The 144,179-nt window shown below is 38.8% G+C and overlaps 2 protein-coding genes across 2 annotated transcripts; both read left to right on the top strand.

The window, feature by feature from the left end:
- The first annotated feature begins 3,831 nt into the window (after positions 1-3,831).
- RIOK2 (RIO kinase 2) lies at positions 3,832-26,177 on the top strand. Its single transcript, XM_037801411.1, has 10 exons — positions 3,832-3,897; positions 7,655-7,793; positions 8,572-8,688; positions 10,770-10,945; positions 14,525-14,613; positions 17,198-17,389; positions 19,564-19,656; positions 20,476-20,997; positions 22,543-22,639; positions 25,885-26,177. The coding sequence occupies exons 1-10, from the start codon at positions 3,832-3,834 to the stop codon at positions 26,047-26,049; spliced, it is 1,656 nt and encodes a 551-aa protein (XP_037657339.1). The 3' UTR covers positions 26,050-26,177.
- Positions 26,178-36,889: 10,712 nt separating this feature from the next.
- On the top strand, positions 36,890-100,423 carry LIX1 (limb and CNS expressed 1). Its single transcript, XM_037801674.1, has 6 exons — positions 36,890-37,208; positions 54,033-54,193; positions 87,064-87,204; positions 89,364-89,459; positions 97,850-97,927; positions 99,706-100,423. Exons 1-6 carry the CDS (start codon positions 37,127-37,129, stop codon positions 99,991-99,993), a joined length of 846 nt encoding a protein of 281 aa, XP_037657602.1. The 5' UTR covers positions 36,890-37,126; the 3' UTR covers positions 99,994-100,423.
- The last annotated feature ends 43,756 nt before the right edge of the window (positions 100,424-144,179 follow it).

Raw genomic sequence — 144,179 nt, 5'->3', positions numbered from 1 at the left:
CCACTGCCCATGTATATTCTGATTTTGAGTTATTTCTTTTCTACACAAAGTGGATGACCAGGTATACCTCCCAAAGCTTTGCCCATTGGGAAGCTATTACCTCACCACTTCTCTTTCAAGACCACCAAAGTAGCACTGTAGTACAACCATCCCCCATTTATGGCTTGTAGACCGAACTCACCTATCCATGAATCAAATGTAGGCTTTCTTCCTCATTCACCAATTGATCATAGGGTGTCATCACATGGAAGTAAGAACTCAGGGAGAGGCACTTGGGCAACAGTGGTGTATGACATGAGAGTCTAGGCTACCTGTTAATGCAGCTTACATGTGTCCTCTGATCCTGCTTGTGCTCAGTCATGAATGTACCAGTTTTGCCTTATAGTGGATTGGTGATGGGCCGGCCCACCCGTTACAATGTGGTCGACCTGACAGAAACCAGTTTGTGAAGGGCAACTGTAGCCACACTGTCACTTGGTGCCACAATGTCAGGCATTCCATCTCTCCCAGGACCCTGAAACAAGCCAGGATCTGTTTTACAAAAGGTATACGATTCTTTGCCACATATTCTGCCATGCTCCAGAACCCTACAGGTCTGCATTGTGAATCTCTCATTGGAACGTGCCATAAATTCCACACAGCCATATGTTTCACATTGTGTCTTTTTTTGCCACTGATACCTCTAATACACAAATATATGGCATTACAGCACTAAAGTCAATCACAGTTTTTCTCAGTTTTAGGTAGTATATCTTAAGCATAAATATATAATTTTTTCCTTGACTTCAAACTTTTTATTTCAATTTCCTTGTTCAAAGTTTTCCATAATTAACCCCTCCGGGAAGTTAAAAAGCAGCCAATATCATTAAATAAAAGTGGTACAGAGCATTAGTAGAAACACAGCTTACTTCCCTTTGGGATTTTAGTAGATTGAATGATGCCCCCCCCCCACAAAAAAAAGATATCCATACCTTAACTACTGAAACCTGTGAACGGTACAGTATATGATCAAAAAAGGGACTTTGCAGATGCGATAAAATTAAGTATCTTGAGATGGGAAGATTATCCTGTATCATCTGGATAATACAATAAATCCAACCACGTAAGTACTTATAAGAGACATACTGAGGGATATGTGACACACACTGAGAAAAGGAGAAGGCAATGTGACCACAAAAGCAGAGACTAGAATGATACAATCACAAGCCAAGGAATGCCAGTAGCCACCAGAGCTGGAAGAGGCAAGGAATGGATTCTCCCTTATAGCCTCAAGAGGGAGTACATTCCTACTGACACCTTGATTTTAGCCCAGTCTAAAAATTATTTCAGACTTCTGGCCCCTAGAACTGTGAATAAACAAATTTCTGTTGTTTTAAGCCCCCATTTGGTGGTAATTAGTTACAGCAGACATAGAAAACCAATGCCGAGATAATAAAGAAAAGTTTCACAGCATACATAGCATGTGAAGAATGGTAGAGAAGATTTACATATTTAGTAACTGAAAAGAAGAAAGAATAGAAAGGGAGGGGAAGGTAAGCATTACTAGTAAAGGGAAAAAACAACAAAACAAGAAATTAAGGGAGTTGTACAAGTAAAAAACAATATAGTTCAATTAGGCAAGAGTATAAGATACTTGAAGGTAAGTAATGACACTGATTGTTGAAGGCCTTGAATACCAGCCTAAATTTGAACTTTAGTCTATAGATAGTCAAGATCCTCTGCAATCTGTGAAGACAGGTTATGTGTGTATGTGTGCGGGTGTGGGTGTGGGTGTGTGTGTCGTATGGGAGTGAGATGGGAGTGGAGGTCTGGAAGGAGGAAATAAAGACATGATAAACCCTGCGTATACCTCTATCACACTATACCCTTTTTATTCATCTCCTTACCCCACAAGGCTTAAGGATAAGCCTTAAGTTTCCTGCGGACCTAGCAAAATGTCTGGCATATACGTTTGATAAATGGTGAATAAATGAATGAGGAACACTGTACATTTTTTTTGTTTAAACCATTAGTGAGTATGGTATGATAGAGCATAATAGAAACCCAAACAGCACTTGAATCACTTACTTTTACTCTTCAAGGGTCTGATTATTAAGACGACTTAGGGCTCAATGTGAGTAACCGCAGGGCATACTCCAGAACCAGAAGAACAATTCTAGCCGAATACAATCTATTAGTAGTCGCTGTTTGGAGCAGCGTTGAGAAGGAATACAAGGTTTGTGCATAACAGATTATCAATGTCTGCTAAAGTGTCAGATTGGGAGTAGAGACTAGATGCATTTGCTACCCCATTCTTGTTCTATAAATTAGTTGTTCAGTTTCTTCAAAAACTTTACATTTTCATGTCTTCTTAATGTTAAATACAGAAAGAAAAATTCCATTTAAACGGAGGTTTCCATTCGTCGGGTACGATTTATCAAAGATTTACAACACTGGAGTAAAAAGAAGCCAAAAGTTGGAGTGTACAAGGGATAGAGGCTTTTTGTCTATTCCATTCTATAATTTCGGAGCCCTAGCTATTCTGGCTGGATAGTCTGCTGCCTGCCTCCAAAATCCAGCATGTTTTACGAGAGGTCCAGCTCTGGGTTAAAACTGAACAACAAACCCAATATGGACCTTAGGGAGGAGCAAAATCAACACATCGGTCAGTGGAACATCAGGAAAAAAAAAAAAAAATGGAACTCTGTCAGTACCAAATTCAAAGCTTACACGCTAAGTGTTGAAACTGGACCCAAAGGGAGGCTAAACATCAGTCGGGAACGAGGTCCAGGCTGAAACGGACCGCAATCATCAGTGACAATGCGTAGCATCTACACTTAACGTGAGGAATGTACCAAAACATTTGCGTTTAGGGGTTTAAAATATAGCTCACGAGGGAAGATATAAAAACAAACATTACCATATAAATTTGCTGTTGTTAGTTGCTATCCTTGTTGCTGTTGTCGCTTTAAGAAAGGCACGGTAGAGGACGCATCCTCTCTCTGGGTACGAGTTTTTTACAGTCGCGCTCCGATTACCATCTTTTGTTGGCATGGGGAGGAGCTGCAGAGCCAGCGTGGGTAACGCTCCTAATGCGCTTAATTCGCTCTTGCCACCTGGAAGTCCTACCCTCAGTTCTATCTCCGAAACATCAAAATGCCCAAGTTCTCTGGAAATAACTCACGAACTAACCCGCCCTCGACACATCACTCTAAACCACACCCCCAACAAGCGCAGGCGCACTCCAGAGCCTCGCGAGCCAAGCGAAGTTCAAGTACTGAGCAGGCGCAAAGGGGTTCTCGTCACCCACGCCTTGCTGAGCAGGCGCAATCATGAGTAGAGGGACAGCTTCGGTAACTGCTGTCATCTTTACCTTTAGCAGCCTTAATTGTCCCGAACCTCTCTAGGGTTATTTTTTTCCCTCTCTTGTTAAAAGTCAGTTTGCCTAAAGTAGGAGTTACTGTTTGGGGATAAGATGGTTCTCCCGTTAAGTTACAAGTCGGCTAAGGCAGGACGCTTTTTTTAGTCAGTCAGTCCTGACAGATATGTAAAATAAAATGGCACATTGCAGAGGACATTTAGTCCTCCAACTAAGTCAAATGACAAAAATCACTTAACTAAAAAGTTCCTTTGTTCCATATTATATGCTTCAAAAGACACAAATAGTTTTCTTTTCCTACTCAAATGAGATGGCACGGCTGTTAATTAACAAGGACGTGTATGAAGACACGGCGCATGCGCCAGCCATCCGGCAGCTATAGCCACGTGAGACGCTAGTGTACTGGCTTCCTTTGCGCGCTTCGGCTCCTGTGGAAGACTTTTCTGGTCTTGTCCTTGCCGCTTTGGGCTGTCATGGGGAAGGTGAATGTGGCCAAGTTGCGTTACCTGAGCCGGGATGACTTCAGAGTCCTGACAGGGGTAAGATGTCTGCCGTTCACTCTCTCCCTTGTCCCTTCCCATGGTGCGTCCTCTTCCTGGTCTTTGAAGTTTGCGGTTGCTGAGAGGGCGAGCTCTGGGCCCTGGAACGCGGCGGAGACTGGGAATGGGAAAAAGACGCAAGTGTCAAAGAGTTTTACAAAGCCCGGAAAGTCGCGCTTGTTTGTTAACTTACCTTCCCTCAAAAAGCAAAAACCTCCTCTTCTAAACATTTTCTTTCTACTTCTCTTCTCGCTGTCAGTGTCGTTTCACTTTGGCCTGAGGAGGTCACTAACCCTGGGTTTCCGACCAGATAAGGAGGGCTTGAGACGCCTCCTGAGGAGACTTGGTAGGGATAGCATCATAGATTCAGTCATACAGCATTTTTTCTGGTTCATTCAGCCTACACATATTTGTTGGATTTTTAGTAGCAATTTTAGGGGATTCAACGGAAACAAAACAGGATGGGAGGGAAACAGATCATAATCAAGTAAATTAATAAATAAATAAGCAGAATAATGCCAGCTAATAAGGACTGTGATATCAACAGGATAACAGAATAGTAAGTATGTGCATCTGTGTGGGGGATGCCACCTTTAGATTGGATAGTGAAGGAAGGCTGCTTGAGTGCAAGAATTTTGTGTTTACTGTTGTAACCAATGTGTTCGAGGTCTTTAAAAAACAGAAAGTGCCTGACATTTGATAGGTATTCAGGACATATTTGCTAAATAAAAGAATGAATAGTGCATGATAGGAGCTGAGTAACAAGAAGGAGCCATCCCAGTGAAGTCCTTTGGAAGAGTTTTGGAAGCAGAGGAAACAGCAGCAGTAAGTGCAAAGGCACTGAGGCAGGAAGAATTAGGAAATGTTTGAAGAATGAAAAGGACAGTGTGACTGGAGCAGAGTGAGCAAAAGGCTGAATGGTGGGAGATGTCACTGGGAGAGGTGAGAGCCAGGCCTTGGAAAGGATTTTGGAATGTATTCTAAGTGTGGAAAAAGCCACTAAATAGTTATAAATAAGGGAGTGACAGAAATCTCAAAGATTTTTGGCACAGAGCTCAACACATAGACCTAGGCATTTGCAGAATAAAGCAGTAAATTTATTTAGGAGCCATTTGTTGAAGCTTATCTTTTGGAAGGAATAAGCCCTATGAAAAGGAAAACTTTATAATTATATAGTGGGAGTTATGTGATACGAGTCACAGTGATTCTTTTTGTTTAAGGCTTCGTGTTTTGATTTTAAAATTAATCAAAAAGGCAGAACTTAAGGATATATAATTATAGTATCAAAGGCGAGCTCAGAATGTAGTTTGGGAGATACTTTTCTTTCTCCTCCTAGATAGTTTATTTCTACTGGAGTTTCTCTAAATATTTACTGTCCTCTGACGGGTGCCTTCCGTTTCTACTTACTCAGCACATTCATTCTTAATTCCTCTGTCAGAAATTGGGGAATCAAAAGAGTATTGGAGGGTGGAGAAGAACAGGGCATGGAAGATGAGTTAAGTTTTAAAAGTGTGAGGTTTTGGTGGGACATCAAGATGATACCAATTTTTTCTTCCAAAATTTTAGCTCTGCAGTATTTTAAGTTCTTTTTGAAACTCACAAAGGAATGACCTATTGGTTAGATATAACATCCCAATCTCAGTTGACCAATTTTACCAGCATGGGTATCAGTGGCCACCTTTCCCTGACCTTTTCTTTCCTTGACTTCTCTGGATTCTTCTATATTAATAATCATTCTTTGACTGGCTGTCCTACCTTTCAATGTGAATTTCCATCAAAATTCTGTCCCCCAACCCTCTTTTTTCCCCATTATCTGTTGCTTGGTGATTGCATCCACTTCATTGTCTCTCACCTCTAGCAAATAATTGATGATTTTTCCCTCTAATTATGACTTTATTCCTGAGTATAGATCTGTTTTTCCAATTTTCCTATAATATATTCATTCAGAAGACCTTTCAATACCTCAGATTCAAAACAACTTCTTCACTTCCAACTTTGACTCTTCATTCCCTTTGCCCCTCCCATCCTACCTCCTAAAACTGTTTAATTTCTTCCCTCCATTACCACTACCACTTGCCCTGTTCTGGCTTCTGTTTCTTCTGGCCTAAGCTGTTGCCTTAGTTCTCCAAAACATCACCTCCAGTTTTTGCCTTCTCTAAATCACTTGGCATATTCCTCTAAATTAATGCCCTTAAAACAACTCTGTTTATATATCTCCGTTGCCCAAACATCTTCAAAAGTTTTCTCCTTTCTTCAGTATAAAATCTAAACTCTTTCATCTTCCATATGGTTCCAGTTTGCTAAAGCTGCCATTATGCTATAAAATACCAGAAATGGATTGGCTTTTATAAAGGGGATTTATTAGGTTACAAATTTACAGTTCTAAGGCCATGAAAGTGTCCAAACTAAGGCATCAACAAGAGGATACCTTCACTGTAGAACAGCCCACTGGAACACCTCTGTCATATGGGAAGACAAGTGGCTGGCGTCTGCCAGTCCTTTGCTCTTGGTTATGTTTCAAAATGGCTTTCTCCAAAATGTCTCTGGGCTTCTGTCTCTCTTAGCTTCTCTCAACTCTCTGCTTGATTCTTCTGGGGCATTTCTCTCTAAAAATCTGGGAGCTTAGCTTCTCCAAATGTCTTTCTATCTGCATCTTCAAGCGTCTGGGTCTATATTTGCTCTTTAACTTCTCTCCAAAATGTCTCTCTCAGCTTCTCTGCATCAATGCTTGTTCTTCTAGGGCATTTTGTTTTCTCTGCTCTCTGTGTGAGCTCTCTTTAAAGGACTCCAGCAATCCAATCAAGACTCACCAGGAATGGGCAGGGTCAGACCTCCATGGAAACTATCCAGTCAAAAGGCCCCACCCACAGTTGGGTGGGTCAGTCCTCCATGGAAACTTTCAATCAAAAGGTTCTACCCTAATCAAAAGACTAACAAGTCTGTCCCACAAGATTTCACCAAAGAACAAACATGGCCCTTGTGGGGGGCACAACACATTCAGACCAGCACACATACCTTCATAAAAAGTATTTTCCAACCTCCTCTTGATGATCTCTACATACTATCCAATCTGAACTACGACTGTTCTAGCTGTTGCCTGTGCTGTGTACTTTCTTGTGTATGTGCAGTGTTCAAATCTATTTTGTCTTTCCCTGATATTCCCTTGCCTACTTTCTCTAAATGTCCACATCACTCAAAGTCAGTCTCAAGTGCTGCTGATTCCTTGAAATTGATCCCTTAGCTAGATGTATTCCTGTTCTTCCCTGAACTACCTCCTTTTTAGCACTTATTTCTTCTTACCTTCTAATAGAATTAGTTGTAGACATTTTATTTCTACAATTAGATAAATTCTCTGAGGTAGAGTATTTATATATTTTTTTTCTGCAGTGTTTACATACTGTATTTTCTCATTAAATACCTGCTTAATATGTGAAACATCTGTAATTTTTAAAGATCTAAAATTTTTAAATTTTTAGGTATCAAAAAGTATTTTAGTGTTTACTACATGCCGGTAACTATGTTAAGCACTCACAATTGCTGTCCTTAAAGTGTATATACTTTAGTAGGGACACAGTATGAACTTAGTGATTATATATTAAATTGTTATTAAAAGTTTGTCCAGAGGAGACAATAATTATGTCTCAGAATTATTTGGGGACATGCATGCATAGTCAGGAAAGTTAAGAAGCTAACTTAAACGGCTTTAGACAAGAGCTCTGTGTTGATTATGATTATATAATGATTCCTTTAACTGCAGGTTGAAATGGGCATGAAGAACCATGAAATTGTTCCCTGCAGTTTGATTGCTTCCATAGCCAGCCTTAAACATGGTGGCTGTAATAAAGTTTTAAGAGAATTAGCGAAACATAAACTCATAGCTTGGGAGCGTACCAAAAGTAAGTATTTTGAGGCACCATTTGTGATTTTCCTGTGACTGACTTCGTCCAGATCAGGTGTTCTAAAAGGCAGGAAGTAGAGGTTACCAGACCAGGTAGGCCTTAGTCCTAAACCTAACACAGCATGCTTCTGCCCTGTTCTATTTGTCCAAGCAATCACAGGGCCCACTCACATAAAAGTGGGTGGAAAATAGACCACCTCCAGCAAGGGAATAGCAAGTTCTCATTGCATAAGAGCAAGTAGGCTGGAGATATTGTTGGTGCCATCTTTGGAAAATGTAATCTGCACAGGAACTGCAGATCTGTGCCTAATTTCCTTTGCAAGGGACTCCAACCATATTGGATTAGGGCCCAGAGCAATACTTCTCAAACCATCTGTGGTGAAGGACAAGTTTCCTTTTTCAACCTATCACAGATCCATCTTCTATAAAATGGCAATAAAAAAAGAAAATGAAACAAAAAACATATACAAAATACAAACACAACTTCATTTTTATCAGAGTTGAAGATATGAAATAATTTGGTCAAGTCGATTGTAAAAATCTCTGAATTTAAAACACTTTGTTTCAGTTTCTGAACTTATCTTGTCACAGACCAGTAACAACATTTACAGCTAGCATCAGTCATACTCTGAGTAGCACTACTAAATTATAGGAAGAAATGAGAAACTTGTATGACTGTATACTTTTCCAAGACTTTCCATGTATCTTTTTCTTGAACTGATGTGACTTGGTACATTGTAACTTAAATATGGTCTTTCTCATTTGATTTTGTTTAGCTGTCCAGGGCTATCGGTTGACAAATGCCGGATATGATTACCTAGCTTTGAAAACACTTTCTTCTAGACAGGTAGTTGAGTCTGTGGGAAACCAGATGGGTGTTGGCAAAGAATCAGGTAAGTGCTAAAAATACAATTAAAAGCATTTTCCTTGCTTTATTTTATATTTTCCCTTGAAAAAAATTCATCCTGTATTTTTTCTGTTTTTCCCAACCAAACAGTAAATTGAAAAGTTGGTTGGAAGCAGTGCAGATTATGAAAGTACTCTTAGTCTAATAGGTTATTGGTTTATTTTTTTCATGAGCCCATCACTGAAAATTCAGTTATAACAAAAATTAATTTTTCTCTAATAACTGAAATCTTTGGCAAGTAATTTATTTGCTCTTGTTTTATATATGATGAATTGTGCATTTGTAAGTTAAAAATATGTAACACAAGAAAGTACTAGAAGGCAAGTGCATATCTGAAACCACACTCACATTTTTCCGTTACAGCAATTTGATCAACAAGGCAAAGATAGATATGTGAAGAACACAGAAAAAAAGCATTCTAGAATAGCACTGAACAAATACTTGTATTATTTGTTTATTCTCTATGTGGAAGACAGGAAAGACTAAAGAACAGGAAATGATTTTCTTTATGCTATGCCCTCTTATACGTAATTTTTTATCCTACATGTTTGGTTACATTATTTAATCAGAGGAAGCAAAATTAAAATTGGAAGTGAAAGTATTGTTAGTAAGACTACTACTCCAAAGGAGGTTGCTGTGCTGTTTCTTCATACGGTTTATATATTTTCTGTATTTATATCCAGATTGTGATGTATATTTAAGATATAAGAGTACTAAATACAGCATAACCTGAGAGAGAGTGAGAGTGTATGTGTGTGTGTGTTAATTGTAAACTACCCCTTTGGGGTAAGCATTCTGTTAATTTTTATGTCCAGTGTAAAATTATGCATTGACTATTACGGATACTCCAATAGTATGCAGTATGAGAGCCAAGTTATCATTAAATAAAAGTTTATTTTAAAATATAATGTTTTTTTAAAAGAAATAATTGCAAGGCAAAACAACAAATGCTACAAAAGAGAGTACGATAGAAGTCAATCTTACTCCTAACCCCAATCCCAGTCTCCTGTTATTACTTCCCATTGCTCTCACTGCTTATCAGTTTCTTACATACCTTCTAGAAAATAATCTTTGTAAATACAAGGGTACTGAGTGTGTGTGTATGTATACACATATGTATATTTGTGTATATGCATTCACATATCTTTAATCAAAGGTGGAAGCAAATAGTATGTACCGTTCTGCATGTTGATTTTATTTTCATGTCATGCATCTCTGATATTTCTTATTAGCAGATATGTTTTTCTCATGGTTGCAGAATATTGTATGGATGTTCCATAATTTATTTTACCAGTCTAGTTGTTGGTGGGCATTTAAGTTATTTCCAGTCTTTTTTGTAAGTAGTGATGCTGTGAACATCTTTGTTCAGAAGGTGTTCTGAATTATTGGGGCAAAAGTTATGGACATTTAAAATTTTTACATAAATTGCCAAATTTCCCTCCAAAAAGTTCCCACCAACAGTGTGAGAGACTGTTTCTCAGTAGAAACATGATAGTTAAAATTCCTCATGAACAATTAGAACACATCCTAAGTGTCAGTATTACAGATAGCAATTTACTTTGATAGTTGGAGGGCTTTTTGGAAGGTCTGTTCCATTCTGTTTATTATAAGATTATATTCTAACAACTGAGTATTATTCACTGAAGTAGTTGAAGAATTGAACAAAAATTTCATATTTGTTGATTAGGAAAATATTAAATCATTTCTCTCATAGAACATAAGGAGTAATTAGATGTTTTCCAACTAAAGTGAATGATTGGTGATTGACACAACAGGATTGCGCACCTTTGGAAGCAGTGATTTTGACACATTGCATCCTTGCTTTCTTTTTTAATTGATAATACTACATACCAGCTAATCATTTTGGATTTTAAATAAAGTAAAAATAATGAATATATGAGATACAAAGTTTTGCTGAATCTTAAGTATTGTTAGTTATATTGGGAAAGATAAAATATTTGACACAAATAAAATCCAGACAAAGGAAGTTAGAATTGTTTCAACTTATTGGAATAAAAATATAATAATGATCAATCGTATTCCTTACTTTGAAAATTTTGTCTCCAGATATTTACATTGTTGCAACTGAAGAGGGAAAGCAATATGCATTAAAGCTTCACAGACTAGGAAGAACCTCCTTTCGAAATCTGAAAAACAAACGTGATTACCATAAACACAGACATAAGATGTCTTGGCTTTATTTATCTCGACTCTCTGCCATGAAGGAATTCGCCTATATGAAGGTATTTTTTAAATCATTTTACATTTTTTAATCAAATAATATAGCATCAGTCTATTATCCTACCTACCCCCAGTACCAATCCATGGAGACAGTCATTTTTAACTTTGTCATTTATTTCTATTATTTGTTTTTCTGTTGATTTCCTTCTGTGTGAAGTTAGTTGTTTTAATTTCCCAGCTGCCTAAAGAATAAGAATTTATTTGCTCATGGTTTTGAGGCCAGGAGAAGTCCAAAATCCAGGCATCAGTACGACCACACTTTCTCCCTAAATGACTATGGCTTTTTGGGGCTGTCGGCAATCCTTGAGTTCCTTGGCTTTTCCAGTACGTGGCAATGTTCCCCCTTTCTCTTTTGGGTTCCATTGACTTCTGTCTTCTCTCCATAGCTTCTGTTTCTGTGCCCAATTTCCTTTGCTTATAGAGACTCTAACCTTATTGGATGAAGGCCTGCCCTCATTAAGTTTGGGCACACTTTAATAACATTTTCAAAGGTCTTATTTACAAATGGGTTCACACCACGGGACCAGGGGTTAGGAGCCGAACATGCTTTTTGTGGGGGACATGATTCAAGTCCCAACAGTAGCTTTAATTATTATAAATGCATAAAGGCAAATGTAATCTGCAATATTAACAAGTTAGAGTAGCCCAAAATAAGTAATAACTTAGGTACCTCACAATTGTGTATGTGTATCATAGTCATTGTTATTCAGTGTAATTGAAAACACCAGATGATGGCCATCCATGGAAACATTAACATCTCAGATAAGTTGAGTAATATGTTTCTGTCACATAATGCAATAAATGTCAATTTGAATATTTGCGTGTATATTAAAAATGGTAAAAAATCTTTAGTTTTTAAACTTTCACCTTCAAAATTAAGTTCAGCATAGATTTATTAAATATTGTTAATAATAACAAAATTAAACATTTTCAATAATAGCCAAATTAAACTGAAAAAAAAAAAACATTGTGTTTTTATTATTCTGTCCAACGGGATTTGTTTATCTTTTTTATTGAATTATTGAAAATCGCTCCAGTATATGAACAGGTGTTTCTTGGGAGTTTCAGTTTGGTGTTCCTTGAGTAGATTATTTAATTCATGTGGTTAAAGTTTTTAATAATTATTAGTGGGTGTGGAGTGTGGATTCTCAAGCAGTATAAATACGTGATACCTTTACCATACATATTACGTACTTCTTATTATCTTTTAATAATAATTTGTATCCTATGATATTCAATCAGTCAAGTAGGCAGCTTGGTAGGGATCATAAAACATTTTACTAAAACTCAATTAGGTGTTTTCTCAGGGTATTTTTATGAAGGTACAGGAATAGAACCTGGTCATGTATAAATATGTTCCTTAAATCCATTGATATTTTCCAAAGAGAGAAGGAATAAGATAAAATTAAGCTATAGTTTGAGATTTAGCTATAGCATGAGAGCTAGATAAATATTACTAATCATTAATATTGTATGCTGTCGGGCTGCCAAGGCATGTTCAAGACTGTCTGCATTGAAAAGAAAGATCTTTCTGAAAACAAAGAAAATACAAATCTTCAGGGAGTGAGAAGTAGTAGTTCAATTTCTGTCCAAAGCAGAGGTAAAATAGACAACTTTTTTAAACTAACCCTGTTAATCATCAAGTATGCATTGAACATCAGCTGTGTGCCTACCACTGTATTAAATACTGAGGTGGTGTTTTTGTGAGAAGGCAAATACTAAAGGAATAACCAATACAGTCTATTTTGAGAAACATCGGTGGGGGAAATCATTGACAAAAGAAGTTCCATGAAGTAGGTAGGAACTGAATGGAGTCATGAAGACTGGATATGATTTGACTATAAGGAGAATACGGTGCACTTTGCAAGGGAGCACATGGGAGTGAAGAGATGAATGTGGATGAGAACCCCATGTACGGGTGACCCTGAAGTGACTATCCTGACCACACTCCAGGGTGCTTATCGGAGAGAATATTAGGAGAAACAGGACTGCTTAAGTGTATTAAAGAGAATTTTCATAAAGTTGTTGAGACTGAAATCAGTCAATATTTATAGAGCCATTGTAGTTTGTTGTTGTTAACAGAGTGTCAACATAAGCATCTTAGTCTAATATTGGTATACAGGGTTAAGTATGGTGGCAAGTGCTAACACACCATTAATAAGGCATAAATTGCAAGGTTCTACTTAGAGTTCGTAGTATTCCACAAGGCAGAAGGCACAAATGTAAGATCTTTTAAAAGAAGAAATAACTGCACTTTTTGAACAATGAGAAGAAATTGAGCAGAGGGAAAAGATTGATGTATGAATGATCTGAAACATTTGACTTAGTACAGTGTATATGTTTGTCATGTAATAGATTAATATTATACATTGTGGTCTGGAGAAAAAGTTCAATGCTCTATAAACTAAAATGTCTAATGTGTTGGAATACCTCATTTTCTAATATGTCAGAAGACAGAATGTTTCCTAAATCATAATTGATTTCAGTTTGAAATTTTTGAGCATACTTTAACAAATGGCAGAAACTTACAAAATAGGAGAGGCAGTGTGCCGGTTTGAATGTATTATGTCCCCCAGAAAAAGCCATATTCTTTGATGCAATCTTGTGGGGCAGACAAATTAGTGGAGATTAAGTTGGAACTTTTGGATTAGGTTGTTTGCATGGAAATGCCTCCCACCCAACTGTAGGTGATAACTGATGAGATATTTCCAAGGAGGCATGGCCCCACCCATTCAGGGTGGGCCTAGATCAGTGAAGCCATATAAATGGGCTGACAAACAGAAGGAACTTGGTGCAGCTGTGAGTGACATTTTGAAGAGGAGGTACAGCCAAGAGGGGCACTTTGAAGAAGGCACAGAAAGTTAAGAGAGGAACTGCAGTTTACGGAGACATTTTGAAGATGGCCGTTGAAGGCAGACTCTTGCTCTGGAGAAGCTAAGAGAGGACAAACACCCCAAGAGCAACTAAGAGTGACATTTTTTGAGGAACTGCAGCCTAGAGAGGAACATCCTGGGAGAAAGCCATTTTGAAACCAGAACTTTGGAGCAGACGCCAGCCACATGCCTTCCCAGCTAACAGAGGTTTTCCGGACTCCACTGGCCATCTTCCAGTGAAGGTACTTGATTGCTGGTGTGTTGCCTTGGACACTTTATGGCCTTAAGACTATAACTGTGTAACCAAATAAAACCCCTTTTATAAAAGCCAGTCCATCTCTGGTGTTTTGCATTCTGGCAGCATTAGCAAACTAGAACAGGCAGTATCCTAAGAGATTGTAAGCAACTTGAGAAAGAGAGTTTGTTACACTCATTTTTGTAACACTAGCTTAGTAAATAATATACAGTAAATGTTTGATGAATGAATGTTTTCTGCGAAAATGAATTAATGCAAACCGGTTTAAAATTTATTTATATATATAGCTTATTCTGTGCAGTGAATAAACCATACGTATGTAACAATGTGTTAATCAGTAATTCCATAAAAAGTGATATGTAATTTTCTTCTGGTTGTGAGCAGGTATATTTATTTTTATTCTCTGAAAAATGACTTCTTAATTAACTTACAGCTGTTTTGCTGTGTTTTAGGCACTGTATGAGAGGAAATTTCCAGTTCCAAAGCCAATTGATTACAATCGCCATGCAGTGGTCATGGAACTCATAAATGGCTATCCTCTGTAAGTATTTGTTATTCTTAAAATCATGGATCCCAACAAATAAATGTTCAGTTTGTAAAAGTTAAAATTTTAAAATTCAGTGGAATAGTACTCCTGGGAGGTTAGAAATTGATTTAAAGGAATAGGCTAAAAGCAAATAGAAAATTCAGTTTCATTCTGACAGTTTTGATTTTATAATCTCTGTGATTCATTCATTCATTTATTCAACAGATACTTATTAAGAGTCTTAGATGCAAAGCCCTGTTTTAGATTTGGCAATGAAGAAGAAGGAGTCCCTGCCCTCATGGAGCTTAGATTCTGATGAAAGGAAATATGCAATAAATAACTAAACAAGGAAATACTTGATATGTCAGATGACAGTAAGTGCTATGGATAAAAATAAAGCAGGGGAAGGAAGTATTGAAGAGGAGGCTGCTAATTCACGTAGAGTGGCGGGGAAATTCTCACTGATGAGGTAATTTTTGAGCAGAGCCCTGAAATAAATGAGGAAGGAAATGATGCAGATATCTGAAAGAACATTCCAGGAGGAGGGAATGGCAAGTACATAAGCCCTGAAGTAGAAGCAAGCCAGTGTGGCTGGAGCTAAATGAGTAAGATGGGGAGTTTTAAGTGGTAAGATTGGAGAGGCAACTGGTGACCAGATCATTTAGGATTTGTAGCCCATTGTGGGGGCTTTTCGGTTTTGATTGAGAAGGGAGGCCATTGGAGGATTTTGAGGAGAGGGGAGTTATGATCTGAATAACATTTTAACAGAATCACTCTGGCTGCTGTTTTGAGAACAGACTAAAGGGAGACTAGCACAGCATTAGGAAAACAAGTTAGGACATTATTGTAATAGTCAGGCAACAGATAATGGTGGCTCATGTAGAGTGATAGCCATGAAAGTAATGAAAAATGGTCCAGTTCTGGATATATTTTACAGGTCAAGCCAAAATTATTTTGGGGGATTGGATATAGATATGAGGGTAGGGGTGAGTCAAGGATGATACCAATGTTTTTGGCCTGAATAATTAATTAGAGTGATAAAGTAATCATTTACAAAAATGGGAAAGACTACAGGAGGAGCAGTTTGGAGTTGGAGAGTGGGGCAGAATTAAAGGTTTCATTTTGGACTTGTTAAGTTTGAGATGCCTCAGTTTGGGAGAGATTGAATTCAATGTATGTGTGGTATGGTATTTAAAGCCATGAGCGTGGATGAGGTCAACAAGAGTGACTTTCAACAAGAGAAGATAAAGGCCCTAGGATTGATCTTTGAGGAACTACAAAATTTAGAAATCAAGAAGATGAAGAACTGCAAAAAAGACTAAAATGAATGATAAGTAAGGAAGGATGAAAACCAGAGGGGTATGGTCCCAGGAATCAAGTGAAGAAAGTGTTTCAAGGAGGGAGAAGAGGTCAAACTCACAGATCAAATATGATGAAGACCTAGAATTGACCATTGGATTTAGCAACATGGAAGTCTTTGGTTAGCCTTGATAAGAGGTGTTTCATTGGAGTGAAATGGATGAAAGTCTATTTGAAATGGGTTCATTAGAAAAAGATTGGCCAAAGCATATGTACAGGAGTTTTGCTGTGCAGAAGATCAAAAAAAGGAGATATATCACATCTGTATGCTGATAGGAATGAAGAGAAAACTGCTGGGAAGAGAGGGAATGAAAATGGTTGCTGGAGCAATGTTCTTGGATGGGTAAGAGGAGATGGTAGGTGGTGCCCCAGTGAAGGATTTGACTAAAGGATCACAAATGGTTTATTGCATATATGATCATATAAGTTTGTATTGGAGACTCAAAGCAGATGTTCTTTATTTTGGTAACTCTTTTTAGGAAATTTAAAACTTCTTTGACCTAAATAATACACACTTCATTTTCTATAGCTTATTGTTTTATTTTTGAGTGAATTACAAGCAAGGAAATTCATGTAGATGAACTCAAGTATTTACATAATAAGTTTCATATAGTATCTGATGCATTATCCTATAGTGGAATTTCAGTATGTGAATTGTTGATAACGATGGTGGGAGGGTGGGCAGGACATTGGTTCCAGGTATGTATTTATATATGCTGTGTTTCCTTCCAAAAAGTTTTTGAGACAGCTGTGTTGATGATCCCAGTCTTTGCTGCTTTTTTTTTCTCCCCACAATTTTATTGAGATATAGTCTCACATACCATACAGTCATCCAAAGTGTATAGTCATTTGTTCACAGTATCATCATATAATTGTGCATTCATCACCACAATCAATTTTTGAACATTTTCATTACTCCAAAAAAAGTATTAAAAATAAAAATAATCTTTTTAATGCAATTTTATTCAGATATGTTTCCATACCATATAGCCCATCCAAAGTCTACAGTCAGTTTTGCCTCATTTTTAAACAATCATAATATTTTTTTCTCTTGCTATATTTTTAAGCATCATTTTTGGACTTTTCCTCTCTGGATGCTAGAATAACTGGAACTTTTTGTTTTCTTTATACTTTTCTGCAATTTTTTGTATTATGTTATGCACACACACATACATACATGTTTGCTTTCTTTAAAATCATAGATTCAAATAACCTATTTTCATATTTAAAATACTTTTAGATGTCAAATACACCATGTTGAAGATCCTGCATTAGTTTATGATGAAGCTATGGAATTAATTGTCAAACTTGCAAATCATGGGTTAATTCATGGAGATTTCAATGAATTCAATCTCATTTTGGATAAAGATGACCACATCACCATGATTGATTTTCCACAGATGGTTTCAACCTCTCATCCCAATGCTGAATGGTATGTGCTGAAATTATTTAATTCTGGATATGAGTGTGTTTATGTGTGTAAGAATCATTTTCTAATTATTCATAGATTTCCAGTTTTGTAATATTATGGGTCTAATAGCTTTTTTGAAGAGGCTAATGTTAATGGTATATAAAAATTTGGTTTTTAATTGAAGGATATCCAACTAGAATTTTCCCCTTAAACAAATCATTCTTATTCCTCAGTATTTTAAATGGAAATAAATGGACTTTTTAAAACCTATATAATAAGCTTATGCTGTGTATTAGAAATCTGAAGAAATTGCCTACTTTATAAACCACATTGAAGATTGGCATCAAAAAGAATTTTAATTACTCTGTTATAATTCAACAGACTTTGAAAAGTCAGACTTTCTTAGCCATGGAACCCTTTGTTCAAACAAACTTCTAGATAGAAGTCAATTTGTAAAACAGATGAAAATCTGCTTGGAAAAAGTAGGGGCACAGGAGAGGAAGCTTGGAACTCCATTCTCTCTGCCTTTCCCCTTTCCTCTGTGTCCCATGGTTGCCTCCAGAAGCACTTCAACAAGCTGTATTTGATAATCTTGATGACCTTAATGAAAGTCAAGGTTTGGATGGACTTAGTTGCCAGACCAGTGATGTTATCTCTCATGCCAGTTTTGGCTTTCATTTTTATTATTAGAAAATGATTCACATAAAATCTTATCCTTGAAACAGGGCAAAATCATATTCTTTACGTTACTTAACCACTTAAACTAGCCAAGTTGTGAAATATGACCTTTTCCTTTATTTGCTTGTATTCCATAATGTGATTTTGTGTAATCGAATTAAGGGTAAATGTCTTTTCTTCTCCAATTCCAAGTTATAATATGGGAAAGTTCTCTTTTTTCTTGAAGTGAGAATTGATATCACTTACATAGTAAAGTATATCCATTCTTCAGAGTTTGTGCTTAAATCAGTTTAAGTGAATCTTGACTTCTTACTGGTTTCCATTGGAAAATATCTATACTTATGCTAGAGAAAGAAATGTCACTTAAAAATAATTTTAAAAACAATTTCCAACAAAACAGTGCTAATAAGTTAATGTCTGGCACTTGAGTGATCAGTATATCTTTGGATGCTGACTAATCAGCATTTTTATTAATCTGGAGTAACATAGTAACACAATAAAGGAATATATGGGAACCACCAGAGTTAAAAAAACGGAATAGTAATATATTATGACATTGCAAGTTTAGGCTACATTGTTCTGTGCAGTACATTGTGATTCCATTTTAAATTTTATTGACAAGTATTGGGGCAAAGGAGTTGTATTAAGTACTAGAGATTCAGATACAAATAAGACCTATCTATGCCTTTGAAGAAGTTATTGTCTAGTAGGGGAAACATGACTATATATAAAAAGACAATATATTAAGAGATTTTTCCCAGGGTGCCCTGACAGCAAAGACTAAAATAATAATTTAGTTAAAACTCAAAGAGATAGTCAATTCCATGTCACCCTGTCCTAAATTCTCCTTATCCAGGAATCTTTCAGAGAATTGAATCCGTTCTTCCCACTTCATGGTGACCTAAAAAGCAACCTGATTTTCATAGATCCGTCTACTCTTAGTCAGGATTAACATTTGGATCATTATTTATAAGCTTCATCATTATTTATCACTATGGATGTCATTGCATAACTAACAGACAATAGAAATACATAAACATAAGTCAGTAGTCCCCAAACTTTTCCTAGCCACTAATCTATTTCCTTAGTCATTAATCTATTATATTTTCAGCTTTCCCAGTTGGCTAGGAGTACTAGCGGTATTACAGATGGAAAGAATAGCCAGGTAGGTGGGGGATAAAGAGGATACATGGAAACCTGCCCCAAAACTGCAAGCCCACAGTCTTCTTTCCTAGAATTCACATTCACCTCATCTTCCCTTAGTACATCTGTTCATGGGAAACCCGGAACCTTAGCTGCTGTATGACTTTTGCAGCCTGTGTTCCTTGTGATTTCCTCTGATTTTAGTTTTTCAAACACACTGGCATAGGATATTTTTTTTGTTTTCCTTGATAGCTTTTTTTCTCTTCATGTAAGGAGTAATAGCATCAAAACAAATAGTAAAGGTATTGTCTTTCACCAGTGTGGGAAAAGATGAGCAACAGAAACTGTATCAAAAATGATTCTTGCTTTTGCAGGTATTTTGACAGAGATGTTAAATGCATTAGAGATTTCTTCATGAAACGTTTCAGCTATGAAAGTGAACTTTATCCAACGTTTAGTGATATCAGGTTTGTACTCTGCATTGCTTATTGCTTAAAACTGATAGGACTCTTTAAATATCTGATTTATTTAGTTGTAAAAGTTAACATTTTCAACTATAAGAAATTCCAAATAATGACCTTTGATGCATTTTAATCATTGTTGAGTATCATTGCTGTCTAGTACATAAATGAAACTTAAACTAGGAAATACCTGCATTTGGTCCATTAAGGCACTGTTCTTGAATTTTGAAAAGGTGGATATCTAGTTTCTTATAATTTTGAGAACTTTTATTCAATTTTTATTCAATTTTGGGTGTTTGATCAACTTGTAAGGAATCAAACCAAATGTTTATTATATAATAATTTGTCTTTTTCCTTTATTCAGAACTGGAGCTAACATTAATTGATTGGTGGAATATAGTCATCTATATTCTCAAAGTCTAGTTTTCTTAATTATACACAATTAACATACTGTTTTCTGATTTGGGATAATTTACATAAGTTAAAGGAATAAAAACTTTAGCTCCCTCCCTTTGAAAGTTGAATTAATTTATTAAGTCAATAAATGTCAACTGAAGTTTCTATAACCTTTCTTATTGATATCTGTTGCTTTTCACAGACTTATTTATTATTATTATTATATAATGACAGCCAACATATATCCTTACATTTGTATACTTAAGTAATTTATATATTTTAGGCAAAGAAAAATCTTTAAATTATATAAACTATTAAGCTCTTTAGAATCATAGTTTATCAGAGTAATAGTTAAAATATTTATCCATGAATTTTTTCAGTCTTTCAATGCTTGATTTTTTTTTCTTTTTTTTTTTTTTTTCCAACTAGGAGGACAAATTCTCTTGATGTAGAGGTCTCAGCCAGTGGTTACACAAAGGAAATGCAGGCAGATGATGAACTGCTTCATCCAGTAGGTCCAGATGATAAAAATGTTGAAACTGAAGAAGGATCTGAATTCTCATTTTCTGATGAAGAAATGTCAGGAAAAGCAAAGGTTTGTAGGTCAGAAACTGAAAGTGAACAAAGCTCTCTAGGTGAATCAGATGGCTGCTGCTACAGGTCATCTGGAGACCTTGAACAAATAAAGGAAGACGATCTATCAGAGAATGCTGATAGACACAATTTTGAAATGACCGAATTCAATCAACCTTTAGAAGAAATAAAAGGGCACGTTGTTGAAAACAGTTCTGAAACTGAATTTTCTGAGGAGCAAAACAGAACTGAAAGTGTCACTAAGGAAGATGGTCAGACAGATCAAGGAAGAATCTACACTGGCTCTGAGGAGTATGAAGATGAATGCCCTCATCTGATTGCCTTGTCATCATTAAACAAAGAATTCAGGCCTTTCAGGTATAGATTTCCACTGACTGATTTTTACTTTAATCTTGAGACCAATACTGTCCTTGGTTCTGATAAATGAGTATTTCTCCAAATGCTGTGACAGTGTTGTATTCTGCCACCATTGTATTAAATTAAAGCAAAATAACGTTTTTTGTTTTAAAACTCAAATTCTCCTCCTGTACAATTGTACTGATTCTTGGCAACCTGTTGATTAAATTTTAAGCAGTTCTGCCTCAAAATATAAATGGATGACTTTCAAAGAATTAATATAGCTCTCTTGATAAATTGACAAGGTTTTAGATGGATGATTTGTTCATCTGTTTTTGTAATTACACATCTAATGTATATTTGATTTATATATATTGGCCAATAAACGTGTAGTAAATATGTTGTACGTATAGCTACTTAATACGAATTTTCTCTTCTGCTTCAAACCTTCTTTCCATATCTGTTCATGTATAGTTAAAATTATATAATGGCACTATGTTGTTTTCTTTTAAGAATTGTGTTTTTCTTGCAAATATTAATGAATTTGGCTCAACTTTGATTAGCAAAAAATCTAAAATTTAATTTTTAGATTTGAGATAGCTTATCCAGAACCAAACAACTATGGTTTAATGAAATATGGTTTAATTTACTTCAAAATAGAAACACAACATTTTAAATTAGAGCAGCAATATATTTATTAGACATTTCCCAATATATATTTGCTTTACTTGCTTATATCCTAGGGTTGCCTTTATGTTTATACTTTTGTTATGAAGAGAAACAGGAGAATTGTCTCCCCTTTTCATATAGCTCTGTATTTTTGAGTTGCAGAGCAACTACCATTTGAATAATAAACATGTAAAATTAAAGCTGAAGCTTAAGAGGAAAAATTCAGGGGTGGTAGTTGTCCAGTTAAATAGTCTTCTAAGCACAGGATGGAAATAGTAATTTTTTCTCACTCTGAACACAGGCTGGGCAAAATTTTTATTATTCAAAGTAGACATAAAATAGAAGATGCTGCTGAAAAATCTGACTTAAGAATTAATATTGTCTGAGTTTCTTATACATTGTATATGTTAAAACTTTGGGCAATTTGAAAAACCAAGTTAGACAGTTTCCATGGTTGCAGTTTTTCTGTCTTAGCTGGGCAGACTGTAGAGTCCTATCTCTGTTCTTGTTGCACCCTGCTCTTGTTTGGGAAGGTGGGAAGAAAATGTCTCAAAGATTTAGATTATGAGAGGAAGATTTGTGTAGTTCAGTGAAAGCAGAGGAGAGGATAAGTGGAAAACACACACATGAATTATGGGAAGTGATAAATTTTGAGAGCTGAAACATTCTATTTTTAAATTTTGATAGTTTTCAGAATACTGAAAAATGAAAATTATTAATATATTGGTCTGAATTGTGGGAGATTTTACTTTTAACTTCACAGAAATTTTTAAATATAATGATCTTTCTGAGGTATTTTGTCTTTTAAGTTTTACTGTCATTGAAGATAATATAATTTAATCAAGCACAATTAACATTTTAAAAACATTAATTAGATCATTTTTTTTTTAATTTTAGAGATGAAGAAAATTTGAGAGATATTATTCAGTATAGAACAAGAACTCTGAGTGTTACTTCTGCAGGCAGTGCTGTAAGCTGTTCAACAATTCCTCCGGTAACTTCATTCAGTATTTTGAATATTATTGTTTGAGCGTTCTAAAAAATTATTTTCTGTCCAACATTTAAAAGGTAACACAACTGGCTTATCAATTTTTTTCAAAAATTAAAATATAATTGGTGTATTAAATGTTTTCCTTCTGCTTAAGATATTGGGTATACTACTAAAGCCAGTTTTTAATGATAAAAATATTACCTAAAATAGGAAAAGAAGAAAATCAGTTTAGAAGTTAAAAGAAGGAAATAATAAAACAATTAGATGGAAAGCGCATTCAAAAGAAAAGAAAATAACCTTTTTTTCCTGAACTTCTCATTCCCAAATTCACAAATATTGTCAATAAATTAAAATATATTTCCTGTGATGGGATGGATAATAAGGGATATATACAAAATTAAATTAGAGCTATCAAAAGCAGAAGCAAAAAAATCTATGAAACATCCATTAAGTAGTACATAACAATTATATTAAAAAATAAAATCTCCTTTTGTGTATTTTACCTGCCTATTATGAGTTTCTCACCCTTGAAGATTACCTGCCCAACTCTGGCTTTGATAATTTATATACTTACTGGGATTTATATACCCTCCTTTCTCATACTCAAAACAAGTCCTTTTATATCTAATTTTAGTAATATACAATTGGTAATTGCATATAAAGAAAAATTAGATTATCAATTCATGTTACTTCCCTAAATTCTAAGTTATGCTCTCTTCTCTATATAAAGGTACAGCACTGACATTTTCAAAAGGCCAGATTGAAGCTCCATTGCATTGTTTTAACCATTATGCATTTTTACTGCTCTGATCTTACTCTTACACATCTCCCTTATAGCCAGTGGCATGAACTGAAAGTTTAGAGCAGGGTCAAGCCTTTAACTTTTACGACTCAAATTATAAAATACAAATTTACCTTCTAAGGAAGAAAAAATGATCTCTTGAGCCTAGCATGATGAATAAAGTTTTTTTTTTTAATGATATGAAACAAATTGATCATCTTAAGTCTGTTTTCTTTTTGTCACATTATTTTTCTTGAGTTCACGTTTCATTTTGTTAAAAGATCAGGAGAAAGCAAGCTTTATTTTGTTAACTCCATTAATTTGATCCTTATGGTTTTGCTATCTATACAAAGGCAAAAGAGTTTCTCTATGTTCTTTGGAATTATAATTGTAAGATCTGTTTTCCTCCTTAAAATGCTTTTATTGTTCCCTATTTTTTGACAAAGTTGCCATTTGTGTATCCTGTTCTTGCTAATATGCAATAGGATTAAATTATAACTGAACGGTAAGGTATAGTGCTGTGTAATAAATATGCAGCCACCACCTAGTCAAAGCACTTTTTGCTTCAATAAAAATTGAGTATTTCCAAAATACTCTCTAAAATAACACACAAGTAGTTTATTGCCTATTTCCCCATTTTAAAAAAATAGATGCTAAGTGGCATTTCTGTCCCATTTTTTTAAACATAAAGAAAAGTAACCTTGTAGGATTTGTAAATTTTTCTAGATCTGGGGTGAGATGCATGTATGTTAGTCCATTATCTCCTTATTTTCTTCAACTGCTGGATATGATTATAGTCTCGGTGAAGAACTAAGGGAAAATTCAAGCAGAATATTTAGAAAAGATACTGATTTTTTTCTTGGAAACATTCTGGAGTTTTCTGTCTGTACTCCTCCAGTTTAAACCTGGTACACACTCTGCTGTTGTCTTCCTGGGACTTTCCATCTCCTGTGTTTGGGATTCTCCTTTCCTAGTTCCATCTCATTGTCCTAGCTAGTTTATTTATTTGTTTCATGGCACAGATCCCAGTAGTTTTCTGAGAGAATTTTGAGGGGGTCCTTTGTTACTAAAAATGACGTTATTCTAGTCTCACACTTGATTGGGAATTTTTTAAGTATGAGAGTTGTGGTTTGGAAATAATTTCCTGCAGAATTCTGAAGACATTGCTCTATTGTCTTCTACCAGTGTTGTATTTAGAAAGATACTGTTTTGATTCTTGATTCTGGTCTGCTGGGGTGGGGAGGCAGTGATAATAGTTGCCCACCTTCCTGGAGTAGGGAATGGGTCCCATTTTTAAACTTTCATCCAATCCTGCTGTTTGCAGCCCTGAAATTTCTGGGATACCAGGTCCTTCTAAGTCTTGGGCCTTCCTGGGTGTTTTATCAGGCTCTGGGAACTTGTTCTGATTCTTCTGCTCTGTTTCCCTCTTTTCTCATACCCCTCCCCCCATTGAGAATCATTAGACTAAAACAGAGGGATAATTTGTTAAGCCTGTTAACTGAATACAGTCTAACATTAAGTATAAAATAATCCAAAGTCTGCATTTAACATATCTTATCCACAGCTTTACATTAGGCATATACAACCCAAGAAACAGCACAGTAGGCAAACTGGTTCTTCTAGCCCCTTTTCATCTCTCAAATCTATTATTCTTTAATCTTTTAACTTGGAAGATTTATAGTAAATACTTCTTCATGTCCAGCATGTGGTAGGGAATATTAAGATCATTGCTTCTGCCCTTGGAGTGTTTATCTTCTCTTTTAGGAGATAACTTGGATGATGTAAAGTTATACAATTAAATAACAGGCTGTACTGCTGCAGAGAAAGAAAATGTTATTGTGAACTCAGTATTCAAATTTCTTTTTCATCTTTTAAGTCACATGACATGCACAGCCTGTGTCTTGACTAATAAGTAATTTGAATTTATAATTATTCACTGAGGGAAAGCATTTTATATCTTCCAAAAATTATATGAAGACTATTCTATGGGTAACTGCTATCATCAGTCATTTCCACACCTGAAGTTTTGAGAGTATTCTTGTATATATTTTAACCAATAGTGATTGCTTTCAAAAATAATTTCACACTACAAAACCATGCCAATTTTAACCAGAAAGCCGAGGAACAAGCAATTTTCATCTAATTATTTTTTTCAAGTTTTCATAATGGACACTAGGTGGCACTGTGATGATTTTTTTTTTTTTTTTAAATATGTCTATACACTACTGCTTACTATATAGTCCATTTCTATTAGGAATTTAGTTCCTCCTACTTTATAAAAATTAGTTTGGAGTTTATTTTCTTGCTGGTTCATAAAGTACTCCCAGGATTTGGAATTTTTTAAATTCATGCTCTATACATACAAAATTTGAAAGATATTAGCAATGTAAATCTTCATTTTACTGAATATCTGCTCCTTATCAAAGTGATCTGTTATCAGTGATACTAATTTAAGACATTTTTCCAGGAACTGGTGAAACAGAAGGTGAAACGTCAGTTGACAAAACAGCAAAAGGCAGCTGTCAGACGTCGATTGCAGAAAGGAGAAGCAAATATATTTACCAAACAACGGAGGGAGAACATGCAAAATATTAAATCAAGCTTGGAAGCAGCTAGCTTTTGGGGAGACTAATATATTTAAGATCTTAGATATAATATATTTGAAAAAACTTACTATGATCCCTTTTTTATGCCACCTTTAATCTTTTTTGGACTAAGGTGGGTGTATAAGTAGATAAATAAATTCTCTTTCATCTATAATTTTGACTCATTCAGTGCGTGTCTTCCAAAGAATAATTATGGTAATTCTGCAAAAGCAATCCATTTTTTCAGATTAATTTGAATAATTTTGATAAACCGGTTTAAATCATTTTTCAAAATAATTTTTATTATATTGGAGATATTGGGGTATTTATCACTATTTTTGTTTTGTTTTGTTTTTTTGTATCTAATAAAAACAGATTGCCTGGTTTTCCACTTCCTATTGGAAACAACCATAGGAAAGTAATTTATATCTCTCTTTCTCTGCCTTGGTTTTCTCACTGTTAAAATTGGATACAAGCATACCTCACTTTATTGCACTTTGCAGATACTGCGTTTTTTACAAATTGAAGGTTTGTAGCAACCCTGCATTGAGCAAGTCTATCAGCACCATTTTTCCAACAGCCTTTGTTGCTTCATGTCTCTGTGACATTTTAGAATATATACATTGGATTTGTTTAGACGTAATGCTACTGTACACTTACTAGACTACAGTATAGTGTAAACATATATGGACTAAGAAACCAAAAAAATTGTATGACTCACTTTACTGCAATATTTGCTTTATTGTGATGGTCTGGAACCAAACCCACAATATCTTTGACGTATGCTTGTATATAACTACTTTGTAGGGTTGTTTTGAGAATTAAATGAGACAATGCAGGTAAAACAGAACAATGCCTTGCACAGTGTAAGTATTCAATAAAATGTAGCTATTAACATGTTTATCTTTCTGAAATTTTGCTGACAACTTGGTTGCATTTTATTTAACCACTAGAAGAATTCACTGCCCCCTTTTTTTTTTTTTTTTAAGTCTGTAGTAGTAAAGATGAGCCAGCAATACATGATATTCTGCCACTTACATTGGTAATGTGGGCCTGGGAACAGAAATTGAAGATAGTCCCACCACGATTTTTACAGTTGCCAGATTTTGTGCAAACTTTTGAACAGAAATAGAAGAAGTAGGGGCATGGGGAGGGTGATATCCTTTCTCATATTCTTAGTTCAGTGGGTCCAGAACATGTTCTCATTTCAACATTAACAAATACCTGCTGGGTTCAGGAAAGAGAGAAAATATGTAAGACATGGTCCCTCCCTCTATGACTTCATAATCCAATGAGAAATGTACATGGGTGTTTAAGTACTTGCACCTGCCAATGTCTCTTTGGCCTCATCACCCATTAGGCCAAAAAAGGGCAATAACCTGCAGCAAAAAAATGGCCACTAGATGGCAGTGTCACCTCACAGTCACTAGAGGCTGTCCTGACATTACCTGTACCTATGATTATGATCTGTATTAAACTTATACCAATATTGGAAGTGTTTACATAGCCCTGCTTTGAATTTTAGATATGTCTTTAAATTCAGGTATTCATGTTTTATAATCTCTGTACTTTGAAGCATTTTTATAACAAAATAACATTGAAAACAATAGAACCATAGAACGTTTATTTTGCAATACATTTTCTTACATTCAGAGTGTTGAAAGCAAATTGGGAATGAAGCTAGTATGACTTCATCCTACTCGGTTTTTATTCAGTTGACTTTCTGAGTACCCAATACCTAAAAAGCTCATTTGAGAAACTTAGAAACATGGTTCTTGCCTTAAAATTTTATGTGGGTGACAGGAAAAGTAATTCAAATGCATGTACCTAAACATTATTCAAATCATAGAAATGGGGACCTAACCTCATTTGGGCAAAGGTTAATGCTAGGTACTGAAGATTTAATAAATTATCTTGTAAGGAGTTTAATTTTTCTAGGGTGTGGTTTTGGTAGTTTGGAAACTAGGATTCAATCACAACATTATTTTTAAAAGATTTTTTTGGCTCTATAGCTATCAGGAAATTATCATGCAAGCTGTAACTCACAAATATGAAAATATCCTAATATTGTGAATAATTAGCACCCCCCCAAAAAAAATCTGTTTACTAATGTAAACCTGTTTCTTGTGATTGTTAACAAGACAGACTTTGCTGAGTCTGAAAGAACTAAATTTAAACCATGGATCTATCACTTCCCAAACCTCAGCCATGTCCTATGGCCTCTCTAACCTCTCCTTTTACTTTATTTTTTTTTTGTTTTTGTTTTTGTTTTCATTGTTTTATCTAACCTCACTTTTCTGATTTGTAAAATGAGGATGTTCAATAGTAGTCTCGGGGGTTTCTGAATATTTAATAAAATAGCACCTGTAAAAAGCTTAGCATGGTGCCTGGTACATACCATATAATTCAGGAAATGTGGCTAAAATAACTTAGGTTACCAAAAGGAAGGTTCCAGAGGCTAACCATCTTTCCTGTTTTCAAAGCCAGTGATATGTCAACTGTGGTCCTTTGATCTTTTGCTTTTATTAAGACTCACAGATGACTTCTTGGATAGTCTATTTGCTGTTCCTATTAAATAAGCTTTTCCTACAAGATATGCTATTTGTATTTTGCTGACCTGTGGTAGAGGTAGACTTTAGTCTGTCCTTTGGCACAGCTGGCTGTCTTTGAGCTTTCTCCAGAACCATAAAGATGTTTAAAGAGTACTAACTGGCAGTTAGTGCAACTCGAGATAATTACTCTTTTTGCCAAGCACTTAGTAATTTTCTGACAAAATGCCTAGCTGCCTAATTAAAGAACTCTGCCTGATGCTGCTTTCCGGGTACATCAGCCACTTCCAAAGGATGGAGGGGTTGAGTTTCTTCTGTTCTCAGGGAGTCTTAACCCATAATATGAATAAATTAAAATATATTATTTAGGACATTTATCACAATCTTACATGCTTACTTTTTTTATAAATGAAAAAATAACTTCCTAAAATAAGTGAATCAAAAAAAACCTGTATACTATAACCTATCTGTTGGCCTAGATTAGGAATAAATACATATGTGTTTTCCAAGTGTTTGGTGTTATGTAAAGTGGTAGCAGGAGAGGGAGTACACAGATTTTTAAGATGAGATTTTTGCTGGCTGAAAGCCAATGCTGTATTTGGAGAGAAGAATAAATATAGCAACTATGTAACAATATAAAATGGATTCTGAGTAAGATCCTGGTACCACTGATTAGTGCTGAGGAAATTCCAGTGATAGTTGAGAGTGAGAGGCCGAAGTGATTAGGTGAGATGTTTTAGGGGCAGGGGGATTTGGTTAAAAAGGTAGATGAAAAAAAAGAGCTTCCAAAGGGGAAATAATGCAAAAAAGTCGGAAGAAAGAAAGAAATGTAGTGTGTTTGCTATGTTTTAGTTGGGAAAAGGGTATTGGTAAGGAAAAGAGCAAATTAAAGATGATTTTGACATTTTTTAAAAAGTTCCACTTGATGGAATATTAAAAAGCAACTGTAGGTTTTGAGGAGTGCACTGATTTGATTTTAAAAATGGGGACAGGAACTGAGGGAAATTTGTCTGTGTTAAACAATGGATAAAAATCCAGAAGTAGCCTAAGCATTAAGATTGATTTGGAATAGAATCCTATTATTGTACTATACTAGAGTTATAGGTATTTTTTAGAGATCCTCTGTTACCGTGCTTTTATTTTAGAGATGAGAAGACATGTTGAGATGTAAAAGTACTTGCCCAAAGTCACATGGTGAATATGGTTGGGAGGGAGTAAGAGGAAACAAAACAAAAGATAAAATAGAAATTGAGAGGCAAAGGTGGGACTGATGGGTACGGAAAAGATGAATGGTAGTGAAACCAGCAGACTCAAAAGGTTTAGAGTTTGTATTCAGTCCAGGAATGTCTTTTACAAGGTCACTAAGGTCTATGAACTTTGACTTGTCTTACCAGTGCTGTGGAAGTGGGAGGGGAGACAGTCCTCATGAGTAGGAGTCGAGTCCTGTCTGGGGCATGTCCTCCTCCCTTTATAGAAAACAAAGCTTTTTTTCATAGTAAGCCTTTTCATCTTTTTGTCACATGCCCAATAAACCCCATCTTAATAGACAGGAGCCCCCAGTGGAAAATTCTTGGTTTTTCATGGTGTATTGGCAGGGGGTGTGCAGTCCTAGGGGAATATTCTTTATCCTTGATCTCAAGGCTACTGAGGTAGCCTGAAAGGATCAGAAGAATATATTATCCTCTAACTTGGTCTTTCTCCAGTTTTCAATTTATGGAAAAAGAGGCCCCCTTTCTATGCAGTTTCCTATTCTTTCTTCTTTAAACAAATTTTGGAAAGAAATAATGTTTCTTCTGTGTCAGCAAATGCATGCTAAGTGCAACGCTCTGTTAACATCTGCATAGGAAGTGAAGTGGAAATCATAGTTTACAGTGTAAAATGGATGGGCACTAGGCTTTTACCTTAATGTAAGCATGTCCTTAAGTGTAGCCTGAATTGAATTAACAATATACTGATGATGCAGTCCTTACAGGAAGCTTCATCAAAAACTCTATGGAGGCATGAAATTACTGGCTTTCTTGTTGCAAAGATTTGAACATCCTGTAGCACTTGCACCTCAGAAACTTGACTTTATCTAAAGAAAAAACAGCTCCAATTAGCCCATCTAAGTTGGGTATGTCCCATATCCCTGCATGGCCCTGATAGAACACCTCATCTCTTTTCATTTGGGGGTGGGAGGTGGCCTCAAAGTCTCAGCTGGAGTTCAGATACCTATTTTAGTATCTATCTGACCACTTTATAGCCACATCATGTTCTTCCTGAACATCCAACAAAATAAATTCCTGTCCTGGAGCAGGGAATGTTAGTATACACACACTCATCTGTGAGAAAGGTGGGAAAGGAACCAATAATTAGATTAAACTTTTATGAAAGAAATATGCTGTTGTAGATGCCACTGGCAAAATCCATCCCCCAAACAAACCAAAATTTTTAAAAACTATTCCTTTCAAAATATATATTATGCTGAAAATCAGCCAGCCACAGTTAAGTTAATCAGTTCAGTTTTCACAGAACACATACATAATGACCCAAAGGCTTGGAGTTTCTATTATTGTTATCACCAGTCTTGTTTGAACATCCAAATTATTCCACCTTTAAATAAGTGAGTTTATCCTAAAAGTGTTAACTCACTGACAAGCAAAGCTTGTTCATTGATATCATTGATCAACAAAGTATTTCCTGAAAAATCAGTTTTACTTCTCTTGGAGACTGTTCCAGTTTGCTAAAGCTGCCATTATGCAAAATACCAGAAATTGATTGGCTTTTAGAAAGGGAATTTATTAGGTTACAAATTTACAGTTCTAAGGCCATAAAAGTATCCATACTAAGACATCAACAAGAGGATACCTTCACTGAAGAAAGGTTGATGGCATCCAGAACACTTCTGTCAGCTGGGAATGCAAGTGGCTGGCATCTGCTGGTCCTTTGCTCCCAGGTTGTATTTCAAAATAGCTTTCTCCAAAATGTCTCTGGGCTTCTGTCTTTGTCTTCTCTTTCAGCTCCTGTGCAGCCTTGCTTCTTTCTCCCAGGGCATTTCACGCTAAGCATCTAGGGGCCCTCTCTTAGCTTCTCCAGGGCAAACTCGGGGCTTCAGCTCTTAGCTTAGCATCTCCAAATGCCTTTCTGTCTGTATCTCCAAGCGTCTCCAAGCGTCAGCGCCTGTGTCAGCCCCTGAGCTCCCCTATGTACTCCAGTGAATTAATCAAGATCCACTCTGAATGGGTGGCGTCCACACCTCCGTGGAGATAACCCAATCAGAGGTCTCATCCACAGTTGGGTGAGCCACATCTCCATGGTAACACTCAATCAAAATTTTCCACCCTAATCAAAAGACTAATAAGTTTGCCCCCACAAGATTGCATTAAAGAACATGGCTTTTCTGGGGGCTGTAATATTCAGAGACCAAATAGCAAGACAGGGCTGCATAATTGGTTACAGAAGACCATTGACATAACATAGACACATTCAGAATCCTCAAATATATAGATATGCTAACCAGAAAGTTCAGGTAATTTAGGGGTTCACTTTCATTGAACTTTCTGGGTAAGAGGGTTGACTGCCACAACAAGGGTGTTGGACAATTCATTAGAGGTTTAACCTACTGGAGAGGGGATATATTTCAGGAAAGCATTTTTCATAATTTTCTATAAAAATGGGGAAGTATTCTTTTTTAGATGGGATATTAATCAATTTTCTAATTATTTTTCATATTGTTCCACACATCAGTTCTTATTGGTAATTTCCTAACTACAGTGAAATATTGATGAACATATTCTGGGATAAAATTCTTCTATGTTACCTGTGTTTTTAAACTTACTTTGTCTATAAATCATCTGAAGTTGCCTTTTCAATTGACTCTATTATAAGTCACTTGATTATAAACCTCATTGGTCATTTCCAGTTAAGAGTAAACAAATTAACACTAAACAGCCACCCATTCTTTTTACTTGTTCCTTCCCAGTTGAGAGTAAACACAGTTGATGCTAACCAGCCATTCACTCCTCCTGGTATCTTCCTACTTGAGGCTAAACAAAGCTGACATTAGTCATTAGTCATTACCTCTGCAAAGCCAGCTTCTTTCTGGCTTTTTTTCACCCTCCCACTCACCTCCAGAGGCACACAGTTCTGGCCCTTTTACCAGTTCTCACTTAGGCCCTTCTGGTGCTCTTCCCCCACCCATTCCCACCCCCAGTGGAATCTGGAAAGAGCTGTTGTCAGTTGTTTCCAGCTGTTTTTGTAAACTGTTAGCACTCTATAATAATGAATTTAACTGCACAGCTCCATTTCTCTTTTGCATTTTAACAATTTTATCTTCAGTTGTAAATTTTTAAGAGTCAAGGCATTAGTGAGTGCAGAAATTATTTCAGGGAAGAGAATCTTCTTAAATCTGAGTCCTCTCCCTCCCGCGGGCACCCGATTCCCTAGTGATAAGTTCCTAGTAAATTGGCCCAGGCTCAGCGACTGCAGGCCTGTTCTTTGGAGTCTGCATGTCTTGCATTGAAATCTTATGGAACCTCAAGTCCAGCTCGACTCCCCAAATTCACTTTCCCGCTTTGCCTACCCTGGCCTCTAACCCCAGACCACAGCACATAGGAGCATGGGGGGTTGGGGGTGTGCGGAATGATGGCGGTTCCTTCTGTTTTAACTAAAGATGAGTCTTTGATACATACATTGTGTTTTCTAACATTCTGGATATTATTTTAATTGGGGGCCCCTACCTTTTCATCATGTTTATAACTGTAGTGAGTTATAGTTAATAACAAAATTGTTACTGTAATAGCAGGAAATAAATTCTCTCTTCCTTACTAGCAAAATTATTATTTTCATTGACTTATTTCATTGACTTATTTTCATTTCATTGCACATGAAATGTTGCAGAACACCCCACCCTGTATTTCTTGTCCTCTCAAAGAGCTCTGTATTCCCTCGGAGCTTGGTTGGTGTGGCTGGTGTACTGAGCCTTCCCCTTTTACCACTGGGTAGTAAAAGGATTCAGTTACTGAATAGGCCACTTTTTATACTTCTGAATAGTACTCTGAACAGGATTTGTAAAAGCATAGTTTTGGTTTTCTACCCTTGTTTCAATACTGAACACATACAGAAGGTTAGGTTTAACGTGAAATCTAACGTGAACTTTAGAATTTGTGCTAAAATAGACACACTGCACAGGAGTTTCTTAGATTCTTCCGTCTCCATCAGGGGCTTTCTACATCAAAGAGAGAGAATGGTGAGAAACCACATAGTTGTTTTTCTAGACTTACAACAGCACTTTGAGGTGAGAAGTCTTTATCAGCGAATGAAGAAGAATATAATAAGTTTTACCCTTGGGAAGACGGTTGCTGCAAAGGAGAGGCTAGGCCTCCCTATGGTTGTGCCTAAGAGCCTCCTCCCGAATGCCTCTTTGTTGCTCAGATGTGGCCCTGTCTCTCTAGCTAAGCCAACTTGAAAGGTGAAATCACTGCCCTCCCCACTACGTGGGATCAGACACCCAGGGGAGTGAATCTCCCTGGCAACGTGGAATATGACTCCCGGGGAGGAATGTAGACCTGGCATCATGGGATGGAGAACATCTTCTTGACCAAAAAGGGGATGTAAATGGAAATGAAGTAAACTTCAGTGGCAGAGAGATTCCAAAAGAAGCTGAGTGGTCACTCTGGTGGGCACTCTTACGCACACTTTAGACAACCCTTTTTAGGTTCCAAAGAATTGGGGTAGCTGGTGGTGGATACCTGAAACTATCAAACTACAACCCAGAACCCATGAATCTCGAAGACAGTTGTATAAAAATGTAGCTTATGAGGGGTGACAATGGGATTGGGAAAGCCATAAGGACCACACTCCACTTTGTCTAGTTTATGGATGGATGAGTAGAAAAATAGGGGAAGGAAACAAACAGACAAAGGTACCCAGTGTTCTTTTTTACTTCAATTGTTCTTTTTCACTCTAATTATTATTCTTGTTATTTTTGTGTGTGTGCTAATGAAGGTGTCAGGGATTGATTTAGGTGATGAATGTACAACTATGTAATGGTACTGTAAACAATCGAAAGTACGATTTGTTTTGTATGACTGCGTGGTATGTGAATATATCTCAATAAAATGAAGATTTAAAAAAAAAAAAAAAAGAAGAATATATAAGAAAGATTTCAGAAAACTGCCACCGGAAGTTTGGGCTTAATAGGAGAGAAGAAACTATACCGACCAACTAGAACTTTAATACACCTCTCTTGGAATTCCTTTTTTTCATTTCTTAAAATATAAGTCATTAGAGGTCACAATATTTATACAAACTTGTCTTTGCAAAGCTGTTTTGGGGTTCTCTGTGCAGGTGCTCATAGTTGGCCTTCTTTCGAAAAAACTTGTGGAGGTTAAAAATTAGTTTTCTTAACGAAATTTTATTTTTTATTGTAATTAGTATTAGCAATAAGCATCTTTGAATTCATCATATTGATTTGTGTCTCTCATATTGGTGAATGGATAGGAGTTTGGCTGTAGGAATAAAAGTGATTTGTTTGAAGACCAGTTCAGCTTTTAGGAACTATATATATATATATGAATTTCCAGAAGGCTGGAAACTCTGATACTACTGTATCCATTTTGTAATGTAGACCTAGTATTATAGATGTTAGAACTGAAAGAGAACATCCATTTCAACCCCTTAATTTTATAGATAAGAATCCTGGGTCCAGAGAAGATGAATGACTTCCTCAAGGTTAAACAGATAATAAAACTCAAATCATAGGTCTTACCGATCCCAAACTCAGTATTCCTCCCACCATACTACACAACTGACATATTTTTAAGTACCACTGGAAATAAATGTATAGCCATAGAAATGTCTGTTTATTGATTGAATTCCAAGCATTAATCATTTCCAGTTTTTCTCTATTTTTATATTACCAGCCTCACTCCTTTGATACTATTTCTCCTGATTCTCTAATGTGAACCTTAAATATCTTGGTTTCCAATTCAATATCACACTGAAAGTACTTGCATTCATTTATACCTAGTGTTTAATCAATGTGCAATAATTTCGTGTCCACAAACTATTCTAGGATCTGTTTTAAATTATAACCCCTTGGATGGCAAGGACATTGACTATTTCCTATCAAGTGTGGCTTCTAAAACTATAAAGGGCACATTGGGACCCTAAATGAATTTGTCTTAACATGAAGTGCTACTTTTTTAGAGTTCTCTTACATAAAAATATCTTTGCACTATGGGGCAGCCCCATGTATGTGTTCTTTGCAGCATCTGCTCCCTGGAGTTATCTGCTAAGTGATAGTCACTGTAATAGGGATTATGATTACAGCTCCATTCCTTCTGTTTCCTTTTGTTAAGCCCACCCTTCTACCAGACAGCTGAAGAAGCTGACTGTATGGGAGACAATTTTATTTTTATATAGTGTTTAAAGGACTGTTTTCAGTTAATTATAAAATACAGCATAATTATGGAATATAGAGTCTAAAAATTGGAAGAAACATTGGAAAGCAATCTTTTCTACCTATCTTGGATAAATAGTTTAAATAAGAGTAAAGAACTCAACAACCCTTCAAAAATTAACATAGGTTACAACCATTAAAATCAGTTCATTTATACCTCGTATAAATTCTTATTACTGCAATGGAATCCTGTGATTTATTATTGTCTTCTATGGAAAGATTATTTTAAAAAACAAATTGTCATGGGTGGTACAGAACATAGGTAGAAAAAGAATCTCTGTTTTCATAGAATCTTTTAACAACTACCTATGTTCTTTAGAAAACATATTTTTGCTTCTCTTATTCTGAATATTTTAATAGAATGAATTTTCATCTTAAAATGAAAGGAAAGGAATGACGTCAGAATTAATTAAAGTCAACCTTGAGAGTGACTTGCCTTGAAGGGGTAATAGGGAAACAAATGTTCCCAGGCAAGCTGTAAGATAGTCCACCGGGTTTTACTTGAGTATTCGTCAGAAGTAACTGTAATTTGGGTGTGTGTGTGGCGTGGGTTGGGGGATGAGGGTCAGGGGATGACTTAGCTTCCAGAAGAGACGTCCCTGAATTCAAATAAAAAGCATTATCTAGTGCCTGGCTATATCCAGGATCTTTGCAGCATTCTTTCACCAAAGGAAAATTTGGATAATACTGATTCTGAGTTCCTTGAGAAATAGCCTTCTTGACCCCATACTACTGGGGGCAGAACAGTGAAGATGGAGGGTCTAAAGAAATACCCAAGTCAGAAAGCTGCACACCATTCAGGCAAAATCTGGTTGGAGAGGAAAGCTGTTCCCATGATTAGCTAGCTTCCCAAACTAGCCAGTAGGTGGGTGTGTTTAACAGAAGGAAGAAATGGGAGCCCGCCTGTCAGCCAGCCTTTATAGCTAATTAGCTCAGTGTACAACAAAGATAAGTGAGCCTGGGAGGAGGGCCCCCCGAGGGGGTCTTTAGATTCTGGGAAACTTCTGATTGGCAGATGTTAAAAGGAATTCTTTGGTAATCCAGTGCATCAATGAGCTGCACAAATTCAGTTCAGGGCTGCAAGAATTCAGGCATGAGGACACTCTGCAGCAGGCTTGCAGAGACAGATCCGAGATGGACAGAACCTTGGAATCCCTGAAACACATCATTGCCCAAGTGTTGCCTCACAGAGACCCGGCTCTGGTCTTCAAAGACTGTAAGTACTGAAGGGGAAAAGTTTTTTGACTTTTTAGGAAATAGTCCTAATATCCAGTCACATCCTGTTTAAGTACGATTTCTCTAAAATCTCTGTAGTTGTGTGCTGTGCTCTAAGTGAAATTTAACTTGTTCCTGATTTCAGTCCGAATAGTGATTTCAACTCACCTACGGGCATTAGTCATTGTGTTATTTTGTCAGTGATATTTCTTGCTGACCGTTTGGAAGTCTCTCATTCTGAAAGCTAAGACTCATCTAAGACTTAATGAACTTTTCAGATGCTTTTTAAATAAGGCAAAGCTGATTGGTATTGTGATCAAAACTAAATATTACTTGATAATAAATCAAATGATAATAAAATATGTCTACATTTGTTAACCTGTTTCAGCCTCCACAAAGTATATGCCACATCAAGTACTGTGGTTGTCTGAAAATTTTTGTTGCAAACAAAACATTAAAAATAAATAACTGCTGAGCTCTTAAATTTTTATAACAAATTATAACACTTGAGTTAAAAGGCCAATAAAAGGAGAAGCTTTCCCATCTCTGCAACACCTCCTCACCCCTGCCCAAATCCACATGGCCATGGCAAAGTTACTTCAAAATCTTTTCTTTCTAATGATTATGAAAAATAATTCAATCAAGCTTTCCAATTCTAGCAATGCTATTAAACCATTTGTCATATAACTTCGTTTCTGGAACCAATTTGATTTCCTGCTGCTGCAGAACAGACTATCTTCGCATTGTATCTTATCTACAGTGGGTTTCATGTTACAAAGGGCTTCTGAAATAGAACTTTCTATTGAACTGCCCAAAAGGTAAAATGCATATGGAGGTTTTTTTATTTCAATAGGTTACAGCTATCCTCTTTGTGAATATAGTTATGCAAATTTTTGTCTCCATCAAAACATCAGCGGTTTGAATTTTTGCTTTCTGATTGCTGAATAATGTTACTTTCCAGATGTCCTTTTAGTTTATATTTCTCATATGTGTGATGAAGAAAGAGAAATGTTAGACCATTTCATTCTATAAATTAAATTGTAACCAATCTACCCTCTAAGGCATAAAATGAAAGCCTTTTCTTTTTATTTTTTCTCTCTCTCTTTTAATATTGTCTTCCAGCATTTGTCAATAGCTATGTTGGAACTAATAAAAATTACTCCCTCCCCCAGTCTAGCCTGGAGTCTATTCAGGTTTGGCATGTTTCTTTAAGTGAAGAGGGAAGAAAGAATTCTCTATCTCTCTCTCTCTCTCTCTCTCTCTATCTCTCTCTCTCTCTCTCTCTCTCTCTCTCTACAATAGCACTGAATTTACTGGTGAAGTATAAAAGGACTCTTGGGCTTCCCCAAGCTTTGGATCAATTGTATAGGACCAGAAGTCCTAGGCTGAGGGTTTTGGATAGAGAAGACAGAAAAAGAAATAGAGGGGACATTCTACTGTGAATTTGAGAAATTTAAATCTGAAACTGCAGCCCACTTTTTAATCTGAACTAAATTCCAACAGTTGTTTACAGTTTTAAAAAGAGAATATAATAGAAAGACTGTTAAAATAAAACATACCTTAATTTCTATATCCAGAATTTTGCAGGAACTCGTTTGTATGGAAAATCAAAATATATTTCATTTATTAACGTAGAATATAAATTTGATCAGACAACCTTGCCTGCTTACCCTACAATATTAAGCTTAACCTACCACTCTGCAGTCACTTGCAGGACTTAGTAGATATGGATATTAGAATGCTGATGCTTTTCCTTCTAGCTTTGTTTAATCCAAAAAATGACTAAATGAAAGAAGCCAAATGGCAAATTTCTGTTCCCGGAGTTTTCACAGTGTTGGAAAGATCCAACCATCCATCCTCCTGGAATACGGGGGTCAGGTCTTACTTACTTTCTGGGGTGGACATCAAAAGTATGTCTGGGGGCCTCAACATGCTTTGGCAACCACTGGTGCACATGCCAGAGTGTGGCATGTGGGTCCCTTTTCTCTGGAACACCCATGAGTTGCTGCCAGCACACACCTGGTGGCAGCCTATAAAAAGCTGCCACTAGCCTGGAATAGCAGGTTCCAGGGCCCCCTGCTCAGCAACTGGTCATCCCTGGCTCCTCCCCACCTCCAGTCCACTCTTGTCCTGCCAGAAGGCAAGGGCTGAGCACTTGAGCACATCCCTGCCAATTCCTTCAGAAAAACTGCGACCTTGCTTTCCCAAAAGGTGGAAAGCCAATCCAAGAATTTTTAAACCCCAGTACAAAGGAGAAAAGTTTAAAAACTGCTTTTAGATGTTTTCTATATTACTCTTCTATAAATGTAAGGGAGGTCTTAGTGTTTTTCTCTTTACTATATGGACACACATAATTCAGAGAGTGTAAAGGATCATTTGACTAATTTGTTGCCCTCAGTTAGCTTTTTTTCCCCCCCGCAGTTAGCTTTTAATTTGTTTAAAAACAAGCAATAGTAAACTGACTTTTCTTTTCAAGTGGGTCAGGAAAAGCACCCAGAGCATTTTTTGATCTGAGAGTGATACACATGGGAATAGTTACATTCACTTCAGGAAATAAAATTCGAATGTATTTCTCAGCCAAGGAGGCCCTCCAAACGGTATTTTGCAATGCATTCAATCTGTCATTCATTTTAGACAAGGTGTTCATCTGGCAATAGTTGTGATTTTTTTTTTTTATTTTCTCTTCTGGAAGGAAATGAATTCCATAACATGGTTTCCACCCCACCCCCTTTTCCCTATTTCACGTTTCAAATTAGAAATAATAGAAGTTTTAAATAAGGTGGACTTTCCATTTAAAGTTTGCTCATCTAAGCTGACACTTAGCTGTTCTCTACTCCATAGATGTCTCATCACTGCAGCCATCAGAGGAACAAGTAGCCCTTGCAGGGAAATGTGGCATCTCTCATGTTGCCCTCCATTCCTGGCTTTGTATAATCTCCAATTTCTTTTAAACTCATAACCAAAGATGGGCTTCCCTAAAAATAGCCTGTCAGTTCTTTTGAGAGAATGTCTGTAAGCATTCTATTTATTTGCCACTGTTTGACAGTTCCTCATCTGCTTTCTCAAAAGAAATCACCACATGATTTCAAGATGGCTGTACTCTGAGATCCTAATCTGAGTTTTAACTTCTCAAATTACAAGAACATAATATACTTGTCTGCCATCTTTGTGCTCTTCCTTCATTCTACAGGACCACTTGGATGTCAAGTCCTCATAATGTGTTAGGCACTATGTTTGGAACATTTATTCTTCACAGCAAGCCAGTAATGTGGGTACTATTGTTATTTATAGGCAAGGGAACTGAGGCTCATGGAGGTTAAAGTGACTTGCCCAAGGTCACACAGCTAGTAAGTGGTAGAGCCAGGATTTAAGTTCTGTCTTCTAGTTCCTCACCTTTAGCCACTACAGGACATTGCCTCTCAGAAGTTCTACATTAACATGCCATTAGTGCTGTAATAATGGTATCTGTTGGGAAAACAGAGAAGGGAGAGAAATTTGCCCTTCTAGTGGTGTGGACGGAGTGCATTAAATAGTGACATCTGAAGAGGGCATAAAGGGTGATTAGAAGTGTGGCAGGAGTGTGGAGACGGACAGGGAATTTTTGAGGAGAGTGAATAGATAGATAGCATGTCCAAAGACAAATTGGACCATACAAGAATGATTACTTAGGGAAGGCAGAGTCAAGGCTGAGGAGGCAGGCTGGGGCCAGATCAGGAAGAGTCACGCTGAAGTGCAGGCTGCAGGGAGCCATTGGAGTTAACGGTGATCCTAGATTAGTTCTTCAAGTTTATGGCCTCATGTTGCATTGGGGAAAAGTTTATATGGACCTCTGTTGGAGGTACACTTCCTGATATGTAAGTCAAGTAGAATTGCAGCTTTTTCTCAGCAAGAATCCATTTGCCAAATGAGGGAAAAGCAAGATTTGTGAGTGTCAAACAATCCTATAGGGAGAAACCACTTTCAATGACCAAAGGCCAAAATCAAAGCAAATTTTCTTAAACAGATTGTTATAAAATTACTTTAATTGCCAGTGTAGCCCTGAGAATGAGCTGGTATCTAGCATTAACTTGCAAAGTGACATGTTAGATTTCACTAATATTTTATCCCAAATTTTACAATGAAAAAATAAGATGTAACCTTTACTAAACATTGCCCAATTGGATGAAAATATCTCACACATTTGAGGTATATTAAATCTTTCACTTGGGGCAACATTTTTCTGCATGAAAGGTTTTATTTATGTCAATCAGATAGGTGAATACCTCAAAGAAAAAAGGTGCATTTTTACCCTCTGAAAAAATTGAACCAGACTGTAGAGCTATGAAAAACATCTTAGTAGTCATGAATCTCGTTGCATGCAATGTGAGAAAGCAAAAATCCTTGACTCATTCCATGCTTTTTAGTGTATTGAAATTTATAAATTTCATGATACATTTGTAGTTTTTTTTATTTCACAGAAAGGAACGGAGTAGGAGGTAAGGGATGAAGGTACTTGGGCAGAAAAATCCCTACACATGCTGCACTGCATACCACCACATGAAGTGTGCCTGAAGGAATATGGTTAACAAAACCCTCTACTATTCACTAGCTCATTTAAAAATAACAGTTGCATCTTAATTACAATAATTTGAACTCTGATAATTTTAACATCTAAACTGTGTAGTACTCTACTGAAGCTTATTCAAATGCTAATTTACTTTATTTATTACAGGATATAATGACTTTTATTTGAATTTTTGCTAAGAGAGCAATGCAGATTTTAGTTTAGCTGTCACTGAAGTTTGAGCTCTCTTTTTCACTCCCTCTCTCTTCCCAGCAAATACACATTTGCAGTTTAAACACTAAACATCTCAACTCCAGAAGACAATTTTTCAAAACGGAAAAAAATAGGTGACTTCTTGATCTCTTAAATGACCATATCTGCCCTAATACATTTAGACAATTTTTCAAAACGGAAAAAAATAGGTGACTTTTTGATCTCTTAAATGACCATATCTGCCCTAATACATTTATTTCTTATAGATAAATAAAATGTAATAAATCAAAATAAAATATGATAGATATCCATCCTGTGGTAAAATCTAGTATTTATCATGGTCTGCTGTCTCATCTCACCATGGGTTTTGTTGGGTTTTTTTTTTAACAGTTAAGATTTGTTAGCTTGAACTCAATTTTAACAACTTCTGAAACTTGTGTGTTAAGTTACAGCCCATAATAGGATACAGCTGCCTAAGGGTGAGTTTCTAAGATACGATTTTTCTGTTTAAATGATATGGTTTTACTGATTATGTGCTACAGATTGATTTAAGAAATGTAAGACAACTTGAGAAGCCTTTCATAAAAGAATCTTCTTTATTTAATACATTTCATATTGAAGTTTTAACCCCACAGCCTCTTATTCCTCCATGTTCAAATGCCCATATAAGTTTAGTCTGTCGAGGTGGTTAAAACAATCCTATTTAAAAAGAAAAAAAGGAATCCTATTGAAAGTTTAATATTGACAAAATAGACAATTATTACACCCCCTGTAGTTCTCTGTATTCTCTCTGGTGTCCATGGAATGTCATTTGAATTGTGGTTTTGCTTCCTTTTGTTTTGTTTTGTTTTCTGCTGGGATGATGATTAGTTGATCCCTATTTCAAACTCATCCCGTCAGGCAGCTGTGGGAATCAGTCATTTAGTGACACACACCCTGCTCCAACTTCCTCCCCGTCCCCAACCCCCAAGACCCCCCGCCTTTGGCACTTAATGGTCTCTTCTATTTAGTTTACATTTCTCTCCTGTGGCTCTTCACTCTGCACTGGCTTCACTGGTGTGTTCTTTGTTCACACCTAAGTTGTAAGTCCCAGGAGGGCAGAGCTACTCCTTGCACTTCTTTCTAACATCTAAGGTGCCTCCCACAGGCCAGGCCCCCAACAGGTGCACAACAGGCATTTTTCGATTGCTGATTCCGTTGCTCTTCTCCTTCGCAAAAAGGAAAAAAAAAATTTTCACATTGTCAGTTGCTGTCCTTTAGGATGAAATAAGCTGTGCATGGACCACTCTGAGCCATCATCCCCTGACACCTTAACCACAGGCTAACTACATGCAGGGTTAGTTGACAGCCAGATGAGACAGTGGGGAGAATGGAGGAAGACGGGGCTCCAAGGGTAAGCATAGCCACCCCAGGCAGCTTCCCAGGGCACCACTTAGGATTGGCCTTGGCAGAGCAGCTCAGAACCATGCCAGCCACCACATCAGCACAGCAGCTTAGAAGGCCGGCCCTTATATTCATCTTCAGCCTCTACCCTCAGTTGTGGATTACCAAAGGGCATGCACCTTGCTCTTTAGTGCCAAACTCTGTCTGAGCCTTTTATATAGGCCCTGGTTAGCTAGCTGTGGCAAGGTCGTGAAAAACTTTCTTAGGATGGCTATTCCTAGGGAAGGTACGTTATAACCCTAAAGCCACATCTGCACAGATTGACATTTTAACTAAACAGAACTAGTCAGCAAAGCAACCAGTGTGGCTGATTCTTGATTGGTTTTCCAAAATCAGTGGTCCAGCGAAGTCTCTTAAATGCAGGGTAATGTCAGTGCCAGGGGGAACATGGTAACAATATATACTTATATAGACTTTAACCTTGTTGGTTATATAGGTTGTGTCAGATTTTTATTTCATGCAGCTTTTGTGACTGAATGGTATCATCTGACCCATGATGCACTTATAAGCCCCACATGTGAGCTTTGGCATGCTCCTGTTGCCGCTGTTTAATTCTGGAATACTTAATGACTTTTCATTTTAATTTGTCTCTGTGTGTCCCTCTTTCTCCTTCGTATTCTCTCCCCTCTCCCCCTTAAAAAAATTACCCATGCTTCCAAAGATACAGAAAATAAGTATTATTTAAATTTCCCCTCAAATGATTCACAATTCAACAATTTTAAATTCTACAAGTGAAAATTAAACCAAAAAATACGTAACTTTTTTGCATACTGTGGAGGTTCTTCTGAGAGGTTAACTTTGCACAACAACTCTCGGGATCACAATTCCCTGAGGAAAGTCTTCCCGGTGGGGGTTGGGGGTGAAAGAAGAAAAGAAAAAGCAAGCAAAAGAATGAACACAAGTCAGCTAGGTGCTGACTCAGAAGCATTACTAAAGGGGAAAGTTCCTCTGCTGGGAACAAAGCAAGACTCCAAGCTGTCTCAATCCTGCTGCGTGGCTGTGTCTACTTTTGAAAGAGTATCTACACAAAAGGAAAAGGGGCCTGAGTCCTTCAGGGTGTACCCTACACACAAGCTGTGTCTGCAAAATTCCACGAGTCTGGTCAAAACTTGGCAAAACCAGGGGAAGTTCATAAACAGCCAGACAACAGGCTCTGTTGTGCCCCCAGTTCCTCCAAGCCCAGCACAAGACCCAAAGGCACCCATTTTTCACAAGTGTTGAATCAGCATCACCTCTAGAGCTGGCCCGTTAAATTATTTGCAGGTCCTTTCCCTGTTGTTCCTCAGCAAAACTCGGAAATTACATGAGTAGGAACAAGTTGTACATGATTGAATTGCTAGAATAGAAAATGCAAATTAAATTCATTTTAAAATATCACCTGCTAAGGCTAATTTAATAAAGGTTATAGTAAAATATTACATAATATAAATCCATCTGTTCAGAGGCAGGAATCAATTTGGGAATATATTAATCATCTTGAAAGCCTCTTAATAATTTATCCTTAAGTGGTAACCTTTCAAATTTGTCTTTAATTGTTTGGGCAAGGAGATTTTTACCCAACTAGAATTTTTCCTTATGTAAGGCATAAAGAAACTGGTTGGCTTTTTTCTGGTAGATTTATAATGGACTTTTAAGATCCATTTTTGTGGGAAAATAACTGTCTTCTAAGCACAGCTTCGGTAGTTGAACTGAGCAATTAATTCTATTGTTTCTACTTTCCTGAAGCTTAAGCAGTCACTAAACATTAATTTGAAACAAAAATTAATTCCTGTCTCTCTAGCTTTAATTTTTGCTAAGGGCAGTTCTCTTGCCTTCAGTATCCCTTAGAAAGTGAAAGATTGGGGCAAAAAATTAAAAACATGTTTCCAAATTTTTGAGATGTCACATTCCATCCACTTATTTTCTGTCCATTCTGGAGCTTTGACATTACCACTGGATGATATCAAAAGAACTCTCTCTTTTTTACCTCTGAAGTCTTCATATATTTTGGAAATAAATTAAATAGCACAATGTGCTCAATTAGAGAATTTTCAGACTTGCAGGCTATTTTTAAAATGTTTAATGATATGGTTTCCAACCCAGGAACAGTTAGTTTCAAAGATGTGATACACAGACATATAATCATGCCTTTTGCTTTCTTCCTTCACCTCTAACCACAGATAACATTTAACACTGTAGTGCTTGCTATGTGTGAAGCCCTATTCTGAGTATTTTCATTTTAAGCCTTCTAACAACCCTAAGATATGGGTACTGCATTTTACAGATGAGGAAACTGAGGCATAGAGAAGAGTTGTGTCTTGCAGCTGATGAATGGTAGAGACAAAATTCAAATGCTCCAAGAGTCCATGCTTTTAATCACTAAGTAAACTACCTGCCTGTTGTTAAAAGATGGAGGAATGGGATGCATTAAGCAATGTATCATATAGGAACTAGCACTCACATTTGAGAATTCTTTTATAACATACTCTGTAATCCATGGGACTTTTAAATTCTCTGCATCTCAAACTTTCCATATGAAAACAGAGATCATGTGTCCCTTTTGGCATCTCCATAATGTCCAATATGATGTGCAAATGAAAATGGGATAATATATATTCATAACAAGTCTGAATTCATAACAAGTCTGAATTTTTATTGACATCTTTCTCTGAAGAGGCTTCAGGCTACTTCCAAGCTGCAGAAGGAGCAATCTCTTGCTTGCCTCCGCTACTACCCACTTCCACTCCTGGGTTTTCTGCCCAGGCTTCTCATAGCAATACACGCTGCCCTGGCCACACCCAAATGCACATCAGCAACCACACATTCTCTCCAAGGGACTGAGCTCAGCCTTCCTGTGGCTCCACATCTTTATGGATGGAGCCACCATAGACAGCATGGCTCCTTGGGCAAGGGCAGGGGACAAGGACCTCTGGCCTCGTGGCTTTCTCTCCCACTAGGGTAAAGCTGGAGCACCAGGAAGAGGAGGTTCATTTCTACTTACTAAGAGAAGCCAAGCTCCCTTACCCTGTCTCTCATCAAATCACATACCCTTCCAAATAGCACCCTTTCCTGTCACTCCCTTATACAGTGAATGTTTCCGTCATAATGTTTCTCTTACTCTTTTTGTCAAATGCCAGCTCCCTCCTTTGTGAACACAATTTCTCTCCCTTCCCCCACCCCCATCTACACCTCATTCCTTTGCGGTTGCTCAGCTTAAACCCTCCTCCTATGCAAATTTTCTTCTACCTTTTCAGCCCACACCTAGCCCACATCCTCATTTCCTCTTGCATTTATTTAACAATTGCTTCAAATTTTTAATCTTTACTATTGCTTTCAAATCATCTCTTTCCTACAATTTATCACACAATATTTTATTCCCTAATTATTAATACTATTATTTTTCCATATAAATCTCTGTGGGCAGAGACCTGTCTTGAACTTCTCTATTACTCTATACTGCCATTGTCAAGATTGACATATACTACTCCAGTGCCACATTCCTGGTTAAGATTATAGTGTTCTTTTCCACTGATTTCCACTCTTTTCTCAAATCCTTTCAAGAGAGCCTCAGGCAGTCAACATAAATTGATTAGAGTTGGCACTCCAACGCAAACTTCCCATCCATGTTCAGGGTTTTCTCAAGTCCTGGTTATTGTGAAAGTAAAACCAAGAGACGGAGTGGCCAGCAGTCACATTGTCTACTCTGACCAGGTTTCATCTTTCTGTACCCACTCTACCCCCTCTAGCTGGGGTGTGGCCACCACCACCACACCTGTGCTGTGTGATCACAAGTGTGGTTCATATGCGAAACCTCCTATCCAGAAGAAAGTGCTGACCCCTCCATGAATTGTATTCCCTTCACTTAACTTCCACATTTTCATTCAGTTGCACTCACACTGTTTAGATTGCATAGTTTTCTTAGATTCCAAATAAATTCAACAACTGCTTCTAGGGGAATAACCCCTGCTGGACACCAAGGAGAGAAAAATTAACCAGAGTCTCTCCCCTCTAGAATCTCACAGCCTAATGGAGAGGGAAGACACACCAAGGCAACAAGGTTAAATAACAGAAAAACATACTCTATAAGATGAGTTGTTACTGTAAGTTATTTCATTCCTCTGGCCAGAAGGAAGTCCAGCCAAGGCTGACTTGATAAATTTAGCCAGGAGTAGCACATCGATTTTGTTAGCATGGCTTACAGAAGATTAAGTGCTAAGACATGGGGCCACTAATGGAACAAGAGCTCAGTAAAAGAGATGCATGTGTACTGGAACAAGTGAGTAAGACATGATGGAGGAGGTGACATCTCCTCTGAAGTATGGGAATAAATTGGATGGCTGGAAGGGAGGGGAGGGGCAGAAAGAACATTCAAAATAGGAGAGAGAACTTGAACAAAAGCACAGATGAGAAATAAGCACCATGTGTTCAGGGACAAGTTATAAAGACTGTCCTGGCTGAAGCAAATTGAGGATTTCTGCTGGTGAGTGTCAGAAGGTGAGATAACCAAGGTGTTCCACATTTTTTGATGTCTTCATGTGTCAACTGCCTTATGTGAAAGCCTCAGTGCTGAACGTTTAATCCAAAAGGAAGTTTGAGAAAGGGGGAGATGAAAACCTTGTTTATGAGAGATTTGCTTGCCACTCTGAACACTTGGTCATGTTCAAATTCCAAAATAGAGTGAAGAAGAAAGCAGCCACAATTATGTCTATAAACTCATACAAATTGCCTTGTTGATACACGAACTATTCAAAACTGCTAAAGTGGTCTATTATTTGCATCTGAGGAAGCAATTTGTGGCAGTGGAATGGATTAAGAAGTTTGATCTGCAAAGTCAATTCAGAGTTAAGTTGCTTTCTTTACTCTCAGATGATATAAGCAGATTGAAGTCACAAAATGGAACTAGATTTCATGGTACTGTTCCTAGGATCCCCATAACAATTCTTCTTTTACTCCCTCCCACACTGGTAATAATTTTACCAGTTAAACCTCAGCTACCATGACAAAGGCAAGGCCCAAAGATGACCTAAGAATGTCAAACCCTGGACCAGAAGGGCTGCTCAGCTCCACTTGTCCTGACTCCAGTCAGCCAAATTGTTTCCCATCTGCTGTTCCTGGGTCTTTAGCTAAGGATTTGCTACAACCCTCACAACTCAGAGTCTCTCTAGATGATCGACTTATCTTGTCCGGGGTATGGATGAAGCTTTTTTCTTTTAGTGTACACTGAGACAGCGTAGATGCTTTTCAAAAGGAACTTTACTGAGAAACTTGGGGAAAATAATGCATAACCAAAAATGATGTGTTCCAGATTATGAAGTGGCTGAAATGCAGGGCACAGCCAGGCAAGCAGACCTGACCTGAGCTTTTCCTCGCACCCCTCTGCCTCTGAACCCCACTCCAAGCCCCTCGCCGGTTTTTTGTAATTTCCTCTTGTGGTCCCTCCTTGGGCATCTCTCCAGAACCCCTCCCCAGGCACACAATCCACGGGTATGGACACAATTGCTATAAACTAGAGCAAAGTTTGGCAGTGAAGACGGATCATCAGGAGGCCTGTTTACATGAACACAAGCTCATTCACTACAAGTTCAGTTCCAACCTTGAAACATGTCATATCACTTGCATGAAAAAATACAAATACTGACCTTTACTTGACTTGACTTTATCAAGAACAAGTGTAAGAAGAAAACGGTTCACAGGAAAGGGTGGGTGAAGTGATTCCTGCGGAAGGCCTCCTATGCCTCCCCTATGAACAGCGTCACAAATGGAGCACATCTTCTGAAACTTTGATGACATGCCAAATATTCATTTATTTGCTCCTACTGTGTTCCTGTAATGGAGGGCAAGACAGTTTAATTCTTCCTCCAAAAGCTTCAGCCTCCAGTAGAGATAGACAGGTGATTTCTGTTCCATCGTATTAGAGGTGTCTTGGGATGAGTGAAGAGCAGAGACTTTAGACTCAGATAAAACAAGGTTAAAAATTTCAGGTCCACAATTTAATAGTTGTGAGATTGCAATGTAAGTCTCTTTTTATTTCTCTTCTATAAAATGTGGACAATGATATTGATTTCATAAGGGGTGTTGTAAGGATTAAATGAGAAAACGCATAGGGCCCGGAATATAATTGGTATGTGATAAGGAACCTACAGCAGGGTTTCTCAAACCTTAGTTTGCATCAAATTGCCTAAGAATGTTACTAAAGGGCAGATTCTTGTTCATTAGGCCTACAGTGGAGCCCGAGATCCCTGTATTTCTAACGAGCTCCCAGGTGATATCCATCGTTCCTAAGTGACACCACACTTTAAGTAGTGAAGGCTTAGAGATTATTTTATTTTGTTTTTGTCTTTGTGTTTGAGGAGCTGATGCATGAGGTGAATCCAGAAAAATAGGTGCCACCCAAGAAGACAGTAGATGGTGGAAAGAAGGGTATTTTAGGAGGAGGAATGGAAGTACAAGGCTTGCCATGTACACAAGAGACATGTAGGTTTGAGAGGCCTGAAGGGTGGACTTGGGGAGAGAAATCTGGAATGAGAGAGAGTGGAAGGATCATAGGATCTTCTGTGGCTTGCCAAGGAGTTATTAATCCCACAGGCAATGAGGGATCTACAGAAGGATTTTAAGCAGGTGTGAGTAATTTAATCAACTATGAGATTCAGAAAGATTACCCTGGAAACGGTTGGAGAATGGGTTGGTCAGGAGGGGCATTTTTATCAGGAGGGTATTGTGCTCTACTGGGTGAAACACAATGAGTATGAACGAGTACAGTAATGGCAGTGTGGACTGAGAGGAAGTGATCGCTGGGAGACATCAAGGACATGGAGTTGATAAAACTGAGGCATTTATTAGATGAGAAAACAGGAAATTAAGTTTAAGCTTATGGCAAGGTTCCTGACTTAGATGACTGAGTCCATGGTAACATCGCTTGCTAAGTGATTCATGAGGAAGAGAAGGCTTTATGGAAAAGAAAATGAGTTGAGATAGGAAATATGTTGACTTTGTGCAAGACCCAAATGGAAATATCTGTTAACAAAGTTAGAGTTACATATCCAGAGTTCAGGAGAGCAGTTTGGGAGCTGTGGGTGTATATTATTGTAGGTGGAGTCACAGAGACATGTTCTCTCATTCATAGAGAGTAGTAAAGAGAGAAGCTAAAGAAGACAAGGACAAGGATTCTCATGTAAACTAACATAAGGGGTGAGCAGAGGGAGAGAAATCCCCAAAAGAGACTGAGGAGCAATGATTAGAGAGATGGAAACAGAATCAGGAAGAAATACTGTCCTAAAAGCCCAGGGAGATAAGAGTTTCTTGAAGAAATTGATTAGCTGTGTCAAATGCAGCTAAGAGGTCAAATAAATAAGGACTGAAAATTAGGAGTTGGTGATATTTGCCAGAGTTGTCTCAGTGGAATAATGTAGAGGGGAGCCCGATTGTGGTTGGGTGAAGAATGAATGAAAGATAAGGAAGCAGAGACAGTCAATGTATTCTTTCCACAAGCTTGGCTATAGTGGGAACATTTTAATAATTGGTATCCAGAAATAGTCCCAAGGTTGAGTTTTTCATTTGATTCCTTTCTTCTTTCCTTCCTGCCTTCCTTCATTGTCTTGAGCATGCATATAGCTGCTGGGAAGGAGTAAGTAAAGAGGAAACATTTGAAAAGAGGACATCAAAGGAAAGACTAATAGAATTATGCCCAGGAGAAGCAGCACAAATTCATTTGAGACTGGAGGAAATAAAAAGGAGCTAGTCCCTAGATGTAGGGATGGGTATCACACACTTGGTAGCGTAAATTTATTCTGTAACACAGAAGGCAGGATCATCTGCTGAGAACCAAAAGTGTCACTGCAGTTGGAAACTAAACTGTATAGTGAGGTCCCTTCTCAAACTTGGGGTTTTTCTTCAGCAGTACTTGACCCTCTGCTCACATTTTCTTTGAAATTGTCCATAAGCCTTGTTGATTCAAGGAAATAAAGGAGCATGTATTTTATAAATAAAGCATCCTCTGATAAACCAATCTTTGGAATTCCAAACAAGGCAAGCTGGCCTTCTTCCTTCTGCACTCTATTTATCTAGTTTTCCAGTCGACAAGAGGAGATAGAGATAGAAAGATGGATTATGTGTGTGCGTGTACGTATGTTGCACTTTGTAGGGATAATGACATACAAAAGACCACCACAGAAATCTTCTAAGGTTGCAAATGAAAAATCTGAAAGCTACTGTTTTTATTCATACAGAAATATTATTTAGTACATACCTTTGAACCCTTCAATCCAAATAGCTTTCATGTGCCAAAATTCTGATGTTCATTCTCCCTAGATAGTCATGAATCTCCATCTTTCTACTCCATTTCTTAGCTTTCATCATTTGACAGTGAACAAACTTAAAATTGGAGACTAATGGCCCTCCAGTTGACCACTGGCTTTGGTTCCAGGCTTCAATCTTCAGGACACCTCTGCTGAATTCTGGAGGTCAACTCCAAGTAGAAACACAACTGGCCAGCTCGTAAATCCTTGTTTTCTTGGGAGTGAGAGGGAGGTGAGGGTAGAGGGCAAAAATACAGCTTAGAAAATAAAAGTTCTAATTCTATTTTGAGTTACATCAACCAGTATAAAACATTATTTCAAATATTTTTGAATGAATGAAAAAACCTAATAACCAATTCTACACTTGACCATGTCAACATGTATTTCATTGGCTAATTCAATTATCCCCTCTGATAGTCAGAAATTTTCACAGTTTCTTTCCCAAAACACTTATATACCAAACACTGCAGTTTTTGAACATGCACAGGCCATCAGTTCCTTAGGAGTCTTGAGAATTTGCCTCAACTACTCTCTGTGAATTTGATCCGTGACTTGGAGGTGAGGTCCAGGAGCCAGGTGCTCCAGTAAACAGCTTAAAAGTTTGCAATGTTTTTTGCCTCTAAATGAAAACACTGGCACTCCTGACTCTCTGAAAAATAACAAAGCCCAGCATTTTGAAGCAGATCCAGGAATGTGTTCAGGAGAATGACAAAGGGCACAGATACCATGTTACGTAAAGAATGCTTGAAGAAACAAAGCCTGTTTAATCTATAACTTGGGGGAACATAACAGTTGTCTGTATCAGTATACTTTCATATGCAAGAGAGAGACCCCAGTTCCAAATGGCTTAGGGAAAGAGCAGATGTGTTAGTTCTAGAAAACTCAAAAGGCCGATCAAGGATCCTGGATTTGGGCACAGCTGGAACTAGGGGCTCAGAATGTGTCATCAGAACTGATTTTTTCTATCTCTTTCTCTTTGCTTTGTCTTTCTCTGTGTTGGCTTTCTTCTCAGCCAGGATTCTCCATGACAGGGGCAGTGCCTCACTTAACTCCTATCCCCCTAGCGATCCTAGTGAAAAAACGGAACCTCATCTTCCAACATTTCCAACAAAAGTCCTGGACTCACTGGCTCTAAATGGCTTAGCTTTGATTAAATCCTACCCACCCCACCCTCACCTCCCCACACAACCCCCAGAGATTTCACGGTTGAAGGAAAGGTGGCTTTTCAAGGAAAAACTTCGTGCTATTCCCACAAGAGAGAGCAATTGCCAGGCAGGCAAAATCAAAAGATATCATACACCACCTTCAACTATGTGTTGGGATCTCATGTGGGTAAGGGGGTAAACTTCTATGAGGCTCCAGAGATGAGAATTAGATCCCCTGCCTGACCCTTACAGGAAAGCAGATTTCAGCTCAGTCCCAAGAACGTCTTCAAGTTAGAACCATCAGCAGGTGAAACGGGCTGCCCTAAGACGTGCCAAGGACCAGGTCCATCCACGTGTTCAGGCACAGGCCGGAGGGGCAGCCCCCAGCAGGGCTGTGCCAAGAATTCCTGCATTAGGGCAGAGCTTTGCCTGCATGACCCATAAGTTCTCTTCTGACTCCACAATTCTATTATCCTTGTTAATTGCCACAATTCAATTTGCAGTACAGGATAAACAAACTAACCTAATTTGATCTGGAACTCCTGCAGGCTATCACAGGTCATATAATCTAAAACATATGGCTACGGCCATTACCATGTTTTCTAAAGTCATCTAACAGACCTTGTCTTTAACAAGGTTTCCATGTTATTCATTTTGCTCATGCCTTTTTCTAGCCTCCTGCTTATTCCACAGTCACCTCTCATTCTTTAGATTGGGGTAGGGAGAGCATGATATACTTTTCTTCTTTCTTCCTTTCTCCTCTTAAATCTTTTAATAAGTGAGTCCCAATTAAAATTACATTGCTTACATCTTTATCTCCCAATTTGGCTTTTACTTCACAGGTTTAAGAGTCTCTGAGAAATGGGAGAAGGGCCATGGAAAACCACAGTTCTGGAAAAATGTATTAAGGCAAATTTTCAAAGAAGGAATAATGAGTTAAAATTTTGATATTAAAATTAATTTATATAAATTTTCATAATTTGTTATGTAATGTTACAATCAGTGTAGCAAAACCTCTTAAGTCTTATTCATGAAAAAATATACCCAGTGGAGTTAGAATATTGCAAGGTTCTTTGAAAGCACTCCCGCCATACTCTGCTCTGCTTAAACTGGAACCAACATGTTTCTGAATCAAGTCAGCAAATAAAATTTTGCTTTTGTCTGGGTATGTCTACTCTTAATAACTGATAATGTTTCTTCTTTTTCAGTGACTGTGGTGTCAATGTTACAGGAATTTTGGGAAAGCAAGCAGCAGAGGGCTGTGTTCCCAAGTGAAGGTGTGGTGGTCTATGAGTCATTGCCGTCTCCTGGACCCCCCTTTGTGAGTTACGTGACCCTCCCAGGGGGAAGCTGTTTTGGCAACTTTCAGGTAAGAAGCAAACATTAATTTGTCAGTGAAAGTTAATCAGGTTCAAGTAGAGTAAACCTTTTTATAAACTGCAAACATTATGTTTTTTGGTTATAGTGTTAAAAGTTGTGCCATATTCCATTACATATACTGGAAAAATCTGTCAGATGTTCCAATTTCTTTTAAATGGAAACATTTTATTTTAGGATACTCCCTGATATGTCTTTAAGGAAAACAAATTTTATAGCACACCATTTTATTTGCCATATAGCTGCTGCTCCTTCTCTCAAAATATATTGTAATAAAAACTTAAAGAATGAGGGAATTGTGAAAAACCCCGAGCATCAGGGCAAACCTCGTCGTCTTGGTTTGCCAGCATTGCTGTAACAAAGCACCACATTCTCGTTGGCTTAGACAGCAGCCATTAGTGTCTCACATTCTGGCGGATAGAAGTCTGAAATCAAGGTGTTGGCAGGGCCGTGCTTTCTCTTAAAGGGAAGAGTCTGTTCCATGCCTCTCTCCTGGCTTCTAAGGGTAGATGGTTATCTATGGTGTCCTTTGTCTTGTGGCAGCATAGCTCAGTCTCTGCTTCCATCACATGGTCATCTCTCTGTTACTGTGTCCAAATTTTGTCTGCTTATATAGACACCCATTATACTGGATTAAGAGTCCTCATTGGATATATTGGATTAAGACCTCATCTTATTTGTTTTGTATGACTGCAGGGCATGTGAATATATCTCAATAAAATGAATTAAAAAAAAAAAAAGTTGGACAGCACTGCACTTTCCTATTTTGTCTTCGTTTTCTTCTTAATTTTCTAAAAAATAGAAAAAAAACTTTTATGATTCCAAAAGATATAAACATGCATTATAGAAAGTTAGAAAATACAAACAAGCAAAAAAGAAAAAAGTCACCATATTCTGACCACCTGAGATGACTTATGTTAATGCCTTAAAATATGTCTTGTTCTGTAAAATGGGGTTAATAACATCTTCCTTGCATGGTGTTTGGGCAAATTTAATAATTAAATAAGTGATGTAAAGAAAATACTTAGCATCACATTTAGGTACATAGAAGATACTTAATAAACATCAGTTCTCTTTGCTGTATGAAATTCTCCCAGTTATTTTTCTATTCACATATCTGTGCTTTTTTTAAAAAATCCAAATGAGATCCTACTGTATATGCTATTTTGTCACTTGCCTTTTCCAGTGAATGACTTCTACTTTTCTATGTCAATAAACACTTTTCTTTAATAAAAAAAAAAAAAAAAAAAAAAAAAGAAGACCTCATCTTAACTAACTTTTTCAAAGATCCTATTTACAAATAAATTCGCATATACAAGACTAGGGATGAGGAGTTTTTGAGGGGACACAATTCATCCCTAACACCCTGATACTCATACTTAAAGTCTACTTTCATGAAGTTTGCAATCAAATACTAATCAATCTATTACACACCCAGAGCATGAGCCAATACAAAGTGTTGAGAATCACAGGGTTGGGTTCAGGCACCTGTGCTATGCCCAAGTTCTACCTCTGACTGTATACCCTTGGGAAACTTATTTAGCTTCTAGATTTCTTCAACTTTGAAATGGGAAATTATACCCACAGGGCTGTTTGGGGGTTATAGTTATAAAGTACATACATGCAATGTGTTTTTAGTATCATATCTGGTGCAGAGTAGGTATTCCAAGTATTGTTTTCATAATTATTATAAAGACTCTTCCAGTTGGTTAAATTTTTGTTATGCTTATATATGTGATGGGGGTAAATGACAATATATTTCTAATTAAACACCTACTCACACAAAAACATTTGCCCACATTAACCATCAATTTCTGGTTATCCAGTGTGTGTAACAAATACTTATTAAATGATGAGCAAATGTCAAACACTGGGCCAAGTATTGGGGATATGGTCCTTATCCTGAGGAAATTAGTGAACAAAAACAAAATTACAGTGATTACAGAGCTATATTCGAGGGCCAATGAAAGCACAAAGGAAGGAACTTCAAAGTTTACAGTCCCTTTTTATAAGTACCCCTTTAGTGCAGTAAACTATCTCTCAATTTTCAGTAACTGACAAAGACAATTTATACCCTATGAAGACTGTGAAACTCACAAGCAATCAAACTTATCTCTTAGCTTTAACAACTAAGAAGCCCAGAGGCAAATTTCCAGTGTACCTTTCTATAGTGTAAGTCTACAGAACTTAACGTCATATGATTTTTAGGACTAACCTCATACCTGGTATTATTTTATAATTCCACCTTTCCTCTCCCTTTGGGCTTATTGCCTTATTTATTTTATCCTGTCCCCATGGCATATATGTTTTATGTTGCCCCAAATCCTTTTTGGAGAGAGAGGAAGGTATAATTTAATAAATAGACTCACAAACCTATGTCTGCCTGAGGGAAGTCAAGGAAGGATTTGCAAGAATCCTGAGCTGGCCTTGGAGGTTGAGGGTATCTTTGCCAGTCATAAAACAGGGAGAAGACATTCTGGGCATAGGGAATGGTGTGTGCAAAGGCAGGGAGCAAGAGGAAACCACAAGCACATTTGGAATTTGGGGAGCATCAAGGCATTAGTATGTGTGGCAGGAAAGCAGTAAGAGAGGATGGTTAAACATTCATATCAAACCATAATAGGCCTTCCTGCCTTGCAAAGGAGAACATTTTTTATTCTGTATAAAACTGAATTCCTGAAGGATTTGGGGCAGGAGAGTGGTACATATGCTTTAGAAAGATTACTCTGACAGTAGCATGAAGATGTTTTGCAAGTAACTGATGCTAAAAGCTAAGAGACCTGTAGGAAGGCCCATGGAGATGATCTGCATACATAAGAGGCAAAAGTGAAATGACTAAGTTAGGTGCCAGAGTTAGTGGGCAGGGAGTACAGGAGGAGGGGCAGGTATTTGGGAGATAGTGACAGAGAGAGTGGGAAGTTCCGGGCAGAGGTGTGCATTAGGCCACCGAGTGTAGGACCTGAAGCTCATGAGAGAGATTGGGGTTGGATTTCTAAATTTCTGAACTGAAGCCATGGCCACACGGTATCACACTGCCCAGGGAAAATGTTTGAAATTAGAAGATCAAGGAGTACTCATAAGAAGACTTTTTTGGGGAAAATAAAAGGAAAAGAATTTCTCCAAAATGCCTGAGAATTGGCCAGAAAGAAACAAAGAACCAGAAGAGGGGATTTAGATAAACGAAATGAAGGCATGTGATCTCTCAAGATCTCGAGACTGAGAATGCGCTGAAGGGGGGTAGTGTCAGTCACAGCAGAGACATCCAGTGAGATGTGCCCGTTGACTGTGACGAATGTTAGACCCTTGATAACCTTCAGAAGAGTAATTTCAGTGGAGAGAAAGGGCTGCATGTCACATTCCAGAAGGTTAGACGGTAAATAGGAACTTAGAAGCAGAGACAGTGTACTTCAATAAATAAGGATTTAAAGTGTTTTTCTCTTGTGCTCAGCACCACTTGGGAATATAGAAAAATTATAAGCTATAGTCCTTGCCTTCAAGTAGCTGATAGTCAAGTAAGGAGGTGGAGAGAAAGCATGTTCTGCTCAAAATTGTTATCAGTGGCTTCCAGACATCTAAGTCATAATTAAAGCCGGGAAAGCTAACTAAGCCTGGGCCACAGAATTCAAACAGTTCTCAAAAAGGCACCAAAGCTGGGCCACAATCAACAAGATGAACTTCACTGAGCATGTAAAATACTTAAAAAAGATCTCAAGGTTGAATCACCACAGTGACTTTAGCACATTCTTCAACCCCTTCTCTTAGCTAAAATGTTTTAAAATGTCCGATACATTTAAAAATAAGTAAATCTGCAATAGTGCTGGAAAACAAGAAAGGGTGCCATTGGAAGAGGTGAACTTTTAAGGCAATCTTGGAAAATAAAAGAAAGTGGAATCAAATTATTAGGTGCAAAAATGCTGCAATCTAAACGTGTACAGGAGAAATGTACTGTGAAGGTAAAGAGCAAGAGAAATTCCAGGTCCAGATGAGCAAACACAGAGGGCAGGAGGGAGCCCTGGGGTAATTTTAAAGGTAATTAAAGAACTGCTTTCAAAACAGTCTGGCCCATCCAGCAGGTCAGGTCTTTCTTCCCCCTACTCTGACCAGTGGTCAGCAATGGATTTTGACCTCTGACTACAAAAGTGAATTGCCGGAGTCGGGCAAGATGGCGGCATAGAGAGGAGTGGAAGCTAAGTAGTCCCCCGGAACAACTACAAAAAACCAGGAACAACTAGTAAATAATCCAGAATAACTGCGGGGGGACAAACGAGACCATCCATTCATCATACACCAACCTGAATTGGGAGGAATGCCCAAGAACACAGCATAAAATCTATCCAAGAAGCGCAGCATACCCAAACAGAAGAGATATGAAGAGGCCTACGCCAAGACACTTAATAATCAGATTATCAAATGTCAAAGACAAAGAGAGAATCCTGAAAGCAGCAAGAGAAAAGCAATCCATTACATACAAAGGAAGCTTAATAAGACTATGTGCAGATCTCTCAGCAGAAACCATGGAGGCAAGAAGGAAGTGGTGTGATATATTTAAGATACTGAAAGAGAAAAACCACCAACCAAGAATCCTGTATCCAGCAAAGCTGTCCTTAAAATATGAGGGAGAGCCCAAAATATTTTCTGACAAACAGACAATGAGAGACTTTGTGAACAAGACACCTGCCCTACAGGAAATACTAAAGGGAGCACTACAGAGTGATAGAAGACAGGAGTGTGTGGTTTGGAACACAATTTTGGGAGATGGTAGCACAACAATGTAAGTACACTGAACAAAGGTAACTATGAATATGGTTGAGAGAGAAAGATGGGGAGCATGTGAGACACCACAAGAAAGGAGGAAAAATAACGACTGGGACTGTGTAACTTGGTGAAATCTAGAGTATTCAACAATTGTGATAAAATGTACAAATATGTTCTTTTACGAGGGAGAACAAGCAAATGTCAACCTGCAAGGTGTTAAAAATGGGGAGGCATTGGGGGAGGGATGCAATCAGCATAAACTAGAGACTGTAACTAATAGAATCATTGTATTATGCTTCCTTTAATGTAACAAAGGTGATATACCAAGGTGAATGCAGATAAGGGGGGGGGGGTAGGGAAGGCATGTTAGACACTTGACATTGGTGGTATTGTCTGATTCTTTATTCTACTTTGATTTAAGGTTATTTTTCCTTTTGCTGCTTCCTAGCTGTCATTTTTTTTGTTTCCTCTTTCTTTTGCCTCTCTACCTTCTTTGACTCTCCCTCCTGCCTTGTGGAAGAAATGTAGATGCTCTTGCTTAGTATAAGCAGAATGTTCAATTAGGATGAACTTAAATGTTTGGAAATGAACAGGGGTGTTGGTAGCAAGATGTGAGAATAACTAACAGCACCGAATGGTGTGTGAATGAGGTGGAAAGGGGAAGCTCAGAGTCATATATGTCACCAGAAGGAAGTTGGAGGTCAAAAGATGGGAATGTATAAAACTGAATCCTATGGTGGGCAATGTCCATGATCATCTGTACAAATACTAGAAATCACTTCATGAACCAGAACAAATGTATGACAATACAATTAGAAGTTAATGATGGAGGGGCATATAGGAAAGAACTATATACCTATTACAAACTATATACTACAGTTAGTAGTATTTCAACATTTTTTCATAAACAGTAACAAATGTACTAAATCAATACTAGGAGTCAGCAATTGAGGGGGTTGGTTAGGGATAGGGGAGGTTTAGAGTTTCCTTTTCTTTTTTTCTTTTTTCATCTTTCACTTTATTTCTTGTCTGGAATAATGAAAAGTTTCTAAAAATTGAACAAAAATTAAGTGTGGTGATGGATGCACAGCTGTATGAGGGTACCCAGGGGCAAGTGATTGTACACTTTGGATCTTTGGATAATTGTATGGTATCTGAACAATCTCAATAAAAATTAAAAAAAAAAAAAAAAAAAAAAAGTGAATTGCCTCGTGGGGATGACCTTGAGTGTGGGTCAAGGAGCTGTAGAACAGAGCTCGATATAAGACCAGATAACAGAGACAAGGAAAAGGGGAAGAAAGAAGGCTCTCCTCTTATTCTGGCAATTGAGGAAGGGGTTTCCCAACCCACCTGTGCCTGCTGGACCTTTCTAGAGCATTCTAAGGTACAGTCTGCCAGTCAACACACTCTGCCTACTCATAAGGAGCTCCCATCAGGCCTCCCCTTTTAGGGGAGACTCCTGGGGAAACAGACATACGCAACCACAGAGGAAGTTCTTGCCAGCCACCTAAACTAATCCATGTCTTTGTCCATGAATGTCAAAGAAGAACTAAAGATCACCAAACATCTGAGGAAAGCCAGAAGCATAAGAGGAAGGACTAAGGCAAGCAAATAAAAGAAGAGAAATAATTCAAGCAGCAGAGTGGAAAAGAGGGTGTTACAGTGAATAGCCTCAGAAAATTTCTTTGCTAAAGAAAAGCACAAGATTTCACATTGAAATGGCCCACCAATTTCCAAGCAGGATCATAACAAAAGCATCACACAGCTTGGTGGCACCATCAGAATGGATCTTAGAGAAAGCATGCTGTTTAAAAAGAGGATCAAGGGACTTCTTTTGATACTGCATTTGTTCAGCATCCTCACTGTTTTTTAACCTAGACGGAATATACATATATTTAGGAGGGCTTTGGAGGAGCTTGTAGAATAGGAGCAAAAACTGGCACAGTCAACCAAACCAGAAACTGTTTCTTTAAAAAGATAAATAAGGAAGAAAAATCTTTGGCAATTCAGATTAAAAAAAAAACAAAACAAGACATACAGACAGTAAGAATGAGAGAGGGGATGCAATCATAGGAGTGTAATACACAAATACTACATAAATCATTAAATTAAAAATATGAAAATAGAAGATACAGAAGATTTTCCAGGAAATCTCTGTTATCTTTGCAACTCCTCTAAAATCATTTCAAAATAAAAATAAAAAGGCTTCAATGGCTCCCTGTTTCCTTCTTCTTGAACTTTGGCAATAAAGACTACAACTGGCCTCAACCTTTCCTTCCAGCCTTATTTACCCAAATCTGCCTTGAACACTCGATACTTCAGTTCCTCATCCACACCTTGACCTCTTCTAACCATCCCCCACACACACTGTGGACTACTCTTGAAGTACCCTTGCCACATTCCCTTTATGTCTAAACTCTACCCATCTTGCAAGATGCCACTCAAATGCCACATTCTCCCTGAATTTTCCTCGATCCTCTATGTTAGAAATATTGACCTCCTCTGATTTCCCAAAGCAGTGATCTCTGTTTCCATTTTGGCACTTAATGTTTTACACCTTATGCTAAAGTTACGTATTCTGTCTTACTTGTTCTGTCTCTGTAATAAAATGTTAAGTCCCTCAAGGTCAGGGTCTGTATCTTTATGTCCCACATGACTCCAAGCACTGTGCTTTGCATAGAGTAAATGCTTAACAAATTCTTTTGTATGAATAGCTAAATGAATGTATAACAAATCCCATGACCAAAAGAAATTAATATTTGTCTGTTCTTGTTTATAAACAACTATAAAAGCTATGATATTTCACCTAACTCAAAATGGGGAGCTAGGAAGGAAAATTCAGTAATATTAACATCAGCTAATGTTCATACCTGTAGTTCAAGTTTTGAAAGCAGATAAATTGGAAAGTATAGATTAAATAGACCTCTATAGTTCTCTTTGGATTTAATTGATGCCTAGTAACTTCCCCCCACCTTACCCCCATGACCACAAATAACCAAGATTTGGCCATACTCATACCCAGGCATGTGTTATATGTGTTCATGTGTAATAAATACACTCATTATAATTGATCTAGGATATTATGCACTCGAATGATGAGTGAATGGATGTAGAAGACACAAATCTAAGAGATTCTGGTGTTCCTGTTTTTGTTTTTGCTACCTTGAAAATTATGAATCTCCCAATCATCTCATAAATTTTTAATCAAAACGATAGGATTTGTCTTAAGTAGTACATTTAACATCCTCCTCATGGTCTTTAAAAACTAAAAAACAAAATTATAAAACTGAACTCTTCAGCTGGGAGAACTCTAGGTGATTTCTCTGATCATATCAGGGTCTCCTTTTCCTTATGTTTAAATCATTATATTTTAAAGTTCTCAAGAGGATTGTTAACATCCTTGCTCAAGAAGATCCAGAATTTCCTGAGTCAGATATGTTTCAAAAATGTGTTGTGGTGATCAGCTGCCAAACCTGGCTCCTTAACCTATTTGACTCTCCAAATGATGATTTGAGAAAGGAAAAGAAACAAAAAAGAAATGCGGTCCTAAAGCATTGTCCTTAAACTTTGTCAGTTCAGAAACCATCTTAAATGCTCTTTTCACCATATAATATTTCATCATGTTTTTGCTAGCAGTTGGCCTATAACAGCCTACGTGCTCATTCCTGCAATGCTTTTCACATAATCAAATGTCACCCCTGTGCATTGCAAATCATTTCATGATGGATCATTAATGCCAAGAGCATGTGCTGAGACATGGAGAGACCATTATGCCAGCGGTAGCCTTACTGAGCCATGGACGTCACCTCCAGTGGTGCCAAGTAATTGAAAATACTTGAGGTAGCATATGAGACTGGACTGCGGGATTAATCCCTCTGGTTCAGGCAGTTTCACGAAAGCTAAAAGAGATTACATTCATTCATTCTTTAGAAAAATGGTATTCAGACTGAGCTCTAGTTTTCTGATTAATCAAAGGAAAGCAGTCAAAAGGCTCTGGTGGACACAAACCACAGGTTTTTATGCAAAGAAGCCTCCCACTGAAGGAAATGGGAGGCTTGTGCCCATGAAGACTAATTAAAGAATTTTCAGTTAGTCTTGACACCGCAGCCCACAAAAAACAGCGACAGCAGCTGTAACTTTAACTTTAAACCATGCCTTCATCAATTATTATAGTATAGAAAAAGAGAGGTGAAAATATAACTTCATTTTTATATTTCTGAACAATAAATAAAATCATCCAAATGCACTAAATTATTTTTCTTTTAGAAAGTGATATTGAAACACGTTATGCTTACTGTATCTTTTCTAAAAGAAACCATCTTCTTCTATTACAGGGATTAGTGGAAATTCATGCATTTTGGACATATTTTCTTTATGCCATTTTTGTCTAGGCAGTTAATCCTTCCCCAGTCACATATCATGACCATGAAAACTGTGCAGTAATTTCCATTTTTTACAATAAGAGAAACACAAGAGCCATAAGATCAACGTCTGGCTCCCCTCTTGATGAACTCAGAAGGAAAGCCACTCATTGTTTCAGCAGCTGTTTTTGTTTTCAAATCCAAAAGGGGAACTTAAGCGAGTATTTTATCTTATTTTATATTTTGATTAAAAGGTTTGTGATTCAAGTTTTGTTTTCAAGCCAGTGATGTGGTCTTCTGTATAAGGGCATGGCTGGAGTGATTTGGATTAATGTATTTTACTTTTATTTGGAATAAAAAGCAAAAGTTCTCTGAGTATACTACTAGACCATGCAATTATTTATGTGCATGAATTAAGATTGAATAAAAAACATGTCCCTTGGCCAAAACATTGATGTGATCACTCGATTTATTTGAAGTGTGGGACATTTGTTCATTGGGGTATCTTATCTCTTTTTCACATAAGTATTTCTTTCTATTGTTGGTAAAATTGCTTCACAGAAAATAAATGCAGATGTTAAACACTGGAGGTAGGTACTTAGACTGTCCATATAATACCAGGCACCACATGAAATTGAAACATTCAGTATTTCCATAGGTAAATTGTTGATTGCTGTTTTGTTTTTTTTGTTTTTTTTTTTATTTCTAACCAATGTTTGATGCTGTGTAACAGGGCTGAACAATAGGGAGATAAGAGATGGAACACTCAGAGCAAACAAGCTCCTTGTAAAGCTGTATCTCTAAAAGGCAATAAATTTATTTAATGACCTCTGATTTTTATACTACCCTAGTTTTCAAACCAAGGCCATTTCCTATGAAGATGCCTAGAAAAACTACTATTCCAAGGGATGTATCACCTAAAAGAAGGACAGGAGTATTTAGTTTTAGTTACTTAAGGCAGTAAGCACACTTCACCTGTATTATCAGATAAAAAACACGTTTTATACTTTCATACATTGAATGATTATTCTCAAAGTTCAGGAAATGAAAGTTCTACTTAAATAACAATAAACTAAGTTTATAAAATTAAGTATTTCCCAGGAGAGAATGACTAAGAGAAAATTTGATTATGACAAAGATAATTCACAGACTTGACTAAATGGAATTGTAATGTTCTCTTTTTACTGATTATTAAATAAGGCCTGGCTTAAACAGTCCATACCCCAAATAGAGATTTAGTTCCTGCCATAAAATTGAGACTATTGCCCTGCACTAATGCTGTTTCAATGCCAAGTATTTCTATTTTAATTCATCCATGACTTCTCTGTCTCTAGAGTTGGATACCTGGACTCAGATGTGCCGCATGCTATGCAATGTAGCATAACTTCTAAAGGAGCCATTTCCTGGTGGAAATCCACAGGAAAGCATCCTGTTTTGCAACTAATGAAACCCAAAGATGGTTATAACCCCTTCCCATTTGAAAGTCAAAGATCAGCTAATGATCTATAATGACTTGCTCCATGAAAACTAGTAATATATATTGTTTGAATTAGACTCTGTATTTATTCCCCAGCTGCCTTCCCTAACTTGAATCTGTTTCTTTTCTCATCAAGTGAAATGAATAGACATGCTTGGCCTCCAAATGGAACAGTAGAGTATAGCGACAGGAGCGTTAGGGAAAAGGTGCCCAGTAAATAAAGACTTAACACTAACTTCCAGGAGTCTTCTGCCCCCAAGTTCATCAACTTTGGGGAGATGCTCCCTGTCTCCCAAGTCACAGAGTAAGAAGAAAGTCTGATTCCATCTTCCCCCAACCTGCCCCCATCTCACTTCAGAGCCAAGTCCTTTCACATCAAGCCAACTAAAAATAAACCAAAATCTTGTATCCTGATCAGTTCATCCTGTCTTCACCTTAACTTGAAAAAAGAAAAAGCAGAAAAGAGAAAAAAAGAGGAAAGGAAAAACCTCAGGAGCAAACACAACCTGATTTTGTAACAGGAGGGTCCTTGGTCTAGGGATGTGTGTAGAATAGCATTTGCGGCCGAGGTAAACGTGGAGGAGGCCAGGTGGTTTACATTATAAAAATAACATTCTGACCCACCATGTGCATGAAACATTGCTTTCAGTTGACAGGAACTGGTGAGTTTTCTCTGAAAATTGGACTCCCAGACCAGTCCCCTCCCCCACACCTAGCCAAAGACCCCCATTCCCAGCACACCCAGGGCTCCAAATTGTTCCCCATGTATTTGCAGCCAGCCTGACCTCTGGAGAAAGAGACACAGCATTAACTTGTGTGACTGAGTTTCAACGGTTGCCCTTTTTCACTTCACTATCTGGAAGGGGAAAAAATGTTAATATGTCCATAATTAGATAAATTGGAACACATGCAAATGTTTATGCTGACGCCAGGGCAGTCAAGGTCTTGAAGAACCAAAAAGGGTACAGTTAGCAGCAGGACCAGGTTTGTGGTATTCCTTGTGCTGAAGGCGGCTGTCAGGATGGAACGGAGATGTTGGTGACACTGGCCAGAGCTTGCAGGAGGCCACGGTGAACAATGCAAGTCACTTGCTGAGACTCAGACTCCGGGAAGCCAAAGCAAAATGTTTCCAAGCACCTGAATGACAGACTTAGCAACCTAAATGATTTGGGCAAGAATTCTCACCTCTCACAGTCAGTTTATTTGGGTTTGCCACCTGCAGGCTTCCAGCTCGGAAGGCCCCCTTGGGTGAGATGTGCTATTGAGCACATGTCACCTACATAATCCCGACCTGCCCTTGACCCCAGGGAGGACAGCATCTTCTGCTCTGAGCTGGCATGTAGATACAATCTTTCACATATGCTATTGCATTACTGTACTTTTTTTTTAATTGCTCCTGATAGACAATCTTCCAACTCCTAGGCTGCCATTGTAGGAACGGAGTAAAAGTGTGCCTAACTTGTTTATTTTTAAACAGGTTAATTGAGATATATTCAATATCATTCAATCCATCCAAAGTGTACAATCAATGGCTTTTAGTATATTCGCAGGGTTGTGCATTTCTAAACTACACTCCATTTTAGAATATTTTCATTACTCCAAAAAGAAAAGCTCCATACCCCTAGCAGTCACCTCTCAATCCCTCTATCCTCTCCCATTCCTACAAAGCCAGTAATCTATTTTTTGTCTCTATAGATTTATTTATATTTGCATATTACATAAATGGAATCATGCAATAAGTAAGTACTTTGTGTCTGGTTTCTGTCACTTAGCATAATGTTGAGTTTTTAAAAATTACTTTTTTCAATTAGAAGAAGTTGTAGGTTTACAGAAAAGTCATGTAAAAAATGCACTATTCTCATATACCCCCCCCCCAGTGTTGACACTTTTCATTAGTGTGGTACCCTTGTGCCAATTGAAAAAAGAATATTCAAATAGTACTATTAACTATAATCCAGAGTTTACTTAGGTGTATTTTTTTTTCAGATATACCACCCTATTATTATCACCTTGCATCGGTGACATACATTTGTCACAATTCATGAAGGCACGTTCTTATGCTTATGCTATTAACCACAGTCTATCTTCCACAACAGGGTAACATACAAGACTGAAAACTTCCCCTTTCAACCACATTCACATACATAATTCAGCATAAGCAACAACAACAAAAATAGATAAATAGGACCTCCTCAAAATTAAAAATCTGTGTGCATCAAAGGTCTTTCTCAAGAATGTGAAAAGACAATCTACTCAATAGGAGAGAATATTTGCAAATCACATATCCAATAAGGTTTTAATATCCAGAATATATAAAGAAATCCTACAACTTAACAATAAAAAGACAAACATCCTAATTAACAAATGGGAAAAAAAAAAAAAAAGCTTGAATAGACATTTCTACAAAGAGGATATATAAATGGCTAAAAAGAACCTGAAAAGATGCTCATTATCACTATCTATTAGGGAAATGCAGATCAAAACCATAATGAGATATCATTTCACACCCACTAGAATGGCTACTATTTAAAAAACAGAAAATTACAAGTGTTGGAGAGGATGTGGAGAAATAAGAACACTCATTCATTGCTGGTGGGAATGTAAAATGTGCTACCATCACCATCCATTTCCCAACCTTTATAATTAACGTAAATAGAAATTCTGTACAAATTAAGCATCAGCTTCCCGTTCTCTACCCCATCCCATCTATTCCCTGATAACCTATATTCTAGATTTGAACTCAGTGAGTTTGCTTTTCATATCAATGAGAACATACAATATTTGAGCTTTTGTGTCTGGCTTATTTCATTCAACATAATATCCTCAAGCTTCATCCATATTGTTGCATGTACTAGAACGTCATTCCTTTTTATGGCTGAATAATATTCCATCATACATACATATCACATTTTGTTCCTCTGTTCATGGGGTGATGAAAACTTAGGTTGCTTCTGTCTTTTGGCAATTGTGAATAATACCACTATGAACATGGGTGTGCAAATATCTGTTCGAGTTCCTGCTTTAAATTTTTCTGGGTATATACCTAGTAACAGGATTTCCAGGTCAAATGGTAATTCTATATTTAGCTTCCTGAGGAACTGCCAGACTGTCTTCCATAGCGGCTGTACCATTTTACATTCCCACCTGCAATGAATGAGTGTTCTTATTTCTCCACATCCTCTCCAACACTTGTAATTTTCTGTTTTTTAAATGGTACCCATTCTAATGGGTGTGAAATGATATCTCATTATGGTTTTGATCTGAATTTCCCTAATAGATAGTGATAATGAGCATCTTTTCATGTTCTTTTTAGCCATTTATATATCCTCTTTGTAGAAATGTCTATTCAAGTTTTTTTTTTTCCCCATTTGTTAATTAGGTTGTTTGTCTTTTTATTATTGAGTTGTAGGATTTCTTTACATATTCTGGATATTAAACCCTTATTGGATATGTGATTTACAAATATTCTCTCCTATTGAGTAGATTGTCTTTTCACATTCTTGACAAAGACCTTTGATGCACAAAGATTTTTAATTTTGAGGAGGTCCTATTTATCTATTTTTGTTGTTGTTGCGTATGCTTCAGATGTAAAGTCTAAGAAACCATTGCCTAACACAAGTTCCTGAAGATGCTTCTCTATATTTTCTTCAAGGAACTTTATAGTCCTGGCTCTGAAATTTAAGTCTTTGATTCATTTGGGGTTAATTTTTTTATATAATGTTAGATAGGGGTCCTATTTCTTTGTTTTGCATATGGATATCCAGTTCTCCCAGCCCCTTTTGTTGCAGAGAGTATTCTCTCCCATTGAGTGGACTTGACAGCCTTGTCAAATATCAATTGACCATACCCTTGTGAAACTTACTTCTGTAATGGTGAAGCTAAGCTTACTTATAAACACACCTAAGAATCATTCCCAGAGAACCTCTTTTGTTGCTCACCTATGGCCTCTCACTCTCTCTCAGCCAAACTCTGCAAATAAACTCATTATTCTCCCCCTACATGGGACTTGACTTTCATGAGTTTAAATCCCCCTGGAAAACTGGGACATGACTTCCAGGGATGAACCTGGCCCTGGCATTGTAGGATTGATAATGCCTTCTAAAAGGAGGAAAAGAAATGTAACAAAATAAGGTTTCAGTGGCTGAGAGATTTCAAAGAGGGTTGAGAGGTCATTCTGGGGGTTACTTTTATGCAAGTGTCAGTCAGATATTGCAAATTCCCATGGTATCCAAGCACCAAGCAAGTTATTTTGAAAACCTTAAAGAAAACCCAGGGCTCTATCTAAGACTCTGTGCTGATTTGAAACTGTATGGACCCCAGAAGAGACATGATCTTTTAATCCAATCTTGTGGGTGTGATCTTTCATTAAATTATTTCCATGGAGGTGTGGATCCACCCATTCAGGGTGGGTCTTGATTAGATCACTGGAGTCCTCTAAGAGAGCTCACAGAGAGAAGGAGTTCAGAGAAGCTGAGAGAGATGTTTTGTAGAGAATCTAAGATACGTAATCCCCTGGAGAAGCTAAGAGAGGACCCCCAGATTCTTAGAAATGCCCTTGGAGAACAAGCAAGGGTGCATGGGTGCTGAGAGAGAGAAGCTAAGAGAGACAGAAGCCCAGGGACATTCTGGAGAAAGCAATTTTGAAACCAGAACCTGGGAGGGAAAGACCAGCAGACGTCAGTCACCACATGCCTTCCTAGCTGACGGAGTTGTTCCAGATTCCATCGGCCTTGCTTCAGTGAAGGTATCCTTTTTTGATGCCTTAGTTTGGACACTTTCATGACCTTAGAACTGTAAATTTGTAACCTAATGTTCTAGTTTGCTAATGCTGCCGGGATGTAAAACACCAGAGATGGATTGGCTTTTATAAAAGGGGGTTTATTTGGTTACACAGTTACAGTCTTAAGGCCATAAAGTGTCCAAGGTAACACATCAGCAATTGGGTACCTTCACTGGAGAATGGCCAATGGTGTCTGGAAAACCTCTGTTAGCTGGGAAGGCACGTGGCTGGCATCTGCTCCAAAGTTCTGGTTTCAAAATGGCTTTCTCCCAGGACATTCCTTTCTAGGCTTCAGCTCCTCAAAAATGTCACTCTTAGTTGCTCTTAGGGCATTTGTCCTTTCTTAGCTTCTCTGGAGCAAAAGTCTGCTTTCAAAGGCCACCTCCAAAATGTCTCTGTAAGCTGAAGCTCCTCTCTCAGTTCCAGTGCATTTTTCAAAGTGTCTCTCTTGGCTGTAGCAAGTTCGCTCCTTCTGTCTGAGCTTATATAGTGCTCCAGTAATCAAGACCCACACAGAATGGGTGGGGCCATGCCTTCATGGAAATTATCTCATCAGAGTTATCACCTACAGTTGGGTGGGTCACATCTCCATGGAAACACTCAAAGGATTCCAATCTAATCAGCACTAAAATGTCTGCCCCACAAGATTGCATCAAAGAACATGGCTTTTTCTGGGAGACATAATACATTAAAACCAGCACACCTAATAAATCCCCTTTGTAAAGCCAATTCATTTCTGGCATTTTGCATAACAGCAGCATTAGCAAACTGGTACAGATTTTGGTGCCAGAGAAGTGGGGTGCTGCTGAGTTTGCAAATACCAAACATATTGAAACTGCTTTTTAAATGGATAAGGGGAAGATCCTGGAAGAATTGTGAGGAGCTTGACAGAAAAGGCCTAGATAGCTTTGAAGAGATTGTTGGTAGAAATATAGACTCTAAAGATACTTCTGATGAGACCTTAAACAGAAATGATCAATGTGTGATTGCCAACTGGATAAAAGGTGATCCTTGTTTTAAAGTGGCAGAGAATTTGGCAAAATTGAGTCCTGGTGTTGGATGGAAGGAAGAATTTGAAAGCGACAAGCTGGGATACTTAGCTGAGGAGATTTTGAAACTAAAAGTTGAAAATGCAACCTGGCTTCTCCTCACAGCTTGTAGTAAAATGTGAGAGGAAATAGATAAGTTGAGAACTGAACTCCTGGGTTCAAAGAAACCAGAAACTGAAGGTCTGGAAAACTCTGGGCTTCCAGAAAGTGAAACCCCAAAGGCTATAGCCCCATGTGGGGATTTAACCAAGCATGGAAGCAGCCAGCCATTTCAGTACAAGCTAGGATTGGAGATGGAGTTATCCAGAAACGATTTGTGGAAAGTTCTATTGTCTGATGGTTTTGACCCCTGTATGTTGCATGCCAAGCTGACAAATTTTTTGCAAGATCTGTATAAACAGAACCGCTGCCAGTCTGAACTGGACGGGACGGAGAAGGGACAAATTGAATGAAAAATTTCTTCAAAGACAGAACCATGGAAGTTGAGGTCTGGAGTCAAGAAATCTTGGGCAAGGAGAGCAGAGTAACCCACGCATGTGGAAAGGGTGAGTTTGTCCTGGAGGCAGAGGGCGGGCCTTCCACCTCGATGCTCAGGGAGAGTGTTGCCAACCCAGCCCCCAAGAGGTTGGAGTACATTCCCCAGCTATTGGGGAGAGCCTGGCTGCCACCCCACTGTTCAGAGAAGGAAGAGCCTTTGCCCTGGAGAGGCAGAGTACAGGTGCTGCCCTAATGTTTGAGGAGAGTGGGGCTGAGAAGAAGGTGGTCTCCCCAGGCGTGGATTTGTTGGAGCACTCATCCCAATGTTTGGAGAGAAAAGAGCTGCTGCGAAGGCCCTTGGAAAGGGTTGGACTCCTGCTCTCTCAAGCCCTAAGGATAAAACGTCATTCAATAAATGACTCTCAGACTTTGAAATCAAATGGAGTTTGCCCTGAGGATTTTGGAAACTGTTTTGGTCCTGTGAACCCTGTTTTCATTTCAGTTTCTCCCTATGACAATGGGGATGTTTATCCCATGACTGTTCCTCCTTTGTATATTGGAAGCAGATAACTTGTTCTGAGTTTCACAGGACCACAGCCAGAGGGGAATTTTGCCTTAGGACAAACCATGCCTGTAAAAGATTTTGATAAGACTTGTACTTATCTATTGTTACTGAAATGATTGAAGCTTTTGTGATATTGTGATGGAATGAATGTATTTTGTATATGGAAAAACATGACTTTTCAGGGTCTAGGGGGTGGAATATGCCAGTTTGGATATATTATGTCCCTCCAAAACCCATGTTTTAATCCAGCCTTGTGGGATATTTGGATTAGGTTGTTTCCGTGGAGATGTGACTCACCCAACTATAGGTGATAACACTGAATGAATTATTTCAAGGTAGGTGAGGCCCCACCCATTCAGAGTGGATCTTGATTTGTTTACTGGAATCCTATAAAAAAAGCCACACAGGCCCAGAAGCTAGCTGATTGTTGCTGACGCTTTGAGATGCTAGACAAGAGTTTGCTCCAGAGAAGCTAAGAGAGGACAAAACGCACCAAGAGCAGCTGAGAGACATTTTGAAGATGGCCATTGAAAGCTGATACTTGGAGACGTTTGGAGATGCTAAGCTAAGAGAAACAAGCCCAGAGACATTTCGGAGAATGCCATTTTGAAACCAGACCCCTGGAGCAGACAGCACCCATGTGCCTTCTTAGCTAAAGAGGTTTTCCAGATGCCATCAGCCTTTCTTCTTTCAAGGTACCCTATTGTTGCTGCCTTAGTTTGGATACTTTTATGGCCTTAGAACTGTAAATTTGTAGCTTAATAAATCCTCTTTATAAAAAGCCAATCCATTTTTGGTCTTTTGCATAATGGCATCATTAGCAAACTGAAACACCCAGGGATGGGGATAGCCTGGCCACCACCCCACTGTTCAGAGAGGGGAGAGCCTGGTCCCCAGAAATGGCAGAGAGTCTGGATGCCATCCTGATGCTTAAGGATGGTGGGGCTGAGAACAAAGTGGTCTCCCCAGTGCATGGAAATGTTGTAGCAATCATCCCAGTGTTTGGAGAGAGCAAGGCTGCTGTATAAGCCTTTGAAAAGGGTGGGACTGCCACTGTCAAGCCCCAAGGATAAAACATCATTCCTTAAATGACTCTCAGACTTCAAAATCTATGCCCTGCAGGTTTTAGGAATTGTTTTGATCCTGTGACCCCTTTTTTTCTTTCAATTTCTCCCTATGGCAGTGGGAACATTTATCCTATGACTGTCCGTCCTTTGTATATTGGCAGCAGATAACTTGTTCCAAATTTCACAGGTCCACAGCCAAAGGAGAATTTTGCCTTAGGACAGACCATGCCTTAACTGATTTTGATAAGGCTTTGTACTTATTTATATTGTGATGGAATGAATGTATTTTTGCATTTGGAAAGAACAGGTCTTTCTGCGGTCCAGGGGGTAGAATGGGCTAGTTTGAAACTGTTATGGACCCTAGAAGAGCCATGATCTTTTAATCCAATCTTGTGGTGTGACCTTTGATTAAATTTTTTCCATGGATGTGTGGACCTGCCCATTCAGGGTGGGTCTTGATAAGATCACTGGAGTCCTTTAAGAGCACTTATGGACAGAAGGAGCTCAGGGAAGCTGAGAGAGACATTTTGGAGAGAAGCAAAGATATGTAATCCAGAGTTTGCTCCCAGGAAAAGCTAAGAGCTGACACAGACCCAGACACTTGAAGATGCAGACAGGAAGACATTCGGAGGTGCTAAGTTTCTGGTTTGCTAATGCTGCTGTTTTGCAAAACACCAGAAATGGATTGATTTTTATAAAAGGTGCTTATTTTGTTACAAAGTGACAGTCTTAAGGCTATAAAGTATCCACAGTAAGGCATCAACAACAGGGTGCCTTCACTGGAGAAGGGCCATTGTCCTTTGGCAAACCTTTTTTAGTTGGGAAGGCATGTGGCTGGCATCTGCTTTCTCCAAGGTTGCATTTCAAAATGGCGTTCTCCAAAATGTCAGCATCAGCTTTCAAGGGCCATCTTCAAAATGTCTCTCTCAGCTGCAACACTGAGTTCCTTCTGTTTGTCAGCTCTTTTATAAGGCTCCAGTGATTCAATTAAGACCCACCTTGAATGGGTGGGGTAACACTTCCATGGAAATTATCCAATCAAAGGTCTTGCCTACAGTTGATTGAGTCATATCTCCATGGAATCAATCAATAGGTTCCAACCGAATCAACACTAGTATCTCTGCCCCCACAAGATTGCATTAAAGAACATGGAGTTTTGGGGGACATAATACATCCACACCAGCACACTAAGCTAAGAGATGAAGCCCAGAGTTGGCCCCAGAGAAGCTGTATTAGTTAGTGTTCTCTAGGGAAACAGAATCAACAAGAGATCTATAAATATAAGATTTTATAAAAGTGTGTCATCAACTGTGGGTATGCACAAGTCCAAATTCCCTAGGGCAGGCAGCAAACTGGCAACTCCAATGAAGATGTTCAAGAAACTCTTCAGGCAGTGAACTGGCAACTTCAATGAATGTGTTTGATGAACTCCTCAGGAAATGAACTGGCAACTTCGATGAACTCCTCAGGAAATGCTTCTCTGCTTAGCTGTTCTCTGTCTGTCTCACTTAAAAGTCTTCAACTGATTGTATTAAATCCAGTTGATTGAATTCTCTCATTGTGGAAGACATGCCCTTCATTGATGTAATCAGTCACAGTTGCAGCCAACTGACTGATGATTTAATAAACCAGCCTTCTGGTTCATTAACCAGCCACAAATGTCCTGCAGTAATGATTAGGCAAGTGCTTAATCTAGACACCATCATCTGGCCAAGTTGATGCTTGAACCTAACCATCACAGTAGCTAAGAGAGAACCCTCACATGCTTAGAGAGAAATGCCCTGGGAGAACAAGCAAGGATTCACAGGAGCTGAGAGAGAGAAGCTAAGAGAGACAGAAGCCCAGAGACATTTTGGAGAAAGCCATTTTGAAACCAGAACCCAGGAGTGAAAGACCAGCAGACGCCAGCCACCTGCTTCCCCAACTGACAGAGGTGTTCCAGACACCATTGGCCTTCCTTCAGTGAAGGTATCCTCTTGTTGATGCCTTAGTTTGACACTTTTATGGCCTTAGAACTGTAAATTTGTAACCTAATAAACCCTTTATAAAAGCCATTCCATTTCTGGTGTTTTGCATAATAGCATCATGAGCAAACCAGAACAGACTCTATAAAAGTTTTACTTATTAAGTTTATTTTTCAGAAACTTAAAATGTCCAGATTATCCCTATGCCAGATAAGCCCTAAAACTTAGAGGTAACAATCTCTCCCAGAACATCAACCAGTTGCGTTCCCCTACACCATAATGCCAACACCCCTTTTCAGCATGAAAAAGTTAGCAATGATCATTCTAATGACCAAACATCCCTGAAGATTGAGAGAATGATCAAATGATCAAATGTAACAGAGAAGTTAGGATTCAACAACTGGTTATGACTACCAAATCATTATACAGATATTTCTTTTTAACTTGTAGTGTATTTGAACAGTCAAAAAGAAATACCTGAAATTGTGGAACTGTAACCTATACCATACTTTGAAATTTAATCTATAACTACTTGTCAAACAGTACTTCGAAATGTATCACTTTTCTGTATACATGTTATATTTCTCAATTAAAAAATATTTTAAAAAATCAATTGGCCATAGATGTGAGAGTCTATTTCTGAACTCTCAGCTCAATTCCATTGGGTTATACATCTACCCTTATGGGAGTATTGTGCTGTTTTGACCACTGTAGCTTTGTGATAAGCTTTAAAGTCAAGAAGTGTGAGTCCTCCAACTTCATTCTTTTTTGGCTATTTGGGGCCCCTTAGCCTTCCAAGTAAATTTGATAATTCCATTTCCACAAAATTGGCTGTTGGAATTTTGATTTGGATTGTGTTGAATCTGTAAGTCAACTTGGGTAGAACTGACATCTTAATAATATTTAGTCTTCCAATCCATGAACACAAAATGTGTTTCCATTTATTTAGGTCTTCTTTGATTTCTTTTAATAATATTTCATAGTTTTCTGGTATAAGTCCTTTACATCCTTGGTTAAATTTATTCCTAGGTATTTGATTCTTTTAGTTGTGTTTGTAAATGGCATTTTTTCATGATTTCCTCCTCAGATGTCTCATTACTAGAGTATAGAAACATTACTGATTTTTGTGTGTTGCTCTTGTATCCCACCATTTTGCTGAACTCATGTATTAGCTCTAGTAGCTTTGTTGTAGATATTTCAGGACTTTCTACATATAGGCTCATGTCATTTGCAAATAATGAAAGTTTTACTTCTTCCTTTCCAACTTTGATGCCTTTTATTTCTTTTTCTTGCCTAACTGCTCTGGCTAGAACTTCTAGCACAATGTTGAATAACACTAGTGGCAGTAGGTATCCTTGTCTTATTCCATATCTTAGAGGAAAAGCTTTCAGTCTGTCACCATTGAGTATTGTGTTGTCATTTTTTTTATATATATTCTTTATCGTGTTGAGAAAGTTTCCTTCTATTTTTCAAAGTGTTTTTATCAAGAAAGGATGCTGGACTTTTGTCAAATGCATTTTCTGTGTCAATTGAGATGATCATGTGATTTTTTTCCCTTTGTTTTGTTGATGTAATGTATTACATTAATTGATTTTCTTGTGTTGAACCACTCTGCATACCTGGGATAAATCCCTCTTGATCATGTTGTATAATTCTTTTAAAAAGCTGTTGGATTCAATTAGCAAGTATTTTGTTGAGGATCTTTTTTTGCATCTATATTCACAAAAGAAATTTGTCTGTAATTTTCTTTTCATGTGGTATCTTTACCTGACTTTAGTATTAGGGTGATGTTAGCTTCATACATGGAGTTCTGTTATTCCCTCCTCTTCAGTTTTTTGGAAGAGTTTGAGGAGGATTGGTATTGATTCTTCTTTGAATTCACCTGTGAAGCCATCTGGTCCTGGGCTTTTCTTATTTGGGAGGGTTTTGATGACTGATTCAATCTCTTTGCTTGTAATTGGTCTATTAAGGTCTTCTATTTCTTCTAGAGCCAGTTAGGTTGTTTGTGTGTTTCTAGGAATTTGTCCATTTCATCTAGGTTGTCTAATTTGTTGGCATACAGTTGTTCATAGTATCCTTTTATGATCCTTTTTATTTCTGAGGGTTCAGTGGTAATGTCCCCTGTTCCAGTTTGCTAAGAGTCTGCTGGTCCTCTCCTGGGTTTAGCTTCTGTTTTCTGTGGCTTTCTCCAAAATGTCTCTGGGCTTCTGTCTTAGCTTCTCTCTCAGCTTCTCCCATAACTTCTCCTGGGGGCAAACTCTGGATTACATATCTTAGCTTCTCTGAGCTCTCTTCAAAATGTCTCTGCCTTTTATCCTCTCATAGAGGATTCCAGCAAGGCTAGTAAGACCTACCTTGAATGGGCAGGGTCACATCTCCATGGAAACAATGTAATCAAAAGGTCCCACCCACAATTGGTCTGCCCCCACAAGAATGGATTAAAAGAACATGGCTTTTCTGATTTTATTTATTTTCATCCTCTCTCTCTCTCTCTCTTTCTCTCTCTCTTCCTCTCCTGTCCCCCACTTTTGTCAGTCTAGGCAACAGTTTGTCAATTTTACTGATCTTCTCAAAAACTAACTTTTGGTTTTGTTAAATCTCTCTGTTTTTTTTTTATTCTAAATTTCATTTGTTTGTGCTCTAATCTTTGTTATTTCTTTTCTTCTGCTTGTTTTGGGGTTAGTTTGCTATTCTTTTTCTAGGTGTGCAGTTAGTTCTTTGATTTTAGCTCTTTCTTCTTTTTTAATGTAAGCATTTAAGACTATCAATTTCCCTCTCAGCACTGCCTTCACTGCATCCCATAAGTTTTGATATGTTGTATTCTTGCTTTTGTTCATCTCAAGATATTTACTGATTTCCCTTGCAATTTTCTTCTTTGACCAGCTGATTGTTTAAGAGTGCGGTGTTTGACTTTCATGTATTGTCAAGTTTCCAGTTCTCTGCCTGTTGTTGATTTCCAGCTTCATTCCATTATGGTCAGAGAAGATGCTTTGTATAATTTCAATCTTTTTAACTTTATTGAGACTTGCTAAGAGTCTGCTGGTCCTCTCCTGGATCCAGTATATGGTATATCCTGGAGAATGATCCATGTACACTTGAGAAGAATGTATATCCTATTTTGTGGTATAATGTTATGTGTATATCTGTTGGGTCTAGTTCATTTATCATATTCAAGTTCTCTGTTTCCTTATTGGTTCTCTGTCTAGATGTTCTGTCTAGTGATGAAAGTGGTATAACAAAGTCTCCAATTATTGTAGTAGAGACATCTATTTCTGACTTCAGTTTTGTCAGTGAGTGCCTCAACTATCTTGAAACACTGTGGTTAAATGCATAAATGTTCATGATTGTTATTTCTTCTTTGTAGATTGCCCCTTTTATTAATATATGGCATCCTTTTTGTCTCTTATAAGAGTTTTACAGTTAAAGTCTATTTTGTCAAATATTAGTATGGTAACCACCTCTAGTGTATTTTTAATCTCTACCATTGTGCCTTTCATTCCCATAATTTGTTATGTTTCTCTTTATACTTTTAAGTTCTTTTTTATGCCCACACAGTCTTCTTTATATCCTTTATCTCTGTATGCATATCTTCCTTAATCTCCTTGAATTGACTTAACAGATTTGTTTGAACACCTTTGATTAGTTGTTCCAACTTCTGAATCTCCTCTGAGGTTTTAATTTGTTCCCTTGACTGAGCCATATCTTCCTGTTTCTTTGTACAGTTTGTAATTTTTTGCTGATGTCTAGGTGTCTGATTATCTTGATGATTTAATTCTGAACATCTATTTCTCCCTCTTGTCTAGGGTTTTATTGTTGATTGGCTTTGTATTAAGGCTCTTCTTTGATGTTTGGTGTAACTTATTCTTGACCTTTAGAGTAGCCTGTGTTTAACTGTTCCAATTTTCTCAGCTTTTCTTCATCTGATTCTTGCCCTGGATATGTGGTGCAATTTTTAACATTGTACTTTCTGTGCAATTGTTTCACCTCCAAGAGACAGCTCCCTTTCCTCTGTTCCACCTCTGGGAATTTTGATCTGTTCTGTTTGTTTTTGTGCAGACTTTTTTTTCCAGCTCCTATGACTTTGTTTATATTCTCTCTCTCACTCAGTGTCCAGTTTTCCTTTCACTTTTCAGTAGTGGGACCTGTCTTATCTTACAGCAGTTCAGTTTACTCCCTACCCTTTTTTGTTGTGAGGTTTTTCTGCCTCTGGTTTCTTCCCCATAAGACATCCCTCCTGGAATAGCCAAAAGGGTTCAACCCAGAAAGCTGGGTCACTTCAGAAAAGTCTGTTTCACCTTTAAGTGGTCCAGCTGACAGAAACTGGATTGAGTGAGGGCACAACTGTTCCTGCCAGCCTTTCTATCATAGCTTCTCTCTCTCTCTTTCTCTCTCTCTCTCACCCCTTTTTTGTATGCAGCACTCCTCGGTGGCTTGTGTTCTGCCCTGGGTCTCTGCAGACTTATGTCCCTGTGCCTAGATATGTGTGGAGTTTTAACTCACTGCTGTGAGTTGTGCTGTAGTCTCATTCTGTGGTTGGAGGGACCCAGGCCAGGCTGCCTCTACGTGACTCCTAAGCTGTGCAGGACCAAGTGAGTGGGAGGTGAACTGGGACTGGCCGGCAGTCTGGGGCTGAATACTACAACCAGAGATTTTTCTGTTTCATCAATTCAGCATTTGTGGAGTCCTTCTCCAGTCTCTACTGTCCTCTGAAGTTCTAAACAGTGGATTTGTCCTTTATTTGCTAAATCTCTGAGGAGGCTTTTTCAGGAATATCTTACACTGCCAGGCTGATGACATCTCCCCTAACTTGGTTTTATATTATAGATTTTAGATCTGCAGACCATTTTTTTTCTTGATGTATTAGAAATATACTTAGGAATAATTCTAGTCTATTGTTTGTTTAAGATGGAGAGGAGCTATTTATATTGATGTCTTTCTACATGCTTTCTTAAAGAAAGCACTGTAATTATTTTATATGCACAATAACATCTTGGGATCCAGAAACAACTATTCGTCACATGTATCCTGTCCATCTCCTAATACAAAGCATGGAAAAATTATTAGTCAAATGAAAGCCACTATAAAAAGCTACTCTGAAAAGTTCAGACTCTAAATTGTGCCTGCTTGGCTGGAAGGTGTTTCTGTGAACAGTTAACATACTAATACATAGTTTAAAAACATTTCATAAATAATTAACAATAAAATTAATTTCTTATTAAGCATTTCTATTTCTAACATGGACATGTCTATCAACATATTATTTCAATTAGTTTAAGAACTTCTGTCCATCCTAAAACATTGAATAGCTACTATTTTATTTCTGGACAGACTACTGACAAATGAATCTGGTTGAATCTGGACATTTCATAGTATGGCTGGATCAGTCAACTTGAAAATTTATCATGGAAGAAATAAAAGCTACTGAGCAGGAAAGTAAAATTGAAACCTCATTTAGCTAAGTCAACAGTGCTTTTGGTACTTGCTTAAGGGCCTACATAAAGGAGATTTGTTTACATGAATGTTGCTTGCCTTGACTCATGTGGGAACAGTCTCTCTAGTAAGAAAAAGCTTTTTGATTTTAGCAGATGTAGATTTACCATGAAGCTAATGAAGCTTCTACACAGGTCCCTAATTTTTTGTTTGTAATTTCATATTGTTTTTCTTAAATAGGTCCCCTAAATTGTATAAGCCTCAGGCACTGCAAAACCTGTTTCTTCCCCTGCCAGTTAGAAATGAGACACAGCAGGAACAGAAGGCTGGAACAACATTTCTCTAAGAATAGTTCTGAGCCCACCAGCTTCAGAATCACCTGGCAAGCCTGTCATATGCAAAACCCCCACCAGGATCCATCTGAAGGGATTCTGATTCAGTAGTCAGGCTGGGGCCTGAGAATGTGCATGTTTAACAAGTTCCCCTGATGATCTTACTATAAACACTACTGATTTTGAACCCTTGGTTCAGACTCCTGGCCTAGGCTTGGTGGTGATCTTCCAAGTGGACCCTGTGGACTCCTGGTAACTTATTGGTGATCTAAAATCCAAAATAAAATACAAGACCAGATTGAAATGGTCTTGGGGGAATTTTGTATCCAGTGGAGCTGGCAAAGTTTAACTTGAGTGACTTTTCCTCTTTAAGAGTTACAAAACTCTTCTTGAAATTGTTGGGCAACCTTATGTGGTAGAAACCCAAATTCTCTTTGCCCCAGACTTAAGCAAGAGGCCCCTTCCAGATGAGAAGGAGATACTACAAGAGATGGCATCTGATCTTCTGATCTTGTCATAGCTGGCCTTCCCCTGACAGGCCCAAGTTGTGGAAAGCATCAAAAGGAGAACCATAGAAAGAAAGAGGATAGTAAGATAGTTGTTAGCACACTCTCCACCTCATGAAGCACAGCTTCTTGCAACAGTGTATTCCTTCCTCCTTGACCTTTTCTCCTAAATGAGTCAAGTTTGTCATGCAGGAATGGAAAGAGATACCCTTGGAGTCTTATGCCAAAATGATCCACGGAATACCAAAGTTAGAGCTTTGGCTAAAGCTCTGTACTGATTTTGATAATGCTGTATGACCTTAGCCAAATTATACAGCTTCTCTATTCCGATGTGGGTGTCTATTTATATGAAGAACAGAATAGCAGGGTGGTTAAAAAATTGGGCTTTCAAGTCAGATAGACCTGAGATTGAATCTTGTGTTGGCCACTTTTTGTTTTACATGACAAAGTGTTTTCTCACTTGCAAAATAAGGAGAATAACAAAACTAACCCCACAGAATTACTTTAATAAGTAAATATGGTAATAAGCAAAGTAGTTAGCACAGTGCCAAGCACACAGCGGTGGCAATGATTATTTCAATTTGTGAGCTCTACCTTGAACTGTGCCCAAGTACCTCAGTACCTGATGCCAGCAAAGTCTTTGTGTTGTCTATTACTGCGTAAAAAAATGCCTCAAAACCTAGCAGCTCAAAACAGCAAACATTTCTTTCCAAACTGGTCCAGGCAGAATGGCCCCCACAAAGAAGAGTGGGTGGAGAAGAAGTGTCGTTCTGCCATCAGTGAGGTGTTGACCAGGGAACACATCAACAGTTACAAGCACGTCCCTCGGGCACTCAGAGCAATCTGGGAATTTGCCACGAAGGAGATGGGAACATCAGATGTGTACACTGACTCCAGGCTCAGCAAAGCTGTCTGGGCCAAAGGAATAAGGAATGTGCCATACCATATCTATGTGTGGTTGTCCAGAAAACATAAGGAGCATGAAGATTCACCAAACCAGCTCTATACACTGGTTACCCATGTAACGGAACCACTTTCAAAAACCTACAGATAGTCAATATGGGTGAAAACTAACAATCAAATAAGACTGTCAAGTAACTGCAAAAAATATTAATGTCTCATAGAATTTCTGAGGGTCAGGAAACTGGAAGTGGCTTAGCTGGGTGGCTCTGGCTATCTCCCATGAGGTTGTAGTCAAGCTGCCCGTTGGGGCTGCATCATCTGAAGACTTGATCGGGTCTGAAGGTCAGCCTCCAGGCTCACTCAGATGGCTGTTAGCAGAAGGCTTCAGTTATTAGTCAAGTGGACCTTTCCACAGGGGTGCTAGGGGCATGGCAACTGACTTTCCCCAGAGCAAGAGATACAAGAAAGCAAGGAAGCATAACCAAGACAGAAACTTCGGTGTCTTTTATAATCCAATATGGGAAGTGACATGCCATCATGTCTGCCATTTTCTATTGGTTTCCCAAACCAAGCCTTGAACAGCATAGGAGAGGATACACGAAGATGTGAAGGCCAAGAGGCAGGGATCTCTGGGTCATCTTGGAGATGCCGACCACAGCCTTTAAATAGCTCTCCTGAGCAATGCCACAGACACTCTTATTATTATTTTTTTTTTTTTTGCTTTAATTTTAGATTAGAATCAGTAAGCTTTGAAACGATTATAGTGGTTTATAATCTACCAGCAAATGAAAGGCATCTGAGCACAAAGATAAATAAATGTCTGTGTGGGGTCCACCAGCTGCTTGGAAAGCAAGTGCCTCCACATGCTTCAGAAATCCATAGCCAACTTCAGTAAAGTCTTGACTATTAAATATTCCAGCTCTGCACTTTCACAGAGTGCAAAGGACAGAGGTTGTCTCTCTATGTTAACAGAGATTGACTCTCTATGTCAGCGGATAGGCCATAGTTTACAAATCTGTATTTATGATTAGGGTCTGGTTAAAAAATAGCAAGAATAAACCATACAACCTGGGAAGTCTAATTCTGGCAGAAAGTTGCTTTGAAATAACATCATACTTGACTCACTCCCAACTGATTGTCTTTGACGCCCTGTTTGGACATATCAATAAAACGTCCTGTCGCTTGTCGTATTTTATTTTCTTGCAGTGTTTCCCACTATTTGATGTCACATTAACACCAGTGGTGCCTGTTCTTATAGAAACACCCACAGTCAGATTTAGGTATGCCAAGAGATTGCTGTTTGGCTAAATTTCTTGCTCAAGTACAGGTTCTTATGGTTTGAGATGCCCCATTAAAAATTCCCTAAGGAAAAACATTCAGCCCTTACTGGCTTGGACTCGTACTTCCAGAATTTAGAAGAGAGTGGCTGGTTAGTGTTATATAGACATTCTGAAGTACTTCTCTTTCAGAAATGCAAAGAACAATAGCAGGAAAAGTCCTTTGATGGCTAAGAATTTATTTTATTTTATGTACTTGTCAATTAATACACTTTCCCCACCATTTTAACCAAAGATTCTGTAAAATGAAACAATAAAATAAATAAAGACATGTGTCTGCTTTAAACTCCTGATATTTGTTAAGTCTCCATAGTTCTTTTTAATGCTTTCTGGGTATATGGTTTGGTTTTTTCTGTTCTCCCAGCCAGGCATCACTTTGATCTCCAGAGCAATGCCATTTGGTTGTAAATGTATGGGGTGCCTTTGATCTAGTACTTAGCTGGTCTTATTTAAAATAGATAGCTTCTTTTATCTAAGTAGTGTCTACGAGGTCTCTCTCCCTATGAAAGATGGTTTAAATTGCTATTATTTAGATAGAAAGCTATGCTAAGTTTCTTGAGAGTGTCTGGATCTGAATCTAATTTTCTAAATTCTAAAACCCCAAAGGCGCTATTATGGATTTAGTAGAGCCAGATTCCTATTTAAACAAGTTGCTCCTACAGATGTTAGGTAATACTTGAAAAACATTGTTTGCTTTTTAATAGGGAACTGATTCTCCAAAGAAGAGTAACTGTTCTAATACTCAGGGAGAGAAAAAGGTAGTCTCAGATCTTAATAGCCAATTATCCTTCCAAAAATCAGGCTTCAGTGTATTTTTATGACACTAGGTTGTGTGTACCATACAGGGTATACTGAAATGGGACTTCTTTTTTTTCAAGAAGGGTATGTCTTTAATTCTTTTCTTTTCAATTTTCAGTTTTCAATTTTCAAGGGAATTTCTTGAGCATTATGTCGGGTGCTTTCAGTGACTTGTGTTTGAGTTTTCTAGGCTGTTGAATTCAGTTATTCATTTAACAGACTGCATGTCAGTGCAGGGAGACACCGATGACTAAGTCACAGATCCTGCCCTTAAGGAGCTCACAGCCTGGGTGGGAGTGGGGGTTGGGGAGGAGGAGGTACCAGTCAAGATTTACATGATCAGACATTACACAAAGTGGGCAGTGGTCCTTCAACCTGGCCAGGAATGATCAGGATAAGCTTCTCAGAACAGGTAGCACCTGAGCCTCAAGTTTCCTTAAATTCCCAGCCAAGCCTATAATGGAAAACCAGCCTATCTGCCCAGACAGCCCTGGTTTAATATAGGTGTCTTCTTGCTTGTCATTCATCAACAGGGAAAAAAACCAAACTTCCTTCCATGTGCAGTTTAGAATTTTAGCTCTATTCTTGTTTATAGGAAATCTCTCCTCCTGCCTTGAATTGGTCTGCTTTGTTAGGCACCTAACAGATGTTTCTCCTGTCTCCTCAGTGTCATCTTCCAGCCACTTTGGAAGCCTTGTCATTTCTTTATCCACACACTAACCATGCAGGAGGACCTCCAAGCATTGGCTCTGTGCCTAGGCACTGCAGAGGATGCTCGAGCAGTACCCAAGGGACCCTTTACAGGCATGGGCTGGGTGGGGAGGAAAACAAGTAATCTGTAGTCAAGTCCATGATGATTGTATTATATTGTTACTACTGTTCCAGGAGGTTGAAGTGGGGAAACTCTCCGACCCCCCTTGGGAGCTCAAACTGGGGTTGTAGAGGTAGAGAGGAGAGTCAGACTCTGGAGGACATAAGAATGTAGGTTTGGAGTATTCCTGGCACAATGCAGACTCACACAGCTGGTCAAGGTGGGGCAGATGGGGTGGAGCCAGAGGTTGTACTAAAAACAAACTAGAGGGGTGCAGCTTTTCCCTTTGATGATCTAGAGCCCTTGAGACTGCGAAACCCCAAAATGAAGCATCTTTTCGGTATCTTCTCTCTTATTTCAAATCTGTAAACACCTCCCCATTTGTCCAATAAGGAAATAAGCCCCAAAATTCCAGGTGGTCTAGGTCTCACAACCACCAACCCAGAAGTGCTGCATCGATCAGAACCTGGGTCTGGGCATCTCCCTCTAGGGCTCATTTCCCACTGGGAGCCCTGGAATAGGATCTAGGACCCTACGTGGGCCCTGGATTCACAGGAGCCTGCCGAACATCACACCCTGGGGTCCTCCAACATGTCTGGGCTCCAGGGCCAGTCCAGTTCTCCTAGGGCTTCATCCCCATATTTGGATTCTAGAGGGTCCATGCCCAGCTGGAATTTGAAGATGGGTTGTTGTTAGTTGATAAGAAAAGAGATAGGTGGGCAGAAAACAATTGGGATACATGGAACAGATCCATGTCAGCCATAGGGAAGCCAGGCTAGGAGGATGGAGGGCAATGTTACATTTGGGGAAAATGATTTATTTAATGTGTTAATAACCAGAGGTTATTTATGGCCACTGACTTTGGGAACGCCAGCTGGCCAGGGGAGAAGAGGCAACTAACATGCATATGGATGAGCCACATTGCACTCAACCCAAATAAAGGTACAGGAAGACTGACAGAAAAAGAAAGTTTTGGGCTTCCTGCATCAATAAGGACTGTTATGGCTGCAAGTTACAGAAAGCCAGTGGAAGCAAGGTTAAGGGAAAAGGGGAAAATACCAGTTAACATAATTGAGAAACCCAGCATGGTCTGGCTTTAGGTTCAGCTGGATTCAGATAATCAAATGAGATTGCCAGTAGCAGAAACAATCTATCACTTGGCTCTGCTTTCCTCTGTATCATCACCATCTGAGACAGGCTCTTCCCTTGTGGTGACAAGTTGGCTCCAGTAGCTCCAGCAATCCTAGCTGAAAGGATGTATCTTCTTCTGAAGCTCCAGCTGAAGTCCCTGGAAAAGCTGGATTGGATCAGGTGCTTGTCCTGAACCATCTCTATAGACAAGGGAATGTGGGGCTGATTGGCCAGGCTGTGGCCACACCCATCTTAGGGCATAGGATGGAGCAGGCCCCACCCAAACTGCAGGGACTAAGAGCAAGGCAGAGAGGGTAATCCTCAAGAAAATCTGAGACATGTTATTAGAAGGAAGGTGTGGGTAACTGTTGGAAAAGCAAAAACAATAGACATCTCCAACATTTGGGAAGGATGTTCTCTTGATACCACAGGAGCACCCTCTATAAACCTGAAGGAAAAAAAGTCTAAGACTGGGGCCTTTGTGTGTGTGATACCAAACTCTCAAAGAATGCCAGGTATTCTCAGTGCTTTATCTGTACTACCTAATTGGTTCTAACCTCAGCCCTATGGCATTTGTCCCATTTTACAGAAGAGGAAATTGAGACACAGAGAGATTCATTAACTTGCCCAAGGTCTTACAGCCAGTTAAGTGCCAGAGCTGGGATTTGAACAGAAGCATTCTGATTCCAGAACCTGTGTTTTAATTACTGTGTTACAAGTATTTCTCCTTTTCCTATTTTTCTTCTTTTCTTACATGTTTTTTTCATCTAGGATAAGGATTTGAGGAAGCTCCTGATAACGAATGTTAATCACCTAGCACACGCTAACAGCCATTATTACTTTTCCACTGTTATTTTTCATTACTTTCAAAGCGTGTTTCAATCACATTCAGTGATTGTGGAATAAGACAAAAAGCAATTGAAGACCAACCCAGACATTTGCATGGGCCCCAGAGCTGAAGAAAAATCTGCATATTCTCCAGGGGGATCAGCGATGGTTCTGAAAGAACAGGCCCAGACGATAAATGTGTGAATAGAAATGCCCAGAGACCACTGATGCAAGGATGAGATGGAGAGATGCTGAATCCTTTAATGGTCCTTTTCTCCTTCCCTTCTCAAGTGCTGCCTAAGTAGAGCCGAGGCCAGACGGGATGCAGCAAAAGTGGCCCTCATCAACTCCCTCTTCAATGAGCTGCCCTCTCGCAGGATCACCAAGGAATTCATTATGGAAAGTGTTCAGGAAGCTGTTGCCTCCACCAGCGTAAGTACCCCAAGGAAGTGAGGAGCTGGCTGCACTGAGAACACTGGGGCATGCAAAACTTAGGAGATGCTGAAGTGAGCAGAGTTTATTTTTTAGAATTAGGTGGGTTTAAAGTTGATCCATTAAAGCATTAATTTTCAGCAAAAAGAATACTTGTATTGAAAATCTTGAAACTGATGCTGGCTCTGATTCCATCTCAGTAATATTCTTTAGCATCCCTGGATTACAATTTCTCATGCTTTATATCAAGGTAGATCATTTGAGCCCCCTCACTTTGTTTATTGGAATGTTTGCTTTTTGAGGGGCATTGATTCTTTTAGGGCCCAAGGCCCCTTAGAATTAAACACAACTTTAATTGTAAATGATAAACTAGGTCAATTTTTCCCAAACTTGACAAGTCAGAAAAATCATCTGAAGTGCTTATTATAAGTGCCAATCCCCCAGTCATTCTGGGGTCTGGAAATCTGGGGTCATGAATTTCTAAGGAACCCAATTGCTTTGTGTAATGCACCCTCTCTGCTCAGTCATAAGGAATCCTGGGAAAAGCCATGTGCCCAATATATGTTAGTTATTAGCATCATCATGGTTAATAGCAATTACTTCTTGCAGAGAGCATTGAAAATGCAACGTTTTAAGAACAAAAAAGACACTTGTCTCAGAAATTTAGATAGGACATTTTCTCAGAAATCCAGGAGTAGACTATATTTGCCCCATGAATTATCTGGAGCTCCTGACTCATGCTACTTCCAAACTGTAAACCACAGAGGAGGCCCTGGTTTCCCACCTGGGCTCTCAGGCACTCCCAGGCCAGCGTCTGGCTGGGTGTCCTCCAAGGGCAGGAACTTGACCATTGCCAAAGGGATTAGCCACCTCTGGCTTTACCTTTAGCATGGATAAAACCCACCTGAGATCTTTCTTTTCTCCTTAGTCGGACTAAAATGATGCCGTCACGCTGGAGAAACTGCCGCAAGGATCCTTTTGCTCCTTTAACCCTCATAAATGCTCTTATCGCTTCAAGGAGAGATAAGAGAAGAGGCAAGGGAGGGAGAGGTTGGGACCTGCCAGGGAGACTTCAGGGAGCTCTGTTCTATATCTGCTCTGAGGATGAAAGGAAGTCTTTATTTTCCGACCTTGTAAATTTCAAGTGCCTTTGAGGAACAGAAGTTAGGAAAATGATGCCTGATTTATATAGGTGTGGAATTTACTCAGGAGCAGGGAGAGGCCTTCAGTGTAAATGTAATTTATCATTTTTTTCATGGAAATTTCTAAGGAAAGAGAAGATATATAGCTTGCAGGCTTCTGGGTGGATTTCCTCTGGGATATTTAAAAAGCCAACATAAATATTACAGCAGCAGTGTGTTAATGTTATTGCATTCAATAGCTATAAATTTGCTGCTATCTGATGCTGGCAGCTTGCTCGGTCTCACAAAGTCACTATTGTCCACCTTCCCAGGAATCCAAGGCCATGGGATATTGAAGGGTAAGTTAGATCTATTTGGCCCAAATGTCATTCAAAGCTTATTTTAGCTTTTCTACCATCACTCCCTCTACCAAATTGAAAGGGAATTTAGTTTCCATCCATCACCCATCCACCTTATTTCCTAAAGAATAAGTGGTCCAGGAGTGAAAAAATATAAACCAAGATGCACGTCTCTAGACCAAACACCAGTGTATTATGAAGAGCTCCTATTAAGCATCATGGCTGTGAAATATGAATGGTCCATACAACTGGAGAATTCTTTCCATGTCAGTTACATCATCTGGTTATTATCATCAGAGCAAAGTCAGCATCTCATGATTTCAATAATCAATGAAGACAGCCTGGGAGGGCAGCCTTGCAAATGTTAATGCCACCAACAACAAAAGTCACATGCAATGTATAGGAATTTCCACTTTGGGATAAATATTCTTTCAGGGAGTATATAATCAGCTAACACTGTAATCAAAAACTAGATTCAAATTGATTACAAAGCCCTCTTTAAGTCATAGTGAGAGTGAGGATTTTACCCAAAATCAACTGGGGACTTGGTTGTAGAGTGGGTATTTGAAAGCTTAGGACAAGAGAAGGCTCACTGTGTGGCCACAGAATTAATTCATGACTACCCAGAGAAGGGGAGGAAAAATCAGTCATGTTTCTGTTTTCCACTTTCCTTCCCAAGGGCACCTTAGATGATGCTGATGACCCCAGCACCAGCATCGGAGCCTATCACTACATGTTGGAGTCAAACATGGGGAAAACCATGCTGGAATTTCAGGTACCTGACTGCCTGCCACATATTTATTTGTGTCTTAGTTTGCCAGGGCTGCTATGACAAATACCACACACCCGGTTGGCTTAAAGCACGGTTTTGGAGACTAGAAGTCCAACAGCAAAGTGTGGGCAGGGCCTGCTTTCTCTCAGTCTGTAGCATTCCAGCACTCCTCTATCATATCATGATCTCTCTCTCTCTCTTTCTCTCTCTTTCCCTTTCTCTCTCTCCTTGCATCTGCTTCTCTGGTTTACACTGACTTCTGGCTTCTCCTTCTAAGTCCAGATTCCTTTGCGTGTAAGAACATCAGCCATATTGGATTAAGGTCTGCACTCATTCAGTTTGGCCACGTCTTAACAAATAATAGCATCTTCAAAAGTCCTATTCAGAAATGGGGTTCACACCAGTGGGAACACAGATTAAGAACTGAACCAGTCTTTTGAGGGGTACACAATTCAGTCCCCCAACAATCTGATTTTTCATTCCAGAAGCCTGAGAGGAACCAACTTTCTTGTCACTGACATCTCCTATTCTAATAATCTGCTCTTTTTCTTTTTTGGTCTTAGAGGTTTTTGGTTATTTTAATTTAACCTTCTTAGAACCCAGTATAATGGCTAGACCTCAGCCACAGCTCTGTAGGCTAAAACAAACAAGAAAGCAAGGTATGCTCTTTGTTTTTACGAATGGGAGTAAAATACATCTAAAAAATAGGCAAAGAACATCATGTTATGACTACTACATTTCACCAGCTTTTCAGTGCAAACAGCTCCCCTTAAACCAAATCAGTCTGATGTGTTGGTTGTGACCATCTCATTCTTAATTTTCAGAAGTCACAGATGAGAGTTTCCATAGTGTGTGCTAAACACTGCCCCTCCTCAGTTCTGGTATTTCTATTAAACAAGATCTCCCACCTCCTATTATTAACTCAACCCCAAATTTAGCAACTTGTAGCCCCTTTTCATCCACTCCCTTCAAGCAATAACAGAGTTGAGGAACTGTATTACCTGTTATTTGAAAATTAAATAGGCTTATTAACAACAATACCATAACAATAAATATAATAATTTATAGGATGCTTACTTTGTCTTGCACTGTGCTAAGCACTTAACAAATATTATAATTTAACCCTCACAATAACCATATGAGATAGATATTATTGTTTTTTGTTTTATCATTGAAAGATATTAAGTCCAGCTAGTAAGAATACCAAATCCAGGGTCCAGACCAAGCATTCTGCTTTCTGAGCTCACATTCCTCACTATTGTTCTTGGCAAATGATAGTTCAGTAGTGGTTGTGTATGAAATGTATGTCTCTCCTAAATGCCAGGCTTGAATGCAGTTTATCATCCATGCACATGCTGGTAGGAATCTATGTGCAACATTATAATCACAAGCCTTTCTTCTCACTAATTCTATTTCGTTAGGTTAGAGTCCAAGAAATAATCAGAGAGAGAAAGTTTTATGAACAAAAATGTCCATCACAGTATAATTTATAATGGTGTTGCAACTGAGCCCTGAAGCCACAAGCTTTCAAATCCCTTTGCTGAGAACTTTCAAACTCTCTTCCTGACCACAGTGGTATAGCCATTTCAAGTGGATATGTCCCTCCTGCCTATTTTTCAAATCATGATTTTTTATTCATCAGTGTCCTGTATGACTGAAGCAAAAACACTCTTTCTTCACCCTATCCTGAGAAGATCTTGGTTTTCTCCTTAAGTGACCTTGGTCTTACTGAACTTTGGTGTAGCCTGACTTGATCTGGAAGAGACCAGGTATCCTTAAAGTCTACTGCCTTGGTTTGCCAGGCCACTAAGACAAATACCACATGATGAATTGGCTCAAACAACAAGCATTTATTGGCTCACAGTTTTGGGGCTAGAAGTCCAAAATCAAGATATCTGTGAGGCTTGCTTTCTTCCTGAAAACTGAAACATCTTGGTACTGATGGCCAGCAATTCTCAGGGTCCCTTGGTTTAATACCATTTAAGACCAACCTGATCTTGTTGGCCACACTAAAAATAACATTTTCCAAAGGTCCTATTTACAATGGGCTCACACCCACAGGGTTTAAGATTAAGAACATGTGTTTGTTGAGGTACATCATTCAACGTACCACACCTACCCGCAGGAGTACCCAGGACTTGTGTCGGCTCCGTGGCTCTGAGCACAGGCTCCGGATTCAGTTGGCTGCACCTGGCCTGGCTCTCCATCTTGCCCCCAGATCTGTTTCCTCATCTGTAAATCAAGGAGAATAATAGCACCGACCTCATGGTGACCCTGTGAGAACTAAATGGGACAATGTAGAAGGAGCCCAGAATAGTGCATGGCACATGCTAAAAGCTCAGTGAAAATTAACAACTGCCATCCCTGTATTTCCGAGGAAAGGCCATTTGACTTGGAGTGCCAGGGGCTGCCTATGAATTTCCTAGACAAGTTTAACCTGAAGGCTTCGAGCAAGCACAGGGTAGCCAGCTCCCCAGCACACAATGCTTCAGGGCCACTACTGTAGAATACAAGGGTAGAACTGTAGAGGGTCCATTTTTTTAAATTACAATTTAAAATCAGAGGAAAAAAAATAAAAAGGAGGAACATGGCATAAAAGAGAGAACATATACTTTTTAAATCACGCAACCCTGAGTATGAAATCTGTTCCACCACTTGCCTGTGAACTTAGCTATGCTGAGACAGTTTTCTCATCGCTAAAATAGGAAAATGAATAGGGTTTTTGTGAGACGTAAATAAGATGACATTTGTAAAACATCTAACATAGTACATTCCCCAGGGAGGAACCTCAATTATTTTAATTCTCCCTGTCAAAAGAATATTGTACTTCTTTTATTCTAGAATGAGCACGTCCTGCTCCCAGTACACAGTAACTCGTATGTGATTTCAGAGCTAATATCAGAAAATCAGGAATGATTTTGAATGTGATTGGTTTAGTCTGCCAAAGATGGGGAAAGTGAGATTAAAAAAAAAAATCCTTAAAATTCCTTCCTTCCGAATATTATAAAAGTCTCTACTCAGCCTTCTTTTAGTAATCCTTTAATCGCCTTGCTGCGGGCTGTGTGTTTTCTGTGTAGTCTATGTAGTAACATATTTAAATATGTGAAATAATCATTTGAATTATACTGTGGAAATGCTTCATAAATTCCCATAAATGAGGCTGGGTGCAGGATGGGGGGCAAAGAAAGAAGATGTGAGGGTAGGGAAAGTCCACAGCCCTTCCCTGAGCAGGGAGGCAGGTAACCCAGGAGGAGAGCAGCGGGAGCACACCCTGCTTCCTTCTGCCAGCTCTAGGTGGCCTGCTGGGACCCAGCACATTCCTTCGTGGTCTGCCTTAAACCCCTCAGCTTGTGGCTGCACATAATGGGAACTGACGGCAGACCTGGGTGGTTTCTGCCGCCGCCACGGCAATTCTCTACCCCTGGTGGGTAATAGACGTGTGTTTGTATCTGGCTGTGGACGACTGTTCATGACAGGAAAACAAGGCTGGGGTCTCCTGACTGCCCGCGGGGCTCCTGGGAGCCTGCCAGTGCGCAGAAAGAAACAGGAGCGGGATCTGTGTACCTTCACGTCGCCCGAGGGCAGCGGGGATGCCTGTTTTGAGGTCGCCTTGCCATGGTAAAAACTGCGTGATATTTGGGGGTTGGGTTAGGGGTAGCACTAGTCACTGAGTATTGTCAAGGTCACATTCAAGGCAGACTTTGACTGAAGCTGGTTTGTACGTTTGTTTTGAAGCCTAATGCACTCCAAGGAAGAGTTGTTTATTTACATCTTTGCTAAATTCTCCAGGTCGCCTTTTAAAACTTCATCCCATAAACAAATTTCCCCTTAAATCCATTCCCTTGGGTGGGGAGATGGTGCCCACCTGTTTTTCAATTTCTCGATTTCCAGTGTTTGTTTTTCTTGTTTCTGATGAAGCACAGACCCAAGTCAGTCTCCCAGACACAGTTACAGGGAGAAGTGGTGCACAGTCCCCCCCGCCCCCCCAAAGTAGCTGTAAAGCCAAACATTGTTTCTCATAGGAGGCAACACCAGGAAGCAGTGGCCTGACAGAGTCCAGTTACTGTTGGTTTAAACTGAGTGAATGACAAAGTGAGACAGGAAGGCTGTTAGAATGAAAGCTGCAACTGCAGTTTTCCCTGAAGAGAAAGAAAACACAGGGCTCCATGTGCCATTCGATTTTACATTTACCCCAACTGATCAGGACCGGCTATATAATTCACGGGGCCCAGGGCACTATGAAAATGCAGGGTCCTTTGTTCACCATTGTTAAGAGTTTCAAAACAGCAACAGCAGAGTGTGAAACCAGGCATGGGGCTCCCGCATGCCTGCTCAGATAGAATGCAGGGAAGCCAGCCCCCAGCCCGCCGCGTTCCTGATACGGACTCAGGAGCACAGCCTGGGCTAGGGTGAGGCCTTTGTGTTACACAAGAGAAGAACAAAACGCTTGGTGATGGAACAGAAATTTAGATAAGCCAGAGTGGGCAGGGAAGATGACTCTCCCTTCTGAGGCAAAACCAGCTTGAGTCTCTTTGGGGAGGTTTTGGAGAGAGAGATATTGTCAAGAGGCACAGGTCGTTTCTGGTTCTGGTCACAGCAGAATGGTGGATTCTGAAGTCGTAGGGGCGTGGCTGGGTGTAGTGATAGGAGTTTATCTGGGAAGTGGGGTGGGGGGGCGGCGGGTATAGATAAGAATGAGAAATTGGAGACCTTAGAGGCAGAAGAGTACATTTCTAAGACAACACTTGCCCAGAAGGAATTAAGGGGAACTGGGATTAGACAAGCTACTTAGAGAACCCTGAAAGCAGCAGACTGTTTCTCAAATTAGGTGGCAAGGACACAGGGCAAGGCAAAAGGGATCCTGGAAGCCACAGCACAAACCCAGTATATCTTCCTGGGTTGTCAAATTTACATTAGGATTTTGGGGGGATCAGGAGAAGTAATTGGCTACTATTTTTTTTTTTTTTTTAAATGTATGTATCATAGAAAAGAACATGAAATTTAAATGGGTTTTTTTTTAGGTGGTAGTTATTTTTATTTCACTATCAGGAGGAAGATGGGAGTTAGAAAGGAGGTGAACACTGGGCAGGCTCAGGCTTCCTCCAGGGGCAGCATTCAGGCCATCGGGGCCTCAGGGTCTGCCAGGGGCACAGTCCTGGCTCCCATGACAGGCAAGCAAGTGGGCGGCTCTGGAAGCCCTTCTCAGAGCCTGCGAGGAGCTGGTCAGTCCACAGGCAATGAGTATCATGCTATGGCTTGCAGGGGATGGATGAACAAGGAAATACCATGCATTCCTCACAGCCAACAGAGTAGGTCTTCCTGAAGCCCTGACACTGAGCAGAGCTCAAACTGCCCCAGGGGGCCACAAAGCTGCAGGTAGTGATGTGCAAATCTCCCTTCTACAGTCGTCCTGCGATGAGAAACTCCTCACTGCGGTTCTGGGACCTGTGGAACTATCCACAGACAATCTCCAAGGCGGGGGTATGGACACACCAGATATCACCCCTGAGGTGTTGAACCCTTTAAACATCTTGGTCATCTTGATCTCATATCGCTGCTGTAAGGTTACTTCTGTGGTCACCACGAACTTGGCCCTGATGATGAGGTCTGAGCTGCAGAAGGCTGTCTGCAGGTGGAGTGAGGCACAGGGGCAGGCTCTGCTGGGGGCTGTCAGCCACGGCAACGACAGGATGCCAGAGGCCAGGGGCATGAAGGGGACCATGATGTGTTCTTTGAAAGGAGTGGTAGGGGAGGTTAGGCGGCTCCCAGCCCAGCTGATCTGCCAGCCTGGGCAGCTCTCCTACCCCATCCTGCCCCAATGCCTCAAACGGATTCTTAACATAAAACATGAAACTACAAGAAATTTCTTATGTGCAAACATTGGCCCTCCTCTAACACCATAAAGACTGTTCCATGTCAAGACACAGAGACCGTTCCTATACATTGTTATGGCTGTGAAGTTCAGTGAGGTAGGTTGGGGGTGGGGGGGGATGGCACAAATTCACCGTACTTGGCCACTAGGGTTACTTTGGTGGGAAAGATTGAGAAGACAGCAGTGAGGGCTGGGATCAGGCAACATTTGGTTTACTGAACAAACTACTCCTACTTTTCCAAATTAGCATATTGATGAAAAAAGGCATGAGGTGGGCAGTTTCCTGGGCGTTGGCTACAACTAGGACCCAGGGCAGACAGCAGGGTCTCTGGGGAAGAAGGAAGAAGTCAGCTGGTTTCCATGGCCTGTTTTATTAATAATAATAAATGGTTCTGCTTTAACTGAGGTCACTGTAAGCGCTCAGGGTGTTTACTATGCTGTGGAATGCAGATTCCCAAACTGGATCTCAAATGGAAAAGAGAAAAAATTAAATTCTAATGGTAATCTTAGACTTGAGAATAATGCTAATTGCTTTTCTGATAATCATGTAATGTAAAATTTTACCAAATAATGTTAAGATGTCTGAATTCTAAGAGTGACTATGTGTCTCATAATTTTCATAATGAAAACTTTTTCCTTAGCACGCCAGAGGTAAGGACAATAATAAAGTCAATTTTTATGAATGGGCAATAGGACGTCTGTCTAAATGTTTTCATAACTATTTTCATTCCCAGGAAGTTCCTTAATCACATCGGGTTATTTTCCGATAATTGCGTGTTTGTGGTTTGTGCTATTAATCCACAATAGATGCCTCTATGACTAAAAACTCTATAAATGAAATGCAGACAACTTCAGTGGAAAACTGCTAGTTCAGATTAGGAAAATAAAGTGGGTTTATACACTTTAGCTTCATGTCAAGCAAGGAAAGGATAGCACTGATGGAAAGGTTCAGTGCTATGTTCAGACATTGCCACTGGATGTGGAAACTATGGTTGGGTTTTAAATGCAAAGCAAACTATCATCCATATTGTAAGGCATTTTCTTTACTGAATTCATAAACTTGAGTATCTTATAGTTTTTGTAGCTTGTCCTTTATATATTTTATGTATATATGTGTGTATTTATGTATTTATTTTTTGACATTTTAAACTTTTTACTTAAATTGTTTTAATATGTAATATGATTCAAAACTCCAAAAGTGCAAAAGAATGTCAGATGAAGGTCTCCCTCCCACTCCTGTCTCCCAGGCATTCCTTTTCCCTCCCCAGAAGCAATTAACGTTACCGGATTCTTTTGTTTCTTGCCAGGACTATTCTAGGCGGTTACAAGCCTGGAATATGTATATGGGGATCTTCTATTCTTTTTTACTCCAGTAGTAATATGCAGTACACACTGTTGCTTTTTTTAAACATATTTTATTGTGGAATATAACATATATACAGAAAAGTGATAATTTCAAAATACAGTTTAACAAGTATTTATAGAGCAAATTTCAAAGTATAATATGGGCTACAGTTCCACAACTGCAGGTATTTCCTTCTGGCTATTCTAATACACTAGAAGTTAAAAAGAAATATCTATATAGTGATTCAGTGATCATAATCATTTGTTGACTCCTAACTTCTCTGTTACAACTCCTCCCTCTCATTTGATCATTCTCTCAATCTTCAGGGATATTTGGACAATGACCATTGTAACTTTTCTGTGTTGAAAAGGGGTGTCAACATTATGGGGTAGGGAAATGCAACTGGTTGATGTTCTGGGAGACACTGGTACCTCTAAGTTTCAGGGCTTATCTGTCATAGGAACAATCTAGAGGTTTTAAGTTTCTGGAAAATAAAATTAGTAAGTAAAACTTTTGTAGAGTCTTTTCTTTAGGGTTTTCAGGAATACTGTTGGTTGGGGCTTGGCATACTGTAGCAATTTATATCTGGCTGATGCTTGCATAAGAGTAACCTCCAGAATGACCTCTCAACTCTATTTGAAATCTCTTAGCTAAGCTTTTATGTTTGTTTTGCTTTTGTTTTGTTTTGTTTTGTTTAACAACACATCATAGAGGTTGTTTATGTCAGAACCTGGAGAGTGTTCATAGAGATGCTATGCCACAGAGTATTCTGTATTGTGGATGTGTTACATTTTATTTACCCATTCCCCTAAAAAATGAATATTTAAGTTTTCCCAATGCCGGGCAATTTTAAAAGTGCTGGTACAGTTAAAGGCAACTTTTGGGTGTAAAATTGTTAGAGCATATATAGTTTTTATTTTAAAAGATATTTGTCAGTTTGTCATTTTATTGTGCAAGAAGTATGGATACAACAGGAGAGGGAAGGAAGAATGCTACAAAAGCCTGGGGACTCTGGTCTTTGAAAAGTCCTGGAATATTCTGACAATAAAGTACATTCTGTTTTTATGCTATTTTGAATTTCAGAGTTACACCCTACTCAGCTCTCATTGAGAGACTTTCTTTCATATTTCCGCTTTTCTGCTTTCAAGATCAGTGACAGGTGTTTGGGTTTTGTAGGAGCTGATGACCATTTTCCAACTATTGCACTGGAATGGAAGCCTAAAAGCCCTTCGTGAAACAAAGTGTTCCCGACAGGTGAGATTTTCCAGTTAAGAACTGGTTTGTGTGGTATGGACTAAGCAGATAATGGCTCGCCATGTTCCTAGGAGAGTTCCTTTGTTCAGATTTTTCCTATTTCAATTTGGCATCTTATTTATGAAGAGCAGAAGATACCATAAAGAAATATATACCAGAGTCCAGTAGAGACAGGAACCAACCGTATACACACACTAAGAAGAATCCTAGCTGGGTTCAGGACTGATTCCAATACGTGTACTGAATGGAGGGACCACGAAAACAGACTTAATTTCTAAGGCAAATGCTGCACCTACTTGACACATCTGGCCTGCCTACCTGCATAGAACTTGTCCCCTCTTACCCTTTCCAATGTAGAATGAAACTTGAGAATGCATTACTGAAGAGAGGTCAAGTTTTAGGGAGAGGATTTTTCCCACCCCCACCAAAAGTTCCCAAGGGGCAGCAGAAATTATTAGATAGGTGGACAAGCTGGCATTCAATCACTCCAATTTATTGGTTTGGATGCTTCTTCTTTATTTTTAGAAAACACAGCCTTACTATTTCTTTATTATCTGTGAGAAGCATCATTCCCCTTTTCTAATGTCAAAGGCAAAACTCCCTCCTGTGTATTTAACAGTTTTTGCCTGGTCCTCCAAGTTTAATCCTTTCTTTCTCCACCTTTAGAATTTGAAAGATGGCAATTTAAGTTGAGAATTTCCTAAAAGGCATTTATATGAGGAAGAAATCCTCAACTGGTCAGCAAGATGAGGGTGGACATAAGAGTATTCCATGTACTATAGCCCCAGGAGTTTTTAGTTGCTCTTTGCTTAGGAAGTCTGGCTTCCAAAATGTCAAAGATGGAAAAGAAATGAGTAGCTGATGATGACTGGCTATTTTTTTTTTCCTTTTCCTTTGATTTTATAAAAGGCCTTTGAAATATGCTGGGTTGGTTCTAAACACTTTTCCATGATTGTTTTTAATTTGTTAAGGTCATAAATAAATACCATATGTTCTTGAAAATAAAAATAAGCAAGGCATCCACTCCACACAATCATCTTAAAATATATCCATCAAACTTATATATGATGTTACAATGTATTGCATTTACTTCACATGGGAATTGGCAGGTAGTAACTCATTTTTAATTGTGTACAAAAGTAAGAGACACTATACCATGAGCGTACCATTCCTATATCAATAATAATAATGCCTACATTCTTTAACACATTTTAAAAGTTCTTTCTGTAGTTGCTGTGAGACATTTGGACTGTCATTTTCCTTGTGCTAAATAAGCTGACTCTCCTGGTTTCTAAGTCTTGACCTGAGGTATCCTTCACTAAAAACTTTCTGCTTACTACTTCTGCAATGAGTGTGACCCAAACCAATTCTGCGCAAGTCCCTCAGTGTAGTGAATTCCCTCACTCTGTCTTCCCATGGAGATAATGCTGAGCAGAAAGTTTCAATAAATAAATGAAATAATTGTTATAGGAATGCATTTCAAAGGAAGATTTGTATTATCTAGCGAGGTCAGAGCTTTGCTTTGTGCCACTCCTAGTGGCTGTGTTTTGAGTCAACCTGGAGTGAGGTGATTTTCTGTACCAGCTGAGCCCTTCTTTTCCTTTTAAGAAGCATGCCAGGGATTGGGCTTCAGTCTGCAAGCATCAGAGAGGTTTGGTTGTTGGTAGAACCCCTTGGACAGATGGGAGGAGTGAAGACAGGGGAGGCATGGAAGGCCGTAAGCGCGGTGCCTTTGCGGCTCTCTGCTTACCCTCTGGTCCTTGTTTCTCGGCTCCCAGGAAGTCATCTCCTACTACTCCCAGTACTCCCTGGATGAGAAGATGCGCAGCCACATGGCCCTGGACTGGATCATGAAGGAGCGGGAGGCACCAGGAATCCTCGCTCAAGAGCTGCGAATGGCCCTGAGGGAGTTGGAAGAAGCCAGGAAAGCAGGACAAGAACTCCGGTTTTACAAAGAGAAGAAGGAAATCTTGAGCTTAGCCCTGACTCAGATCTACAATGATCCCGACATTTCCGCCCCCGGTGATGACCAGCTGAGTCTCAGGGCCCTGTGTGGCTATCACTAGCTGAGGCCCGGTCCCAGGTGCCCCAAAGAGGGCAGAGGCTGGACTCGAGCATTAGGAAGCTCACTGAGGAAGGTTCTTCTGAGGGTTTAGCAGCTGTAGCTACTACCTGAAGGCTGTACTAAATCTCCCCACCCCTTCCCCTCACAGATTCTTAGATAGTAGGACTCTTACAAGACCATCTAGCTCGGCATTCCCATCAACACAATTTTCCATCACACTCTCAGTAGTTCCATCTCAGACTGAAAGGATTGTTCGAAAAATATTTTCCAGGCCTGGATCCAACCTACAGCTTGGTTGGCATGTGCCTTGTTAGATTATGTATGTTATTTCAAAGAATGGGCCAGTGCAGCAGCCCCTAAAAGAACAGCAGCTGGGACTGGGGGGAGCAGCATGCAGCAATTTAAAAATCACTTGGGATGAAATAAATGATATGGATTGCTTTTTGAAAAATAGACTAGGGTCTGAGTCTCTTCTTAAGTTTCATAAACTATGTGATAGCTTAAACTCTACTAGGTATAATTCAAAAATACAGTGGGGATTTTATCTGGACATCCCATTACCAAAGATCCTAAAGTGACAATAGGATGAGAATACTAAATAAATTTAATGTGGCTTAATAAATTATTGTAATAAATTTTTTTTAAAAAAAAATCATACTCTTCCATAATGGGGATAAATGTCACCTAGAATAGAACCCTCACTTTTATTCCTCAAGAATTAATATCCAATTTATATGACTCCCGCAGTTAAACATGTTCATTTTTAATTTGCAAATAGATAACTGATTTGTCTTAATTTTTGCCACCACAGACACATATCTACAATGAAGAGAATTACAGGGGTTTTAAAGGTTAAAACATTTTGACAAATCATTAGCATGTCACAAAGAGTGCTTGCATTTGATTAGTTTCTCACAAGTCAGAGAAAGAATCTTTAGTTGCCTTTCCTGTCGTTGAAGAACATAAGCAATCAATAGCAAAAATGTAGTGTTATTATAAAGTTGAATTACTGGAGTTCTTCTTTAAAGAAGGGATATGATATTCCCATCTCTATTTGAAAATGGCTTTGGGTCAATCAACTGATTAGATAATCAAAAGCAAACACACACACATTTTTAGATAGTTCCTAGTCATCAGACTTAGGAATGAGCGTAATAGCAATTGTAAGTTTTCATAGGTACATTCAGATCTATAACACAAAAAGGATTATTCTGCAATTAGTCCAATGATTCAAATTAAACATTTTTCTCAATTTTAAAAGTTGCCATTTCTTGTTTATAGAAATGCAGACTAATTCTCCTTAAAGCCAACCTCATACAGTTACATTAAGGTTTACAAAAATATGATATTTACAGTCATATCTAAATATGTAGAAAGGTAATTGACACTCTTTAAATCCTCATGAAAGTTATAATAAAATAATGTATTTTAGAATTAGCCTTACAATAATAGAAATTAACTTCGCATATTACATTTCTCACACCAGTGGAAAACTTAGCCATATATCTGCCCTACTCTAATATCTTGACAATATAGTAATATGAATCTTAGATTAATTTTATTTTAAAATATTGTTTTAACAAAAATCACACTCCCACCCATAATGAGGCTGAACATCTCCTAGAAGAGAACTTATTCCTCTATATTTCCAAAAGGGAATTAAAATTAATTTTTGTAAGTTGAATATATTTTTAAATTAAGGAAACTGTCTATTTAAAGTGATTTTTTTATAAAGTCAATACCTTTTACATTATCATTTTGAAAAAGTCACAGTCTCATGTTAAGTGTGATTAAAGTTGGTATACCTTTTCCTTTCTACATCTTGTTCTCAGTGACACACTGTCTTAAAGGGGACTTGAATGGAGGATTTTTTATTTAAATATATGGAACTCTGATCCTAACTTTTTTGGTTATAAATCCTTTGAAAATCTGACAAAAGCTAGGGACCTTGTCCCATAAAAATAGAGCTAAGAATATACATTCAAAATTATGAAAAAAGTTTCCAAGAGAGTATGCGGACTCCCCAGAGTCTACTATGATCTCCCAAGTGGTCCTTGGATCCCAAGCTAGGGACAGTTAACTTGGAGCATGCATACAGTCTCCTAAACTTCTAGCAGGGATCCAGCCTAGTTCAGACATGGCCCCAGGTATTCTAGTTCCAAGAAAAAGGTCAACACCTTTAAATACAGAACTGGACTGTATTTTAAGAAGAAATAGTTTAATTTTCACAAAATTGAAGCATGCCATATTATTAAAAACAAAAGAAGCTTATACTTGTCACCAAACATCAGTGAACATATCAGAATATTGCAGATTTAATAGTCATTTTTTTCTCTAATGTTCAGAATTTGTCCATTTTTTTCAAAAGCTATAGCCCACTCATACTTTTTGCTATTAAATTCATTCATCTATTTCTGGAAAAGGAGAAATAATCCAACCATAGATATTCCTGAAACTCTGTGCCTATAGCAAGTAGACCCCAAGAAATCTAATCACTGGGGCCTCAGGAGAAAGAGAAAAGAAAAACATAAAGTTTTAACACTTTCCTGTTTATTTGGGGAAAGATTTTGAAGCCAAAAGTATTGTTATAGTTAACTTTGTATCTAGCTGAGATGCTTTAGAGAATTCTGAATTTTATCATGTCATGCCTTCTTTCTTGCCAAAAGGCAAGAGAAGCCAGACTCAGAATATTTTCATTCTCCTTGACTGTGTTCACAAGTAAATACTATTCAAGATATCATCTCTTATATTGTTGATACTTTAAAAATCTGTTTTGCCTTGCAGAAATTCAAGATGTCTTCTATCACGAGCATCATGTTAAAGGGGTCATATTAAGATCATTTTTAGCCAGGATTCTGGGAAAACCAAAATCCTTTTCTTTACCACAGTGGTTCTCAACTTTGGCTGACATTAAAAACACCTAGAGAGCTTTTAAAAATCCCATATGCCCAGATTCAACCCAAAACAACTAAATCACACTCTATGAGAGGGGCCCAGGCATCAGTATTTTTTAAAACTCCCAGGTAGTTCCAATGTGCAACAAAGTTGAGAACCACTGCTCTATGGGGAAAAGTATTAGTTCAGAGGTCCATGGTCTAAGAAGTTGGAGTCATTACTCCACTTGGCCTTGATCCTCAAATGTTCAGTTCTTCTGAGCTAGGTAGGAGCAAATCATTTTGCTTGGGCAGGAGGGTCTCCTGGAGTACAGAGCCAAAGCACGCCACATGCACACACGCACACACACACACACATACACACACCTCATGAGCAGGAGAACCAGTCTGCCCCAGGATCTTGGGCTGTCTTTCAAATATGATGCATGAACCATCTGCACCAGATTCACCTGGAGTACTCATTGAAAAATGCAAGTTCCTGGGCCACACTCCAGACTCACTGACCAAATCTGTAGGTGAGGCCCAGGAATCTAGAGTAACTGCCATTTCAACTAGTGTTTCTGATCACTCTTCAATTTAAGAGCTTCTGACTTAAAGTTACCCCATGCATTCTTCACTGGGCAGAACAGCCCTGGCCCCAGCCTCTAGGAGAATGCATTGAAAGGAGGAAAGGAGAGAGGGGAAGGTTGCCTCTCTACCCTTCTAGAAGCTAGAGAGGCAGAGGGAGCAAAGAGTTGTTGCTGCCTTTTCCCTCCCGAAAGAATAGCTCCCGCCCTTTTATCACTTTGGCCCCAATCTCTGGTGTTACTTTTTTTTTTTAATTAAGATTTATTCACACACCATACAATCATCCAAAATATACAATCAATTGATCACATTACCATCATATAGTTGTGCATTCATCACCCCAATCTATTTTTTTAACATTTTCCTTGTACCAGAAAAAGTGATAATAATAATAAAGAAATAATAGTGAAAAAAGAACACCCAAATCACCCCCCGGCTCCTGCCCTATTGTTCCTTTAGTTTTTTGCCCTCATTTTTCTACTCATCCTTCCATAAACTGGATAAAAGGAGTGCGATCCACAGGGTCTGCAAAATCACCCTGTCACCCCTTGTAAGCTACATTGTCATACAATCGTCTTCAAGAATCAAGGCCACTGGGTTGGGGTTTGATAGTTTCAGGTATTTACTTCTAGCTATTCCAATACATTAAAACCTAAAAAGTGTTACCTATATAGTGCATAAGAATGTCCACCAGAGTGACCTCTCGACTCCATTCTGGCGTTACTTTTAACCCCTTTACCAGAAAGCATGAAAATCTCTACCTATTAGTGAGTGGTTAAAGTCACATCTTTAAATCTGACTTCACCCTTTAGCCCTTTTCTCCTTGGAACCAACTAGATGGTGGGAAAAGGAAACAGTTTCTTCCAAAAAGCTGTTGATACTCTAGTGATTGTTCACAAGTCAAAGTCCCTGACTGCTGTTTATAAGCAGTTCCCAATTTAAGCAGCAATTGTGTTCCACAAGACCACTTGTAAGTGTTAGTTGTTCAGCCCTGAAGATGCATTTTTCTATAGAAGCAAGGTCATAAGTGGGGGGTTTAAAGGGTGGTGACTCTCCCAGACAAGCCTGTATAAACAATAGGGTACTTAAAATATTGATCTATAGGCCCTCACATAGCTCTAGGATGTGAGTGTGCAGGGGCAAGGCAGAAATAGGGGCCACTGTGGGTTTAGGGAACAGCATTAAAAAAACCTCCCTGGGGTATATTTCTCACTTTCAGACTGGTTCTCTAATCAGTCCATTTATTTCCTCTTTTCCCCCCAGATATCAGCTTGCCAGTGCCCCTACTCACAGCCATCACCTGTTGCTTCTTCTTATCTTGGTTTCTCAACTTTTTGATTTACTGAAGAGTGGGTGCCATGTTCCTTTCTTTCCTACAAGGCCTTTTGAAAATTTCTGAGTAGGTACCACTAGAACCAGCAACATTTGTGTGACCTAAAAATGGCAGCCACCAAGCCTCTCTGCAGAGACGGTTTTCTCTAGGGCCTGTGGGGAAAGCAGAGCAGGACTGCATTGCACAGGTGGGCCAGGCTCCCTGTCCCACCCACCCCCTCAGGGTTCCTGTTCCTCTACGTACTTCTTTTACACAACATACGTACCCCATCCTTATTACAGCTGCCCCCAGGCCAGCCCCTGACGGTGGGTATCTGACTCAAAAATATTATCAACTGGACGGCCTCTCCCCTTCAGAAACTAAGAAACGTGGAAGGAATGTGCCAGTTTGAGCTGGGGCTGAGTTTGGAAGTGTGCTGTTTATGAGAGCTATGACCTACGCAAGTTGAAGTAATGAGGAGACGGGAGCCATGCGTAACAGAGGGCACCAGTTGGTAGAAAGAGAATTTGAGAGAGCAGATACAGAAGGAGGCAAAAGAGGTGGGTGAACATGAGGCCCATGCACCCTGCACTAAAGAAAGCTTGCCTTACTCATTTCAGAGAAAAACCACATTAAATTATTCTGGACTTCTCATTCTAAAGTTAGACTGAAAATTCTGACATGAGGAAGACCCACTTCAGGGGGACAGAACTGCCATCGAGTGCACTAGGTTTAACTTCCTAGCTGCTAAAACAAATGCCATACAGTGGGTTGGTTTAACAACAGCAATTAATGGACACAAGCTTTCAGAAGCCAGAAGGCTTGATTCCTACAAGGGTCTGTATCTTCCAGCTGCCATTCTTTGGGGTTCTTTGGCTTTTCTGTCACATGGCAATGCACATGGTGGCATATTCTCCTTTCTCTTCCGTTTCCGTTGATTTCCTGTTTCTGGCTGCTCCCCGTGGTTTCTCTTTCCATGTCCCATTTCCTTTGCCTATAAGGACTTTGGCCGTATTGGATTTAGGCCCACCCTCCTTCAGTTGGGCACACCTTAACTAATAACCTCTTCAAAGGTCCTAGTTCCAAATGGGCTTACCCCACAGGACCAGGGGTTGAAACCTGAACATGCCTGAGGCCTCTGAAGGAGACAGCACTCATTTATACGTAAGAGCTCTGTCATGTGCAGTAACCTAATCACTCATATCACCCTGCAGTCACACTTCATATGTCTTCAGTGTGCAGTAACCTAATCACTCATATTACCCTGCAGTCACACTTCATATGTCTTCAGTGCTGATGAATTGTCACTATGCAAATAAGTCAGGAAATTTCCTCTGGTCTATTTCTGGTGGGCCCTGGCTATCGTTATCAGTGGTTGCTAATGCTCCTTAATAGAAAAGAAAACAGTTCATCCCAACAACTGAAAACAGTTGTGGCAAAAGTGGACAGTTCAATAGCCTGGATAATTTATTAATTCCTATTTTTTACTGAGAAACTTGCAAACCTTAAGTATGTCTCTACTCTGGTCCATGAGTCAGAGACTATGGTCCATGAGTCAGACAATCATAAAATGATTTTTCGAAACAATTTATTCCAAGGCAATCCATTGTGTTTCTCCCAGATATTTCCATGTTTCCATGTCTTGATTTGTTAGATAATATCTGGAGGTAAATAGGCAATATTTGGTGCAAGAGTTCAGGTTTTCATATGGAAATTTTGAAAACACAGATGATCCAATGAAATTCCAGATTGCCAGGTGAAATGTCACTTTGAAACCATAATTAATTAAAACTAAAAAGTGGGAGATATTTTACCCTCTCAGTTAATCTTTCTCAAATGATCTGGGAATTTTTATTTTAGTATTTTATTTTATTTTGAATTATATTTTTGGGCTACTTGGATTTTTAAAAACGGTTTTTTTTTTTTGGTCACAAGGCCATCAAAGCAAATAAACCAAAAAAGTGGGTGAGGGGATTTCAATTATTTAAATGCTGAAACCTGGTTCCTTTTATTTTAAATGGTAACTCAAATAAATGTACTTGTTCTGCAAAGGAAAGGCTAGGCCTACTTATAATGGTGTCTGAGAGTCTCCCCAGAGAACCTCTTTGTTGCTAAGATGTGGCCTCTCTCTCTAAGTCCACTTGGCAGGTGAACTCACGGCCCTCCCCCCTACATGGCACATGACTCCCAGGGGTGTAAATCTCCATGGCAATGTGGGACATGATCCCGGGGATGAGCCTGGACCTGGCATCATGGGATTGAGAAAATTTTCTTGACCAAAAGGGGGAGGAGAAATGAAACAAAATAAAGTTTCAGTGGCTGAGAGATTTCAAATGGAGTCGAGAGGTCACTCTGGGGGGCATTCTTATGTGCTATATAAATACCCCATTTTAGTTTTTAGTGTACTGGAATAGCTAGAAGGAAACACCAGAAACTGTCAAACTGCAACCCAGGAACCTTGATTCTTGAAGATGATTGCATAGCTACATAGCTTATATGGTGTGACTATGTAATTGCAAAAACCTTATGACTCATACTCCCTTTATCCAGTGTTTGGATGGATGAGTAGAAAAATGGGGAGAAAAACAAAATGAAAAATGGAGTAGGGTGGGGGGGATGGAATGCTTTTGGTGTTCTTTTTTAATTCTATTTTTATTCTTATTTTCATTCTTTTTGGAGTAAGGAAAATGTTCAAAAATTGACTGGGGTGATGAATACACAGCTATATGATGGTATTGTAAACAGTTGATTGTGCACTGTGTATGATTGTATGGTATGTGAACATATCTCAAAAAAACTGAATTAAAAAAATAATAAATGTACTTGTTAAAGACTAGGTTCAGTAAGGTTGTGAATTAAATTAAGACAAGTTTCCTTATACTGTCTTTAATCCAGTGCATTCTTATTGTCAATAAATTTTCCATAACTTTTATTATCTTGGTAGAATTGCAAGTAGAGCGTTTCCTCGTGTGGTTTACCAGCTGTTTGTGAAAAGCCAGGGTGGCTCAGCTTTCACTCCACGTGAGCAACTTCATCCCAGGCACTGCAGGTGTCATACACGTTGACAGTAGGATTTACAAGGTCTGAAATGAACGGCCTAAACAGAATAAAGCTAAGCTATTCCTTTCTAAACCCAGTTTCAGTTTTGCCATGCAGTTAGAAAAGGGGAGAGTGTAAGAGTTAAAACAAGGAACTCAGTTAAGAGAAGGAAACCCTGGGAAAGATGGGAGCACGTCCATGGAGGACTGGTCATAACTACTATAACACAGAAACTCCTACTTCTGCCCCTATAACTCTGCCTCCCTCTCATTTTTACTTTTAAAGCATTTCCTCCTTGGATTCTATCTTCCATTTCCTTCTCTTGTTCTCTTGCTGTTGGCTGTTTCCACATTCTATTCATTTTTTTCAAATTACTCTTTATTCTCAATGACCCTATACACCATTTGGAGAATTAAAGTTCTTTAAGAAGCAATCAAAGGAAATTGACTTTGTGGTGATTAAAGCATTCTCATTTACATTTAATCCCAATAGAGCTACTTTGTTTCTTAATGGCAAAATGCTTCCTATATCCTAAGGGATAGAAAAGGTAAATAGTTACCTTGTGCGTCTCTGGTAAATCTTTACAAAAATGGGGAAGGTGGAATGATAGTGTGTGTGCCACACAATGTCGATTTCTGCATATCAAACCAGAAGCTGGAGGACTGCCCTCATTCCATGCACTTGGCTGAAAAATGGGCTTCTCGGCCAGTTCCAGATGTAAATTGTGAGGAGTTCCATGGCGTAAGAGGAGGGAAGTCTCCAGAATCTAGACACATAGAATGAAGGATTAGTATCTGGTTCTGTTTGGCCAAAAAAATGAAGACAAGTTTTTTCAGAGATGAGAAAAATTCAAGCCCCACAGCCAATTTACAGAAGAAGAAATTCCAATTTTCAATCTCACTAATTATCAAACAAAAATTAGATTTTATTTTTCCACCAATCAGATTGGCAAAAAATAAAGAATTATAATACCAACACTGTTAAGTTTGTGAGGACATGGACACTCACACTCTATTGGTGAGAATGTAAATTGATCTAGTCTTTTTTGGAGTCAACTTGATTAAAATTCAATATGTTCCTTCCCCTTGACTCAGGATTTTTCACTTGTAGGAATTCATCCTGTAGAAACACTTCCAGAAGTGCTCAAAGATATGTGAAAAAGGATATTCTTTATTTAATTATTCTTAAGAGTAAACACTTAAAAAAAAACTCCAGTATTCATCAATAGGGAAATTGGTTTGATCATTTGAGGATACATCCCTACTTCTGCTGTTAATACTATAGCCACTAGCCACAGGTTGCTATTGAACACTTGAAGTGTGGCTAGTCCAAATTGAGATTTGATGTATACACACTGGAAGACTTAGTATGAAAACAAATGTAAAATACATCATTAACAATTTTTATGTTGATTACATGTTGAAATGATAACATTTTAGGTATATCTGATTTAATAAAATATATTATTAAAATTAATTTTGTCTGTTTCTTTTTACCTTTTTAATGTGGCTACTAAAATATATAAAATTACATATGTGGCTTGTATTTGAGTCTCACATTATATTTCTCTGGGACAGCACTGATCAATACTATGCAGTCATTAAATGAAATGAGGTAGAGCTTTATTTACAGATATAAAAAGATTCAATACAGATAAAGTGAAAAACAATTTTCAAAGAAATATATAAATTGCACACTAATTTATTTTTTTTAATTAAGCACATGTAAAAAACAAATTTGGAGGAATATGCTCCAAACATTGCTGGTGAGATAGCGATTGGGGATGAAGAGAGGAAACTATTTCTACATAAGTCTTTTACATTAAAGTTCATGTACATCAGAAAGATTTTTTTTAATTAAAGCTGAAGATTGAAAACAGACTCAGGAGGAAAAAAAAACATGACAGTTTCAGAATTTCCTATTGGTTGATATCCAAATATTCATTTTGCTGCCTTAGCCACAGAAATCCCTTTTGATGATATATTGCAAAATCATGTACTTTTTTTCTGAATAGAATAGTAAAATTTTCTTACCATTAGTCAAATGTTTTTACCTAAATAAAGAAATAAAACTCTTGTCCTCATAGAAGGCAGCAGATCAGATTTTAGTTCGTCAATAACTCAGTTCTCACAATTACCTCTCACAGATTGACAACTGGTCTTAAAATATAGCATCACTTCAACCATCAAATGCTCCCAAGTGTCAAGAGGAAACCAGGATTGAAAATTGTTCAGACAGAAGATTCTCTTCACATTTTATGAAAGTGAATTTAGAGGGAAAAAAGAGACTTACCAAACATTAAATGATTTTACCTCATTTTATTGTGTTTACATGTATATTTACATAGCTTTGATTTGTTTCCATACTATGTTGTGTTCTATTTTAATCATTTAACACTATTTCATGTAAATTTCTCCATGTATTACCATATTTCCAAAACTTGCCTTAAATAGTATTTTATGTTTATATGACAGATTTATTTGACAAGTTTATTTGCTCTTCAGGGGATTTTTCGTGGTTCCCAATTTTCATTATCATTAGTAGCACTATTCGGACCTTTTATAAATTACTTTTATTCATTTTCTCTCAGAGTAGTTCCTCTAGATATTTTTAAACTTTAAAAAAAAGTCTTTATTTTCAGTACTCTCTATTATTCATTTTCTCTCAGAGTAGTTCCTCTAGATATTTTTAAACTTTAAAAAAAAGTCTTTATTTTCAGTACTCTCTATTATACTTTTAATATCAATGGCCTCAGCTCTTTTTTAAAAAACCAAACAATAAGCAAACATTCCCTAGAATGCAATTAATTTACCAAATGGTTGAATATTTATTTTTAAATCCTTAAAATATATTAAACCCTTAATACATGATATCCACTATCAAAAAAAAAAAAGTGTTATATTTCAAAGCCAGGCCTGTCATCTGACCAAAGGTCTGCTTATTTCTCTCTTCTTCTATTTTTCTATTTGCACTAATAAATTTTTACTCAACCAGATTAGGAAAAGTATATTGACTGTCTAGAGATGCTTAGAGATAGGAGCCAATTATATAGAAGTAATATATGCTTTTACAAAGTGATTAATGTTAACATCAGTGTTAAATGGAATAATGTACAAAGAGTAAACAGAGAGTCTGTCATTCATATTAACAAATAAAGACTACTAGTAACTTTACACAAAGACAAAGACTATATATATTCCTTGTAGAAAGTGTCCATATAGAAATGTTACAATAAATCCCTGTCTCTGCATTTTTTGCCAAATAATTTGTACAAATATATTCTTGTTCTCTATTTACCAAAAGTTTATCTTAAAATGCTCAAATCAGTCACAGTGTCTCCCTCACATCCTCTATGCTAGATCTTGTTGCAATCAAACAGAAGGAAATACACTAAAATATGCACATATCAACTTTTGAGATTCTCTTTCTCTGGAAGACAGCTCATGCTATGTTAAAACTGGCTACAGCAGAAGGAAAAGTTGAGGTTCAAACATTAAACATCCCATTCATATAGTGCTAGAAATTTCTCTTTTCCTTTTTCTGTGCCTTCCTTCCTTGCACCAATTCATTTGGTTGTGGCACTGAATATTTTTGTTGCTATTCTTTGGTTCCCACCAAACCATTATGCTATACTTTGGAATAATGTAATACAGATGTTCCATATTCAATAACAGCCCTTGTTCTCTCACTCTCTCTCTTTTACTCCCGCTCTCACTATACATTCCCTCCTCCTACCAAGGAAAGGGAGTGGGGCCTGAAGAATAAAGAAGGACATGAAAGGAGAAAGGCTCACATGGTGACCATGTGCTGGTAACATACTTATTTTCCTCAGTGGGGTTGGCAAATGATGTCTTGAACCAAGAGTCATTAAACAAATGAGCTCCTTCACTCTCATGATGGACGCCTTGACAAAATCCACTTGGTACTGCAAAAGGGCCAAGGCACACAGCTGTGCTTTGTCACTGTCGGTACAGAGGTACAGTTTGTGGTAAAGGTGAAATTTTAAATCTGTTAACACCAAGGAACAAAGACAACTATGAGACTTTCCTCCCCTACCTTCCCTCCTCCTGGTTTCCCCTAGTACAAAATGAGCTATGATACTTTGATTAATTAGACGTTGGGCATTAAACAAAACAAAGCAAAACCAGTTTTCTATATTCAGGAGAGTTATTCCAGTTTGCCCAAGTAATTAAAAGAGAAAGCTTTAGCATTATGTCTGAGCTGTTCAAACTGAGCAAGCCCAGTACAAGAAAATCTGGCTGATGAGAAAGATTTTCTCCGTATCTGCCGAGAGATTCATTTCTCAGAAGCAAGTTTCATTACCTTATGCAACTATCACCTAGCATATAAACTGTAAGTCACTGTGCTTTCTGCACAATAACCTTTATAATCCCCTCTGTTTAATATCTGCATTATTTGTATTTGTATAAATATTTGTAAAAGACATTCTCCCACCTGGACACTTGAAGAAATTAATTATATTTATAAAGATGGGGATGATTTTAAAAGACATATGCAAATTGAAAATGATCTGCTTCAGCTAATCATAGGTTAGGGAGGGAGAAAAGCTAGATTAAACAGCAAGAATGATCAAATAAACATCTATAACTTAATACTTCAATCTCAAAAGACATCATTAACTTGGGTTGTGCCCATTCTAATTGTATGATATACTAATGTTTGGCATCTTTCATCATTTTTCCCAATTCAACACAATTTTCCCAATTCAACACAATTAGGGCTTCAAATATGAATCATTTTGTATACCCCCTTGTATGTACCTGTCCTTCCTGCTCACCTAAATTGTGATACAACTCTTCTACTTGTTAATTGTTATGACAAATTTAGATTCTAAAATACATATTTTAAGGTTAATTGATTAGTTACATTATTTTACTTACCAAATACATTTTATAAAAAATAAATCTATGCTTTTAGCCGGATTCCTAATTTTACATGCACCTGCACAGTCTTATTATCCTGGTTGAGTTATTTAAGGCTAAATCAGAGAGCTAATAGTAGGTTAATTATCACCAGCTAGAAGATAAAATCAAATCCCTATGATAAACATAGTTTGTGACTTTAGGTGAAAAAATAGTTGTCTACAGCAACTATTCTAATAAATATTATTACAACAAACATTTTCTGGTCCCAAATTTACAAGACAACAGTCTTTAGAACTGTTAAAACAGACCTTTCAATTTTACCAGGAGGCTCTCTGCCTTTCTTAGCAAACAGATTTGGACAGAAGCTCAGGTTTATAATGATAAAAGGTAGTAAAAATAACAATTTAACTTAAATTTTAATACACAATAGGTATGTAAATATATGCTGACCTTTTCCTGGATATCTGAGAAGATATAATGACTAAATCAGGAATTATCTTCACAAAGCCACTCTATCAACATCTCCTCTAAGGAAAAAAAGTTGGTGGTCTCTAACTTCAATTAAACTTTTCTAGCCAGGGCAAGCATAGAGTCTTTGAGGGCTGAAATTTTCTGTTTTCATTCTGTATGACTTTGATGAACTTGGGTTAGTTTCTTAACCACTTCTATAATTGTTGTTATATTACAATTGCTATTATTTACATTTGCATGTGTAAAACAAGAACAGTCAGCTCTCTTCCTTCAAGAACTGTTCTAAGTTCTTTATATTTATTAACACGTTTACTCTTCAACAATCCTGTGGTGTAGGAACTACTATTATCTCCAGTATATAAATGCAGAAATAGTGTCAGAGAGGTTAAGTTACTTGCCCAAAGTCACACAGCTAGGAAATTAAAACTATTTATAGCCACCCTGTTCCGGTTTGTATGTATTATAGCCCCCAAAACGCCATTATCTTTGATGCAGTCTTATGGAGGCAGACATATTGGTGTTGATTAGATTGGAATCCTTTGATTGAGTGTTTCCATGGATATGTGACTCAATCAACTGTGAGTGAAACGCTTGATTGGATAATTTTCATGGAGGTGTTACCCCACCCATTCAGGGTAGGTATTAATTGGATCACTGGAGTAGTACAAAGGAGTTCACAGACAGAGGGAACTCAGAGCAACTAAGAGTGACATTTTGAAGAGGAGCTGAACTAAGAGAGGACAAACACCCCAAGAGCAACACTTTGGAGAATGCCATTTTGAAACACAACCTGGGAGCAAACAGACACCAGCCACATGCCTTCGCAGCTAACAGAGGTTTTTCCAGATGCCAATGGCTTTTCTTCAGTTAAGGTACCCTTTGTTGATGCCTTACCTTGGACACTTTATGTCCTTAAGACTGTAACTTTGTAACCAAATAAATGCCCTTTATAAAAGCCAATCTATTTCTGGTGTTTTGCATCCCCGCAGCGTTAGCAAACCAGAACACACCCTAATGGTCTCCATTGTAGGTTAGGTCTGGGCCTGAATGCTCCTTGATCAGCAGCTAAAGCGGTGCTTGGTAGATTAACGGAGCATAAAATCACCCAGGATTTTCTGAAATGCAGTTTCTAATTTAGTTGGTCTGGGGTGAGCCCGAAGAGTTCGTATTTCTTCTCAAGTGAAGCTGATACTGCTGGTTTGAGGATCCTCCCTGGAGTAGGAATGCCATCACCAGTGTTTTCGTCAAGTCTCGTGGCTCCGGGCTGCATCCTGACGTGGGCCATGCGATCAGTCAGCCAGCACATACGTAAGATATGCAGGGAATAACATGAAGATACCTTTGAATATTTGATGTGATCATCTGAGTCTTGTACTGACAACCATCATTAAAATTTAATTGTTCAATAAAATTCCTTTACGCCCTGGGAACTGTCTGGGTTGCTGGTCTCCTGTCAGATCCATTCCTGTCATCAGTGGAGAGAAGCAGGGTTACACAATAATTTCTCTTTTTTTCAGTTCACTTCACACAGCTGTACTCAAGAATTTAGGGGACAAACTGATATAAAAATATGCTTCTGAAACTCATAGAGTCAGAATCTAGAATGTAGGTTACCAGGGGCCAGGGTGAGGGTAGGGAATGGAGAGTTAATGCTTAAATTGTATGGAGTTTCTATTTGGGTTGATTGCAGTGTTTTTGATAATGGATGGTGGTGATGGTAGCACAGCATTGTGAATGTAATTAACAGCATTGAATTTATAGGTGAATGTGGTTAAAAGGGGAAATTTCAGGTTGTACACATGTTACTAGAATAAAAATTTAAAAATACAGGACTGTACAACACAAAGTGAACGCTATTGCAAACCAAAGACTATAGTTAACAGTACAATTATAAAAATGCTCTTTCATGAATTGCAACAAATGTACCACACTAATGCAAGGTGTTAACTATAGGGTGGTATATGGAAACTGTATTTTATGCCTGATTTTTTGTAAACCTACAACTTCTCTAATTAAAAAAAAATAAGTAAGCAAGTAAATAACTAAATAAGTAATACATTTCTCCTTCTTTGGGAGATATTTTAACTGGAGATACTGATCTCAAATTCTCAAGACAATTAATATTATCCAGCAGCTGCTATTGGCCAGCCATTGCACTGCTATTGCCTGAGCACAGAGAAACAGCCGGGACATGGCATTTTGCACAAACACAAGAGTTCTATTTGCATATGTTCAGACCTAAGGAGATAAAGTATCATTTTTTTTCTTAAATAAACACTTACAGGACTAAGCACTTTGTTACATGGTTTTGAATTAAATTTCACATTTTAATTTTCACAACTATCCCATGAGGTAACTTTTTAATCCTTGTTTTATAGATGAAAAATAACAGAGGCTTAGCATTTTACATGATGTACACAGGTCACAGAAAGAATGTGAAATAGAGCTGGACTTTGACTCCAGGCCCAGAGACTTCTCTCCACGATATAATTTGATAATATATGTCAGCCTACACAGGAGCCCAGATAAACTCAGATGGACCTGGGTTGGCAGCTCAGCTACTAGCTACATAACCCTGGACAAGTTCTTAAATTTTCTAAGGCTGGGTTTTTCAGTTTTCAAAACAGGGATAACAGCCTCCTTTCAAATTTGTTGTGAGGATTCAATGGAGTAATATTACGGCAGTGAGAATTATGTATGGCACATCATGGGTGCCAGATAAATCACAACATATTTAAAAAGTCTTCTAGGCTCAGCAAATTATCACAGCCAAGAAGACTTACTAAAGCCTCAGGTTGGGCCAAGGGTTCAAACTCTCCTTCTTGGTACCCTATCTTACTTCAGAGCTCCCCATGTGTCTGTCTTAATATAGATGACATGATATTAGAATCAGCTCCTTATGTATGTTTTCCCCTCTAGACTAAAAACCCTTCTAGAGTGAGAACTGTGTCTTACTCATACTTGTTCCTCCAGCTCTAGCACAGTTCCTAGAACATAGTAGGCATGCAATACGTGTGTATTGACAAATGATGACCCAACAGAAGAGAATTTTTATGTGAGCAACAGTGTTCAGAAGTAAAAGAACCAACTCAAGAAAACCAGTGTTTTAGACATCCAGGAATCAGCTCTTCTGGTTTTTACTCAGTTTTTTCGAAGTCTTTCTCCAAAGTCAGAGGCAGGAGTCCCCTGGGGCTGAGGATTAACCATCTCTCCCTTCAACACTGAGCTGTTGACTCTGGACCCAAATTCTGTATCCAACCTGTCTTTCCGTTAGAGGAGGACTCATTTACTGTCCAGAAGCATCCAGATTGTGACAGAATCCTGGTGTGAGCGCAACTGAGGCCCAAGATGGGATTCTAGCTACATGTGTAAGCTCCTTGCAGACCAAGGCCATACTCCTTTTGTGCCCCTTTCTCTGCTTCCCTATACTGGGAAATTGCTAATACTTGAGAATACTTTTTAAATTGAAAATAGTTTTTAAATTGGTGTAAGCCTGTATAGTATATAAGCACTGCAGAAGAAAAGGGGACCCCTTAAAACACTAAGCATTTCACTTCCGGTACAAGCAGCCTGGCTCTGTTTGCCTAGCTCAGCAGACTGTGTCTGGATGTAGTTGGCCCTCTATAAATACATATTAAATAAGCAGCCATTTTAAAGGCTTCCTTTGAAAGAAAAGAAATAAATCTTACCTGTAGAGGGAATAGGTCCCAGACAATCAGAATGGGCCATGATCTCAAAAGAATGACTGTGAAGACTTTTGATACACAAAACATTGAATCTTAAAGAGAATAGTGTTCTCTTTCCCATTAGGATCCTTGAAAAAGTGACGGGACATGACATGAGGGATAATAGGAAACAACAGATAATTTTCTACCACTCTTTCTCTTACTCTAGACTTGCTGACCGCTTAGCATTTCTTGAATGCTCCAGGAATGTCCCTTTCTCAGCACAGCTGTAGTTGCTGTCCCTGTACCTGGAATTCACAGACCTCAGATAATTCTCCCGGCTTGGTCCCTGATACTAAGGCTCTGCTTCACCATTTGTCCTTTCCTGACCACCCTCTATTCTCACACTGAGGTTTCAGTTGTGCACATGGGCAGGGACTGTGTTTGTTTACTGCTCTGTCTCAGAATCTGACATAGTAGGTGCTCAGTAAGTCATTTTTGAATACATGATTATCTGTGTATGGATAGGGCACAAGATGCTGTTAATCATGTATCTGATTAAGTAAAATATTTCAGAATTATTGACAGACTTGCACTTTTGGGCATGACAGAGTAATTGGCTCACTAACTGAGGAAAAACTAGAATTTTAAAAATTACGAGTATACATGTGTTCTAGTTTGCTAATGCTGCCAGAATGCAAAACGTCAGAAATGGATTGGCTTTTACAAAAGGGGATTTATTTGGTTACACAGTTACAGTTTTAAGGCCATAAAGTGTCCATCAACAAAGGGTACCTTCACTGGAGAAAGGCCAATGGCATCTGGAAAACCTCTGTTAGCTGGGAAGGCATGTGGCTGGTGTCTGCTCGCTCCCAGGTTGCGTTTCAAAATGGCATCCTCCAAAATGTCTCCATCAGCTTCTGATGGCCATCTTCAAAACATCTGTCTCAGCTCCAGCTCGCTATGATCTCCTTCTGTGTGAGCTTATATAGTGCTCCAGTAAACTAAACAAGGCCCGTGCTGAATGGGCAGGGCCATGCCTCCGTGGAAACTATCCAATCAGAGTTATCATGTACAGTTGAGTGGGTCACATCTCCATGGACACTGAACCAATAGGTTCCAACCCAATCCACACTAAAGCCCCCACAAGAATGCATTAAATAATATGGCTTTTTCTGAGGGACATAAATATACAAACCGGCACTATGTGTTTTACAGATAATGGAGTGCTGCTAAAGCTAAAGGGACTAAGATTTGGGAGGAAGGGAGCAAATCACTGAGAGGAAAACTGATATTCTGTTGTTTTTTCTCTGCAATTCTGACAGAGAAAGAAGCAGGAAATATGGATTGGGAGGGAGCCTTCTGGGGTTAAAGAAACCAGCAGAACTTTTGTCACACTCCTGGGGCTGAAGGGGCCATGTTAGAGACTTGAAGTTCATGGTCCTCGTGAAAAGGGAATAGTAGGGTATTGAACTGAACCTGAAACCTGACCTATTTTCTCCTGAAAACATTTGCTGAATTCTGAAGGTGCTTGGGACAGGTCTGATTAGGAAGTTAAGCAGAATGCCTTGGAGAGCTGAGTAGAAGCTTTGGCAGTCTTGCCACACTCAGGCAATGGGGAAGCACGTTCACAGTCAGGTGCTAAGAAGACAAGGATTAGGGGAGGATCTCTGGTGAACACTCTAGGCTATGGCATTGTTCCTAAACGTGGTTGCACATTGGAATCACCTGTGGATCTTTAAAAAGTATTGATGCCTGGTTGCCACCCCCAGACCTTTTTATTTAATGAGGTGTGCCCTGGGTGATTAGCTCTCAGTCCATTTAGCAGAGGAAAGGATACACCTCTGGAAAAAGGAAACATTGGCTGAAGTATCTACGATTTTTTACACACAGTGTCCAGGTTTTAATTAAAAAAAAAAATTAGGAATTCCAAGGGACAGGGCTATAAGATTAAAAACTAGAAGAAAAAACAGACTATAGAAGGAGACCTCAGAAGTGGTGCAAATATTAACATACACAGACAAGGACTTTAATTGATTGATATGGTCAATAAAATAGAGGCAAAGATGGAAAAAGTAGACAAAAGATGGAAAGTTAAATCAGAGTTGGATTTTACTAAACAGTAATTGAATGGGAATTGTAGAACTGAAAAATATAATAATTGAAATTAAGAGCATTATAGATAGATTTAATGCTGTAAAGAGCATTTAAAAGCATTATAGCAGATATAGCAGAAGAGAATTACAAACTATAATGAGAGCTGTTAGATCAATAGACATCATCCAAAATGAAAAAAAAAATTATTTCTAATCTTTTATTTAAATTGAACAGAGATTTCTGCAAATGTATATCATTGAATACGTTTTTTAATGTCAAGACTGTTAAGTTCAAATTGCCTGTATGTACCACAGAAAGAATATAATAAATCATTATCAAATTCCCTCATCTTATTTGTCTCATGAGTGTATTCTTTTCTGTCAGTTGGAAAAGAGGGAATCAGGGAGAGTGAAAGGAATTTAAACCAGCAGCCCATCCTGCCGGCCATAAATTGTGGCAGATCTTGCTTAATTAAGTCCAACACAGTAATTGTACGTTTGGGAGAAATTGCCCTATGTGGGTGAAGTTACGTCTTTTGGGTACGAAAGTGGCTAAATGAGTTATGAATTGACTGGGGAATTTAGGTCAGTTCTAGAATGGGTCATGGTCGATGAGAATGTCAGTACTCTCCTAGGCTAACACACATGAACCTCCCTATCCAGTGAGCAGCCCAAGAGATTTTTGCTGTTATTGTGAATGGAAATGTTGCCACGGGGGCCAGCAGCTTTTGGTCATGAGTCCTCAGGTGGTATCATTTCCCTCTTCCTATTTCTTGTCAATCCAGTTAGAAACAACTCGATGTCCTATAAAGTGGCTTTTAAAAGGACTATTTATCTGAGAAGAGCCTGAAGATTACCTGAGCTGAGATGATAAAGAAATAGCAATATTGCTTTTAAGACCTTTATATGAAAGGAATATCAAACAAGATCATAGACAAAAATCTCATTTATAAGCATAACAATTACAGGCTTATATTTTTTCAGTACTGTCTCTTTAAAATCTTAAACTATATGGCACCATTGGGGTTTTCAATTTAAAATTACACTAGTGTGTGAGGAGAAGAACACAGTACCCCTGGTGTGTAAATGATTTCCAGTTCCCAGGGGTTGTTAAGTAAAATAAAATGGCACCTGCATTGGGCATTGCTGAGAGAAGGCCCCTGTGTGACAAGGGCTTGTGCAGAAGACAAAAACAATTGACCTGCAGGGTTTTCTGAGAATATAGAACACACCCTACAGGGTTGCTGATAAGCAACACCTGGTGACAAAACGAGTTTCAGTCCATGAGAGGTAGCTTGTCAGAATGGTCAAGCATACCACATGGTTCAATGTGTATCTGCTCCCCACATTGTAAGATCCCCCCCATGTAAATGGAAATGTAAAGTCAGCGATTTCAAGTATTTCCTTACTTGCTTCTGTATTTGCCCTATATGAAGGTCCCCTTTCCACCCCCTCAGTGGAGCACACTTCTACTTTCTGAATGGGATGCTGCCTGATTCATCTTTTGCTCAGTAAGGCTGTGAGATCCTCAACTGCATGAAAAGTTTTTCTTTTGTCAGGGATATTGGGCAGGTCTCCTGAGATTTCATTCACAGGCAGGGCCCAGATAATGACTGACACAGACCAGGTGCTGTTACTTGTAGGGTGAAATGTGGACCAGTTCCAAAGGAAAAGAAAGGCTGTCTCACACCCACCTTTCAAAACAAAGTAACTGAATAGCTTCAGAAATAACAGCAACAAACAATATATCACCAAAAACCAGGTATCAACTGAAACAATAAACTTCTTCACTCTCTCAGTGGGTGGGAGTCAAAACCAACTGTCAGACTCTCATGTCTGCTTCTTTTCCATTTTTAATTCAGTTTTCCCTTCTAATGAATCTCGGTATGGTGTTGGTTGCTCTGAATAGGAGAGAAGAAAGCCAGAAAAAGTGACTGCTGCACACAGATCTACCCAAGGAAATACCCTCGGGACAATCAGCCCCCTTCCCCACTTCACCATCCTCCTCCTCAGTCCTCCTATAGATCCCAGTCCTTTATAATTATGCTCTCTTTATGCACAGGAATTGTTCAACAAGACAAAACTGTGTAATTTGGGAATAAAATATATTCTGGGCTGAGTTGAAGCCATTAGCCCCTTGAAAAGTCACTCTGAGGAAGGGAAAACCAACAGGCATTTAATAGGTGCAAAGGGAAGAATGGTTGTTACCTGGGAACCCTGTTCAACTTTAAAAGCTATTCAAATTAGATGTTTTTAATGAGTTGAAAGAATAGAGTGAGTGAGCAAGCATAGGTTAGAAAATCAGTTTGCTTGTTTTCAGTCAGGAACAATCAGAGCAAATGAACCAGGTTTTTCAAAGTTGTTAATTTCCATGGGTTCAACTTCAGAGTTCACTCTAAAAATCTAATCAAACAAAAACTTCCAGCACGGTTTTGTCCAGGAGAAAGATGCCTAAGATACAGAGGAGGGAAATTTAGGGAGAAAGCATCTCTCCCTAGAGAGACTTAGAGAGAAAGCATCTACCAGGTTCTTTGGGGTGGGGGTGGGGGAGCAAGGAATATAGGCAAAGAACGTAACAAGGAAGCACAAAGAATTTGATTCCAAAGAAGTTGGCCATGCAGAGGGAACATGCTTGTATTTTAATGTACATTTAGAGTACATTAACTGTCCTGTTTTGATAAATAATAACAACAATGGTATAAAGTGCCCCATAGTTTATAAGTTTCATGGGGAAAATTTGGACGAAGCAATGGGCAAAAATGAAAAACACATTCTCCCGTTTCTTCTCCTCTTTTTTTTCTTAAAGGTGGTCTTTCTCCGTCCACAGTGTGGTTGAACGTTAAACTCTGTAATTTCCCTTTCTGCCATTCCGACCCCATCGTGCTTCCTTAAGGTCACAGCCGTGCTATTCAGCTGTCATCTTTTGCTAACTATCACAATTTAGTAGGTGTTTGGTATTCCTGAAGGTAGTGTTTTTCGTTAAAAGACACATTCAGGCTAGTTCTATAGACTCAGTTGAAGGGAGGGCTTGGAAATGAATTCATTATTTAAATTAATAAACAGTTCTGGGACATTGTTTTAAAACATAGACCTTATTTTAGAATTCGAGTGGCACACGGGCTGGCCTGTTTTTGTCAAGAAAGATGTTTTATTCACTTTGCAACATGGTTATTTGCATTTTTTTCTACATGCACAATTCACTAAACTGAAAACAAAGAGCGAGAGATGTAAAAATGAAATAGCAAAATGAATAAAAACATGTCTGGGCTTCTTTTTTTAAAATTTTCATTTTCATTTTTAAAAATTATTTATTTATTTATTTATTTATTTTGCTGAGACTCTCCCAAATAAAACGGTCCTGATTATTTCAACATTCGGGGCAAACAAAGTGTGTAATGTTCTGCAAAGCCACTTCAGCCAGAGACCCAAGGCCATGGCTACAGGGAATGTTTCATCAGACAGAGGGTCTCAAAGGTTCTTCAGTCTTAGGAGGCACCTTCCCACCCCTTCCTGTTTGCATTCCTCAGAGTCGAATTTCAGCTAAGGGGATGGAAATTAAATAAAGGTATACTGGAGAAGACGTAATTAGTCCTTAAATCACAGGATCTCAAATTCTAGAAATGTCATTGGAAGTTTAGCTCGAAAGTCTAAAAAACATGCCTCTAAGGCAATCGCTCCAAGCTTGCTCCCAAGAATTTAATGCTACCATACACAAGTAATTATTACTCGATAAGGCCCTTTTGTGTAGAGCTAAGAGTTGTCTTCAGCAGTCTTTCCCACCCATGGAATAACATAATACACAAAGACAAATACAATGACATTCACCCAGACCCATTCCATGTGAAGTTTGCTTCGAGTTTTTTTCTCAGAGCATCCAACCCTTCTCCCAGTTGTTTCTTGCAATCATTCACACTGGCAAGCACGTCGCTGAACAGCACTATGTCAATCTCAGAGCATCCTCGGGTGTCAGTCTCCTTTATATAAAAGCCACCCTGTGAAGATAAGGGAGACAATGTGGGGAAAACCTAAACGGACCTTAAGGGAAGTGCAGATTTCACCTTGCAGTATTTTTTTAGGGTAAATTAACATTGTGGCATAGCATTAAGTCATGTGCTAGTTTTACCACCACCACCCCACCCACTCCCCACCGCCCCCCTGCCAAAACAAAAGACAGGAGGAGGAGAAAATAATCTATAGTGTTCTACTGAGGATATCAGTTCAGTTGTGGAAATGAAAGCAGAATCTGCACCAAAAAAGTCCTGAAAATCCTTATGAACAGTTGTAGCTAGAAGTCCTCAGACTCCTCCTGCTTGAAAAGCCACTAGATTGTGAGGAATCTATGAGGGCAAGAATTAAATTCACCTCTTTACACCCAGAATCCAGCCCGAGACTTACACATCATGGTCCTCAGTGAACACCTGGGAAGGGTGACCCTTACGTGTAGGTGCCATAATTATAACCCTGAAGTTAGAACCATTAAGTGACTGTTTTATGTCTGTGGTGGATGTTAGTTTGCTATGCTTTTAAATATATCATAAATGATATTAATAAGTATTCTGTCATTATAATTAATGAGAATTTTCTTCAAAGCTCTTGCTAAATATAATGTTATGTTAAGTAATTAACAGCACATCTTTGTCTCCTCCACCTTTTTAGCACTCAAGGAAAACCTTAGGTTGCAAGTTCCCAAGGAGGCTCTTTAGCAATGAAAAAAGCTGTTATCTATGATTTAGGAACCAACATGACCATAAGGCAAAAGCAAGATGTCAAAAGGTAGAATGTGATACATAAAATGACAGCACAATTTCACATGAAGTTAGAAAGCGTTTAGAAGCTGTGAACCCTCTGCCATTTATTGTATGGCAACCTCATAAGGATATCCAGCAGCTCACTCTGTTGGGCACCATGTTAAGTGCTGAAGTAAGATAGCATGTGCCATTTTTTAATTCTTTGGTATCTCCCCAGCCTGCCCTGTCACAGAGACATGGCAGCTTGGCCAAATCCTGAAAGGCACAGGGGAGAGTCCACGGACTGTGAGGAGCATTTGCCGTTAGAGAAAATAGGGGAACAAATTACCACCTACCAATAATTGCTGCATAGGGCTCCCAAGACATAGGATCATGAAAGATACTTTAGAGCAGCTTTCCAAAAGTGAGAACCACAGTGTACCAGTCAGGGTTCAGAGAAACCCTTCCAGTAATTTTAAGCAGAAAGGGATTTAATTCAGGGAATCATTGGGATAGTTAGAGGAAGAAGCTCTAGGAATGACTTTCAGAATAACCCTGCAGAAGTGGACTGTTGGGAACTACAGTCAGAGACCCGGGAATCTGGAAGATGCTTTGGCAACTGCTGGCCCCAGGATCCTACTGCCTTAGTTAAGATCTAGGAATCAGGAAGCTGCCTCTGCAATTGTGGTTCCCAGGAACACACAGCCCTCCTGGCTGTTAGTCCAGGGACTGCAAGCCTTCACCAGAACTTTTGGCTCCAAAGCCATTCTGCATCTGCTACATCTGCTCATCTGCTCTAGCTAAATGGGTGCCTCACGCACCACTGCGTCTCTCCCGACTAACTCAGCTCTGGACGCAGAATTTGTACTAGTGCAACTAACTGACAGAACCTAAATCACACGGGAAACCATGAGGCAACATAGTATGGGAAATGTAGTCTTTAGCTTTCTTGATATGATAGCTCTTAATATGCTAATGTATGCTATGAATTTCCAAGAATGGAACACAGGGCTCAGCAATATCTGAACTTATTTGATCATCGATCCCTGTTTTCAGCTAGTATCTTGCAGGACTAGAATTAGAATTTTGGCTCCCAATTCCCAGCTCAGTGTCCCACAACTTATCTCTATAGAAGAAATATGCTGTTTCACATGCAGGCTTTTACCATAAGCAATCTTGGCTAGAATTTAACCATACTCATAAAATCATATTTGGTATTGAGTTACATTAAAATATAATTTTTGGTTTTAAGTAAACTTATGGTTTAAAGATGACTATGTAACAATTACGTGTGTGTTTTTAAATGACGGAAGGGAAAAACTATCATAATAAAATGCCCTCAGAAATATTTCCTTTTTTTTTTTTTTAAACAGAGATTGGATATTATATAGTGAGGTACTAACATTAAAAGTAATAATAATAGGAAGGAAAACATATCATCATCCTTGTTTGGATCCCTTCTCTGTGCTTAGGCCATTCTCCCTGAAGGAAATTTTCACAGATCGGCTCTAGACTCTGAACACCCACTCCTGCACACAGCAACGTGCTGCTAAGCTGACAGGGAGCCCGTCAGCCCAGCACCTAATTACGTCCACAGGCAGGTTGCTCTGGCATGAAATAGTACCCTGGGGGGAAAGGCTCGCCTCCTTTGCCTTAAATTCCCTTTAGCATCCTTTTCTAAATTTCAGTCAAGTGAGCCAAGTCTTTGGTCCTGCCAACGTAAAAGGCACTTCTGTCCCTTGGGCAGAACTTGCCATCCTTAATGCGTTCCAGCTGCTCCGTGGTTGAGGGTTGCTCCACCAGCCTGCAGCCTACCCTGGCATTTCAAGGGGCTCCTACCAGGCCAGGTGTCATCCACTCGTGCAAGAGGCGAAACTGGCCTCTGAACACGTGGCCCTGCCGGGTGGGTGTGCATTACCTCCAAGGGAAAGGAAATGGTTTCCTTAAGGCCAGAGCGGGCTGGAGCTCAGATTACCCCACTCGCTCAGGAGGCCGGCACCGGAAAGCAACCCTCGATCAGCTCGATTAGACCACCGATTTCTGCAACACAAGCGGCACTCAGAGCACTCGAGGCAGGGCGAATGTTTTCATCTGCAAATCTCTGCAGCTCTTAGGGACTTTTACACTCCAACACATGCTGAGGTGAAAATCCTGTGGACATTTGGGCTGCACAGACAAATGATCAGCATTTGCTATCCACTGCACAAAAATAGATTTGTGTGGCTAAGGCAAGACTCTAGTTCTGTGCAAACTGTGTGTAGTTTATCACTAGGATGGCCTGGTTGTGAGAGCAGGGAGAACAACTCACCCTGCCATGGGAGCATCAGTGGAAACAGTAGATTCTGCCCGCCCCATTCTTTTTTTTTTTTTTTTTTTAATCTTCATTTTATTGAGATATATTCACATACCACACAGTCATACAAAACAAATCGTACTTTCGATTGTTCACAGTACCATTACATAGTTGTACATTCATCACCTAAATCAATCCCTGACACCTTCATTAGCACACACACAAAAATAACAAGAATAATAATTAGAGTGAAAAAGAGCAATTGAAGTAAAAAAGAACACTGGGTACCTTTGTCTGTTTGTTTCCTTCCCCTATTTTTCTACTCATCCATCCATAAACTAGACAAAGTGGAGTGTGGTCCTTATGGCTTTCCCAATCCCATTGTCACCCCTCATAAGCTACATTTTTATACAACTGTCTTCGAGATTCATGGGTTCTGGGTTGTAGTTCGATAGTTTCAGGTATCCACCACCAGCTACCCCAATTCTTTAGAACCTAAAAAGGGTTGTCTAAATTGTGCATAAGAGTGCCCACCAGAGTGACCTCTCGGCTCCTTTTGGAATCTCTCTGTCACTGAAGCTTATTTCATTTCCTTTCACATCCCCCTTTTGGTCAAGAAGATGTTCTCCGTCCCACGATGCCGGGTCTACATTCCTCCCCGGGAGTCATATTCCACGTTGCCAGGGAGATTCACTCCCCTGGGTGTCTGATCCCACGTAGGGGGGAGGGCAGTGATTTCACCTTTCAAGTTGGCTTAGCCAGAGAGAGAGGGCCACATGTGAGCAACAAAGAGGCATTCGGGAGGAGGCTCTTAGGCACAACCATAGGGAGGCCTAGCCTCTCCTTTGCAGCAACCGTCTTCCCAAGGGTAAAACCTATGGTAGAGGGCTCAACCCATCAAACCGCCAGTCCCCTATGTCTGTGGTCACGTTAGCAACCATCGAGGTGGGGTAGGCCAATACCCCTGCATTCTCCACAGGCTCCTCAAGGCGCCCACCCCATTCTTAGCTCACATTTTAACCCTGGGTTTCTAACAGAGAGATGGCTGGATTTTGTAGAAAACTGAGCTGTTCAGACAGCCTTGTGCCAGAAAACAAAAACAAAAAACTTTGCTCCAATTAAGTAAATCATTTTAAGTTTATAAATGAAAAACAGGTATGTTAACAAGTGTCAATATAATGATCCCATGGTAAAGAATTCCAAATAAAGTGATCTGGTCCAGGGGTCTCAAACTGTCAGCCTACGGGCAGTATTCTGCCTGAAGGATGTTTGGTTTGGCCTGCACATTGCTTTCAAAAAGACACATCTAAAATTCAGAAGTTAGTACATTTTAAAAAAATAGGGACAGCAGAGATTATTTTATTTTCTTGTTTTTTTTTTTAAACCAGAAGTTCTGACAACACTGACTGTGCCCTCCACAGGATGGAAAAGACTTGCAACCACCTGTCAAAGGTGGGGCAGGGATGGGTGGATGGGTTTCAGGATAATAGATTTCTTACTAAACGAAAAAATTACATCCCAGAATTTTATAATGCAATCTTTCGAAATAGTGGTTGCATGGGATGATGTAATAAAAGGGCTCCCTAGTGAGAAAATCTAGACTCTTCTTTCCTGCTCCTAGTAGAAATGTCTTTTTCCCTAGAGATCTGCTTTTAAAGTAATGAGCTAATGTGATAAGGTAATTTGTGCTAATTCACAAAAGTATTCTTCCCAAGTAAATATGTGGATATGTGTTTATAAACGGTTACCTTAGAGAGACAATGTCATCACCTAAAGGAGTGTCTAGTGGCAGGAACCCCAGGCTCTGGGCCAAAATTTGGGGGAACAGTTATGAGCCAAGGCACAGTTTCCTTCAGAAGGGCCAAATGAACCCCCTCCTCACAGGCCCAGCCTACCAGCTCACTCCCAACTGAAACCATTTAAGTCAGAGTTTTGAAGAGTAGTTTAATTATGTACATGCCTATTAATGGGAAAATTCCCTGGCAGTCTGACCAATAATACTAGCTACTTATTTAGGTCAAATCTACTTTACAATGCTGATTTCAGATTTGGCCCCAGAGCCCAAGGTTGGCTTCAATTTGTCTCTCTCGCTTTCCCCTCCCACCCCCATCTCTGTCTTCGACTAGATTCTCAGACCTGCGTCCTGAATGCTTTGTTCCTTCTTCCAAGGAGGAAGCCTCCTTCCGGGATTCCAAGGCCTGAGGCAATCAGCTGCAAGCATCGGGTGGTGGTTGGGTGGTTGGAATTCTCTTCCAGACATAGGTAGTCCTTGCGAGATTTGGGGGATTCATGTAAATCCAAACAGAGAGTATCCTTCTTTGCCCAGGACATAAAGGCCCGGAGGCTCTCCGGGACATTCCCTGAAGAGCAGCTCCCCCTCCCTCCTGCTGCTCATCCACACCAGTGTGGTTTCCCCATGGGGCTGCCCCATGACCAAGCCTGCCTGTTATTCTGTCTTGCTCAGTCCTCTCCCTTGGGATGGAGCTTGCTGCTTCTTCACATTACCTGGGGGATGATATGAATAATCAGTTCTCCTGAATATGAGTAGCCCACATGTTTGATTCTGAAAAACTGACTCCTGTCTGGATTCCTGACACTATGTCCCATTTCTGACTGGAAGCCCCAGGGCTGACTTCTGGTCCCCTACAGTTAATTAGAATAAAGATACTATTATTTCTATTATGCTAATTTGTGCTCCATCACCTGAATGTTTTCGAAGGAATTTATCCCTCACTAAAATCAAATATGACATCATGGAAATGTCCATGTGGATCAGCAGTTTGTAACTTGGGTCTATGAACACAGGGAGGCTGCAAAACTCCTAAAGTAAATGCAAACGTGTGTGTAGCTATGTAAGTGCATTTTTCTAAAGACAGTTTCAAATGGATCTGTGACCTAAGACATTAATATCTGCTGATTTAGATTTTACCTTTACTCAGTGATTCTCTGAGAACCATTGTTTCTTCAATTTTTATGACACAATCAATTCCCCTATTTGAAAAAATTACCATGAATAATGATTTCTACAGATATTTTGAATCAGTCCCTGGATTTTTAAAAAGTAAAAGAATTTTAAAATAAAGGGAGAAATTTATACCAAGAGACCTGGTCTGGAAGAGGATATAGGTGATTTCTAATCTCCAGCTGGCAGTTTCTGAAACTGTTTATTTTTTTTTGTTGCCAAGTAACTCCAACTTGGATTTGTGGTAACTTGTCTGAAGCTTGGAGTGCCTTCCTCTGAGAAAAGAATTATAGGATTTGTAGTTGGCAGTTATAGGGCAAGTGATTAGATCCAACTCTTTGAACTGCGCTTATACAAAACCTGTGTACATGGTTTCCTATTTGCTGCTGTAAGAAATTGCCACAAATGTTAGCAGCTTAAACACAAAATTATCATCTTACAATTCAGAGGCTCAGAAGCCTGGAACGGGTCTCACTGATCTAAAATCATCATGTCGATGGGGCTGTGTTCCTTTCTGCAGGCTCTGGGTACTTTTCCAGCTCCTTGGCTGATGGGCCCTTCCTCCATCTTCAACGCCAGCACAGGCGAGTCAAGCCCTTCTCACGTTGCATCTCTCTGACCTCCTCTTCTGGCTCTTTCTTCCACTTTTAAGGACCCATGTGATTACATCGGCCCACCCAGAGAATCCAGGATATCCCCCTACCCCCATTTTGAGGTCAGCTGATTAACGACCTTAATTCTATCTGCAACTTTGCCATGTAAGAGGAACTTATGTGCCTCGAACGTAGTCACAGGCTCCAGGGGTTAGATGTGGCCATTTTGAGGGGCCACTATTCTGCCTACCACACTGTGGTTTAAACTTCAATCAGAAAAAGACATGAAACCAAAATATCTCCATATAAGATGGGAGAAAGGCAAACATTTTTTTCTTCCTACAAAAACTTCTGGGCTTAGTTGGCGTGCCAGTTTGAATATATTGTGTCCCCCAAACACCATTGTCTTTGATGCAATCTTGTGGGGCAGACATTTTAGTGCTGATTAGATTGTAATTCTGAGTGTTTCCATAGAATGTGCCCCACCCAACTGTGGGTGATAACTCTGATTAGATATTTCCATGGAGGCATGGCCCCACCCATTCAGGGTGGGTCTAAGTTGATCAGTGGAACCATATAAATAAGCTGACATAACAGAAGGAACTCAGTGCAGCTGTGAGTGATGTTTTGCAGTGGAGCTACAGCCAAGAGGGACACTTTGAAGAAAGCACAGGAGCTGCAGATGAGAGACAGTTTGAAGATGGCCATTGAAAGCAGACTCTTGCTCTGGAGAAGCTGAGAGAGGACAAATATCCCAAGTGCCACTAAGAGTGACATTTTTGAGGAACTGCAGCCTAGAGAGGAACGTCCTGGGAGAAAGCCATTTTGAAACCAGAGCTTGGAGCAGACGCCAGCCATGTGCCTTCCCAGCTAACAGAGGTTTTCCAGATGCCATTGGCCATCCTCCAGTGAAGGTACCTGTTTGTTGATGACTTACCTTGGACACTTTATGGCCTTAAGACTGTAACCGTGTAACCAAATAAACCCCCTTTATAAAAGCCAATCCATTTCTGGTGTTTTGCATTCTGGCAGCATTAGCAAATGAGAACAGTTGGTTTTGGAGTCTTTGTCAAACAAATGTAGTGGCCCTGGGCAATCTGCTATGAACACACACACTTTTCACTGAGGTGTGGTACAGAGTTGTCCAACTTTGGTTCTGTCACATTAGTGGGGTGTGAAATCAATTTAGATGGTGGTGACCAATATTTTTTAAAAATTCAAAAAGAATAAAACTAGAGAATATAGACAGTCGTGAGGGTAAATAATGACTTATGAAACATGTGTTATGGCTATATGTATATGTGCATGTGTGTACTGGGTTGCAGGTAAAATGCTTTTTTTTTTTCCTTAGAGATTTTGTCAGTTTACAGAAAAATCATGCATAAAATAAAGAGTTCCCATATACCACCCAATTGTTAACACCTTGCATTGCATTGGTGTGGAATATTTGTTACAAGTGATGAAAGAATATTTTTATAATTGTACTATTGCTATAGTCCATCATCTACAAAAGGGTTTACTGTGTTTTACAGTCCTATGTCTTTTTTCCAATTTGCTTATTCTAATTATTTCATATCAGTGAGATCACACAATATTTGTCCTTTCTGAGTCTGGTTTATTTCACTTAACATGCTGCCTTCAAGGTTCATCCTTGATGGCACATGTATTAGAGCTTTGTTCCTTTTCATGGCTGAACAGTATTCCATTTTGTGTGTGTGCGTGTGTGTGTGTGTGTGTGTGTACTTTATCGATTCATCAGCTGATATATACTTGGGTTGCTTCCATTTTTTGGAAGTTGTGAATAATGCCACTGTGAAAATCAGTGTGCAAATATCTGTTCAAGTCTCTGCTTTCAATTCTTTGGGGTATATATACCTAAAGTGGGATTGCTGGTTCATATGTTAATTCTATATTTAACTTTCTGAGGAACCACTAAACTGTCTTCCACAGTGGCTGCACAATTTTACACCACCACCACCAATAAATGACTGCTCCTATTTCTCCACATCCTCTCCAACACTTGTAATTTTCCTTTTTTTTTTTTAAGTAGTAGCCATTTTAGTCATTGTGACATGGCATCTCATTGTGGTTTGATTTGCACTTCCCTAATAGTTAATGATGTTGAACATCTTTTCATGTGCTTTTTAGCCATTTGTGTATTTTCTTTGGAGAAATGTTATTGAAGTCTTTTGCCTATTTTTAAATTGGACTGTTTGTCACACTAGTTAGCTCATTGCACATCTTCATGTAGGTTGACAGAAGTTCTCTCTCTTATTTATTTCCCTTTTTTCCTCATTCTCTACTTCTATTCATCTCCTTGCCCCCACAGGCAACCATTATAAAATATTTAACATATATCTCCATTATATGTGTACTATTGCAAACTGTATCTTACTTTGGGGTGCATATATTTGTAATTTACTTAAAATTACATGAATTAGAAAGATGCTTTCTGTACATCCAGCTCATGTTTTCTCATTGCTACACAGTGGTGGTATCTGTCATACAAATGTGTCTTTCTCTGGGTCAAGGGCAAAAATGTTGGAAAGCCACTGGTCTGGTGGGCACATCCAGGATTCCTTGGAGGACTCTTGGAGCAGAACCGGAACCTTTCCTCATCCAAGGCATATGTCTAAAGGGTCTGCTTAATCCTCTTGCTCCCTGCCATTAGGATCCATGGATGTCACTGTTCCCAAACTGGGCCCAAAAGGACACAGTTCTGACCCATTACCATAAACAGGAGAGTCCTTCACACACTGATTCAAAGAGAGAGGAGCTGAAACTGAAACACCTTCATCTGGACTTCTTTTCTATCCCCCACCATTTTAACAGACGGCTACTTTAGGGATGGTTTGGCTACAAGAAATAGAGATGCCTGAACAAAAAAAAAATAGGGATTTGCTGGAAAGGTGCCAGGTATTTCACAAAATACAAGAGTAGGAAGTATACCCAGGCCTCAAGGCTATCCCTGTCGCTACCAAATTGCTTGGTACAAGGTGTGCTCGAAAAACGTTGGTTCAATAAATGGATGAATGGGTGGCTGGATGAAGGACTGTGACCAGGAACTAGAAATTCATTAGGAATCAAGGCAGCTACTCTCACTGGCTTTCACTTTGGCCTCATGAGCTTACATTTCTGTTTGTATGTGTGTTTCCTTCATTTTTGTTTCTGCAGGGATGTGAGTTGGCTGCTTCAAAATGGTGCCTTTCTAGGGTGACCAACCATCCAGTTTGCCTGGGACTAACAAGGTTCCCAGGATATAGGACTTTCAGTGATAAAACCAGGAAGGTCCCGAATTGGTGACTCCACCTTTGCCTCAGAGGGCACCTTATAAATCAACTTCATAAATCCGGCTCCTGGAGCCTCTTGGAGTTAATGGATTGAGTTTGTACACACACCACCCAATGTCATGAGGTTTGGAGGACTTGACTGGATTACCCCAACCTATGATTTGTTTCCCCTTCAGAAGGCAGTCATCCCGGGCCCAATCAACCTTGACTGGGAGGCAGCAGGCACATAACCCATTCACAATCCTATGTACAAAGTTCTGCAAGAAGGGGGTGTTGAGGCAATGTTGGGCATTTGTAGTTCACTGAGGAGAGTAAATGACCTAGAACTTCAATCAGAGATAAGTTCCAAGCAAGAGCAGTCCATCCTGGATCAGGAGAGCCAAGGGATGGGGAGAATGGTGAGACTGTGAAGTTTTCTCAATGAAATCTCTCTCCTCACTTTCCGTCTTCCACCTTCTCCTTCTGCCTTCTTTCCTAACCCACCTCTGTACTGTATTTGATGACAATATTCAATAGGTATTTACATTCTTCTAATGCAGTTCTCAACGTGTGATTGATGGATCCCCTGGGAGCGGGTCTCAAGAGTCTTTTAAAGGGTCCATGAGGTCAAAATTATTTTCACAGAAATACGAAGACTATTTGCCTTTTCATTGTGTTGACATTTGCACTGATAGTGTAAAGCAGTGGTGGGTAAGACTGCTGATAGCTTAAGCAATAATCAAAACACTGGACTAAATTACAATAGTAGTCTTTACGCTCTTTACTGTGCAGAACTAAAACATATGAAAAACTGTTTCACTGAAAAATGTCTTTGATGATGCAGTATAAGTATCAATTTTATTAAATCTCTACCCTTAAATACACATCCTTTTATTTTTTTTATTCATTTTATTGAGATATATTCACATACCACGCAGTCATACAGAACAAATCGTACATTCGATTGTTCACAGTACCATTACATAGTTGTATATTCATCACCAAAATCAATCCCTGACACCTTCATTACCACACACACAAAAACGACAAGAATAATAATTAAAGTGAAAAAGAGCAATTAAAGTAAAAAAGAACACTGGGTGCCTTTGTCTGTTCGTTTGTTTGTTTGTTTCCTTTCCCTATTTTTCTACTCATCCATCCATAAACTAGATAAAGGGGAGTGTGGTCCTTATGGCTTTCCCAATCCCATTGTCACCCCTCATAAGCCACATTTTTATACAATTGTCTTCAAGATTCATGGGTTCTGGGTTGTTGTTTGATAGTTTCAGGTATCTACCACAAGCTACCCCAATTCATTAGAACCTAAAAAGGATTGTCTATATTGTGCGTAAGAGTGCCCACCAGAGTGACCACTCAGCTTCTTTTGGAATCTCTCTGCCACTGAAGTTTACTTCATTTCCATTTACATCCCCTTTTTGGTCAAGAAGATGTTCTCCATCCCATGATGCCAGGTCTACATTCCTCCCCGGGAGTCATATTCCACGTTGCCAGGGAGATTCACTTCCCTGGGTGTCTGATCCCATGTAGTGAGGAGGGCAGTGATTTCACCTTTCAAGTTGGCTTGGGTAGAGAGAGAGGGCCACATGTGAGCAACAAAGAGGCATTCGGGAGGAGGCTCTTAGGCACAATTATAGGGAGGCCTAGCCTCTCCTTTGCAGCAACTGTCTTCCCAAGGGCACATCCTGTGGTAGAGGGCTCAACCCATCAAACCACCAGTCCCCTATGTCTGTGGGCACATTAGCAACCATCGAGGTGGGGCAGGCCAATACCCCTGCATTCTCCACCAGCTCCTCAAGGGGGCTCTGCGTATTTTTTTCCTTGTTTTTTTTTTTTTTAATCAACTGTATGAAAAATAAAAAAATTAAAAAAAATTAAGAAAACCATACAATAAAAGAACATTTCAAAGAGACCATAACAAGGGAGTAAGAAAAAGACAACTAACCTAAGCTAACTACTTTACTTCCAACATGTTCCTACTCTACCCCAAGAAACTAACCTAATATACAACATTTCTGTGAACTTGTTCCTACTATACCCATCAGAAATTAACAGACCATAGTCATTCCTGGGCATTCCCAGAATGCTAAATTTACCCACGATAGCTTATCTGTTCTTACTGGATTATTGTTCCCCCTTCCTTAATTGCTCTCTATCGCTAGTTCCCCTACATTCTACATTATAAACCATTTGTTTTACATTTTTCAAAGTTCACATTAGTGGTAGCATATAATATTTCTCTTTTTGTGCCTGGCTTATTTCGCTTAGCATTATGTCTTCAAGGTTCATCCATGTTGTCATATGTTTCACGAGATCGTTCCTTCTCACTGCCGCGTAGTATTCCATCGTGTGTATATACCACATTTTATTTATCCACTCATCTGCTGAAGGACATTTGGGTTGTTTCCATCTCTTGGCAATTGTGAATAATGCTGCTAGGAACATTGGCGTGCAGATATCTGTTCGTAAATACACATCCTTTTTAATATTCGATGTGACAAAATGGAAAGTATGCATAAAACACTTCCTTTGTATTCCGAAGTTGGATACTTGCTCAAGGAATAGCACCTAAGCAATTGTTTGAGCTGAAATAGCCTGTTTTTTTTTTGTTTTTTGTTTTTTTTTTCATGGAACACCATCTACTTGAAAGAATGACTGATAGACTATGGTTTCTTTGTCAGATGAGTAGTTGGTGAACATCTTCTCAAAATGAAATAATAAACATATAGATATTCAACAGCACTAGCCCAATAGGGTAATGCAAATGAAGGCCACAATGAGATTTAACGGGCAAAAACTGGAAACCAAAATGACCTTTAAAAGACGAAAGATCAAACAAACTGTGGTACGTCCGTACCATGGAATACTATTCAGCAATAAAAAGGAACATGTTATTGCTGCATGCAATAACTTGATTGGATCTTTCGGGCATTATACTGAGTAAATAAAGCTAAACTCAAAAGGTCACATACTGTATGATTCCATTTTTATAACATTCTGGAAATGAAAAAATTATAGAAATGGAAAATAGGTTAGTGTTTACCAGGGGTTAGATGGAGAGGGAGAGGGGTTGCGACTATAAAAGTAGCAAGAGAGAAGTCTTTTTGGTGATGGAACTGCTCTATACCTTGATTGTAGTGGTGGTGGCACAAATCTGTGATGACATAGAACTATGCACACATTATACCAAAGTTGAATTTCTTGATTTTGATATTGTATTATAGTTATGTAAGATGTAGTCATTGGGGGAAAATGAGTGAAAGGTATAGTGGGACCTTTTTGTACTATTTTGGCAACTTAGGAATCTATAATTATTTTGAATAAAAAGGTAAAATAAATAAATTTTTCAAAGGTTAAAAAAAAATGAAGTAAGACTGTCCCTTCAAGAAAAACAATAGAGTATTTGTTGCCAATAATAAAATTTGAGCTTCCAAGAGAGAATTACTATTTTGGAAACCTATCTGCTGCTGTGAGTTTGACAGCTTCCCAATACCTGAAGACTTTTTTGATAAGATGGGTGGTAATGCTAACCAGTGTGATTTTCTTTTTTTATATGTCTGATGAAATGTCAAGCATCGGACCACCATTTGAAGGATCTGCATAACTCAAAGAACCAAGACTTTCCAAATAATCACTGCATGATGTTTCAAAGTCATCCAGATTCACTCGAAGTGCAAAAGTTATCAACGGATTTTAAACTAAGAGAGTATGAAAAACTTATGTTACAGAATCCACATTGCAACTAACCTACCACTTGTGTCTTGGTGATCAAAGAGGACTATCCATAATTATCTGAAAAGGCTATTAAAATATTCCTTCCTTTTCTAACTACATTTCTATATGAGGCTGTATTTTCTTCATATATTTCCAACAAAATAATATATTGCAATGGAATAAATGAAGAAGCAGATATAGGAATCCAGTCGCCTTCAATGAGGCCAGACATTAAAGAGTTTTGCAAAAATGTAAAACAATGGCTCTCTTCTTACTAAAATTTATTTTTAGATTGAAAAACATAGTTACTTGTCATAAAAATACGTAATTAATTTTAATAGGTAATGGGTTTATTTTGATTTAAAATATCATAAATAGAAGTTTTGGGGGGTCCTCGATAATTTTTAAGAGTGTAAAGGAGTTTGTAGACCAAAAAGTTTGAGAACTGCCATTCTAATGGAATTAAGCTTTTAACACTTCCTATCTTAAAATTTGGAAGCTGGCAAATTTTTTCTTTGTTTATTCATTTTGGAGTTTTCCTTTTAAAAAATATTATGAAAGCAACACAGGCTAGCTATAAAATTATACAAAGTGTTTAAAGGAAATGTGTAAGTCCTTTTTTTTTTTTTTTTTTGGCTCCCTTACCCCCTGCCTCTATGCATTTGTCTTACTCCATCAAACAATTATTAAGCACCTACTGTATATGTAGATCAAGGTGGGCAAGTCACTGATTCATAACTCATTTAAGTTAATTGGGTTCTACTGGTACTTGCTGACCTGAGAAAGCAACCTGGCAGATGGATGAACCAGATTACATCTTTTGCATTTATGAGAGGAAGTCTATAAAACCCAATGGCTAGAAAAGAAGTTCAAATCTGGGCTGAAGTGAGCTGCAGTTCTCTTCTGTACATTTGGTGCAACATCACTTGGAACTACCTTTCATGGAAAACTAAGTCAGTACTTCAGCCTCAGTATGGGTTGTGCAGGCTGGTGGGCTAACTTAGGACAACCATCTCCATGGCAACCACTGGGCAAAGAAACACCGTTGAGGACCTGCTTTCTGCATACTCCTTAAGGAGCCTTGTCTCACAGATTTTAGGAAAGATTCCTTGCCTGCAGGAACCTGGCATAGCTTTTCTGCCTGTGGGATAAGGTGGCCCCCACCCAAGCCCATGCACTGCCTCCTCCTGGAAGAGATTCCCTTGTAGGCCACGCCACCCAAACGCCTCTCAAGGAGCATTCCCCGGGTTGCGTTCAGTTACATTCACATTTTCTAGTCTCTATGTGAGTCTGGGGTCCCTTCTACAAGAGCTGTGTGGACCCTCAGCCATCTCAGGCAGATGGGTCACTCCTGGTTAGCACTGGGCCAAAGCTCCTCTCCCACTCCTCAATCCAGCTGAAGCTGCACCCCAAGCATATTTTCCGACTTGAGCAGAATGCTCTTAATTTAAGGCAAGGACCTTGGAAAGGTCAAAGATCAGAATTCCTGTTCTGTTTATTGAGGCTGGAGGGCAATAATTACAATAACTGAGGTGATGCCTGTTAATCTGGAAGCCAAGCATATAAACAACACATTTCTTGTACGACACATTTGATTGTGCTCAGGGACTTCACCTATGAGCTTTTAACCACACGCAGTGCCACAGTTTACCCTTTAGCTTTACCACCTTTTATTGAACTTAGGTGTAAGTCAAGACTCCGTACTTTGTAAGTCTATCTTGAAATACTCCTTTTTGCTTAGTCACACAGAGAAACCCAGACACAACAGCATTCTTACAACTCAGGTTGAGGTAAGCCAAGCTCATTTCTTGATAATTAGAATTCAGGGGTGAAACTGAAACAGGCAATTAACTTCCAGCCTCTTGTCATTCACTTGGAACACCCTTAGGAATGAATACCTGTGTGGTGGGTTACTCTCTGGATCAAGAGCACCTCTGCTTCCCAGGGTCAAAGGACATGAAATGAAGGCACTTAGGCAGCATATGGTGAGAGGCCTCCACTTCTCATCTTGCACTGCACACACAAATGAGGAGAGGGAGAATTTTGGCTGGGATATGAGTGTCCTTCAAATGCTCCACTCAAGGTGGTTTACAGTTATTGAAGTACCAGCCTCAGAGCTTAAAACCTCCCACTGCCAACACCCTTCACTTCTGTTCCTCATGACCCCAAATGCCCTCAGCTATCTATCACCCACCATGCAGGCGGTGTTTATAAAACCCGAGTGGCATTCTCCCAGCTGGAGCCAGTTCCCCACGTTGTAGAGTCAAGACAAGCCTCATGTACCCACCTGGCACAGGGCCCGGTGCAGAGTAGATAATCCTAAATACTTATTGAATGAATGATCCATGAAAAACATTTTAAAAGTCTGGCCTGGCTTCTTCCTTCTACCAGTTCAATTTACGACTGCTTTCTCCCACCCAAAGTCAGGATGTGCTCAGATATTATAAGCCAATTTTCATATTAGCCTGGAAAAACATGGTTAGGAAGAAAAATCTGTTCCCAATCTAAAGAGGTAAATGAAGTTTCCTTTTACAAGAACAATCTATTTGTTTGAAATAAATAGCTGATTAGTTGCTTGAAGTAAGGAATGAGACTCCAAGGAGTAAGCCCAAATAGCAAAAGGCCTCAAACTGGCCCTCTAAATCGTAGGGCTGGCTGCTGACTACAGGCCATTCATTTTATTGAACTCCTTATGGGCTTGCTGTGTGAATCGGGGTGTAGCTGCTACGGCAAAGCATGATAACATAAACCAGAGAGAAATTTCTAGTTCAGGGGGACATCTAAGAGCAAGAGTGAGGAGTCAGCAAGGCAGTTTATGTGCATGTGTGCATGGATGTGTGCCCGTGGGTGCTTTGGGTGGGAAGAGTAGGTCAAAAGATACCCCAGAAACGGCAGGGGACAGGAGAGGCTCTGGGGAACAGAAGTATTAAGTGACGGTGAAGCTATTGTGGCATCTGAGAGATAATGTCTCTCTCTGACTCTCCCAGATGAAACCTTGGGGAAAACCTACATTGCTCTGTAATGCTTTGGCTTTAGCGAATTTTATGGGAAGGAATCTCAAAGAGGTGCTAAGTCCAGGTTTGTGGAAGGCAGAAATGAGACTACAGACATGCAGGAGTCAGAGGAGGGTCACATAGCATCCTGGTTATGTCCCCCTGAAAAAAAACCAAATAGTAAAATAGCTGATTTTTAAATTCCTTGTTTGAGTGTTGTCTCTCTTCTCATGACTGTGACCTCCTGAAAGTTCCTATCCTTCTAGCAATGAGTGGTGGGAGGGTTTGTTAAAAAAGTACGAAAGGGCAGCAGTCTCCGCCCAAAGTCTAGGATTCCATGGCCCATCTCAGGCTGACTTCCAAGTACTTTAGGAATACGGTTCATTTTCACCTTCTGCCCGTAATTCATAAAGCTAATATTTACATTCCTTCCATCCTGTTCACTAACCATTATGGAATTTCACTACTGCCAACTGTTTTAGTTTCCCAGCCGCTAAAACAAATAACACACAATGGGTTGGCTTAACATCAGCAATTTATTGCTCATGGTTTCAGAGGCTAGAAGGCTTGCTTCCTTCTGGGGTATCTTCTGGCTGGCTGGCAATCGTTGGGGCTCCTTGTTTTTTTCTGTTGCACAGCAATGCACATGGCAGTGTCTTCTTTTTCTTCTGGGTTCCTTTGACTTCTGGCTTCATGCTGATGATGGTGGCTTTTCTCTTTGTGGCCTTCTCTAGAAGGCCTCCAGTAATAGGATTAAGAGCACCCTAATTGAAGTGGGCCATACTTTGAGTAAAAACTTCATCAGAAAGTCCTATTTACAATGGGTCCACACCCACAGGAATGGATTAAGAACATGTTTTCTGGGGTATGTAACTCCAAACCACCACACCAACCAAGGCTCTCTCTCCCCTTATATCACCCTTTGGTGGTTAGAGAAGTCTGTCTGAAACTTTCTGACATTAGTATCTTCCAAGAGAGAAAAATTATTTCAATGGAACCCACTTAGTTAAAACATACAAAAAAAAGGGCTACTCTTGAGATCATGATTATCTGGACAGTTCACATCATCAAGTTTAAAAGTTTAAAAAGATGAGGATAGTGTATCTCCACACTCAACATAAAAGTGGTGTTTCAAGAGCAAATTCTAATATTCTCTTCTCCAAAGAAACACTATTGTGAAGGCAACTGCACATTTTTCTCAAAAGTGATATACAAACTGTTTATATAAAAACACCACAGGTATACAAATTTAACATATGATGTTAATCTGTGATTAACATTTAGCTAAGTCAAATCCTCTGGTGCCCTTACTTTATCTGTGAATGGATTTAGATTAGGTCACATGGAGGGTGCCTTTTGGCACTAACAGAAATCCTAAAACATTTGGCCAAATTCCCTGCATCAGGTCATCTAATGCAGAAGTGGTATATGCATATATATTGTTTTCTTGCTAGACTTGAGACTCAGGTATGGGTTATTTTCTTTTGCATATTTAAGGCAAATAAATTGAGATAAAGGAAACTAATATTGAGCAACTATGAAACACCAGGTCTACTTTGCTGTACATTTGAACTTCATGTTATTACTGCAAAGTAGCTATTATGACCCTCATTGGGTTATAACATTAGTCAACAGACCCAGAATCTTATTTCGTACTTAAATTAACCAAATTCAATGACAGTCAAGATTTTCTTACAGTTGTGTCTAAAACCTATATAACTTTATGCTTTTTCTAATACATTATGAGGCCTGTTACATGAAATTTTTGCAAATTTAAGGCTTAAATTTATAAAAACCAGATTAAGCTGAAATTATTTCTCCAAGTTCCTAACTGGGAAGTTATGCAACCTTATTCAATTTTTTAAAAACTCACTTCCAGCTGTAACTTAAGATATTAACCTTCATATATCTTAGAAAACAGCTAGCAGTTTTAACAATAGCAGTTGATATTTACTATGTCTGCACCTGGCACAGTGCCGTGTTCTTTACAGGTATTTACCTGCTTGCCAGGCAGGCAGTATTCTTTTATATGTGGAGGAAACTAAGGCTACAAGGAATTAAGTAATAACTCTCTATTAGTGGAAAATGATTGAACCAGGAATCAATTCCAGGCCTGCTTGATGTCAGAGACTATGCTCCACAGTCTTTCAAGTATTTAACATTTCTTGAACGCATTACCTTTTGGTATCATGTGATAACAGCAATATTTCAGTGATTTTTGTTCAAATTAAAAATTAAACAAGCCTGGGAAACAAAGAAAATAAAGATACAAACAGCAACGAAACACACAGGGCTGCCAATTTACAATACTGCACACAGCACCCAAGGATCTCTTCAGCTACATTCACAGAGGAGGGAAGCAACAGAATCAGAGAAGAAAACATCAAGCAGGAGGGCCTTCAATTTTCCACGCTTGGCTTGTGCACAAATGGCACTTTAATAAGCAACACACTGAAACTCCTAAATCGCCTTTCCTATACTGTTTTGTCCCCTAGTGTGTCCTCTGACTTCAAATTCTTGCTTCCTGGTGCTGCCTGCTGGTCAACAGTTGCACTTTGGCTGCATTTCTGTCTTCGATGACTCTGCTGGGTTATTTTATTACATTGTGTTCTCCTTTAATAAAAATGAGTAGGAAAGCAAGAATGAAAGTAATTATACACACAAGCATAAGCCCTGGATGTCATATACAATAGGAACCAGGGGTCCCAGAGGTGCATTTAGCTTCAACTGGACTTAGCCCAGTTGACTGGGCATCCATTCATGAAGAAAAATAATAAAATTGAACAAGTACAAAGCAAGTACCAATTACTGGGTGGGGAATATTTAAGAATTTAAAAGTATGTTTGCGCTCTCTGGGAATAAAACACCCATTCATAGCATATAAGTCAACTGTTCAATTGGCACACAAGTTTCAGAAAGCACTGGAGGCCTTTTGTGTGTGCATGATGGACAGCGCTTTATGATAAGAATTGAAGAAGTAATAAAATCAAAGCAAATCATATTGTGCCTTGAGTTCTAAAAATAAATGATTTTGAAAAACAGTAAAAGATTTATTACGGTCCATCTAAAAAGTCCACTGGAATTAGAGTATTCTTTACACTTAACATTTGGTTTTAGTTCGATTGTTTACTGCATATATCTGCAAGTTAAAAAGTATCAAAAACTTAACCAGAAGCTTTTGGCCAAAATTTTTTAATTCCTAATAGCTTTTGTCCTATATACTATGAATGGCCCATCATAAAGGACTTAAAAGGCATGGCATCAATGCTCTTTTATATCCCCAGAAATAGGATTTTGGTATGGGGGCTGAGTTAGGAGATTTACTGAAGCATGCCCTAAAATGCCCAACTTCAAGCCCAAACAATTAATTACTATAAAAGAATACCGGTTCCAGTACCCACAGCTGTGAACCAAAGTACTTCTCAATTTTGCCTCTAGACTACTCATTGGAACAGAACAAAGAAGCTTCTTTTGTAGAGAAGGCCAGGAACATAGCTATGGCAGTTCCCCCCAAAAAGGCTGGGCACTCCACTTCTAAGTAAATCAGGACAAAGGATGTTCCCTTGATAACATCCAATGTCCTCTCACCTTCAGATTAAGATATGAATGTATAGTGAGTTGTATTAGTTAGGGTTCTCTAGGGAAACAGAATCAATGAGAGGTGTCTCTATCAAATTTGTAAAAGTGACTCATGCAACTGTGGGTATGCATGAGTCCACATTCTGTAGAGCAGTCAGCAAACTGCAACTCCAAGGAAGATGTCCAATGAACTCCTCAGGAAATGAACTGGGAACTTCGACGAAGTCCTCAGGAAATGAACTGAGATCTTCGACGAACGTGTTCCATGAACTCCTCAGGAAATGAACTGACAACTTCGACGAACTCCTCAGGAAACGCTTCACTGGGCAGCTGAAGAAGAAATGAAGGTCCTCTATCTGTCTCGCTTATAAGTCTTCAACTGATTAATTGGATTAAATCCAGCCAATTGCATTCTCTCATTGTGGAAAACACACCCTTTGATGAGTCATCAGTCACAGCTGCAGTCAATTGACTGATGATTTAATAAACCAGCCTGTTGGTTTGTTAACCAGCCTCAAACGTCCTCACGGTAATTGTTAGGCCAGTGTTTGCTTGACCAGACAGCTGGGTACTATCACCTGGCCAAGCTGACACATGAACCTAACCATCACATGAATGTTCCTTTGTTTCATGGGCATAAAAAGTTACATGTCTCACACTGATTTATGTATTATATTATTACCGTATCAACTGGCCACCAAGGTGATCTGAAGTGTATACAAGAATCATTTCAGTCCAAAATGCAAACAATTGCCCTAGATCAAGTTCATTTAACAGTTACTGTGTCCCTTGCCCCATGCTTCTATTTAAAGTTTTGCCCCACTTCCCCCAACCCAGGGACATCTGGCAATGTCTGGAGACACATTTGGTTGTTATAACTGGGGAGGGGGGCATAGGGGTGGAGGTGGAGAGCATGCTGCCACTTAATCACCTAGTGGTCAGTGGATGCCAGGGATCCTGCTAAACTTCCTACTATGCCCACGACAGCCCCCAACCCAACCCCGAACAATTAACCTGGCTCAAAATGTCAACAGTGCCAAGGTTGAGAAACCTTGAATTATGTGCCGTAGGGATACTGGGAAATTATATGATACAGGGATACTAGTGAG

The sequence above is a fragment of the Choloepus didactylus genome, chromosome 13 (assembly GCF_015220235.1).
Source record: "Choloepus didactylus isolate mChoDid1 chromosome 13, mChoDid1.pri, whole genome shotgun sequence".
Lineage (NCBI taxonomy): Eukaryota > Metazoa > Chordata > Mammalia > Pilosa > Megalonychidae > Choloepus > Choloepus didactylus.
Note: the sequence above shows the minus strand (reverse complement) of the source record. Positions and strands in the feature narration are given on the sequence as shown.

Excerpts from the sequence above, each read along its gene's own strand:
- LIX1 (XM_037801674.1), top strand. The coding sequence starts at position 37,127 with ATGGACAGAACCTTGGAATCCCTGAAACACATCATTGCCCAAGTGTTG. Across the intron at positions 54,194-87,063 it reads GCTGTTTTGGCAACTTTCAG|TGCTGCCTAAGTAGAGCCGA; the intron begins GTAAGAAGCAAA and ends TCCCTTCTCAAG. Across the intron at positions 89,460-97,849 it reads AAACCATGCTGGAATTTCAG|GAGCTGATGACCATTTTCCA; the intron begins GTACCTGACTGC and ends TGGGTTTTGTAG.
- RIOK2 (XM_037801411.1), top strand. The coding sequence starts at position 3,832 with ATGGGGAAGGTGAATGTGGCCAAGTTGCGTTACCTGAGCCGGGATGAC. Across the intron at positions 17,390-19,563 it reads TCTCATCCCAATGCTGAATG|GTATTTTGACAGAGATGTTA; the intron begins GTATGTGCTGAA and ends TTGCTTTTGCAG. Across the intron at positions 22,640-25,884 it reads GCTGTTCAACAATTCCTCCG|GAACTGGTGAAACAGAAGGT; the intron begins GTAACTTCATTC and ends ACATTTTTCCAG.